Source organism: Amia ocellicauda, chromosome 20, assembly GCF_036373705.1.
Source record: "Amia ocellicauda isolate fAmiCal2 chromosome 20, fAmiCal2.hap1, whole genome shotgun sequence".
In the NCBI taxonomy this organism is placed as follows: domain Eukaryota; kingdom Metazoa; phylum Chordata; class Actinopteri; order Amiiformes; family Amiidae; genus Amia; species Amia ocellicauda.
Window position 1 is genome coordinate 17,032,122 of NC_089869.1, and position 144,179 is coordinate 17,176,300.

The 144,179-nt window shown below is 37.9% G+C and overlaps 8 protein-coding genes and 1 long non-coding RNA gene across 11 annotated transcripts; 5 read left to right on the plus strand and 4 right to left on the minus strand.

Moving 5' to 3' along the window:
• Nucleotides 1–4,851: 4,851 nt before the first annotated feature.
• Nucleotides 4,852–11,109, plus strand: scdb (stearoyl-CoA desaturase b). Its single transcript, XM_066693045.1, has 6 exons — nt 4,852–4,986; nt 5,186–5,459; nt 6,668–6,798; nt 6,955–7,160; nt 7,768–8,000; nt 8,854–11,109. Exons 2-6 carry the CDS (start codon nt 5,225–5,227, stop codon nt 9,051–9,053), a joined length of 1,005 nt encoding a protein of 334 aa, XP_066549142.1. The 5' UTR covers nt 4,852–4,986; nt 5,186–5,224; the 3' UTR covers nt 9,054–11,109.
• Nucleotides 11,110–13,631: 2,522 nt separating this feature from the next.
• On the plus strand, nt 13,632–18,981 carry LOC136716101 (uncharacterized). Its single transcript, XR_010805114.1, has 2 exons — nt 13,632–14,090; nt 14,510–18,981. It is a non-coding gene; the product is annotated as an uncharacterized LOC136716101 (long non-coding RNA).
• An 11,331-nt stretch (nt 18,982–30,312) lies between these two features.
• On the plus strand, nt 30,313–38,603 carry wnt8b (wingless-type MMTV integration site family, member 8b). Its single transcript, XM_066693843.1, has 6 exons — nt 30,313–30,448; nt 31,515–31,548; nt 32,978–33,116; nt 34,458–34,583; nt 34,973–35,115; nt 36,416–38,603. The coding sequence occupies exons 1-6, from the start codon at nt 30,378–30,380 to the stop codon at nt 36,977–36,979; spliced, it is 1,077 nt and encodes a 358-aa protein (XP_066549940.1). The 5' UTR covers nt 30,313–30,377; the 3' UTR covers nt 36,980–38,603.
• Nucleotides 38,604–40,050: 1,447 nt separating this feature from the next.
• On the minus strand, nt 40,051–59,729 carry sec31b (SEC31 homolog B, COPII coat complex component). Of its 2 annotated transcripts, XM_066693835.1 has the most exons (27): nt 59,554–59,729; nt 58,524–58,615; nt 58,209–58,332; nt 57,833–58,028; nt 57,493–57,588; nt 56,265–56,405; nt 55,861–56,003; nt 55,434–55,533; nt 55,157–55,318; nt 54,560–54,712; nt 54,084–54,326; nt 53,651–53,725; nt 53,351–53,443; nt 52,936–53,056; nt 52,598–52,776; nt 52,172–52,298; nt 51,124–51,269; nt 50,618–50,791; nt 50,303–50,455; nt 49,994–50,177; nt 49,433–49,795; nt 48,676–48,714; nt 47,172–47,230; nt 44,625–44,771; nt 43,976–44,095; nt 43,504–43,575; nt 40,051–43,338 (listed from the first exon to the last, which is right to left on the minus strand). In XM_066693835.1, exons 2-27 carry the CDS (start codon nt 58,600–58,602, stop codon nt 43,159–43,161), a joined length of 3,669 nt encoding a protein of 1,222 aa, XP_066549932.1. In that variant the 5' UTR covers nt 58,603–58,615; nt 59,554–59,729; the 3' UTR covers nt 40,051–43,158. The 2 variants fall into 2 exon arrangements, with proteins under 2 accessions (XP_066549932.1, XP_066549933.1); XM_066693836.1 differs by lacking the exon at nt 48,676–48,714 and having other exon boundaries at nt 59,554–59,728.
• A 984-nt stretch (nt 59,730–60,713) lies between these two features.
• Nucleotides 60,714–63,051, minus strand: ndufb8 (NADH:ubiquinone oxidoreductase subunit B8). Its single transcript, XM_066693842.1, has 5 exons — nt 62,915–63,051; nt 62,432–62,558; nt 61,885–61,984; nt 61,264–61,419; nt 60,714–60,886 (listed from the first exon to the last, which is right to left on the minus strand). The coding sequence occupies exons 1-5, from the start codon at nt 63,000–63,002 to the stop codon at nt 60,794–60,796; spliced, it is 564 nt and encodes a 187-aa protein (XP_066549939.1). The 5' UTR covers nt 63,003–63,051; the 3' UTR covers nt 60,714–60,793.
• Nucleotides 63,052–63,140: 89 nt separating this feature from the next.
• On the plus strand, nt 63,141–74,058 carry hif1an (hypoxia inducible factor 1 subunit alpha inhibitor). Its single transcript, XM_066693837.1, has 8 exons — nt 63,141–63,554; nt 67,421–67,671; nt 68,271–68,419; nt 68,739–68,884; nt 69,171–69,277; nt 70,630–70,693; nt 71,080–71,190; nt 71,593–74,058. Exons 1-8 carry the CDS (start codon nt 63,372–63,374, stop codon nt 71,647–71,649), a joined length of 1,068 nt encoding a protein of 355 aa, XP_066549934.1. The 5' UTR covers nt 63,141–63,371; the 3' UTR covers nt 71,650–74,058.
• Nucleotides 74,059–75,485: 1,427 nt separating this feature from the next.
• Nucleotides 75,486–78,323, minus strand: gpx9 (glutathione peroxidase 9). The gene is made up of 5 exons (XM_066693841.1): nt 78,095–78,323; nt 77,737–77,830; nt 77,134–77,264; nt 76,642–76,772; nt 75,486–75,882 (listed from the first exon to the last, which is right to left on the minus strand). The coding sequence occupies exons 1-5, from the start codon at nt 78,272–78,274 to the stop codon at nt 75,819–75,821; spliced, it is 600 nt and encodes a 199-aa protein (XP_066549938.1). The 5' UTR covers nt 78,275–78,323; the 3' UTR covers nt 75,486–75,818.
• Nucleotides 78,324–80,145: 1,822 nt separating this feature from the next.
• Nucleotides 80,146–90,191, plus strand: fbxl15 (F-box and leucine-rich repeat protein 15). Its single transcript, XM_066693838.1, has 5 exons — nt 80,146–80,252; nt 81,726–81,885; nt 83,666–84,168; nt 84,718–84,955; nt 88,170–90,191. Exons 1-4 carry the CDS (start codon nt 80,215–80,217, stop codon nt 84,905–84,907), a joined length of 891 nt encoding a protein of 296 aa, XP_066549935.1. The 5' UTR covers nt 80,146–80,214; the 3' UTR covers nt 84,908–84,955; nt 88,170–90,191.
• On the minus strand, nt 85,119–94,079 carry cuedc2 (CUE domain containing 2). 2 transcript variants are annotated; one of them, XM_066693839.1, is made up of 9 exons: nt 93,957–94,079; nt 92,477–92,564; nt 92,085–92,228; nt 91,177–91,238; nt 90,673–90,797; nt 90,296–90,466; nt 87,970–88,034; nt 87,663–87,723; nt 85,119–87,281 (listed from the first exon to the last, which is right to left on the minus strand). In XM_066693839.1, the coding sequence occupies exons 1-9, from the start codon at nt 93,961–93,963 to the stop codon at nt 87,135–87,137; spliced, it is 870 nt and encodes a 289-aa protein (XP_066549936.1). In that variant the 5' UTR covers nt 93,964–94,079; the 3' UTR covers nt 85,119–87,134. The 2 variants fall into 2 exon arrangements, with proteins under 2 accessions (XP_066549936.1, XP_066549937.1); XM_066693840.1 differs by lacking the exon at nt 90,296–90,466.
• Nucleotides 94,080–144,179: the final 50,100 nt, after the last annotated feature.

A 144,179-nucleotide genomic window follows, 5' to 3' on the forward strand; every position in this document is an offset into this window, starting at 1 on the left:
AGTTTAATCAGAACAACAAATGTAATGGTACCGAGAATTGCTTGCTTGAACCAGTCTTTGCAAAGTTACACTTTGAATTAACACACATACACTATGTACAGTGAGGGAAAAAAGTATTTGATCCCCTGCTGATTTTGTACGTTTGCCCACTGACAAAGAAATGATCAGTCTATAATTTTAATGGTAGGTGTATTTTAACAATGAGAGACAGAATGACAACAAAAAAATCCAGAAAAACGCATTTCAAAAAAGTTATAAATTGATTTGCATGTTAATGAGGGAAATAAGTATTTGATCCCTTCAACTTAGTACTTGGTGGCAAAACCCTTGTTGGCAATCACAGAGGTCAGACGTTTCTTGTAGTTGGCCACCAGGTTTGCACACATCTCAGGAGGGATTTTGTCCCACTCCTCTTTGCAGATCCTCTCCAAGTCATTAAGGTTTCGAGGCTGACGTTTGGCAACTCGAACCTTCAGCTCCCTCCACAGATTTTCTATGGGATTAAGGTCTGGAGACTGGCTAGGCCACTCCAGGACCTTAATGTGCTTCTTCTTGAGCCACTCCTTTGTTGCCTTGGCTGTGTGTTTTGGGTCATTGTCATGCTGGAATACCCATCCACGACCCATTTTCAATGCCCTGGCTGAGGGAAGGAGGTTCTCACCCAAGGTTTGACGGTACATGGCCCCGTCCATCGTCCCTTTGATGCGGTGCAGTTGTCCTGTCCCCTTAGCAGAAAAACCCCCCCAAAGCATAATGTTTCCACCTCCATGTTTGACGGTGGGGATGGTGTTCTTGGGGTCATAGGCAGCATTCCTCCTCCTCCAAACACGGTGAGTTGAGTTGATGCCAAAGAGCTCGATTTTGGTCTCATCTGACCACAACACTTTCACCCAGTTCTCCTCTGAATCATTCAGATGTTCATTGGCAAACTTCAGACTGATTCCTCACCGTTCTCATGATCATTGAAACTCCACGAGGTGAGATCTTGCATGGAGCCCCAGACCGAGGGAGACTGACAGTTATTTTGTGTTTCTTCCATTTGTGAATAATCGCACCAACTGTTGTCACCTTCTCACCAAGCTGCTTGGCGATGGTCTTGTAGCCCATTCCAGCCTTGTGTAGGTCTACAATCTTGTCCCTGACATCCTTGGACAGCTCTTTGGTCTTGGCCATGGTGGAGAGTTTGGAATCTGATTGATTGATTGCTTCTGTGGACAGGTGTCTTTTATACAGGTAACGAGCTGAGATTAGGAGCACTCCCTCTCAGCTCGTTACCTGTATAAAAGACACCTGGGAGCCAGAAATCTTGCTGATTGATAGGGGATCAAATACTTATTTACCTGATTAACATGCAAATCAATTTATAACTTTTTTGAAATGCATTTTTCTGGATTTGTTTGTTGTTATTCTGTCTCTCACTGTTAAAATACACCTACCATTAAAATTATAGACTGATCATTTCTTTGTGAGTTGGCAAATGTACAAAATCAGCAGAGGATCAAATACTTTTTTCCCTCACTGTATATTTGTATGACATTGGTTACCTGTGTGTTCATTTAGAACATTCTACATCTTTATTTGTTTTTTGAGAACAATTTAAGCAGGCCAGAGTGTTCATAAACTGAGGAACTGTAAAAGACTGAGGGGGCAAACAGGAAAACTTCACTGGGGAAGCAAAACTGTAGCAGTAACACAAAGCACATCACAAAATATCCACCAAACGGTTCTAATAAGTGCTGTGACACTGAGCAGTTCAAATACTTTATTGCTCAACAATGTTCAGACACTGCTGATGAACATATTTGAAACTTGTTTACTTGATACAGGTGATGTTTACAGTAAAGATGATTGTGTAAAGGTGCAACACTAACACCTTGATTAACAACTATTTGTTGAGATATGCTATTAGTAAAACATCCCCAGATACCAACACTTTCATTATACTGCATACAGGCACTTTCAATTCCTAAAATGAGGCCACACTGAATTACCAGTTGCAGATAGTGCAGGTTTTTATCAGTATAGAAAAAGGTGAATGAATAGGAAATCCTAGGCTGTTACACAATATTTAGCTGTTTAGGTCTCACCCACACTAAGAGAGTAGCAGAGTTTATCTCCAAGGTGTTATCAGGAAATAATATAGTATGGCATTGAGCATTTTGATAATGTGTCTGACCATGCCTTTGGGTACAGACATGCAGTGCTTTAGACTGGTTTAATTGGCCTTATGTAGGTTGTGTTAAAAAAGTTCCATCATAAATGAGACTGCAGCTTTTACAGGTTACACAGGTATGTTACCAAAGTGAACTTGAACATTCCAGAACAGCTGAGACAAAGGGAAAGGTGTGCAATATCCAAAAAATGTGCATCTGTATATTTACATACAGATATGTGGATATTGCACACCTTTCCCTTTGTCACGGCTTTTCAAGGTCACTAAACTAATTATATATATACATTTATTACAGAAAGGAAGGTTTGCTTACTCTTGATTTTGCTTCTTGACTTCTTAAATGTCTGAGAAGTACTCTAATAGGATTGTCCCGAATCCGCTGTATCAATCTCTAATCTGATTACACTGTACAATTAGATCATCTGTAATTACAAAGCACCTTCTGACCAGTTTGGAAAGGAGCCTAATCAAGATGTATTGCAAAAAGGTTCAGTGCTTCAAGATGTCACTGTCAACCACTGGCCTTCTGCTTAGTTTGGCGTTACTGTAGCGAGTGATGCAAGATCTCTTTCCGCCTAGGAACTCGGGATTGTACATATGATGAAATCACAATCTTAAAATAAACTGATAAAGACAATCTTTACAATCTTAACTATGTCAAAAGAAGAGATATGTATAGATTTTATCTTAAAAGATTTTCTTCAGTTGTACCATTACAGGTTTATGTATTGAGTTTCATTTTCTTGAAAGCAACACATTTTGATGAGGTAATCTGTAAAGTGCTTTATTACCCTGTAAAGGTAAGATGATAAGACATGATGAGGAAACAACTACGTAATGAACATCACAACAACACTCACACACACACTTTATATATATTATATATATATATATACATACTGTATAATCACCTTCACCACCAGTCTTCTTGTTATTCCAAGCAGACATCTCTCTATGCTTCTTTGTGTCGTCTGCAGGTCATTTGTGCATTAAGTGACCAGTTTTCACTAAGCACTTGTAGTATGCATTGATCAAATACTTTTTTCTACAGGCAAATGCACTCCATCCCATGTTTACTCTTCTTTTGATTTCTTCCATAATACCTCTGTGTGCACTGATTTGTTGTCCAAGGCAGAATATGATATGTGTGTGTGTGTGTGTGTGTGTGTGTGTGTGTGTGTGTGTGTGTGTGTGTGTGTGTTGGGGGGTGGGCGTGTAATGCTTTCCCTCGAGAATGCTGAAATTCAAGTATGTTGAGGTTTGGGATCCTTTTTGACAGTATAACTGTACTATGCGTTTTAAACCCCAACTTCAAAAACAACCTTTACCTTTGCCATGAACAATTTCTGTATTTTCTCTGAAATGTGTAAATTTCTTGTTAAAAGACCAAGAGAAATGGTCATAAAATGTAAAATATTATTGCTCTGATTGATGAATTCTCGTTGAGTTCTATGTAACAGCAATTTGTTTTCCAGTAATAAGGATTTCACAGCTGGACTGACTTCCCTTTCCTGTTGTGACAGGTGATGGGATTTACGGAGTGATTAAAGGGCAAATTACACTGGCCATACAGAAGTTCAATTTTAGCAGAACAACCTAAACGTACAGAGTGCTAACATGTAATAATACTACTTCATATACACAAACTAATACAGTCAAGCAAAAAAAAAAAAAACATTATTAAGAAGTCTACAGTGTCTAGCAATCAGAAACTTTTATCCATTGAAGAAAATGGTGTGAAATTCTAGATCCTCCTGCAAAATGTATCAGGGATCTGGGATAATTTATAAAATAGCTGTAGATGATTCCATCCTCTTTTATAGATTACCTCATGTTACAGGTTATAATTATTGCACAAATAGCCCATGTACCTTTCAGCCAGTGGCGTGGTGTGATAGATTGCATCCAGGGGATTAAAAAAGTAAACCTACTGGCTAAAAAGCAGGTAAGGCTTGACAATGACGTGCTAATTCATGATTGACAAACACAATGCAGAACAGCTACTTTCTTGTTCCTAAATTCCTAAGGTTTTGTATTGACGTATATAACAGTTTCCCATAATGAGTTATTCCCATAGAGCAGGTTGTAATCGCAGTCCTGCATGATAATCTTGTTTTCCAGTTCAAAGGGGTCTTCTAGTCAGGGACGCCACAAAGTGATAACTGAGGAAGTCGGGTCGTGAACAAGTCCTGTTTAAATATGTCGTCAGAACTCAAACAGCCTCTATTGCAACACAATTATAAGTGGTTAAACAAAATATAACGCCACTTCATCATACTAGTCGCTGGTAGGACGGGAGAAAACGAATGACCTACTTTTCATATGTGTGGGTTACTCCCGGGCATTGACTCAGCCAGCGAGTGAGAAACACAGGGAGGCCCACGACGCCGCAACCTGTTTCTTAAGACTTTTTATTTATAATTACTAATGACACTCCGAAGTAGATTGAGTGTGACTGGCTGAACAACGACTTTCTTCCCCCCCAAATAAAACGCTACCTATGAATGAACCGCATTAGAGAAATGTGTAAAAAGGTGAACAGCAGATAACAGACAGCCAATGAGGACGGCGGGATAAGGTGGCACCCAATTGTATCCGACCAATCGCAGGGCGCACAGCAAATCCCCCCCGACCAATCGCAGCGCTCCCAGCCGCCTCTGTATAAATACGTCATCGGCAGCCTAGGTACGGAGCATCACTGAGACGGAATCCGGCAGCGCACATCAGCCGCTATAGTCGTCCTCTGTCGCCGCTAACCTACTGACTGCTTAGCTTTACCGCTGTTTCTCACCGACTCTGCTGCCTTGGCAAAAGTAAGTGATGCATTTAATTATGAAAAAGGCGTTTTTACAATGTAATGTTTCGTTTCAGTGCATGCAACTAAACGGGATGTAAAAACAAAAGCAATGCATTCGCGCTAGTACTAGTTCTAGAACTGGAAAAAAAAAGGATGGTTTTTCTCCGTTTGTGATGGTGCTTCTCTGCTATGAAAATGTCTGCTGTCGTCTTCAGCTCCTCTCTCCACGCAAAGCACGGCAGAAAGGCCCCCCGATGATGAAGCACGACGACCCCGGCGCGACCACCGTGCTGCACCGGAATGGCAGCGCCGTCGCCGAGCCCTCCACCGTGGAGGATGTGTTTGACGACACCTACCGAGAGAAAGAGGGTCCGAAGCCCCCCAGAAGGGTGGTCTGGAGAAATGTCATCCTGATGAGTATGTTACACGCAGGAGCCGTGTATGCGCTGTTTCTGCTCCCCTCCGCATCTGCCGCGACCTTGGCTTGGTGTAAGTGTGTTTCTCCGTACAGGTCGGAAACGTATGTCATGTGTTGTGTTGTGCTTTTTTTTTTTTTTTTTTTCCCCTTCCAAAATGGCCAACCTGATGATTTTTTGTGGCGTAGTTGAATTGAATACAAGATGCCCGAGGCTGTGTAGTTGCGTGGTTAGGAGGAGAAGTGCTGCTGCGGGTGATGGCGCCTGGCGGTGGGCTGGGGCTGCACAGTACTGCGCTCATCTTTGCTCTCTAAGGTGTCATTTATTTTCTGGTCTTTTTCTGCAATAAGGAGCCACGCACTCCACGATTACGGATGCTTTTGCACATGCACACGCACGCAGGTGTGCATTGACGCATCTGTCTCATTGCAACTCCGTAATCCGACTTGATGATTATTATTTTGATTCTTCGTGAATTAAAATAAATTCACTTTAGCGGATTTTTTTTTTTTTTTTTTTCATCCTTTTTTCTGAAAGTCCTTTATAGGATTTGATGCAAACAATCCGGGCTTGGACAGCTTTGAATAAAACTCATATCCGATATGATTCGTCTTCCAAGCCGGTATCAGGATTTGACATGCATATATTAGTTTAGTGCCACAATTAAGTCGGCTTTCGCAGACCCAGATGAGCACTAGTCGTGCACTATTCAATGGCGTTTTAAGTAGAGCAAGACTAGTCTGTGAAAGCAGGTGTTGGGGTATAAAAGTGTTTTATCAAGATCCTGTCTCTAAAGCCATTACAGGAAAGCCAAATGCACCTGTCATTATCTGAATGCTGCAGAATAAATGGCATCCTGTTTCCAAATAAAAATTGTACTTAGCAGTGTTATTTTTCTTCCAACTAAAAACATTTATTTTATCATGCATATATATAAGCGTACTATTGAAACATTAAATCCCATTTGAACAAAGTAGTCATTTTAAAGGTGCATGGATGTGAACTGCAGGAAAAAACGAATTGCCAGCTAGAGCCATTTTGAGTCTTGCCTTATATTTTGCGTTGCTGAGGCTGCGTAATATTTTGTTAGAAGAACAATACACAAGAGCAATCGCAACAGACTTTCCATTGTGTGCTGGGTCAGCTGGCACCGGTGACATTGAGCCAATTTGGGCCTGAATTGTGGGCACTTGGATGGCAAACCCCAAACAGTCTGCTAATGCACAAGAATGCATTTGATCCTCACAGGTTCACTTATATATTTATTTTTCCCTCCCACAGCTTTCATTTGTTTCATGATCAGTGCATTAGGTGTGACGGCAGGAGCTCACCGGCTCTGGAGTCACCGCTCCTATAAGGCCTCATTGCCTCTGCGAATGTTCCTTGCAACTGCCAACTCAATGGCGTTCCAGGTAAATAGAAAATGTATTGCACTCATATCTCACTTCACACAAACCAATGAAAAATGGTTCGTGATAGTTTGTTCTGTATTGGGTATTGCTACTTAAACATGTTAGTTCTTGGCATGCCAAATGCAGTCTTTGCTAATCGTTGTGTACTTTTGACAGAATGACATTTACGAGTGGGCACGGGACCACAGAGTTCACCACAAGTACTCTGAAACCGATGCTGACCCCCACAATGCTGTGCGCGGCTTTTTCTTTTCTCACATCGGGTGGCTGCTGGTGCGCAAACACCCGGACGTCATCGAAAAAGGACGCAAACTGGAGCTTGGTGACCTGAGGGCAGATAAAGTTGTCATGTTTCAAAGAAAGTAGGTTCCGGTGCCTGTTCCTCCCAACCCTGATCATGCTTGATTTTTTTTTTTTTTTTTTTTTTTTTAATTTAAATTCAAGAATGTGCTTATTTATTCTAACTAATGTGTATTGATATCATATGAAATGTTCTTTAAATACATTTAACTTAATCTCCCCATATCATCTAGCTGCCCTGGTAGATGCTTGCTGCATGACCTGCTACACAAGTGTGGCTTCTGACTCTGTGCATAATTGTTTAATTTAATATTGTAATTGCATTTTTATTGAAGTCAAACATGACTCAAAGGAAGCAATCCTCACCATTTATTTTAGAAAATGGCAATTGCTATGGATCTTGGAATTCTCAATGTCAGGTTTAAATGGATGGTTAATAACATTTCCAGTTGAAAGCACAACTTCTAGTTCTAATCTAAATTTCTATAAGGGAGCAGACTGTCTAGACATGTACACTGTTGGTTCCATAGAGAAGACCCTGCTACTTTGCCAGAGTACCTTTCACTCGTCTTTGAGAAATAAGCAACAAGTACATTTTAGGGCATTGAATGTTATTTTGTAACCCTAAAGCTGAAATGTTGACTATTTATTTTGTATAATGTTCCCCAGGTATTACAAGATGTCTGTGGTGTTGATGTGCTTCGTCGTCCCCACCATGGTGCCCTGGTTGCTGTGGGAGGAGTCTCTGTGGTTGGCCTACTTCATCCCTGGGCTGCTGAGATACACCATAGTCTTGAACGCCACTTGGCTGGTGAACAGTGCAGCCCACATGTGGGGCAACCGGCCTTATGATGGAAATATCAATCCTAGGGAGAACCGCTTTGTCACCTTCAGTGCCATAGGTAAAATCACCAATTCATTTACCCAGAAAAGTCCAAGAATATTTGTATTTTTTTGGGGGTGGGATTGGGCACAATACTGAACATCTAACTGAGGATAGCTGGTCTTGTTGCCATGTGGATTTTTCCCAAAAGTGTGGTGACATGGCTGCATGTGGCTCTTTATTGTAAGCACGACTTGTCTTTTTCCTCTTCTTGGGCCCCATTGACCTCTGTGAAATCTTGCTATGTAAATCCAATAAATACTGGACCGGACTTCTAAAATCAGGGCTGAAACCAGGAAAAGTTGATTTCCTGCAACTTTTTAGTATCCAGTGTCCATAGCATAAGTAATATGGGTCACTTTGGCAATCGGGGTAGTTATTTACTTTGTATAATTTTTCATTTTATAGAATGTATGGAAATAACCTTTAGCAGGGCAATACCTCGCACGTCTAAATCAATATCAACTATGGCTTGATTCTAATTATTCCATGAAACTTTACAAATGTGCAGTTTCCAGTTAATTTAGGTAGATTGGAAAACTGAATAAGTAATAAAGGCAATGGGCAAATAAGATCTAAACCGTTCTAACCATAATCTCCTTCTAAATATTTACATTGCTTTTAATTTATAAACAGACAAGCATAAATAACTGCTGCTGTAGTGACATTTGACTGATTTATTCTTAATGGGTTTACTTAAATTGGCATACTTTGAGAGAGCTCCTAATTTGCCATGCAGAATTCTTGCTTTGTTTTCTAGTTAGTTTCACTATTGAAATGAAAATATTTGCATAGGAATAAATATTAACCAGGGATGGTGTTACAATCTGCTCATCCTGAGATAACCATGCATTTTTTCCTCTCTCTTCCAGGGGAAGGGTTTCATAACTACCACCACACATTCCCGTATGACTATGCAACAAGTGAGTTTGGCTGCAAATTGAACTTTACCACCTGCTTCATTGACTTTATGTGTTTCCTGGGCCTGGCAGAAGAACGTAAGAAAGTACCTCGTGAAATGGTCATGGCTCGAGCCCAGCGCACAGGAGATGGCAGCCACAGAAGTGGTTAAGAGGCTTCATGATTCTGGAGCTTGAAAACAAAAAGCATAATTGCAAAGTATTTTTGGGGGGGTGGTACTCTTTTGTGTAGCTACAGTGATGGCTTCACACCCCTTGTGAAATAAACATTTCCCTAGTTCATAAGATTAATATTAGCTTTAAAGGGAACTGGACCTTGATGTAATGGATTTTTTTCGTTTGTTTTCTTTGTTTGTAATTGCAGCAATAGAACCCATATGGGGTGGAAAGAAATCCATCTGGAGCCATGAAATTCTGGCTCTTATTGTAGGCCTATCCTAGAATCCAGAGTCTGTGCAATGGCCATAGAGAGCTTACTTTCTAGAGCTTGTACAAAAGATTGGGAAAACAAACCAAGGGTGTGTTTGTGGATGTCGCATAGATCGTAAGTTTATTTAGCTGCAGCTACACATATCCAGATAATTTGGTGGAGAAATGTACTTTTGGTTCAAGCAAATTAAGCGCAATGATTACAATTACCGCACTTTAAAATATCTACTGTACTTTATTTTAGGATGACAATTCAGTGTCTGAAACTTGGTCACATTAAAGGTAAACCGGAGCTCTGATCTTATTTACGGCATAATACCCCAATATTAAGCCATGTCAGTGCTTTCAATAACAATAACTTAGTTCAAATGGAAGGTGTATCTCTAGAAAAAGCATTTCAATTTAATTTCTTTTGTATGCAGCTGCCTTCAGTTTCTTACTCAATGTTGCTGTAGTTTACAGCAAATACATGTTTACATCAAACAGAATAAACTGTTCAACTATCAGTATTATTTTACATGGGGGTCCTTGGAAAAACATTCAGTTCTAAAGGGGATGGTGTATATTGTAAAATGCTGCAGGCAGAAGGATACAACAGAAATGTTACTTAAGAGGTGCTTTTTGAGAGTCTTTTCAACAAAAAAGGGGGTGGCATCTGTAATGGCAAGATGTGATTTATCTACGATCAGGCTAGTCTGTTTGTGGCTTAGGCTGATGGTAGTACTGAGGATGTCTGGTTTGGCTTGTACCTCGTGAATGTCCAGTGCTATGAAGGTCTTTGAAAGTTAGTAGACAGTCACTGTCAGGTCACTCGGAGGAATTGAGTTAGTTTGCAGTTCCAATGCTATTGGGAAACTATAGCATTGGGGAATAAATAAATCTAAATTTAAAGGCACGTCTCCCACTAATTATATTGAACCATTACTTTCAAATCTGATGGAAAGAGTCTGCAAATTGGAACACCTTCATATTGTTCATCCAGGTTTGAACAAACTCTGTCAGGAAACCATGCCCACTGCCTTACTGATTTAATCCAATCTGTTCCCAGCTCTGCATTGAGTTCCATCAATGTGAGCCACTTTACCCACAGAAGTGCAAGGCAATATACAAGATGCATACTGAAAACTGCCAAACTGGACATAGTTTGCACATTTGTTGATTTGAAAGAGAAGTGGTGTTCTTACTTTATTTTGGCAGGGCCTTTTGTGTTGAATTTAGACAGATATGCCAACTAGGATTACAACTTGGCATCTCTGCTTGAAACTTTGAGACAAAAAAAGGTGCTTTATCAGTGACTGTCTTAACTGCCAGTGAGAGCTAACCTTAGCACTTACTAAACTCCACACTATGGGATCATTACATGTGTATTTCCCTCTTGGTTCTCATTGATCCAAAAGGAATGTTCATAACTTTGATATTCTTTAACATTGTGGGGGAAAGAAATTAAACTATATAAGTAGTAGTACATTGCAATGTGTGTACTTCTAGCTCCGAAATAGAATTTGGAGGTTTTCAACTAAATAAAATTGTAATTGAATTAATTACTGTTGCTCTACCTTTTGCGTTGTGGTTATTTTCCAGTGTTGACTTATTGAATTATGAATGCCTTAAATAACTTATCGGGCACATTTTGAGGGGAATGTTTAATGCACTGTATGTATTGAAAATTAAGTATATTTTCTAAAGGGGGGAAAATACTGTAACTGTGTTTGTTGTTTTTGTTATGATGCCACAGTAATTTATTTTTTTTCTTAATTCAAATAAAAAGAAACTGCATTATGGTTTGTCCAGTCTTCTTAAGCAACAAGTAAAATGTATTAACAGGTGCAATGAAATTAGTTGGTGTAAGGGTCCATTTTTTTAATTTCTATTTTTATTTTTAATGTTTTTCAATTAATGAAAAAAAAGAGCCTGCTATTATTGGAGGGGGAGGGGGGGGTGATGTGGTACAAATGACGACGGCTTTGAAATGAGAGATTGTAAAAGTACTTTTTAAACTTTTAATATTGGTTAGGTACTTTATTTTAATTGAAACCAGTTATATTTTAATGGTGCATCAACGTACATGAAGTTCTTGTCTTGTACGTATGACAGCCAAACCCTTCTTATGCATAACTGGGAAAGACTAACTATAGGAGAAGGTGACATTTGTGCGTAAGTGGTAAGCAGAGAGAATTTAAACCTCAGTAATAATTAGTTTCAAATCTAGAAGAAGGACCTAATGAACCTTACAGTGCAGGGTTAACGGAGTCAAAACTGAAGACTTAATTTGGCAACTACTATCCTGACACTGTTTCCACTTTGAATGACGTGAGAGGGCAAATGAGGAGAGTAACTGTTGAAAGCCAATATGATACTATGTGCCGGACTATGTAGTCTGCCAGCTGGAGGGGGGCGAAGACTAACTGGCACTATTAAGTGGTGAATGTTCAGTTTCATCATTTTACAAACATGGGGATTAAATATAAGCCCAGGATCCAGATTTATTGCCAAGTCTTTAACAAAATTGAGATTATTTGTGTGTGTCCTCTAATATCAATGAATCAAGCTAATAAACTATTAAAGGCATCACTATTCTCTGAGCAGAATACAGGAGAAATATCACGTGCAGCTGTAACGGTCAGATACTATATTGAATATATTTTAAACTAAATAAAATTTGACACTGATGTCCTCAACCTGGAATGAAACCAGTCCAGAGGAATATTCCTGGTTCAGCATTCTATGACCTGCTGAAGGAGAAAGGAGAAGTTATTGGAGAGTCTGATGGTGGTCTTTTGAAAACAGAGGTGGCCTTGTTTGTATAGTACATGTTTTAAGAAGTATTGCTTGTAAATTCTTACATATCCACACACCACAATATATAGCGTTTTGCAAGAGTCCTTTGTAAAGAGTAAATCTAAAAATGCATGCCCCGAGTCTAAATTAAAGAGCGTCTTGTGCTTTCGATTTAAATATCTCTCTTTACCTCAAGACACCGTCTGTTTTAACAGATCGAGGTTACTGAGGTTCACATGCACTGGAATCCATCTCATTGAATAACCTTTATTTACATTGCTTTTGGCAACAGGAACAGACCCATGTCAGCTGCGGCACAGTCAGTCCCCTGAATGAATCCTGAACTTGTGCAAGAATCTGGAAATGAACCAAAGGAAGTGTTTTTGGTAATGTGATGTTCTGCACATCTTAACAAAGAGGAATCTTGAATTGGACCAGAAGTGTAATACATGGAGGGTTTTGTTTTTTTTCCTTAGCACTCATATGCAAGGGTGACAAATAGGCTGGGTAGAGTTAACATGGTGAACTTTAACAGGTTTGTGTGAGACCTAACCTACAGACAAGATACATCCTGCTCTAGAAGCGACAACCTTAAAAAATAGTCCTAAATAAAGGCTTTTGAGCCCTTTTATGTGGGATTGCGCAGACACATATCGCTTAATAGAGCAGCTGCCTGAATTGGGAGGCAGAACAACTGAACCGCTGACAGGGCAGACAGGGACACAACAGTTGCCTTGCCATTGTGACAAGTGGGGACTAGAACTGCAGGAGCTGCCAGCACTGAGTGAGGCAGCAGCACCAAACCTGTTTCTATACAACCAGTAGAAATCCCCACGCTGTTTTCCGTTTAAAAGATAAAATGACATCATTACCTGATCATAAACTACAGTACTGGGATAATAATGAGAATAATCAAGCTACAATCTCATTGATGTTGTTTTTTGATAAGATGAATCAGATACGATTTTTGTCTAGGTCAAACAAGTCGCGTCTTCTCTATTGTAAACAGATGGGGAAGCGCACATCACCCCTGCTTGATTTTGACTATCAGCACTGCTGTTCTGGCGCTTCGATATTCGATACCATTGTGGCGTCATTGCCAAGCCTCGTTTTGGGAAAGGCGGACATCAAAACGACGTAAATGCAATGCCTCTTTGGGGAGATTTGAAAAGACGTGTCGTGTGTGCCGGCCGTGATTCTCGCACCGATGAAGATGCCTCTCAGGACGCCCACACCTATGTGCCCAAAAATACCAGACCCCAGCGTCGGCAGTGGTTAGGGACACACCTATCTGGCGAGGCGGCGGCGCAGGCGCTCATTGGCTCTCCAGACGGTTCCTTCTCCCTGGCGTGTGCTTGCAAGTGTTACGTCAGCTCTAACTGTAAAGAGGTTACTGCAGGTCAAACCTCCCCTGGGAAGTTCACCAGCCACAACAGCTAACAACTTCTGATCACCCAGAACCAATCAGCAACTGGGTTGGTACTTGTCTGATTCACCCTGGACCAATCCAGAAGGATGCTTCTTCGTTTCAGACAGCGAGATGCGAATTCCTCTATGTAAATGAGCCTCTTCACAGCTGGCGGTTTTGGTTTGACAGGCATCCTTTCACAATAGTCTGACATATAATAAAATATAAAAACCTCACTGCGATCGAGCGAGCTGGACTCTTTCTGATCCAGGTGAATGCAAAGCTGAGAGAGCGCTGCACTGCACACTGCGCATGATCTGATCACAGGCATGCGTGTTTAATAACGCAGTGGGGCAGATGGTAGTCCCCTTTCCATGTTTTGTTTCTCTGTATAACAATGTTGTAATATTCATATTTTGTTAAACCACTCAACAGTAACAGTGGCGTAGTTAGATTTTTTTTTTTTTACCATGGGGGGATGGCAAAGATTAGAAATCCTGGGAATAACTCATCTGGGAATAACTCACCCAGTGCTCAGCTTCAAGATGGGAATTTGATGGTGTTGTATGGTTGGGTAAGATTTAAATTTTTATTTTTACAACTATACACTTGTAGCATGTTTTCATCAACGTACACCAAAATACACTACGGTATATCGACATCTGCACACACATAGTCGTATACAGTTCCTTGAAAAATTCATCCCCCGACACTTTTCCACATTTTGTTGTCTCAAATTCAGAATTTGAAACAGATTATATTACAAAGTCTACAAAGTCTTGGGCACCATGTCCAATCAAAAGAAAAAAAAAATGCAACAGCTCTCAACAATTTACTAAAAACTAAAAACAGAAATTATCAGAGTAAAAAAGTATTCGTACCCTTTGTAATTATAAAACTAAATGTGCTCACATGCAATATATTACCCTGACAAGTTCCCAATTTGTTGATAGGCTCCTCCTGTTTTAAGATCATTTGCTTTCAATCCCACAGGATGGCAGAGAACTCAAAGTGAAGATGAAAGAGCATTCTAATCAAGTCGGGGATGTGATTATAGAGAAGCACAAATCTGGGGAAGGGTACAAAACCATTTCAAAGGCATTGAACATCCGCCGGAGCTCAGCACAGTCCATCGTACAGAAATGGAAAAATATTAAACCACCACCACACGGCATCAATCAGGCCACCCCTCTAAACTTAGTTGCAAGACAAGAAGGGCACTTCTTAGGGAAGCTACTGTAAGGCTGTAAGGAAGAACGTCTTGTGGTCTGATGAGACTAAAGTGAAACTTTTTGGCCTGAATGCTGAGAGGTATGTGTGTTGCACATCAAACATGGCACACCAGTAAGGTAACTGTGAAGTATGGTGGTGGTAGCATCATGTTATGATGCTTTCCAGCAGCAGGAACTGGCAACATCATCAGGATTGATGAGAGGATGAATGGTGCACAATACAGAGATGGATAGAAAGCGGCAACCTTCTGCCAAAAAACTCAAACTGTGAAGGAAGTTTGTCTTTCAACAGGACAATGATCCAAAGCACACTGCCAGAGCCACACTGGGGTGGTTTATAATGAAGAAAAGAATGTCCTTGAGTGCCCCAGTCATTGTCCTGACCTTAATCTCATTGAACACGACCTCAAGATTGCTGTCTATCACCGTTGCCCAACTAACCTGAGCCAGCTTGAGTGATTTTGCAAGGAAGAATGGACAAATATTGCTCCATCACACTGGAAAAAGTTAATAGCAACTTATCCAAAAAGATTACTGGCACTAATAGCTGCCAGAAGTGGTTGAAGCAAGTATTGACCCAGGGGGTGAATATTAAAAAAATGACATTTCAGTTTTTTCTTTTTTCTTTTCTTTTATTATTTCATTGTTTAGCACTTTCTGTCTTTTTTTTTTTGGGGGGGGAGCTCTTTGAAGAATAATCCCAATTTAATGCTTCAACCCAGGCTGTGAGACTCTTAAATGTGGAAAATGTGCTGGGGGCTGAATACTTTTTCAAGGCACTTTATATGTAACACGGCTCATAGTGTGTATGAGTTCGTTACAGGTGACATAACCCCTCTGTAAAATCAATACAGTGATAAGGCGCCCATGTCGGGAGACCTGGTCTTTTGGCGTAACAGTAACTTTGACCCACCCGCTAATAGAAAACTACAAAACTGTACTCAGTGGCAACTTAATTTGTTGTAAGATGCTATTTTCTTCTTCTCATGAATGTAACTGCTGTTATGTACAGACTTGTAGTCTTCTATTAGAGGGTGGGTCAGAATTTTGATTTAATCCCACCCCTGGTCTTTTGACATACTGGACTTATCACTCTCCTGGAGGAGTGTCTGTGCGGCACGATTCGAAACCCTACTGACTACATACACACACACACATACACCAATCAGCCATAACATTATGAACACCTGCCTAATATTGTGTAGGTCCCCCTTTTGCTGCCAAAACAGCCCTGACCCGTCGAGGCATGGACTCCACTAGACCTCTGAAGGTGTACTGTGGTATCTGGCACCAAGACGTTAGCAGCAGATCCTTTAAGTCCTGTAAGTTGCGAGGTGGGGCCTCCATGGATCGGACTTGTTTGTCCAGCACATCCCACAGATGCTCGATTGGATTGAGATCTGGGGAATTTGGAGGCCAAGTCAATAACTTGAACTCGTGATTCATCAGACCAGGCCACCTTCTTCCATTGCTCCGTGGTCCAGTTCTGATGCTCACGTGCCCATTGTAGGCACTTTCGGCAGTGGACAGGGGTCAGCATGGGCACCCTGACTGGTCTGCAGCTACGCAGCCCCATACGCAACAAACTGCGACGCACTGTGTGTTCTGACACCTTTCTATCAGAACCAGCATTCACTTTTTCAGCAATTTGAGCTACAGTAGCTCATCTGTTGGATCGGACCACACGGGCCAGCCTTCGCTCCCCACGTGCATCAGTGAGCCTTGGCCGCCCATGACCCTGTCGCCGGTCACCGCTTTTCCTTCCTTGGAGCACTTTTGATAGGTACTGACCACTGCAGACCGGGAACACCCCACAAGAGCTGCAGTTTTGGAGATGCTCTGACCCAGTCGTCTAGCCATCACAATTTGGCCCTTGTCAAAGTCGCTCAGATCCTTACGCTTGCCCATTTGTCCTGTTATCAATTTTGGCTCATACAGGGCCTGTGTGTATCTGCCTTTCTTTCTATATCAGACACATACACTCAGTTCTCAAAACATTTGATTTCTCTTGCCATGACACTTTCAGGGAATGAGGGCAGCATGGCTCTATTGATAACAAACATTCTGGTTGTTTCTGAGAGTTGTCTACAATGTCACAGAAGTGGTAAGGTAAATTGTACCAAAGGGTATGACACATCTACTGATTAGCTATATTGTTGATTATTCAGTTGCCAATATTATCTGTTAGCCTTGCATATTAATCAGTATTTTAAGCATATTCATTGATTCTTATAAATTATTCCAATATATACACTACCGGTCAAATGTTTTAGAACACCTCAATTTTTCCAGTTGTTATTGAAATGTACACAGTTTCATGTCTCAATGTACTCTGAAATTAAAGCAAAGAACAAATAAACAATTGGAGATACAAAAATAAATCATAGATTCGTTTTGTTTAACAAAATGTAACCACTTAAGCTGACAAACCCCTCTGGTACCCTTAAAAGGGCACCAAGTCCGTGTGCTTCTCTTTAATCCCATATGTACTCTTCACTGTTGTGTTCTTCGCCAAGTGTTTGGTATTCCATGAAAGCTGAGACTCTCAGCTTTCTAAAGATGTGAAGCATTCTCTGATGTGAAAAATCTGTTTCTTATACCCCCCCCGCATTTACGCCCAACCCCTTTTTTCTGAAATGGGGGGTGGGGGGACACTTGGTCTGAGTAGGAAAACAAAATCTCAGAAAATATTAACAATTATGACATATTCTGGAACCACATAGTCTACTGATCAAAACAAGACCATCCACGTTTTGGTAGAAGCAACACACACCCACAGAGAGCTCAACATGTCAAGATGGAAAACTCTGTTTACAGTGAACTAATACATTGGTTTTCAACCCATGTGCCATGAGATTTTTATCCCCTCAAAAATATTATGTAATTTTTTTTGTCAACTTCATAAATCTTTTATCAAATCAAACGTATTCAAAGTTGTGAAAATGTAACATTTAAACATCTATACTGTAGACTTTTTAAAATGATATATCCAACTGAAGTCGATTTCTAAACGAAAAGGAAAGGAAGGGAGAACTGCAGCAGTCAGGTCGTGCTGGTTGACTGAATGTGCACCTGCGCTGAGTTGCAGTGCTGTCAGTGGTACTGAAACGCGTTTGATTAAATGGACAGATGTTGAATTTGTTTTTATCATGCACTCTGCTTGTCCTTTTTCTAGGTTGGACTTGTGGACGAAATATATTTTATACATATTATTTAATATGTTTGTCCTTGCCCTTTTGGTAGGCTAATTTATTTGATATGAAACTGCTTAAATTAACTGTGGATATATTTTTATCGGGCTCAGCTCAGGTGTGCATTCTGTCCTCAAACAAAACATTTCAGTTGCGGAACATTTAATCAAATAGAATAAAACAGAGAGGATAGCATGTTTGATCCATGTGCTCTTGTTTTTCAGCAATTGTAATGCCCTTTGTTACGTTTAACCACTTATTTGAATTAACTTCTTATAAGATATTGTGAACTGAACACATTTTGCTGTTAATTTATAGTTACTGCAAATAGTTTCTGGTCTTGGTCTGCCTGCACTAAATACATTATTTGTTTTAATTACAAATTAATTGTAATTTAGTATTTCTGTCTACTTTTTACCATACCACTAAAGGCCACTCCTTCCACTTCACACATTTGCCCTTTTAATTACTCTTCTACTGAAATTTGTAACATGCCATGTGTATGTGATAATAGTTTTAGCAACCCGTTGCTATTCAGGTAAGACAATACCTAATAAATTAGTTTTTTTTTTTCATGTTGGTGTACCGTAAGGTTTTTGGTCTTTTTGTGCCAATTTTACATAATTTGATCTGAACTTATCTGTGTTTGATAGAATATCAAATAATATATAGTGGATTGTTTGTTAGGTTGTTCTGAACAAAACAAGCCTATTTGCAAAGAAATCCGATCGAAACAGAGTGATCTGTGACTGTCTGAGACACTTTGTTTTAACCTCTGGCAGTTTATCTCTTACCTTTGTACTATTTCAGATTATTCACTGGACTTGAACTGCTTAAATTTCAGTAAAAACTGGAAAACCTTTGACTGGTAGTGTAGACTTTTTCTTTGTTCGCTTTTGAGGTCTCAGCCTATAAATAACTGCACCTATTTTATTTGGGGCCCAGAAACGTTACTGAGTCCAGGGATCCTCCATATCTGTGTCATCTGTTTCTCTATATTATTTTATTACCATTATAAAATAAAATTCATTGATTCACTGTGGTCCTGTGGATTCCTTACACATTCAGATACACACACACACACACACACACACACACACACACACACATATATATAGTATACACATACACGTCCTGCATATTGTTCAGCCTTGTGAAGCATGACATTACAGTATATTGTGCATGTTGCACAGATACATTTTATGTATAGTGTATACCTCAATTTCTTATCCAGTAATCTCTGTGGTTCTTCAGTGTTTGGTGAGTAGCTGTCTGACTTTCGTACTCTCAGCAAGGGCAGCATGGTGAGCTGTCACTGCAGTCCCTCAGCTGAAAATACAAACTTTAAGAATGTGTAATATGTTTGGTAAGACATGCCTGCTTAGTCACTAGATGCCTTCGAACTTAGGGGTTAAATTAAAGATTTTAATTTGGAAAAATTACTGCTCTGAAGGAATTAGAGGACAAGCTGTAATCACTTGTCTTCCGACCCCACAGAGAAATGTTGTCTTACTATTGGTTTAATGTATGCCAGCTTTCTCTAAGACATGTCACTAACCTCAAGAAAAACATATGTGACTTAATCCCTGGTTTCAACATCAAAACACAGTCCTTCACAAACATTGATCAGAAGGTAATTGCCCGATATAGCAAAAGTTCATTGTCAGACACTCACAAAATAAATATATATATATATATATATATATATATACACATGTCCCCATGAACACCAGAAAGAAAAACTGGATGTCTTTCAGCTTCAAGGTTCAGACAGTGAACTGTGATGAACTGTTTACTACTAGATGTTTCAATTCTCGATTTGCCACAGGTCACTACTAACAGCAGTTCCACTGTGCAAGAATAATATGTTTTTCCCTGAAAACCCCCCAGCATTTTATAATAATCTCAGTACTATAATGTAAATAACTTATTTAGGTTTCAGTGTAATTAGTGGAATAAACACATATATAATGAAAGGTTAAGTTAAAAACAAATAAATGGTAAATCAGGCTAATATATCTAATTTCTTTAAGGTTTTCTTCTAAATAATTTTCTGTAAAACAATGTTGTTTTGTACGTAACCTTATTAGCACCACAGAGAAAAAAAGTATGACTGCGTTAATACAATAAAATATTGTGGTATTTCATAATAATTATTGTGTTAATACAAGATGATATTGCATTACTTTAAAACGTTTGTGGTAAGTTGATTGTAGGCATATATACAGTGAGGTTTACAAATATAATTATAAAAAATATGTTTGAAGCATATTTAACCATTTAACTAAAAACATTTACTGCAACTTGTAGTTTTCTTCTAATTGTGTTTATTTCAATGTTCATATCATTATATTGCACCAAGTATAATCCCCTGTCACTAAAACAGAATAAATGTAATGTATTCTTGATCCTCCTATAGAATGATTTGAATCCCAAAGCAAACTTATTTTGTATTAATGCAATAATTATTGCGAAATAACACAATATTATCTCCTATTTACGCAATAATTATTGTGAAGTAAAGCAATATTGTATTAACACAATAAGTTTGTTTTCTCTGTGGCGCTAATAAGCTTCCGTTGTTTTGGCCAATATCTTACACTGTTGTCAAAGTGATTATCGAACAAAGAAGTATGTTAATGATATACTTAGATTAGGTTATTTAAATGTTAAATTCTGAAGAGAACACTACATCTTGATAATATATATTGTGACAGCGTGCGGGGAGTGGTACAAGAAGAGACGTCATTTAGGACAACACGGTCGCCCATCTTCCCTTCTACACGCTGCATGACAGTGAAAACACTGCATCACTCACCTATCGGGCTGTGCAAAGGGCCCACACCTGTACCGCTTTAAGCGTTTGCATTAAAGCTCACCCCAAACAAAACTCGATGCAAAGTACCTGAGGGTAAAGTGTGAAGGGTGAATAGGTGAGCGAAAGCTACTTGATGAGAGAAAATTAGAGAAAGAGACTAACTGACACCATGGATAACAACCCATTTCTGTCTGTCAACCCCACTTGGATAACAGACCCGGACTGAACTCTGACGATGACACTGCCTAACCCCCTTAAACGACCCCATATTACAGCAGTCCAGACCCACGACTCCTAACGGGCACAGCTACCACCCCACGCAGTGCCACAATATATATATCATTTCCATCACCATCATGTGTGGAAACAGTTTGAGAAATAAACAGTCTTAATGGTAAGACATGCCTGCCAAATGTTGCCTGCTAGAGTTATAGCAATCAGGTGTATTAATTAAGTCATGATTGCTTAGTCACTGGACACCTTCAGATTTAGAGGTCAAGTTAAAGGTGTTCATTTGGAAAAATTACTGCTCTGAAGGAATTAGAAGACAAGCTGTAATCAGTTGTCTTCCGACCCCACAGAGAAATGTTGTCTTACTATTGGTTTAATGTATACCAGCTTTCCCTAAGGCATGTCACTAACATCAAGAAAAACATATTTGACTTAATCCCTGGTTTCAACATCAAAACACAGTCCTTCACAAACATTGATCAGAAGGTAATTGCCCGATATAGCAAAAGTTCATTGTCAGACACTCACAAAATAAATAGGATTTTATTTGCATATATATATACACCGATCAGCCATAACATTATGACCACTGACAGGTCAAGTGAATAACACTGATAATCTCGTTATCATGGCACCTGTCAGTGGGTGGGATATATTAGGCAGCAAGTGAACATTTTGTCCATGCCTCGACGGGTCAGGGCTGTTTTGGTGGCAAAAGGGGGACCTACACAATATTAGGCAGGTGGTCATAATGTTATGGCTCATCGGTGTATATATATATATATATATATATATATATATATATACACATGTCCCCACAAACACTAGGAAGAAATATTGGATGTCTTTCAGCTTCTCCTGATTTGTAGTGTTTCAAGGTTCAGACAGTGAACTTTGATAAACTGTTAACTGCCAGCTGTTTCACTTCTCGATTTGCCACAGGTCCTACTAACAGCAGTTCCACATGAGGAATAATGTTTAAGTGAATAATATATTTTCCCTGAAAACCCTCCAACATATTACAATAATCTTAGAAATATAATGTAAAAAACGTCTTTAGTTTTCAATGGAAATAGTGGAATAAACACATATATAATGTAAGGTTAATTTTAAAACAAATAAATGCTAAATAAGGCTAATATACAGTGGCTCTCAAAAGTATTCACCCCCCTTGGACTTTTTCACGTCATTGTCCATGCATGAATTCAGAATGGATTTAATCTGGAGTTTTTGCCATTGATCAACACAGAAAATGTCGATAATGTGAAAGTGAAAAATATAATCTGCAAATTGTTCTAAATAAATTACAAATACAAAACAGAAAATACTTGAATGTATAAGTAATCACCCCTTTGTTATGACACACCTGACTGAGCTGTGATGAAACCAACTGTCTTTAGAAGTCACGTAATTAGTTGAATGAAGTCCACCTCTGTGCAATTGAGGTGTGTCACATGATTTCAGGTTAAATACACCCATCTCTGGGAGGTCCCACAGTTGCTTAGTGCAATTCCTAACAACAGCTGCATCATGAAGACGAAGGAACATTCAGTGCAAATCCGGAATAAGGTTCTTCAAAAGCACCAATCAGGGGTAGGATATAAGAACATTTCCAAGGCATTGAATATCCCCCAGAGCACAGTAAAGTCCATTTTTAAGAATTGGAGAGAATGTGGCACAACTGTGAATCTGCCTAGATCAGGCTGTCCTCAAAAACAGAGTATCCGGACGAGAAGGGCACTAGTCAGGGAGGCCACGAAGAGACCTATGGCAACTCTAAAGGAGTTAGTCTTCCATGGCTGGGAGCTGGGAGACACCATGCATACTGCAATAATAGCCCGGGTGCTTCACAAAAGTGGCCTTTATGGGAGAGTGACTAAACAGAAGCCATTGTTGAAAGAACTTGCATCAAATCTCATCTAGAGTTTGCCAGAAGGCATGTGGGAGACTCTGAAACCAAGTGCAGGAAGATTCTATGGTCTGATGAGACCTCAACGCTAAGCACTATATTTGGCACAAGCCTAACACCGCACATCATCCTGAGAACACCATCCCTACCGTGAAGCATGGAGGTGGCAGCATCATGCTATGGGGATGCTTCTCTGCGGCAGGGCCTGGAAACCTTGTAAAGATAGAGGGCAAAATGGATGCAGCAAAGTACAGAGAAATCCTGGAAGAAAACCTGCTGAAGTCTGCAAGAGACCTGGGACTTGGGAGAAGATTAATCTTCCAGCAGGACAATGACCCCAAACATACAGCCAAGGCCAGACTGAAGTGGTTTAGAAACAAAAAGGTCAATATCCCGGTGTGGCCCAGTCAAAGACCCGACCTCAATCCAATTGAGACTATGTGGAAAGAGTTGAAAATTGCTGTTCACCAAAGGTGCCCATCCAAGTTGATGGAGTTTGAGCAATTTTGCAAAGAAAAATGGGCACAAATTGTTGTGTCCAGATGTCCACAGCTGGTAGAGACTTGTCCACATAGACTCATTGCTGTAATTGCTGCCAAAGGTGCCTCTACCAAATATTGACTGAAGGGGGTGATTACTTATGCATTCAATTATTTTCTGTTTTGTATTTGTAATTAATTTAGAACAATTTGGTTATATTTAACTGCTGTTAGTAGGACCTGTGGCAAATCGAGAATTGAAACAGCTGGCAGTTAACAGTTTATCAAAGTTCACTGTCTGAACCTTGAAACACTACAAATCAGGAGAAGCTGAAAGACATCCAATATTTTTTCCTAGTGTTTGTGGGGACATGTGTATATACATATATATATATATATATATATATATATATATATATATATATATATATATATATATACACCGATGAGCCATAACATTATGACCACCTGCCTAATATTGTGTAGGTCCCCCTTTTGCCACCAAAACAGCCCTGACCCGTCGAGGCATGGACAAAATGTTCACTTGCTGCCTAATATATCCCACCCACTGACAGGTGCCATGATAACGAGATTATCAGTGTTATTCACTTGACCTGTCAGTGGTCATAATGTTATGGCTGATCGGTGTATATATATATGCAAATAAAATCCTATTTATTTTGTGAGTGTCTGACAATGAACTTTTGCTATATCGGGCAATTACCTTCTGATCAATGTTTGTGAAGGACTGTGTTTTGATGTTGAAACCAGGGATTAAGTCAAATATGTTTTTCTTGATGTTAGTGACATGCCTTAGGGAAAGCTGGTATACATTAAACCAATAGTAAGACAACATTTCTCTGTGGGGTCGGAAGACAACTGATTACAGCTTGTCTTCTAATTCCTTCAGAGCAGTAATTTTTCCAAATGAACACCTTTAACTTGACCTCTAAATCTGAAGGTGTCCAGTGACTAAGCAATCATGACTTAATTAATACACCTGATTGCTATAACTCTAGCAGGCAACATTTGGCAGGCATGTCTTACCATTAAGACTGTTTATTTCTCAAACTGTTTCCACACATGATGGTGATGGAAATGATATATATATTGTGGCACTGCGTGGGGTGGTAGCTGTGCCCGTTAGGAGTCGTGGGTCTGGACTGCTGTAATATGGGGTCGTTTAAGGGGGTTAGGCAGTGTCATCGTCAGAGTTCAGTCCGGGTCTGTTTTCCAAGTGGGGTTGACAGACAGAAATGGGTTGTTATCCATGGTGTCAGTTAGTTTCTTTCTCTAATTTTCTCTCATCAAGTAGCTTTCGCTCACCTATTCACCCTTCACACTTTACCCTCAGGTACTTTGCATCGAGTTTTGTTTGGGGTGAGCTTTAATGCAAACGCTTAAAGCGGTACAGGTGTGGGCCCTTTGCACAGCCCGATAGGTGAGTGATGCAGTGTTTTCACTGTCATGCAGCGTGTAGAAGGGAAGATGGGCGACCGTGTTGTCCTAAATGACGTCTCTTCTTGTACCACTCCCCGCACGCTGTCACAATATATATTATCAAGATGTAGTGTTCTCTTCAGAATTTAACATTTAAATAACCTAATCTAAGTATATCATTAACATACTTCTTTGTTCGATAATCACTTTGACAACAGTGTAAGATAGTGGCCAAAAGAGCATTGTTTACAGAAAATTATGGATCACTCCCAACACATTTTTACTCTTTTTTGATCACCATCTGCACTGATTTGTTGTCCAAGGTAGACATAACTTTTTCGACTTCTTGGAGTATACATTTTCTTTTCTTAGATTTAACAAATCTGTTAAACATTGTGGAGTCAGATTGTTGATTTAGTATTTTTGTAGATATATTTTATAAGAGTTCTATGGGTTTCCTCAATGATTTCTTAGAGCTCTGATGATTGAGTTTTTATATATTGAATTGTACACCAATCAGCCATAACATTACGACCACTGACAGGTGAAGTGAATAACACTGATAATCTCGTTATCATGGCACCTGTCAGTGGGTGGGATATATTAGGCAGCAAGTGAACATTTTGTCCTCAAAGTTGATGTGGTAGAAGCAGGAAAATTGGGCAAGCGTAAGGATCTGAGCGACTTTGACAAGGGCCACATTGTGATGGCTAGACGACTGTGTCAGAGCATCTCCAAAACTGCAGCTCTTGTGGGGTGTTCCCGGTCTGCAGTGGTCAGTACCTATCAAAAGTGGTCCAAGGAAGGAAAAGCGGTGAACCAGCGACAGGGTCATGGGCGGCCAAGGCTCACTGATGCATGTGGGGAGCGAAGGCTGGCCCGTGTGGTCCGATCCAACAGACGAGCTACTGTAGCTCAAATTGCTGAAAGAGTTAATGCTGGTTCTGATAGAAAGGTGTCAGAACACACAGTGGGTCGCAGTTTGTTGCGTATGGGGCCGCGCAGCCGCAGACCAGTCAGGGTGCCCATGCTGACCCCTGTCCACTGCCGAAAGCACCTACAATGGGCACGTGAGCATCAGAACTGGACCACGGAGCAATGGAAGAAGGTGGCCTGGTCTGATGAATCACGAGTTCAAGTTATTGACTTGGCCTCCAAATTCCCCAGATCTCAATCCAATCGAGCATCTGTGGAATGTGCTGGACAAACAAGTCCGATCCATGGAGGCCCCACCTCGCAACTTACAGGACTTAAAGGATCTGCTGCTAACATCTTGGTGCCAGATACCACAGCACACCTTCAGAGGTCTAGGGAAGTCCATGCCTCGATGGGTCAGGGCTGTTTTGGTGGCAAAAGGGGGACCTACACAATATTAGGCAGGTGGTCATAATGTTATGGCTGATCGGTGTATATATCAAATTGCAGTGTGCATTATCTTGAAGTATTTCTTTGTGGTGGTTGTATCAGAGAAAGAAACTGTTAAATGTGCATGAGTCGGATGGGACATCCACTAAAATTGATATTTAATGTCTTCAAATTCCAAATACATCTTAGCATATCTATTACAGGCAGTGTTTTGCATTCAGAATAGAGCACTCTAATGCCTATACATACGCAAGCACAGAGGAAGCTCATATTCTCTGCATCTTTCCAATACTTCTTGTACAACTTGTATATGATCCATCCTCTTCTGAATCCTGCTTGTTCTCTTGGTATATAAACACACATGCAAACTGATATACCAGATCAGTTTCTGATTTTATCATATGGTTTTGTCTTAATAAGCTTCATGCATGTCTCCACCAGTAGAGCTTTAAATTCCATCCATATTACAAGATTACTTTAGGCTGAAGACACACCCTGTAATTTCTGTCAGTGCAAAGGGAAAATATCAGTGTGTAGACTGACATTATGCCTAATTAGATGTGCAGCAACATAGTGGTAGGAAGTACTAAATGCATGTAATTTTAGCATTCACATTCTTAAAGTAAACCTTATCTACTAGTAACCATGTGACAGATTAATCACATTAAAATTCCCCCATGAAAGTATGAAAACTATTTTTTTTCTCATGGAATTTGAAAACCTAAAAATAGGTTCTTGTTTAGGAAAAAAATAATCTTTATATTTACTGATCTTGGGTAATTTCAGATCATGATGGCCATGTTATATCCTGGAAAAGAATAGGACTAGACATAGAGACTGTAACAATTTAATTAATGTCTATTTACTGAATTGCTAACTGACTATTTTATGTCAAATATTTCAGGATCTAGTTATTATTTTACTGCTAAGCCATATTCCTGTGGATATAGATGTTGTTCAATCTCTGTGCTTGAAAACATATAAATTCTTATTCTGAATGCCAGATCACTTTCTAGCCTATATTATTATTAACATAAATGTTAATAATAATATGTTCTTGCTCATGTCACCAGGAGTCGCACATAATTCTCCCTGGTTACGATGGTATAATGGAAATGCTAAATCCACCACAGTAAACAAGGCTGGCTGTAAAATTCAACACATGTGGTGTGTGTCTCCATCTACTGCCCAATTGCATTACTACAGTTACAACATAAGAACATATCTACCCTTTCTTAACTCTTGTATAGGACGAGCTATCATACACAAACCTGTGTAATACATGGCTGTTGTATTACGGTGTAAATCATCAAGTTTTTAATCCACAACTTGCTTTTTTAAAACTACTTATGCTCACAATTAATACCCTATATAAGGCTCATCATGTTATTATTTTATTTATTTATTTTGTATTACAAATGACTCATTTAATGTAAAGTTGCCTTTATTGACTTATTATAATATATGTGCTATAATATTTCTCCATAAACAAACGGAAACGTTTTGTATTGTTTGTTCAACACCTTTCAGAAACTGTATTTATTAATATCGTGGTCGATGTTGGCTGTAGTCGAGCACTGCTGTACGAGATGACGTGGTGCAGGTGAGATGGTGCCACCGCCAGCTGATGGATTAATACGTCACAATGACACAATGCTGTACTATCGCCCCAGCAATGACATGAGCATGACGCAATACAAACATGTCGTACACCGGGATCTAGTGCAGCCAACAAGTGGATCAAATATCAATAGCATTGGCTTCTAAAATCGACACAACGTTTGAGTAATAATACATCAATTAACAAAACTTTGAATGAAGAATACATTGAATTAAATAATAACTAATTATAAAATGCACACTATTGCATAGTTCGTTTTTCCCGTTTGGGTGAGATGTTTGTTATCAATCCATACAACTGGAAAATCCCTTCTCCTAAACTGGGGTAGTAAAGGTCAATCAGATCTGTTTGCAATGTGTATTGTTTTAACAACAGATGGCACTATTGTGAAATGCCCTGCCGGACAAACATTACAATTGATTATGTAATTCGTAATTGCAGTTCCAAATGAAGTGTTTCTGATAGTATTGACTTTTAAGATCAGCAATATCTGGCTTTAATGGTTATATCAGAAAGAGAAAGAAACCTGTTAAATGCGCCCGTGTCCGATGGGACATCCATCAGAATGGACATTTCATGTCTTACGTCTTACTTCTCTATCACAGAGTGTGTTTTGCGATCAGAATAAAGCAATCTAATGTCTGATTTTAGCTACGTTTTTCGCCTGTATAATGGCACAAAATACAGCAATTAACATTTTGGATATACGCTCTAATTTCACCTCAAATATGCGCCCCCACCAAAAAAAACAAACAAAACAAAATCGTAATGTATCAGCTGGGGTATCTGGGGCGGAATTATTGGTTACATGTATTCCATTAGGATAATGACAGATCGTTTAAAACTATGTGTATATTTTAAGAATAAAATGTAATGCCAGCTCTGTACAGTGATTTTTCCTATTACAATTAAATATATCTATTTTTACACACTTTACAGACTATAATATGATACACATTCAAAACATTACAAAGTTATATACATAATTTTGCCTATTCCAGTTGGAAACCCACTCTTCACAGTTTGCTTTCTTGCAGTACCCCAATCTAATTAATTAATTAGTTACACAACGGTTGATGCCTGTTGGAAGGAGCTGCCAGAACTGATATTAGCCCGATATTACAATACATTTAATTGGAAATGTGCTAATTATTTTGCTCCCTTCATAGTAATGAACATTTAATGCTAAAATATCGATATTTTAATTAATTCATTAATCAGTTAGGATCTATTTCTTAACACTTAATTCGTTTTTTTAAATCTGGATGAAGTGTGATTGTTTATATATTATATGTTTCGACTAATTAAATCAAATTTATTTTACGTTTGTTTAATAATTAACTCAATGGGACTAAATAGGACTACATCAATAGCTCCAGTTATTTGATCTATCAAGATCATTCAACGTCCCCCCTCTCAGAATAGATATTTCTTTCTTTCATTTTTAAGATTCAGAATATGGAGTATTTAATAGAGATATGTCATATTTACAATATGGGACCCTGGTCACCTCTTCATCTTCCATCCGACTCATGCACATTTAACAGTTTCTTTCTCTGATCTTCATTATCTCCAGAATTTTTGTCATATGTAATTAACAGCTGCATTTGACTAAATGCACATTTATATTTGTGTGATTATATATGTATGCGTGTCTTTTTCCCCCACATACCTTACATACATTAAAAAACCAACAATATTTTCGATTCCGTTAATAATGAAGATCCGTTGTTTTCATTGTTTTACACACACACACACACACACACACATATATATATATATATATGACAGCCCGACCCGTTCAACGAGAAAGAATTGCATTTCAATCAATGAAAGCATGTATAATTTGATTTTATCTGTGAAACATTTTTTCCTCTTTCCACGTTTCTGAAGTTTCCGACTTGTACCTATATAAACTAACATTGAGCGATACTGAATTTGTAACAGGTTTGGCGGTTTATTATTATTATTATTATTATTATTATTATTATTATTATTATTATTATTATGTATGTCTTAGCAGACGCCCTTGTGCAGAGTATACACTATATATGCATACTGGTGTACACATAGGCTACACGTCTACACACACACACACACACACACACACACACATACATACATATATATATATATATATATATATACAATACAATACAATACAATACAATACAATACAATTACAATAAAAAAAAACTACAAACTCTCATCCCCTTGGTTTCCAAATCACATCTGAGGTTAACACATTACAATACATGAAGGTCAGTAATGTCTCATCTTTGTCCCTAGCCTGTATGAACCCTTTCCAGCCGCCGGGTCGGGCGCTGCTCTGGGGCTGCTGTGCCTGTTTGCCTCCCGGAGCCCCGGGACGCCCTTTTGATCAATTCAATCCCTGCTCGGGACTCGGGCCTGATTGGCTGGGAGAGTTACAAGGGGAATATCTTTAATTAAGCAGATAATCTCTGGTTGGGATGAGAGGAGCTCCATTTCACATCCCCTCGGCTCTCACACAAGACCTTCAACCTCATAAACTGCGTGTAGGTGTAGGTCCCTCTGCGGAGACCCTCTGGTCAACATGTTTCTCTATCTGGATTTGTGTTACTACGTTTTTATTTTAATGGCCCACACGAAGACCTGTTACAGTTGGTAAGTTGGGTTGTATTAAAAGGGGGGACGTTGGGTTCGGCCCAAGATAGACTATTCAAAATATATTTTGAATAATATATAGTAGGCAATTGGTGTCTTAAAAAGTCAAGAATGAATCAAACATGCAGGCCTAATGGCTGTCTTAATTTGAAAATTATATAGGTTTTGCTTTCACGTCGGCTATTAAAACTGGGACATGACATGGGTATGTATTTGAACACATTATCAGTAAGTTACGTAATAATGTCCCAATAATGTTAATGATGATGGTATTATTATTATTATTATTATTATTATTATTATTATTATTATTATTATTATTATCTTTAATAATACAGAGATCTGCTTTCTCTTGATCTCTGTCACATCAGTAACATGGGGCAGAAGTAGGTTAATTGTAATACAGGTATTTGTAGCTCCTTTTCTGATTAATTAATAATTAATACTACTTATCCGTTAGTTATTGTTTAATACAGATGTATTACATTTTAACTATTAACTGCCAATTAAAATATCAAGATCTCGACTTGTCCTTTTAGGGTTGATCTTAAACATTTACGCAGTTTAATGTATTTGATCAAATCAGGCACAGCAACTAGTCTAAGAATAATTTTGTAACATGCTTTGTTATAAATCATAAACAATAAAACTTTAATAAAATTTTTGTCAAATCTAATGCCTAAAAATATAAAATGCGTGTTTTAATTTAATGTAAAAAGCGCAGATAAGATAAATACGAAATACTGCAGAGGCGATTTAAATCTGAAATGGGTAAATACAATTTCATTTGTTTTGCAATACCATAAAGCCAATATCAATTGAAACGACTTAGTTAATTAATGTTAATGAATTAATTTTAAATTGTTTTTATAATGATGAGGTGTAGCTGATCTCAACCAAATCTTGTTCCAATAATAACCTAAATAAATCTCAAGCCTGGAATGATCCTACTTGTTGAGATCTGCTCCAGTGAGTTTATAACAAAAAAAGAAGAAAATCCCAAATTCCAGGGATTCGCTGAAGGACATTTTGCTTCTGGGAGTTAATGGTTTGCTCTGTCTTCCAGGTCAGTGAATAATTTTCTGATGACTGGCCCAAAGGTAAGCCAATTTCTTTTGATCTTTTTTCCAGACTTCTACTTCATGAGAAAATGAAACATATTCCAGAATGCACATATGCACAAAAAAAAAAAGTTATTTTTCGTATTTAATACATTCTGTGCTATGCTGGGGAGGAGACTGACAAATAATTGTAGCTTTTCACTTATTCATGATTGCCTTTCTTCTAATTTGTTACATAATACAGTGACATATTTTTAATATTTTAAATCGAATGAAATGTACAAACTGTTTCTACTTCAGACTGACCTCTGTCTAGAATTGATATGCTTATTTTATTTTTCGTTGCAGTCATTTCTTGTAAAATCTTTGCATGCTATCCAAAAGAGAATTGGAATTTCTAGTCTTTAGGAAAAGCCTATTAATCTGTACATATCTTAGATATGAAAGGATTGTGTAGCTTTAGTGGGTGGTCATCATTAGCACAACAGATGCCTGTGAGAGGGGGTGTAGTTCAGTCTGGTTGAAGCCACTTAAGACTTATTAGTATGTATCATTTACTTTCTCATTGTCAGTGTAGAGATTCAATTGACAAGGGAGAACCAAGTTAAAAATCAACAAGTTTAACAAACTAGTCACTACTAGTAAAGTAAACATTAAGATTCCTAATATTTAATAAAACTCTCTAAAATTCTCTACATCTATAATATAAAATGATTCAAGTTCACTTACGTATGAAATCATAAGGTATGTGGTAAGGGGAAGGCATTAGTTACAGATGAAAATATGTGAAGCTAATCTGCTTAAATAGTTCATTAGTTTTATTATAATCACCATTTCACACTTTTAAATATAATTTCATAATGTAAATACTAAGACTTGATTCATAACATTGTTTTTGAAATGGTGCATCTGTTACAACAGCCAGACCAACACTCTCAAAGAGAATGGACCAGACAACATCTAGTGTTTTCATTTCAACTTGACATCATTGTGAACTTTACTCGATGATTAATTGGCCTTCTCTGCACACAATATGCCTAATTAATTGGCACCCGTTAATCTATAAATTAATGTTATGCGGAGCTCCTAATTGTTTAATCTGCTGCATATTTGTGACCCTTTGTCATGCTGGTGGTACCAAAGGCCCGTACTGTCTTTGGTACAGTTTTTAGCTGCCAAGACTGGAATTAATTACAACGAAGGCTGAAACTGGACAGCTTCATATAAATCAGTATGTTTAGGCATTAACTGAAGATTCTGTCCATTGAAATCTGTGGTTGTGGTTGTTTTTATCAATTAATTTTTGCTGTATTGATGCTTGCCTCCTGGCCAGGTCGTCATTGTTTATGAGAATTGGTGCTCAATTGACTAACCTGGCTATATAAAGGTTAAATAAATAAAAATCTGTGTATGACATGAGTGATAACTGACTTGCAGGTATGATTTATTTGTTCCAATTGACTTGCAGGCCTATTTAATCTACTCCAGCAGCGTGGCCGCAGGGGCTCAAAGCGGAATAGAGGAGTGCAAGTATCAGTTCGTGTGGGATCGCTGGAACTGTCCAGAGAGGGCCCTGCAACTGTCCACACACAGTGGACTCAGGAGCGGTAAGGAGAGACAACGGCCAATTAACACACTCTAGTTCGGGCATAGAAAGACTCTCAGTGTCAATCAAGAAAACAAGGATCTTACTAATTCGAATGGTTTAAATTCACATGTGATACGTGTTTTGAAAACAAATCTTGTTATGGTCTTTGTAAAATACATCAAGCTATGTCCAATTATCACGACAATTTATATACCTGATGCAGTGGTATTTTAGTCCATATTGTACTCTGTGTGAATTACACTACTTCTCAGCCCATGCGCAACAGGTTAATAGTGTAATTGTGGTGTAGGCAGCAAACAAGCTTTGATGTGAGCCAAAGACTTGCATCTGTTTAGGGAGATACTGGCTGTAGTTTCAGTACAAGGGATTCAGTTTTCAAAGGCAGACATGGAGCTGATAAGGTGAGATTGTGTTTGTATTGTAAAGGCCGTGCCACTTAAAGGATCATTAAATGAATGGAGCTGCAGCCACTGTTTCCACAGGCTGTCCACACAACTCCAAACAAATGGTGTAATCCAATTGGGACTATCATTTTAACAGCTTCCTTGGCCATTATCTGCTTATAAAAACAAGGCATTTCCAAGGGAACTAAACCTATGCCTTAATTAAAAGAAAGAATAGGTACATTAAGGTTATTATAAAGATGAAAGGAGAAAAGGAACAGTCCTCATGAGATTAAGGCTTCGGTCAAAGAGGTAAAGTGGTCGGCACTCTAGCATCTCCATTCACAGAACATACTTGAAATGGCAACTAAAAGCAGGAGGAATCTGTCACTCTTCAATGTAGATGTCAATAAGGCTTCAATGTCCTGAGAGTCCACAGACGATGCATGTCACCTTATGATAGACATACACATTAATATACAGTTGCAGATGACTATTTTTAGGTATCAGCATAGAGACTTCCATTTTATAAAAAAGGTGGGAGGGCCAACCTTCAACCCATTTGCTTGGACTTATTTTAAAAAGGTTAACCAAGTGACTCAGTAACGTCTAATCTGGAAATTAGGACACACATAATAAAATACTTCGACTTAAAAGCATCCACAGACTTCAATCTATATCCACAAAACAAACCAACCTAAGTCTAAAAATAGTGAACTGTTCCATAAAGTATATAAAATATAAACGTAACATGTATTGATCTAATTAATCACAGCAGAAAAACAAAAGAGTGAAGTATATGCAATCATAATCTATCTGTAAGCTAGGACCTCAGATGTAGCAGTAGGATGTTCACAGAAAAAAGTACTAATAGTGTGAACCACTTACATTCAATCGTGTAAACAAAACCAGAGATGAAAATCTAACATTAGAAAACCTCTCGCCTTTGTTCACAGCCAACAGGGAAACTGCATTTGTCCATGCCATCAGCTCTGCTGGAGTCATGTACACTTTGACCAGGAACTGTAGTCTAGGGGATTTTGACAATTGTGGGTGTGATGACAGCAGGAATGGCCAACTAGGTAAGTAAAACCATCACCATACTAATATTTAGAATGAAAGTAAATAAATGTAAACTTAAATATCACATAAAAGCAGAACAACAAAAAAGCAGCCCCAGGGCAAATCCCAATTAATGGGTCAGAATTCATGAAGACACACTTTCAGAAGTTGTTCAGAAGACATAACAAAGTTAGCAGTGTGCAGGCCTGTGTGTCAACACTAATATAAACTGTGCATATAGTTCACATCATCGAACACTGCTTTAAACCATACTTTCAGAACCACAGATAACATACTGCTAGAAAAAACGATTTGCATTGTCTGTTTTGGCAGCATTGCGTTTGTTTTCTGTGCCTGAGACGGCGTTTAGCCTCATCCTGTAAGACTGTGTGCTCCGTGTTGTGTACAGGGGGACAGGGCTGGCTGTGGGGGGGCTGCAGTGATAACGTGGGCTTCGGGGAGGCCATCTCAAAGCAGTTCGTTGACGCCTTGGAAACAGGACAGGACGCCCGGGCAGCCATGAACCTGCACAACAACGAGGCCGGCCGTAAGGTAAGACGGAGTAGACGGATAGGAAGTGGTGGCTTTCACTCTGGAAAAAACTGTTCCAGAAGCACTTCAGAAATCAGAACACTGATGCATGCATGTTCCCAAAGGAGCGGGATAGCAAAATGTTATGAGAACTTTTACAATTTGCGATAGAAGAGATTACAAAAAAATCACTAGGCCGCCAACAGGAGCCTGAATAGAAAGTGCCTTTTTATTGTTGTGTTTTTTCCCCTCTCAACAAACAGTATGTACCACCCAAGAATCCTTTTCAGACTCTTATTAGGAAGGTGCCACTCGTACCCGTAACACTGTGTGCGCTGTACCAGAAGGGCCTATTACTAGTTTTGAATGTCTTTTATGACAAGATTTCAACTCAAGATTCTTGGGATCAGTGGTGCAAGCCTTAATTAGAAGACCCAGGGAGCCATACATTAGAAAGGTTCTTTATTACTGGGGTTTTAAATAAGTGTTTAGTTTTATTCGTGCAATAAGGATCTTACATTATATATTGGTCTTTGTGGCACTTAAGAAACCCATGGAGATCACTGCCATGCTGTTTAAGTGCTCTTTGTTTTTACTACCAGTGCTCTCTCCTCAGGTTTTGTATGATTCAAATGGCACCTGGAGCATCATTGTAACAGAAAATGTACCAAAGAAACCCTTTTTCACTTCCTCCTCAAAAGACCTTCTATTTGGTCTTCTCATAGCAGAAAACATATTGACAATGGCCGTGCTAAATAAATTCTCCTTTCTTCACAAGCAGAACAATCTTGCTCGATGTGAAATTTCTATCCCCCCCCCACCTCCATAGAAAGTGCCGTGACAAAAAAAGAGAGACGTCCCTTTTCAAATGACAGCTGTTTGTTTCGGCTGAAGTCAAGAAACATTGAGGAAGTGTAAAGACTGAAACAGACCTCAACTTGAACCCCCGATGTTGCGCGGCTTTAATTCCATTCATCCCTTTATAGTCCCCCTTTTTAAACGATACTAGAAGGACGGAACAACTTGCCTCTTGATTGAAGAATGTGATATGGGCAAAAATAAACAACCTTCATGGAAATACTAAAAAAGTGCAAAACTATAGGTGTTTCATTTCAATCGACACTTTAGTTAAATACAGGAAACAAATTTAACTTATTGTTTATTAAATACACAATATTATGAAAAAAATTGGCAGTTTTGCTCATACTGTATTTTTTTAATTAATTAATTTGGTATGTGGACTTTATAGCCAGTGGTATTATGGGTGGTAACTACTGCAGAGGATAGCATAGTTGTAAGCTTGTGATTCTTCTCCCGGCAGGCTGTGAAAGGCACTATGAAAAGGACGTGCAAGTGCCATGGCGTGTCGGGCAGCTGTACCACGCAGACCTGTTGGCTGCAGCTGCCAGAGTTCAGAGAGGTGGGCAACTACTTAAAGGAGAAATACCACAAAGCCCTTAAAGTGGACCTTCTCAAGGGGGCCGGAAACAGCGCTGCCAGCCGAGGAGCCATCGCAGAGACATTCAGCTCCATCTCCAAGAAGGAGCTGGTTCACCTGGAGGACTCCCCCGACTACTGCCTGGAGAACAAGACCCTGGGGCTGCAGGGCACGGAGGGGCGCGAGTGCGTGAAGAAGGGCAAGAACCTGACCAAGTGGGAGAAGCGGAGCTGCAAGCGGCTGTGTGGTGAGTGCGGCCTGGCCGTGGAGGAGAGGAAAGCCGAGATGGTCTCCAGCTGCAACTGCAAGTTCCACTGGTGCTGCGCCGTCAAGTGCGAACAGTGCCGCAAAATCGTCACCAAGTACTTCTGTGTGAAGAAGGAGAGGAGGGGCAAGAACGAAAGTACCAGCCGCAGGAAGACCTTAAGGCTAAGGAAGAAGCACTGAACGGTTACAATCCAGCCTAATTACACACTAGTGCACTGGCTTGCAATGAAGAGTCTTGCAACACAAACGGACATCAGGTGGAAAGCCTAGCTACTGCCGGTGACACTACTGAACAGTCTGCAGAGCCAGCGCAATCTGTACCCGCTCCTCAGTTCACAGGCTGTAATGGGCAATGAGGTGATACTGTAGGAAATGTGCAGGAAATGTAAATAAGCACAATATATTCTTGTTTGTTGGGCGTACATGGTAGCCAGTGTATGAAGGAGGTCCTTCAAGTATTAGCATTGTATAAATAAAAGGCCTATATATTTTTTGTAAATTGTATTGAAGAAGTGACTTAATTTGCTTTGAAATGCATTTAAAACAAATGTGGGTAAAGTATACATTCGAGGAATTTTTGCCTTTATTATAATGAACTCTCTCTTCCCAGTAACACTTATGTCAATTCTTAACTGAAAATAGTTGCAAAAGTTTTAAAATCTGTAGAGTAACATTAGCAGCACAGCATTGCAAGAAAAATCCAAATGTGCTATATATAAAAGATGGTCACACAAGGAAAAAAAAAAGATCAATTCATAATTTCTGATAAATCACACTTGCTTTTAATAACCTATTTACCCGAAGACATAGAACTAATTATAATTAAAAAAAATCTAGTTTTGACTATATGAGTATTCTTATTTTACATTCTGATATATTTATTAAATGGTAATGCAAGGATATCTACCAGGTTTACTCTCACTAAAGCATTCCATACTTCTATACACATCTAAATGCATTGCAATTCAAATTATGGTAATTATATGTATTGTACTTTTTTGTTTTAATATTGCAAATACAGATATCCTAGAATTCTCTCCAATGTTATACGTTAATCTTAAACATGCAAGTATATTGTGTTAAGCTCCTATTGCGGCTTGACTACAATGGTTTAGAATTAAAATGAACAAAATTAAATGTTGGACACTTGGAAACAACACTTTTCCCTATCCCATCAGAGTATTTAATTGTACATAAAATTAAGCACTTTGTACATTGTTAATTTATTGCAGTTATTCTGAAGTTTGTTTAGTCTATTTTTATATTTTTGTAGTGAACCTATACATTTAAAGAAACATTTGCATTGTAACATTTGCATTTGCCATCTTTAAAATGAATTTGTTTCTTAATAGTGGTTGTGTTAACAGAACTGTGAACATTTTTTTGTTTTCCATGACTGAAAGGTCATACCATCTCCAATAAACAATTGTAAGGGCTTGAAATATAATGTGGATGTGCATTTGTTGGGCAAGCCAAACAAGCAGAGAATTGGAGTCATATCATAAAAAGATCCCAGGTCACATGTTCAGTACAAATGCTTCCCTAACTAAATACTGAAATAGATTATTTTCTTGCCAATACATGTCAAAAGCATTATACATTATTTCCTGATTTGTAAAATGTTGTTCAGGGACAAGTATATCAGACTTTCAATTAAAGTTGTATTTGTCATTATATATAAAAGGTGTCCTGCACTGACTATGATGGTTGTGTCATTTTTTTCCAATGTTCAAAGCTTCCCCTTATAATAAAGTCCTTTAATAATATCCTGACTTTTGAGCCTTATTTTATGCACTAGTTTATAAGGTTGCATCCTTATTGTGCTGCACAGTTTTACTGAAGTTAGCTAAGAAATTTGAAATACAAAAATCTATTCAGACTGATGATGATGATAGTATTAATTGAGGAAATACAGTTCAATAAAATAACTAAAAAAAAACAAAAACTTGTGAAGCCAAATTGGAAGCATTTCTCTGCTAAAATAATTGGAATTTGAACATATCACTGTCATAAGAAAAGAAAACCAACCTAATTTCAGCTAACCTGATTAATATTATATATAACCAGGTCTGCATTTACCAATTTAAACTACAGTATAAAGCCTTCATGTTTACGTGGTCAAATCTGATTTTAGACAATGCCATTTCATATGAAAATAAAATCTACAGTCCCACATCTTGGTGCACCGCATGTACAGTATTACAGCCTCACACATTTCAAATGTATTGTTCACTTTGGTATCAGATAACCTCAGGGCAAAGTAACAAGAAAACAGCTTAAATTGTGGTCGTCTTCCTTAGTGCCTCTCTCCATTTCTTCTATACAAATTCCTCCTTTTTGTGCCGTTGTGGTAATCCTCAAGAAATCCTAACGCCTGGCTGATTGGAAGTTTCTTTACTGTTTAATACTAGTTTAATTAACTTTGTCGGGATAGAGAAGAGATCTAAGGGAAAACATTAAACAAGTTGCCCTCGAACCCTCCTGCCTCTTCATTTCGTATGCTAATCTCCTTCTTCACGCCACCTTCCAAAAAAAAGAAAAAAGAAAAAGAAAATGTTGGGAAAACGTCTTGTTGTCTGCACAGGGCTTCCTGGGGATTTTTTATTCCTGGCCCACCTATCTGGCTCTTTTCACTCCTCCAGGGCCTTCCTTTGCTCGATTTAACAATGAATGGCGAGCTAATCAGCCCCCTCTGAAATCCGTGGCTGCCGAACAAGCTAATCCCTCTCTCCCCTTTTTTCAATGGGCCGTCGCCTTCAAAAGGACTTTGGGAAAAGGCTTTGGACAGATTCACACTGTTCCATGAATAGAAGTTAGTTCAAGTATTGTACCCAAACAAGTGGGTTTTATAAACAAATACTTGCCAACAACCACCCCACCTGCAAAAAGCACCAACCCCACAGCAACACACTGAGACAAAAACCAGGCCCTCCAAATGTGATGTGATCTGAAAAGGAGATTAGAGCTCCATTGACTGAGGGCAGTGCATTTCAGAACAGCCCCCTTTGCCTAATAAAGTGAGAAGGAAGTGCCTTATTGACATCTTATTTACAGAAATACATTCAAAATCAAAACTTCCCTTCTTACAACAGCTCTTAACAACTACTGCTAAGGTTTCTTTCTTTTCAAACCGTCAAGTTGCCCATAAACGCTCAACACGTCTTTCAAAAGTGCCAATGAGTGAAAGACTGGGTCAGCGTCTGAATTCACTCTTGTTTTGCAAGTTTCCAATAGCACACACCTGGGCAACATGGGAAAATAGCACATCTTTAATGAGTAGTTACATATTCAAATACAATTGCTTCCAGTTATAAACTCAGGAAAAAATAAGTAGACTGGTACATAATTACATTTCTTACAATACTCTGTAAATGACTTTGTGACAGTGTGACATTCCCACAAAACAAAACCGATTAATACGTTTTTAGGAATACATCTATTTTTCCAGGAAACCATACTATCAATAGATTCCAGTACAATACAAGTGTCATGTGTTTCTTAGCACACAGTACATAATCTGCATTGTGCTACTGAATAATCTATCTTAATAATGGTAATGCCATTTAGTCTAATGTAACCAGTAAATTAGAATTTTCAGATAATGAGGATTCCCAATTTAATGTCAATCCAAACGGTGAAGATTGAAGTGTGAAGTGTGCAGGACTCAACATTACTAAATACTTTATTTCAAGTAACTAATGGTACAGGGCTATACTTGATTATCTCTATCACATATAACCTAGAACATTATTTTGCTGTTAATCAGAACAAATCTCTATAACCATGAACAATGTATTCATCTCACTGGCATTTCTGTCCAATAACTGATGAGCCCAGCACACCCCCACTGAACCCACAATAGGTTCAGAAACCTGCCCCTCAAGTCCTAACAAGACACTGACTTATACATTTAAATAGTCAAATATTTAAGTAGATATTGCACTTTTAAACACCAAAAAAGAAAAATACAAAAAGGAAAACCACCGGACTTATCAGTCTGAAGACAACGCTTTATTTGAAAAAAGTTACATCACTGAATGACAAAATTGGCGCAAAGAAAGACTATAAATATATTTGTGCACAAAAGGGAGCACGGAGGCACTTTAATGCCTTCAGTCACTGTAACTCCTACAACAACAGACCAATGAAATGAGTGCAGTCAGTAGCAACCAGAAAGCTGGATATCATGTGGGACTGCTGACTGTCGGCACAGGACAAAAATAAAAGGGAATCCAAAACAACTTTATGACTGGGACTGTTTTTTTGTTTGTTTTTGGTTTTTTTTGCTAGTAGGGAGAGCTTTAGCAGACAATTAAATGCATCAGGTTACCCACAACACACACTCATTATTTTAAATATTAAATTAAGGTACCAATGAAAACTTAATTCAACTTTCCTTAAAAAAAAAAAACATCACCAACTTGATTCCCTGGTTTCCAATTGTTAAGAGATAAAAGGATTAACATTCAGAGTTAGTAAAACCCCTACCAGGAGTATTTGTAATGCAGTGGCCAGAGCTTCCCCCCTTGTCATTTAATCCAGACATTTGCACTCGCTGAATAGACATACTGATTTATTTTTGTGCGGCGGCAGCATTTAACATCATCCCGGAGAAAACAGTTTCATTTTTTGTTTAGCTACGTTCATGGTGTAACTTTGGCTAAACATGGGATTTACACACCAAGTTAATATTTATTGCAGCTGATCCAATACCTACTCATTTATCATCTGTGAAATTAAATGTAAACAAATGCAGTTTTTCACATCAATTGGTCACTCTGGGATATTCGTAAAAGTTACATAATTTCGGCAAATTGCACATTAAGTCTAGTACAGGAGCAATAAATACATACTTAGCTAGAGGTTGATAATATATTAAACATAGCCCAAATATGTCAATGGAATTATGTAAGTGGAAAATGGGTGTGAAAAGCTCACTCACATTGAAAGCATGGAGATCTCAGAGGAATAGGTACATAAAGCAATACATAAAGAGAAACCTAGCAGTTTCAAAGAGGTTATCTGTTCCACAGAAAAGATACATGAATTTGAAACCTACAGGATTACACACAGAGGAGTAAAGGATCTGTAATCAACAGTGTTACTGGGGTTTCAGTGAAGTTGTTTATTTGCCCAGCAGTTTTAGGACCGAATCGAAATCTCAATTCAAATGAATATACCCATACTTACTCATCAAACAGATTAAAAACAAGCTTCAGGAAGTTCACCCTCTTAAATATGGACAGTTACACTATTAGAAATACAAAACCTAATATTTGTATGGTATTTCTGGAGTAGTGCTGTATTAGGTTACTACTGAATTATATCAATGTCCTTCACTAAAAACTTATTCTAAAATGTTCTTCCACTGGGTCATATCAGTATCTATCAGTAAAGTTCAATATATGTTCTCTCTGGATTTCTTCTGCATGTCCAATCGGCTCTTTCAGACACGCAATACATAATGACAAGTTGCCTTTATCTGAAAAGTATAACTGGGTATATTATGTTTTATAACCTCATGCTTCTTTAAAGACATTGTGATAAGATTCAACCAGGAAACCGGACAAGAGGCATAATTTGTCAAACAAAAAGTTGCATTCAGTCTTTAAAACCTCAATAAATCCTATAAGTCCATAACAATCACACTGCCATTTTTATGTATTATTTGTATACATTTAGAATTGGCAGTTATTTTTCACATTTTTAACCTGTTTGGAATAGTGAATTGTCAGTAAAAGTAATTACTGCCACAACCGTACACTGAAGACCGGACACACATCTTTAACAACATGCATCGGTCATCCTCTTAACTTTGAATGTATGTATGCATTTATTATTGAACTGTGAACCTGGAGTGCAGGTGCTTAAGAGTGCTTTTAGTTAAAGCAGAAAGCAAACTAGCTGCTGACATTCAGTCCCGCAGGACGAGTTCATTGGTGAACAGCAAGTCAAAGATGTCCGACTGCCTTGAAATGAAACAAGTGCTCCCAGCTGCAGATGGGAATGGCACAGCCTAGATATGAGCCAGCCACCTCCAAACTACGACTTTTTACCTTACATTCTACACTTATTTTGTGAATCGTTAAATGCAATCTGATCTGATGCAGAGTTCAAATAATTAATGTATGGAACCGAATCAACAGCTAACCTCCCCCCGCCCCGAACCAAATAAGAACAGCAAACATATTCAACCTTGTGAAGAGCGGAGTGAATACCAAGTATTGTCTGCAGCAATCTGTCATTATTCAAAGCACCAAAGCACATAGGTCAAAAATATATAATTTAATGATCTTTAACATTGAAATACTGCAAGGACATCGTAACAGCTTTCGTGGATTTGCTCCGTTTCTCTACTGTCAGATGCCGAGCTTGTTAGCAATTGTCATTACCACCTTCAGGATGGGCATGAACGCGGAGATCTCGCTGAAGTTGCTGCTGCTGACAATCTGGGTGTGGACGGCCAGCGCCTGCTGATAGTCACGCATCTCGACGCAGCGGCCCACCTCGTGCAGCCCGGCAAGGATGTTCCCAGAGAGCTGGAGGACAGGAGGGAAGGAAAACAGGGGGAAGATAGAAGTTAGGAATGCTAATGAAGGAAGAAGCAGTCGAGGAACCATAGAATCATTTTAACAGGGAGCAAAAATGTGGCCATTTTAATTGCACATATAAAACAATTAATAAAGCGAAAAATAAACACTGACCGATTGCGCTCTCAGCTTGTCATACAAGTACTCCAGGCGCTTTGAGGCATCATCAAGTTTCCTTTTTGTTTGCTGAAATATGAGAAAACATTTGGTTCATTGCATATCAAAATAATGTAGTGTGCTTTTTCCCCGTAAATTTGTAAATTTGTAATTCCCAGCTGTCAGTCTACTGCTGCACCAAGACCTCTCTCAGCAAACTCCTCCCCCTTGTACTCCTTGCCAATCTTATCCAATTAAATCCTGAAAAAGTCTGAGGCTCCTCCCCCAATACGGGCATTTAGAATAATATGCAGAGGGAAATAATTTATCAATGCATAGGATTATCAGTGAAAAATGTTGAGAGTCGAGAAAATAATAAATATAAAAACACATCTCTCTAAGTCTGAGCTCGAAACGTGAGTTTCATTCAACTTTACTTCAGTGCTCCACCTCCACTGTGAACATCGCAGACGTAATTTGCAAGACGTACCGGGTCTGCGGCGGCCAGCTGGCAGCGCTGCACCAGCCCATCGAAGGTGCTCTTCAGGACCAGGTGCTCGGGGGGGATCTCCCGCTTCTCAATCTTCTCCGCCGGCAGCTGATGAAGAGCCTACAGGAGAAGGTAACAGACTGGAAGTTCAGTGACTTCCTCACATGTAACAGACACCTTTCAAGTCAATCTTTAGAAAATCAATCTTATGCTGATTTGATATGGTTATGGATATTTTTCAAACTGAAATATTGTTTCAGGTTTCCAACACTTGCAAACATGACTTTAATCCCAGTTTTCCATTCACTCAGTCCTTTTCTATCCCAGCCATCATGACCTGCTGAGCTTCACGCCGATTCGGAAACTATAGGCAGATTTTACACGGGCTTTCAAGATTACAGTTTTCTATATGTAGTTCATTCTCATTCAGAAAATTCAGAAGATAATTTATTTCTGGATATAAAATTACACATTCTCCATTCTTAACAGTTCTAGAGTTAATTAACAAAGATATTTTTGTAAATTCTTAAAAGAAACAAAAGGTAAGAACAAACACAACATTCTAAAATTCCACACTAATTTCGATATGACCCGGAACTGGTTAAACCCTGTTGTTTATAATTATTCCCACAGGGGAGTTTGCGCGCACCTGGACCCCGGGCTCCTGCGGTGCACCTGGGGGGGCCTGGATGTGTTCTTGAGGTACCGAGGCCTGAGGCTGCAGTGTGTGCTGCTCCGCAGGAAACCCCATCACCGGGGCCGTGATCGGAGCAGGGGGAGTGTAATTTTCCGGAAGCTGTGGAATAAAAGCAAACAAACTTTAGACTGTGGGAAGTGTGAACCAAGATGGGGTTTGAGCACTTCAAAAAGACAGTAGAATGTATGGTTGCTAAACTGTTCTGCAGTTCTGGACACCATCTTTAACTAATAAAACTATTAATTTCTTCCATTTTGTGGTGGACTGAAAGACTCTGATAGGTGCAAAAATACCATAAAATATGCATTATTTGTGAATTTGTGAAAGATACCTGATGCAGGCAAAATGCTCCATCAAAGCTGTTCCTAAGTGCATGAATATTAATTCAAAGTAACAGAACTACAATAAAAAAAACATTAAATTAATATTAAGAGTTACAAAAATCAGAAATATGACAACAGCCTTACTATTTTTAACAAACGTTTGGCTTTGACTGGAATCTTTTACTTCACAAACTAAGTTGTCAAAAATATGCTTTAATTAGCCCTGGGCCTCACCCTATGTGCACATGATGCTGCTACCAAACACTGCTGCAACACCATTAACCCATATAGTCAAGACCAATTCCTTTAGGGAGTGTAAGATGAAAGAAGATGATTTTAATGATGAACTAATCTGGTTCTAGTGAGCAGGATCTGCAGTTAATACCATGCTTAGCTCAAACTTGTTTTGATCTCCAGGTTCATCCCAGTACAATGGGGTCACTATTCTGTAGACAGTAACTGCTCAAACTGCTCAATTCATCACATATTACTTTAGACCAACACAGTAACTATGCAATCCTAAGACAATGCAGTACCTGTCCTGAACTATCTGCTTCCAGAACAGAGAGAAAGAAATATCTGCAACATGCACCAAAAAGGCAGCCTCATTATATACATGCATCTTATAAAGACAATATTAAGTCTGCATTAAACTATTCTCAACTAAACCGGTCTTTTGAAATGTGTGTGTTATTCTTATTTCCTGTCTTATCCAGCTTAGCTGGGATTTGATAGTAGGAGGTTGTGCAGCCTAACCCATGGTCAAATAGGTGAGCCAAGACTTGAAACACATAATCTCAAACTCGTCTCAACCTTTAACCTCTAGGCTGCACTTCCTTCTTTGACAATCCAGACAAAAGAGGGGTCAGGAAATTAAGACTAGGCTTGCCATTTGCGATATGGGCTGTGGAAAATGTCAAAGATGCCTGAGAATGATCTGAAGACAATGAGAGCTTCATGCACCCAACATCACAGAGCACTACTATTTATATTCTGTAAGAGTAAGGAAACCAGCACACTGTGATACATTTAAATTACTCCCAAGAACTTTCATTGAATTTACATTAACATCACAAACCATAAACTTCCATGAAAACCTGCACTCTTTTTTTGAGTTGTTGCCGTTTTGTTTTTTGCAATTTATGACAGATACTTTATTAACCTTAACGGAGTTCAATAAATCCACCAAAAGATTACAGTGATAACGCATCTGGAGGCCGGTACTGGTTAAAATATAGAATGAAGAATGACTCGATTCAAAGTTGCAAAGTCATAATTTTGGGTCTTATGACAGAGATGACACTAGATGCAAATGACTCAGATTCACTGAAGTGGTGAAAAATGTTAAGAAAACTAAAAACAAATGGTTCGAAGAATCACTGACTAATAGGATTTGTGGCTTAGCCCCTTCTGGACACACAACATCAAGAGGGGTCAGGGTCAACAACGATGTGAAGTAACACAGGGACCTTATATAATTTAATATATATGTTTTTAAATATATACCATTGGCCAAAAACATGCATTGATTTTTCATAATAGAATGGCATTGAGGAATTTCTGCAAATATTGTGGTGTAAAAATGGTACTTCGTTTCAAATAGAGCACCATATGAATCAATAAATTACTTCAAATTTCTATTTTGATCACCTTTAACATGGTTGGCACAGACTAAACTTCCCCTCCATCTCAAAACAAACAAAAACAACGGAGGAAAATAAAGTAAATCCCACTGTTCTCAACCAAACTGCTGTGGGTTGAATTCCAGGCACTATTTTCATTTATTCTTGTAACAGTGAGATTTAAATGAAAGCTGTTGAACTATCTAATAGTAATGTTTTCAGTTTCAAGCAGCAAGCCATTGGAGATTTACCACCTGGGAGCCTAATCTCATTAGATCGCAAGAAATCAAATGAGTCTAGGCTTGGCTGCATTGCACAAGGAAACTCTCAACGCATTGAATGGGTCTTGCTGCTCAACAGGAGCTTCCTATCCTTAATCACACTTTGGACTGTAATGAGGTGCTAATAAAAATGAAATTGAAAATGTAAAATAATTGTGTTTTGCCATTTTTCAGTGTTGAACTGAGAAATTAAACCGAATGAACACACACACACACATGACTATGCACTACTTTACAGAGGTTTGTTTCTTTAGGGGGTTTGGTGCTGGTTACCTTCTTCTTTCTAGGTCCTGCTCTTACTGCAGGCGGATCATTCCAGCCTTCCTGAGAACCTGCAGAAAATGAACACATTACTTAGGATCATGAAAATGTATTTGTCTTTTTTTTTTTTTTTTCTCAAGACAAATACCTCGTATGAAAAGCCGCCGGCAGCCAAAGCCAAATGTGTGTGCTTGTCGGAGTGCACAGTGCTCGGAGCCATATAGCCAGATTCATGCATACAAATCCTATTGTGTGGAACAGTAATATTCCATTGTTATATTTAAATCTTTCCTGGGGGTCTGCCAAGTCATGCCACTGCAATTTGGTCTTTCCAATTCAATCCAGGTGGTTAAAAGGTTTCATTTATGTAATATGGTTCTGGTCTCCAAGAGAAGCTTAGAAAAAGTTATATTAACATAGTTTAAAGCTCAATCAAACAGTTAATTGAAACAGGTTTCATTGACTTCTTGGATTTAGGATATAAATTGGATATTAACATTTTTGTAACTTCTTTAAGTCGATGCAATAAGAACTTCCAACGTTTGTCATCCACAGTTGGAAATTCTTAGTTTAAAGGGTAGTTATCAAATTAAGCAACTTGAGAACAGGTTTGCCATCTGTAAACATTAACCTGAAAATATTTAGAACTGTAAGAAAAGAACCAGACGTTAACTAATATTATGAACCTAAAACAAATCCTGTTAAAAATTTACACATTACACATCTTAAATTGTTAGTTAAGAACAAATTTGCAAACCTGCAACAAATAATTTCTCCACAAGGGAAACTCAACTTACTAAGGTATTGTTTCTTCAGTCCATAAAATCTACTGCATAGTAGTGAATGTGAATTAAAGAAAGGTTTTTTCTAATAAAATGGAACGCTTCACTGAACTTTCATAAGAGATCATTGAAACAACTTATTGCATACTTATTGCGTATAAATGATTTGCACTGTAGAATGCACAAAGTGTTTTGAACATAAAAGAAACGAACATTATATAAAGAGTTCTGCACCAGGGTAAGTTAAATGTTTAACCAAACAAAACAAAATATATAAAAAGGATATGATTACTATTACCATGGGCACAGCTGGACATTTTAATTCAACAACCTGTTATATGTTCCAGAATTTGTTAAACTACTATTATTCTAAAACATAATTAGTTGAACTTCAGCCTAAAAACCTAAATGTACCCAAATGTGGAGAAATCTGTGAAGTGTTAGAGATAATATTTAAAGCAAAATGTGAAAGGTAAATTATATTGCAGATACAGGTCCTTATTTATATATTGGCTAAAAGCAAAAGCACATTCTGTGAGCCAAACATTATCAGAGATACCAATAAGCATCTTTAAATGGGCATAAATTAAGTCATGTGCTTGTTAGACCTTTCACAAGAGGTAGCAAAACACCAGTCAACTTATTGCTGAAGAGGGATCCTAGGGCAAGTTATTTCTAACAGTACAGAGACTAACTCTACTGCACAAGTCCTAGCTTAAGCATTATCCTGTCACCTTCATCATCACAATGGTATTCCAGCCATGGAAAGTATCCTGAAAATTAAACAACAAGAAGATCTGTACAATGACTAAGAGAAACATTTCAGCAGACAGATACCTGGACTGAATATTAAAATGTATACTCTTAAAAATACACTCTATTTTACAAGATTCAGAATTTAGGGGAACATATGGGTTTTAAGAGTCAGTATTTGGATCATCTTTATAACCACCAATTTGGAATAGCCAATCCAACTCTCCACTGAAGGCAACATACACAAATCCTCAGAGATCTGCACCTCTGCTAATGTTGCTCTGCGATTCAGGAGCAGAAACATCAAGACTGTCCATACACACCCCTCACCAATAATGCTGCAAACTTTGAGCACTGGGCAAGGTTGCAATCAGCAGAGGATTCCCTAGTGGCAATGAACTGAACACTGACTCCCTGGGAGCTGAAGTCAAACTGTTGCATAGCCCAGATGAACCTGGCACACTTCAGGGGATAGGCCCATCCAGAAAACACAGCAGAGGTTTCTACTACATGCATTACTAATTTTAATTTAAACATTTCACCAAAATGAGTCACTAGCTTCTTAACGCTGTGTTTTACGAATGAGCAGCTGATTTAGGAGAGTTTGTTTTGCAATACAAGGCAGAGTAGGAATGTAATAACATAATTAAAGGTTTGATGCAACTTGTATTAAAGGCCACTGTGTCCTAACCAACATTTGTCTCCCTTCCATTAAACAGATTTCTTTATTCTCCTTACCTGTGGGTGGAGGAGGAAGAGGAGCAGCCGAGAAGCTCTTGGAGGAAGGAGCTCCAGGGCCACCTTGTGGATATCCTGGTCCAAGGGGGTAGGGGGCAGATGGCTGTTGCAGTGGTTGCATAGACGCCTGATTCGCATGACCACCTGGAAATGGCATATAACTCGGCGCGTTGGTAGCAGGAGGCACGAAGTTCGTGTGTGGTACACCAGGGCTAGGCATTATGGGAAGGCCACCGGTGGCAGGGGGTCCAGTCAATGAGGGTCCCGAAAGCATAGAGGCTGGCATGCTGGGTTGGGTGGGAAAACCTGCTTGTCCACTGAGAGGCACTGCTGGCTGGTTGAACTGTTGAAGAGGGGGGAATCCTGAGAGAATAAAGGTATTGCTAGTTATTAAACTGCCGACATGTCCGTGCCATTTCCATTGCGCTTCAACTATTTTTCCATGTTTACTGTGGTTCATACTTCAGAAGGACATTCTACCGACACCATAACCATCGTATGGGGATTTTTCATAGTCAAAATAATAATAAAAAAGTAAATGTAGATGAAGAGGCGTATTACCTGGAGCAGTAGCAGGATGCTGAGGGTATGACGGTCTTGGGGCGCGAGACAAGTTTGTTGGAGTGACATGAGGAACGGTGGAGTAAGAGTGTGGAGGCAGTGAGTCTGTGGGTGCCGGCTGAGGAGTGAAAACTGTGGGCATAGAAGGTGCCACACGAGGAGCAAAGTCGGGCTGGTATGGTCCCTGTAAAATACAACCACAACTCATTAAAACTGAAGAACACCCCGATACCACAGTGTTCATACAAAACAGAGTCCAGATAAAGCTGGAGAAAAGGTTTAAACATCAGTATGCCACTGATGCCTTACCTGTTCGTGTGTCTTCTGGCTCGGGGCAGGAGCAGGAGCCCGGGGGGACGCCCCCACAGGGACTCTGGTGTAGGGGAAGGGAGGAGGCTGGTGACCCTCAACAGCTTCTCCCTGAGCGTGGAACAGCCGGTCCTGCAGCATCATGATCAAACGCTGCAAACGCAGAAAACTCATGGTAACCCAGCCCATTGGACACTATAGGGAATATGATATTTGACTGGGAGTGTTGGAACTTTATCTGTTCTGTAAATATGAAAGAGTATTGGGTTTATGGAATGTCCTACACTTATCCATTCTGCTCCTTCTGATACCTACCTGGTTTGAACCACTGGGCAGATAGTTCATAGCTGCCGCAAGGTTCCCCTGTGCAGCCAGCAAACTGGCATAGTGGAAGAGTTTATCAGCCAGCAGGGGGCTCTGCGCCGCAACCTCCCCACCACGAACCCGCTCAATCGACTTGCGCAAAATCATCACCTTCTCCACAAGGTCCTGGGCACCAGAGACAACAAATATGACTTTAAATACATGTGTAATTACTATAACTATTAAAAAAAAACATTTAAAAAAAGTATATAATGGTCTAATGAATAATTTCACTAAGTATCATAATACTTAAATTTTTTGATAGAAGTCACAGATTTTTCATGGCAGTTTTCAATTAACTTGAATATAACTTAATATATCTATATCAACTTTATTAAACTAAATGAATCACTGAAGATACACTAAGCAACAAAACTGGTGCACTTTCAGGAAGCACAATAGAACAGCTCTGTGCAACTACAGCCACAGCGATCCTCACTCCATCAGGGGGTACGCACCTCTAAAGCCAGGGGAGAGGAGGAGTCGTGTTTAAGTACCCAGCACTCCACCAGCTTCTCAATGTTCCCAGAGCAGATGTAACACAGACAGGCCTTTAGACAGTGTTTGTCCTCGCCTTCAAGTTCCAGGCGAGCCCCTAGTGTATCTGAGAGTGAAGGGACAAAGGGATCCTATTAAATAGCAATATGCATCTGCCATTTTAATATATAAGCATATACAGAACCTGAGAACCTAAAGAACAATCAAAATGGCCCCTCCAAGGCCAATCAAAATAGACTCTGTCACAGCGCATGACTTTCAGAAACATTTCAGTATGATGCAGAACAAAATGATCTTTCACCTAAATCCCCCACTTGAACTCTCATGCTCATTAATGTCACTTTGTCCTCAGATGGAAGTAAAAGCAGTGGCAATCAACTGACCAGATATCGTGTGTGAACTTTTACACTGATAACAGTTTTGGACCTACTGTTAAAAAAACACAGCTGCAGACACATCTAAAAGACGAATGATCTCATCATTGACTTTTGCCCTATTTACGTGAAAATTTTTGACCCAATAATCAACCCTAGGCTACAGATGCAGAAGTGTATTTGTAACATGTTACTATTTTTATTAAATCTTGTTTTGCTTGCAGGTTCTCTTATATGGAGCTGTTGCTCACCAAATGTGTGTAATTTCTGAATAAATTATTGTTGAATAATGGTCAAATTCAGAGTTAGAGAGACATACTACAGAACTGCCCTCTGTGTGCGCCCTACAGCTGTAAAAAAGACAACATATCGAGGTAGAGAGTATTTTCGCTCCCAGATATTGTCACATGTTTAAATGTAAATCTTGAAGTTAGCTATTCCAATAGGATAGGATTATTGAAACCATACTCCAGTATGTACGCCTTTTCCACCTTGATAAAAACCATTTTGTAACACTTCCGATTAATGCAAAGCATAGCTATGAAATGCTATTTCAGCTGTGGCACTGTAACACAAAAATACTACGTCAAATACAACACAATGTAACGAATCTTAATGTTGATCAATCTCTTACCACACAACCTTGAGAACTCCTCAGGACGAGCATAGGTTAGGAGTGCGGCCAACGCTTCCTTCCAGTTCTCCAGATCACACGACTGCACAATGTCCGTCCAGTTCTGGGTGACTATGGAAGATATGAGCTGCAGAACCAAATCATGTGAAAGCTTTTTCATTTTTGAGAAAGAGGAGTGCACAATAATGTAAACCGTTTGATGAACAGCATTCCCTCAGGAAATCTCTTAAAATCGCATGGAAATTAAAAATCAAGAACGCATCACAATTCTGCACACAAAAAAAAAAATCCATTACATATAACCGAAATAAGATGCCAATAAGACAGATTTGTTTGGATGGATGTAGATCGAGGAATCAATGCATTCTTTTACACCAGCAGCTAAACAACACTTTTAAATATATATTAAAAAGCTTGTGCATTTACCATTGAAATGTTGGATCTGTGCTTGTCCAGATATCTCTGCTGGGTCTTCTTTAGTAGCTCCTCTCCCCCGCTGACAGCAAGGAGGATGGCCTCGGCAAACCGACCGTCATTCAGACACAGATCCACAGCTCCTTCAAAGTTACCCACCAGAAGAGCCTGACTGATCAGACCATCGGTGTCTGAATAAAAAGAACAGACAATTAAAGGTAATAATAATTAAAAAAAAAAAAACAAAAAAAAAAACATTGACTTGCATTGATATTACTTAAGCTGGTTTTATCAATAGAAAAAGGTCACTGCCACCATAAGTACTTCAGAGATCTCAGCCTGCGAGTTACCTGGAGTGACAGGAATCTGAAATGTGGGTTTGTCATTGGGTAGATTACTGAAGAACTCTGATGGTGATGAAGAGGAGGGGGTGGATGAAGTGTCTCCTGCAGCACTGGACTCATCTGACCTCTGTACAATGGGAAGTACAAGGTAAGTTTTCTTTCACTCTGTAAACTATTACACAAACTACTGAAGGAGCACAAAGCATGATAAAAGCAAGGCAAGATTAACTAAATATGACAACAAGCATCAGTACAAATTGTGAAGTGAACAAATACAATTAATATATTTTAAATAAAACATCCCAGATTAGTCGAACACTGAAGCACTAAAACCTGAGGTATTAATTGATTCCAGTTACTCTATTTTATTTGAATAATGTTTTACTAAATCAGGAGATGCCGAAAGAGCATTAAGCCTGACCTGAGCAGAGAGCACCTGCATCTTTTCTGCAAGATCGTTGGCATCAACACCGTGTCCATTAGGCCGGAAGGACTTCCCTAATCCTGAGGAGATCTGTAACAAATATGAGCGTAGTAAGCAACTGCCTCTAGAGAAACACATCCAACAAATGATGACCACCATAGTGACCTACAAGAACAAACCAGGACATCCAGGACTATCCCTAGCACAAATATACTTGATTATAGCTGGTGACATAAAATATCTATTCTGGAAGGAGAAAAACACCTATTGAAAATAACAAATATTACATTATTTTACCTTTTTCTCAAGTTCTTCTTTACTGAATCCCAAGAGTCTTAGAAACTTAATGCGGGCATCGTCGTCAAAGTTCACCTAGAAAAAAGTAAAATGAATTTCTACTGCAAAATTAAAGCAAACCATCATTTAAACCTTAAGTTTAATCAATAAAACAGGCTGACGCAGAGCACTGCATCTACAGGCACCAAGTCATACTTTTTGTTAAAATAGTTAAAATGGTGAGACAGCGAAGCCTAGTGGTTAAACATGATACTGTAGTTCATGGTATTATTTTCTAGAGTCATTACTAGTCAATTTATGATTGATATAAATGCATTTCTAAATTAAATTAAAATAAATCCTAAATATGTTTTTCATAATAAAAAAGAGAAAAAAAAAGCTCGGGATCCCATTAATGTAAACTCAAAACAGTATTACTGAGTGAGATTCCTACCTTCAGGAAGCTCCATATGTTCTGCTCACAATCTGTTGGCGCATTGTGAATTTTGGACTGGCAGTAGCTGGAGTAACTACCAGATTGCAAAGCTGCCTGCAGTTCACTGGAGCGCTGGAGGAATTCTGTCTCTGTGGTCACCTGGCTGACAAAGACAGGCCTGGGAACGGGCTGAGGCACCTGCTGCTGCTGCTGCTGCTGCGGAGGTCTGGGATTCGCAAACGTAACCAATTTCCCTCCAAACTGCAAACAAATAGGAAAGCATCTGCGTAAGGCTGGGCCGTGTTACCATTCAACATCACGTTATAATTCCCTTGGTAATAAACAGTCAATCATTCAAACGATATGCATTTAATTTTGTATCTTAATTCAAAACTGTAGAATATTTACAATTAATATTAAAAGACTATATCTTTAAAAGTCTATTTATTATTTGCACTTTATACTTAAAAGTCACAACACATGTGGTCACTCACAGCGAACGATGCCCCCACAGGTCTCCGGATCCACTTGGGTGGCTTCTTCAGGGGCAGAACCACAGTGGTATGGGCCACCGTCTGAGGGACCTGCAGTGGAGGCAGGGACTGGCCCGTCCCGAAGGGGTCCATTGTGTCAAAGGAGGACGAGATCTGAGCACGACATTTGACACGGAAATGAGAAAACTGTATCATACTATAAAATGAGCTGTTCCAAATCACACATCAATGGAGGAAGGAGAAGACTAAGCATGAGGAAATGTGGTTACAAGACTTGAGGCTGGGTAATAGATCTCCCACTAAAACACACTTGTGTGCATTGATTTAAAGAACATGTGAAGTTGCATGTCATGTACACATCTAGAACAATACTTTATGTCTCCAGTTATGGCTTAGTCTTTTGGCTTGACTGGAAACAAGTAGGTTACTTCGGTTGTAGGGCAACATCAGAACCAGAGGACCTTCTGGGCAATTTTTGTCAATACAAAAAGAAGTGAGTTCACTGGAGAAGAATGCCCTGAAACTGCAGAAACCACACACTTTAAAACTCAGATCTTCTCAAAATACTATTACAGAGATGGTGAAATCCACACAAACCTTATCAGCGCTGAAGTGCTGCTGAGCCTCCAGACTTCCTCCCATGACGGAGTAAACACTGATGCGCCCATCGAACGCAGCAGCAGAGAGCAGGGCTGGATTCCTGGGACACCACTGAACATCAAAACACCACTGGCTACTGGTTGGCAACTCATAAATCACCTGAAACAAAGCACAGATGTGAAGTATTTTATTTACGTAACTTAACCATTCTGTCAGTGACCTTTCCTTCAGCATTCAATAAGCATGATAACATATCAAAGCACAGCAGGCCTACCTCTCCGGTGCCTGGGTTCCAGCACAAGATCCGGTTGTCTTTGGCACTGCTAAGGAGCAGCTCTGGGTCAGCTTGGCTCCAGGATATGGACAGAATCCCCCTGAATTGGGAACCATAGCAAAACAATTTGTTGGGGAAGATGCATCATTTTATGTATGATGTAAGGTTACTTTATAACTTAATTGATTGTTATACCAATGTTTACGACACTTCCCATAAAACCATGCCCATCCGAACAATGCACTATTATAATATTCATGTAAAGAATTAAAGTGATGTGCAATACTGCAATAAACGGTCAAGCAATACAGGTCTTCTCTGCATTTGGTGAAAATGTTTTTCAGGTGAAGTACAAAGGTAACCAGTTCTATATGAAATGAATAATAATTTGCTCATTTGTCTGACAAAGTATTGAATTCCCCCTTACCTTGTATGGTTCTCCAGAACTTTAAGAGGGGAGGTAGCAAACCGTAGATCCCACATCTGAATAACTGGCAAACGGTCATCTTCAGAAGCCAGCACCAACTGAGTAGCCACCTCGGGGTGCCACAGCATCCCAGAGCAATGCATCTATGGATTAACGTACATTAATTAGGGCATTGCACATAATCAGGAGCAGAACAGGGAACACTTACATCTTAGATTTACAAAAAATGTAAATTTGTATAATGGGGTACATGCGAAACAATGCTCTGGACTAGTAAAACAACCAGCACTTTGAAATAATTTATGTTTGGCTGCATCTTTGGTAGAACCCAGCATATCAAAATGAATGTTTACCTAATCAAAAGGATACCATCTACATATAATAAATAATCTACGAAGACTCACCCTGTTGCTATGATCACTGATTTTAATGATGGGTTCATTTTTCCTCAGGTCCCAAACCACAGCTTTGCCACTGGGGTGGGCTGAAGCCAGGATGTGCTGCACTTGCCTATTCCAGGCAACAACACTGATGTCCTCTAGAGGCTGAAATATTTGATAAAACAGAGGTTAAGAGTGATGAAAATAACATGCCTTCTTGTTAGTACTTCACGCACACCATCATTAGCCCTTGAAGAAAGACATTCCCAATACAAATGTCAATGACCAACATCAATAATGTAACTTTAACTTGCCTTAAAAAGACTGACGTAAGACCAGAGAAACAGCCTAATGGATTTTAGTATAAGCAACATAAGATACATAATTAATAACTTCCAAGAGAAACTATGAGTTGAGCAAGTCATGAAAAAAAAAGCCATTCAAGATTCAGCAAAAATTAATCTAGCTACACAATTATTACAGTCAAACATTTTAAAGAATAAAAACACATCTGTTTTATCTTGACCAACATTACCATTTTCTAAACGAATGCATAGAAACTGTAGAACTATCGCAGCAGCTAAAATATTCCACTCAAGGAGACCGGCTGAACCATGTGTCCGAGACATGCTTGATTTATTCAGTGACACCAAAGTTACCAGGGGAGAACAGGGTTACTATCCCCATGAAACCACACAGCCAGAATGCAGCGTGCACCAACCACTCACACACGCAGACCCCGTTCACTGAATTAACCGTTCTGCTGTTCTTACCTCACAGAGCTATAAAGTAAAGAATCAGAAATATTTTTTTAAACAAAGGGTTTAAATGGCACACAATTCCCATGATTTTAGTTAATCTGCATAAAATAAAATAGAGAGGTTTGGTACATTTCATTCAGATTACCAAGTGATCTACATTTCAATATGTGCTTGTATATGCATCATATGTATATAACATAATATGTGAAATCACTAGATACAAATCAAACCATTCACTCTAAACAATACCATAGTTCAGAAATTCATCGTTTTTATTTTTACATGAAAATAACTTGGACATTTTTTTTAAAGAATAGTTTTTCAATTACTATCTACACAGAATGTAAAAAATACATTTGAAAATATTGTAACAAAATAATTAATTTCTCTAAAACAAAACCTTTAAGTTTCAAATCAAATTCTATAGCTAAAATGACCTAGTCACAAATAACAAATGCATTCTTAAAGATGCATAATGCAAAGTACTTTACCTGTGATTTTGTCCCTGGAGTCATTGGATTGTTAAAATTGTTCAAGTCCCAGATATAGATCTCTGAATCATTTGCCCCTGATGCCAAAAGGTTACTCTGTAATAATTTAAAAAGTTAGTCTTTATGGGAACACCATAATCCAGAACAGGGAAAGGAGAAATCAAATTTGTGCATCAATATGCGACTCATTCAGTCCACAGCTACAATATACTCTCCGCACCTCACATGCTATACTTGAAATGAGGTGAGCAACAAAATACTAGTGAATAAATATAAATGATCCCAAAGAACTAAAAAGCATTAAGAATAAATGGTTCATGCAGCTTAGCTGGAAACCCACCTGAAAAGGGTTGAAGTCCAGGGCCCGGACTGGGCCGCTGTGTTTCTCAGACTGCCCTACGATGGCTTCTTTTCCTGATGCCAATATCTCCTCTGGACTGTAAACAGTGACAGCACCATTCTCACCGCCCCCCACGAGCCGTCCGGCTGAGCCATCTTCCCCCAGTCCAAAATTCACCCAGATTAGGCTGTGAAATCTAGGGAAGAAACATATCCACACATATGAACAACATGACTTCAAAAACATTAGCAGACTGTTTACAAAAATGTATATTCACTTAATGTTTGCTGGACTAAATACAACATGAATCTCTTTTTAATATTAAACGCTCAGATAGATGAAGAAGGTTCCATTACTACAAAACATGCCGTTTTACCTTTTAGGTGTGGCCAGGGATCCTCGGAGTTTCATGTCCTGTGAAGGATCTGCAAAATCCATCTCAAATATTTCCAGGGCCGCACTGGTACTGAAAGACGCATCCAACTGTTGCGCTGATGTACCTTTAACCCAAAAAAATCACAAGTGATAAAAAGTGGTTAGGAAAACGTTTCAACCAGGCTCAATCAGTGTGGTGATTGATTGCAACTTTAACAATTGCTTACACAGTCAAATGACTGTTTCAAAGAAGGCTGTTTTCAGGAAAGCAGCTGATTGAGCTGAATGAATAAGGGGACCAGCTCAGCTGAAATACCTGTGGCCAAGCAGACAGGGTGGTGCGCTGCTGGACTCCACGCCTGCTGTGCCGTCCTCTGGATTTCTTTCAGCTTCATTGTGCTCCAGGTGCTGCAGAAATTTTCAAAAACACAAAGCATGAATTGCTATTGCTTATCCAAAAATAAAAAAATAAAAAACAACCTAAAACAATAGGAGTTACTTTACACATCGCATTTTAACTAATTAAACCATCTTCCCCCTCAACTCACAAAAACATCTAATACGAATTTTAGATTCAAAGGTTGTAAAATTAAATAAATAACAACAAAACCTACAATGAAACATTTAATTGATAAAAGAATGGCAAACCACTAGCCACTGAGATACTTGGACTAATTAATGTTATGAAACCTGTATGGATACGGTTTTATTATTCTGTTGGAGGTGATTTAGTATTATACTTCAATATTAATGTGCCAAGAGCTACACAGAACTTTAAAGTATAAATACCATGATGTCGATCAAATGACATGTCTTGTTATAGTTCCTAGTATATGTGACATTGCAGGAACTGAAATATGTATTACTTCTAAAGATATATACAGCCTGTGTAGCTAACGGTATGGGTTAGAGAGCCCGTTTTCAGGCTGAACCAGCAATCATTTAACTAAAAAGCAATATTACTGGTCGTAGATCTGCACATATTTGTAAGTCTTGAAAATGCAAAGTAATCTCGCTAGAAAATCTCGACTGACCAGACTAAGTGAATTCATTGTAAAACATGAAAAAGGCCCAACACAATCAGAGAATGAACAATACTGAAAATACAAGCGTTTATTTTACTTTAATGGCACATGCTGATATCAAAAACATGGTATGTTTTAAAACCAAACACAAAAGAGCCCTATGTTCAGAAATCTGTTATTTTGTTAGTATTGCGAGGAGTAACTAGGGGCCTGCCAATCGTTTTTTGCCACATAGACCACAGGTAGTTTCACCGGATCACAGCCTCTGCCTTCTCTTTCAAAGTTACAAGTCTAGGTTTCTAGTGATAACAACATACTTACAGTCGGTTTCGGTATAGCCTATGTCTCGGTTTCAATTTATTTCATGAGAATAAAAATGTGACTAGTACACACACCGACACTCCCTGCACTCGCGTTGGGATGTGTAGTTCTTTTCGTGGAAATGAGCGCTACGGTGGCCGAAGTAGTAAAAACATTTCAAAGACCAGACCCAGCCGACTCAAACGGGCAAATGCGATATATTCTCAATAGTGCAGGTTGGTTTTCGAGGAAGGTCGCACACAGAGTAAAACATCCATTCATAAGATGAATTATCTTTTGTTGATAAATGTCTTCTGAATTGTGATTTCAATTAATTAGTTTTTGCCGTCTGAGTGTTTTTTAGACATGTAAAATGAGGTTGGCATCACTGACCACCTTATTGGTGTTATTTGTTCTTCATACCAGGTAAGAATTTGCTTATTGTTAGGGTTATATTTGTACTAGGTTTACTATATGGGTTTAGATCCAGATTTAGTGCTCTCCAGAAAAAACACCAACAGTTAAATCTGAGCTCAAGACACTCCTAAAACTATTTTCTAATTAAAAGTCTTAATTTAAAAGGAATTCTAAATCTGCCAGACTGAAACTATAACCCTTCTGTAATTGTAATCCTAATTAAACCATCCAAACACTAATTGTGACATCAAGTGAGGTATCCCATCCCGACTAAATCCAGCCCTTATACTACAACCTTACAAGCTAATTGTAAGATGTAACGCAAACACTACCCACATTTATTTTAATTATATTATTTAGTTAAATGTATAGCTAGGTTCAGTTAAGGTTTGAGTTTTGAACAAGAGTTGATTAGGGTTAATTAAGCATATAGATACATATGTAGGATTTGTCCATCTTTTTTAAATTCGCTAAATTAAATTGTGAACTATTATTAACTTTGAAGTTCAGACTCGGGTTAGACTTCAGGCTTGGCTCGAGTTTTGAGTTCCTAGGAAATTCAAACTTCCATTCATTTCAGGACTGGTTTAACAAAGATGGTGTCGTCTTTGATTTATATATTGCAAGTTCCTCAGTTGCCAACACAAAACCTCATGTATATTTTCAATGTATGGGGTATGAACACAAAACATAAACCTACAACCTGTGGTTTAATTTCAACAAATGTAGGACCTAAAACTAAAAAATACATATAAAACCATGTATTTATTGGTCATCTTGTAATTTTTATTAGAATAACAATCATATTCACAAATTCTATACAATGAAGTAATAGTTTAAGAGATTAGATTTCATAATGTTTCACTTCTTCTGGCTCTTTGCTGGGATCCCCTCCTCGCTCCAGATACAGGTTATTATAAGGATACTGTTTAGGAGCCTGAAAAAGAAGAAACAATATATATACACATTTATTTTTGGTTATGCACAAATTGATTTATTTTCAAATGTGTTTATTGATATCAGGGAAATTACAACAAGAATGACATCTTAAAATAAATCATAAATAACATTGCATAAATTGTATAACAAACACATATAAGAAATTCAAGGAAAGTTGATATAGAGGGAATTCACTGATGACACTTGATAACTTACATTACACTTCTATTCTATTATAAACAACAGCTATTTAGCACATTTCTTAAATACAGATTAATTACTTATTGATTTCTGCTCATTGCAAGAATTGGGGTAAAACAATAAACAATCTCTTTCCTATATATTGTTTATTTTTTCCCCCAATTTGAAACTTACCACAGGTTGGTAAGCAGGAAACTTCTCCCCAAGCCAGAACATGAAGAGCATGAAGCCAATGAATCCAAACAGATGCTTGCACATAGTGTGCCACGGGACCGGGCTGGGAGACGTGTCCACTCGGTTCCTGATGAACATGTCAAAATCCCAGTGCATCTGACAACAAAAGCAGACGTGCATCCTTAGCAATCTCATTTAGAAACATATAATTAAAAAAATAAAACAGCACTGCATTTCTATTCTATTCTAACCAAGTTTCACATTAAATATACTTTCTGCAATTCCAGTTCACCAAACAAAAATCTATAACAGTTAAGTGAGCAAATGTTTTGCATGCTTACATGTAAGAGGTCTAATTTCAAAGGAAACTGTGCATTGTAGACTTTAAAGAGAAAATTTTTTAGAGGCAAACCAAGGACCTACAACTTCCCAAAACATTCCAAGAAAATGTGTGTGTGTGTATATCCAAAGCAAATGTGAACACATCCAAGAACTATTCAACCTTTATTAGCTTTATCGAAATGTAAGTTCTTAAAATAATCACCAATAATCCCAAGAAATTGACATTAAAACACAGTTTGGTACTTTTTCATGATTTTTCAAGATTGCAGATATACATACCGGCTCTCCCCAGTTTCTCCTCAAGTCTGGGTGATCCCAAGAATACCAGGGGTCTCTCTCATGCTGCGATCGATCAGGGAGTTTGGGGTAATCACCAAACCTGATACAGAAAGAGATTAAACGTTATTAGATATTAAATATGAGCCTGAAAATCCATGCTTTGCAAAATCAGTTATTGAATTACATTATAAAATTACAATACAAGTCAGTCCAAAATTCTTTGAAGGAATAATGCTATCCAAATAGATTTTTTAAACAGAATCCTTGCGGTAAAGAAACAGTGTTCTTATAGCTTCTGGAGATAAATCCAATAAAATGTATAGATTTATAAAGCACACACAAAGAAATTAAATGATAAAACCATGCAAGAAGCCGTTATTGGAAGATGTCTACAAATCTGAGAATGATAATCCCTGTTTTTCGCAGAAGCATCTCAAATTGAGCAATGGAGCTTTCACACCAGTTTGAAACAGTAATTTAAAGTCAGTTTGATGGTGCTTAATGCAAAACCATGACAAGCCCCCAGAGGAGTGGATGCAGCCCGTACCCCATGCCATCATCAGGGTATGGCTTATAATCCTCCACTCTCATGTTGTACTTCTTGGCGGCTGCAGCCCTCTCTTCGGGGGTCTTGGGGTAAGGTCCAGGCAGTGTATCCTTAGAGATGCCCGAGGCTGATTTAGATAAACAGCAGAAATAATTGAATGCCAAGACAATATACGAAGAACGATTACTTTCTTTCTGTACAGACAGAATACAATGGACATACATTTCTAGCTACACACCGATAATTCACAGATTGAAAAAATATATAATAACAAGTTCACACAGCTCGTTGCTTTCATTTAAATCTAAATGTTACCAAAGAACACAATCTTAGGTAAACCATCTTATTTCCAATGCAATCCCAAGGTTAAAGCTCCCTTTTCACCAAAACACTGCAACGTATTGCGTTTCTGTGCGTCTTGATAACAGTTCGCTCCAGTGCTTATTACAACGTCTGAAATAAGATGAACGCAGACAAACCCACCTGCCCTGGCCCCAGAAAGGAGTCCGGTCAGTCCCGGCCCTTTCCCTTTGGAAAGAAACCGGACCCAACGAGCGCCCAACGCAGCCATATTGACCGACTGTCTGTGCACTCCAGACAACACTAGAGGCGGGCATACGCATGCGCGGAAAAAACAAACTACGGGAAGAAGAAAGGTTCGCGTTTTCAATCAAAAAGTCATAGGATTATTATTATTGTTATTCAGACGTGTAGTTGTTCCATCAGGGCTGCAGGTGGCGCTGTCCTCTGGTTCCCACCTCTCTGGGCACTGCCTGTGTTTACAGTCTCCTCTTCTGGCGTTGCAGTGGGAAGCTATTGCTCCTGCATGGCCAGTTGTAATGTTATTTGTTAAATAAATGTGTCATCGTATCCGTAATAGGACTAGACTTGTTTAATTAAAACAATTCATAGAGACCACCACTGTCTTCGGCGCCGAGAAATGGAGGCAGCGCCTGCGGTGGCTGAGGCAGAGGCAGCGGGGACCGAGGGTGGTACCGATCCCTCCGAGGTCCAGAGTTCGGGTTGGGACGCCTCTCAGCTCCGCAAGTATCCCTTCCAAACCCGGCCCATCCCCCGGATGTCGCACGCCGACCCCCGGGCTGAGCTGCTCATAGACAACGAGGTATTTCCATCTTTGTTTGTGTTCATGATTGATTGTTCAAGACTAAGCGAAATGATACTGTGCAGGCTGGGTTTCCTGGGTCGGTCTGCAGTTGTCGTTTTTTCGGGAGGTTATTTAATAAACCGAAAGTCAGTCACACCTAATTCCCAATTCGTAGTTCACAAATCTGCTTTTTAAACAGGTTCGTATGACAAGTGTGTTGTATGCACGTTATTCTTATGTGGATCCAGTAGGGTTTCATTTTCGTCTTTTTTTGCAGAGCCCATAACTTTTAGCTTGGCTCCAACATCCGCCTTCACTTCGATTTAACTTCAATTATTTAATTACCAACCTACGTGGTAGCCAAATATAATTGTTTCCAGTATGATGAGAGAGGCACAGTGCAACACTAAGGAGAAAACAATCACCTGTCATTTTCCTAACATCTAGTTATCCTTCTCTGAATAGGACTGTGCCTTAACAGTATTAAACACCTGCCAGCATATGTTGTAGAAAGCACTTTGTTTTTTTTATTCCATATATCTTTTGGCTTGTGTGACATTACAAATTGATTTACTGAAGGTCCTGTAGTTGCTTTTATTTTCAAATTAGAGGGAATGATTTGGTTCAAGGAAGGATCATGCAGGACATGCATGTCAGGGGTACAATTGTGCAAGTACGGATGCATTGTTTACATTATGGTCTGGATAAATGCATGTCAATGCACAATATACATAATTGGAATAACACTGTCAGAAAGTAAGCTTCATTTTAGAAGATTACCTATTAGAGCCATCACAATATATGGCATCAAAACATATAAGCTAATAAAAAGACTTTAATAAGAATGCCATTTAGTTGTCTGTGTGCTGAGGAGGTGAAATATTCTGTGAGGGCAGATATCATGTGTATTAAAGTGGCACTGAAGTACACAGAAATGTTACACAATGCAAAAATACAGGCCAATTCAACTGATCTCATTCACAGTTTCTGCTAATGAGAAACACATGTATTCTGCAGCCCTGCACAGCTTTAACTTCATACATTTTAACTTCTGTAACAGCTTGTGTTGTTTCATTAGATTGGCACATTTTGTGTTGAGCTTTCTAATAGTCGTTTTTCATTGGTGTGACCATCTAAAAAACTGAATGTACATATCTGCAATGTAATGGAGAAAACAGTGACAATATTTGCCTTTACAGATTTCCAAACACCTCCAATATCCCCTCAAAACCTTCTTCCACATAGTAGACTTTTAAGACATTATTTTTCATCAGGGGCAATACTAATAGTTACTTTCTCCCTCTCCAGCTGCAACACAATTTGTGTATAATTAACAGAGGAGAGAGAGAGAGAGAGAGAGAGAGAGATCCTTCAATGTGCATGTTATTCCCGAATGGTAGTTTATATTGTATTGTGATATCCCAGGCGCTGCAGCTGTGCATTTCTCTTAGCTTCTGCCTTGCAAATTGAAAAGCAGTATTTGACTAGAGTGATGTGGGCAGAACTGACGTCTGTAGGTAAATATTTGAAAGTGGTCTTGCCAGCTGCTTTTTACAGTATTGTTGTGTGTAGAAAGTCTAATAATGGAGTTAAGAGTTCCACTTACATTTAGGTTCTGTTCCATAGTGATAACACAGCATTAAATAGTTTAATTACATTTGCTTGTTAGCTAATTATGATGGTCCCTTATTTGCCTGCTAATGGGGAGTAATGCTGGTATTATTGCATGACGTATAATTGGAACGCAGTGATGTGAATTAACATATTCCATGGATTCGGGGACATTCGACAAAGTGCGTATATTGTAACCTCATTGATACAAAATCTGCATAACTGTGGGCGATTTGTTACATTTATCACCCTAGATTTCGATTTGAAACCCGTTTTGTACCTGTCGTCACCTGTGCATTAAGAGAGGCGAACAGCGTTAATGCAGTTTGCGGCTGTGTGGCCCGGCTGCAGTTTCCTGTGTGCGGTGTGTGCAGTCGCATGTGCGCAGTGCTGCACTCCGGTTACCCCACGTGTTCACACTGTGCGGACGCGCCTGCAGTCACGTAGCCCTGCTCTCGTCTGCTTCCAAAACCCACCACCACTTCTGCATGGCAGGAGGTTTATTATTCACATCCAATCCTGAAAGCTTCCCCTTTCGTCCCGATGTGTGTCAAAACAGGTGTTTGCGTGTTTTCAAATGCAGCATGAAGTTGTACAGCTGAGTGGCTGTTTTGAACAACACTTTCACAATGAATCTCCTAATTGCATTGACTATTAATTCTTGATATATTATTTTCTTGAAGATCATACAATGAAGATGTACTATTTACAGTTGTATCATTATATCGTAGAACCTATAATATGTAGACAGATTTAAAAAGAAAACACTAATGGTGCACTTAATACTGTGTTGCAGTCTGCAGTAGATGGTGCCCAGAATTGATTGACTCAAACCTCTAACACAGGTTATGTATATGTACTTTTTTTGTTAGTGTTTAAAAATAAGATGATTGATTACTTTTCCATTTAGACACTGCACTGATCCCTCATCTAGAAACTTATTTTATATGTAGTTTTCTCATGAGACATGAATTGCAGTACATTTCCAAGTTGCTAGTATTTTAGGACTTTGAATCCAGAAAAGTGCAGTATTCAGTAATGCATTCTATTGAATACAGTTTATTATTATTAATCATCATGATGAGCATCATAATTCTGATTTAAATGTATTACAGTCCAGATTAAAGATTCTGAATATTATTTATATGTTAGGGTCATTCATTATTAACCCAGTCTTCACTCAACATTTGTATTTGTAATAATATAAACTGGAAAATAAGAAATCTGGAAATCATAATGTTTTTATTAGGGATACACATGAACGTGAAATGATTTTGGTAACGTATAGGCTGTTTTGAGAGCACTATTTTGAGTAATTTGGATAGTTTCCACTACAATTATAGTTAGTTATCAAATAGGCCTAAGGGTTACATTTGTATTGGCCTAGCTTCAAATTGCGTTGTTGGCTAGATTTGGGATTCAGGCTGTTGCTAGGACTTAAATAGGTGTAAATATTACTGTAATACAACGATGAATATGATAATCGTGTTGTGGTTGTTTGGAAATCAGTTAATTGTAGAGTTTTGTTTAGTGACAGTGGTTGAGATTATATTTACCTGATTAAATTTATTCAGATATTTGGGCTGATTTCTTTATTATTTTTCACATAGTATAAAATATCCCTATTTGCTTTTTATTTCTGATTGATTACAGTGGTCTTGTTAAAAGGGAAATAAATATCTATTCACCTAGATTGGCATTTTGATTGGCGTTGTTCAAGGGAAAAGCTGCGCTTCATATCTTTAGATTTTATTTCCTACCTGTAAAAATGTGTCAACATCATAAAGTTGTTATGTTATGCAAATGTTGCCTTACTTTCAGTTAAGTGTTTTCTTTTTCTTAAATGAGACATTATATATACTTATGTGCAGTAAAATGCAATTGGCAGCGTCAGGTTGTTCAGAAAGGTGTTTCATGATTCACGCTGCAATACCTTGGCAGCTGAGCAATCTCCCGTGGTGAGCGTGAGTCATGTTCTCTTTGGTTGGAGGCACTTTCGGTACAGAAACTTTGACATTGTACAATGTTTTTCTAGTCATGCATGATATTTTAATGGAGCTCAGTTGGAACGTCATTGTAATGTATTATGTGGGTCAGTGGACCATTCTGTAGCCAGGTGCACGTTGGTCAATGACCCTCTATTGCATTTACCTACTTTCTTTTGTTTCCCTGCTATTTCAAACTATATTGTTAACATCCTTCCAAGACTGTGATAAACCATTACTCTAAATCCAGTTTCCCTTTAATGTTTTGGACACATTCTTTGTTTCCAGGAACCAGTGGTGCTGACAGACACAAACCTTGTCTACCCAGCTCTCAAATGGGATCTGAACTACCTGCAGGAGAACATAGGGGGAGGAGACTTTTCTGTGTACATCGCCGAGAATCACAAGTTCTTGTACTACGACGAAAAGAAAATGTCCAACGTTGAAAACTTTATTCCCAAGTCAAGACGTGTAGAAATGAAATTTTCAGAATTTGTGGACAAGATGCGGGAAATGGAAGAATCAGGAGGAGATGAGAGGTAATCAATCATTAGGGAACTGCATTGAAATGCTTTTAATGTTAAGCTATAGACCTATTCATTGTTCTCTGTGATTCCACTAACATTGGGCAAAATCATGATACAAAAGTTCTTCTGGAATTTATATAACCTATGAATGCATAATTGGCCCAAATTTTTTAATGTGGCATGTGTTTTTAATTCTTTGAAAAAGTGTTGTAGAAGCATTCTCAGCACGAGAACAGTATCAGACTTCTGCAGGTGTGTGAGTCAGTGAAAAGTGTGGAGACATGAAATATCATTCTTGACATGGAAATAACTAAACATTCTCAAGTAACACATTACCATTTTAACCTACAGATTTACTCTTCTGTCTCACGCACCCACATGCTACAGAATGAGTGCCATATTGATTTCTTAGCATTGCCAATTCTATAATTATTTTTGTCTGTGATAAAAGGAGGACAAATGCCTGATTTTGCAAAATCTTAGAATAAGTATGCAAAATTTATAAGGAATTGTCGCCAAAATAGGCAGCACAAGTAAAGTCTGCTCGTGCAAGGGAAAAATGGTATTTGAAGTAGAAAACGTGTTCTCAAAATGATATGTTTTAATTTCAGAGTTTATCTGCAGCAAACGCTGAATGACACTGTAGGACGGAAAATAGTGGTGGATTTTCTGGGATTTAACTGGAACTGGATAAACAAACAGCAGGCCAAACGAAACTGGGGACAGCTAACATCTAACCTCCTTCTCATAGGCATGGAAGGTACAAACAAAGTGTTGCATTTGATTGGTGAATTTCGCTGTCTGCTATTCAGAAAGTAAATAATTACTTATAAGAAATAATGGATCTATCTGCGTAATCGATTAATAAATGTACCTTGGTTCATTTGAATGGTTTGAATACAAATATTTTTAAGAAGCATTGCATTTTAAGTCGGCTTCCTAGGAGGATGTTTATAGGCGTTATTTTAATTTTCTTTATTTCCTGTTCAGTGTTAATTTGCCATTTAAATTCTTTAAAAATCTAGATGGATGTATGTTTCCATTGTCCTAATGTCAGTTTCCTTCCCTTTTATTTGTAGGAAATGTTACTCCAGCACATTATGATGAACAACAGAACTTTTTTGCACAAATTAAAGGCTATAAGCGCTGTATACTGTTTCCTCCTGACCAGTTTGACCAGCTTTACCCATTTCCAGTCCATCACCCCTGTGATCGGCAGAGTCAGGTGAGATCTTGGTGCAGTTGATGTAACTCTTCAGGTGAAGTCAATATATGGAGTATAGTCAGAACTTTATATTATAATGCAAATGTAAGTGCTTCTGAAAGTCTGTATGCGTTCACCTTCGGACCCTGGTGCTTGTCATGGTTTGAAGAGTCCCAACATCCGTGACTAAAGTATTGTTACTTTGGAATTTACCTGGTGGAAATAATCTAAAGTATCAATGTAGAATTTGTATGGGTTGGACAGGGTGGGGGAAGTAATCTTGTAACTGTCATTTTTGTCATTTTAGGTTGATTTTGAAAACCCTGACTATAACAAGTTTCCCAATTTCAAAAATGTAATTGGTTATGAAACTGTTGTGGGCCCAGGAGATGTACTGTACATCCCAATGTATTGGTGAGAAGCCTTTATTACATCTGCTTTTCATAGTTATTTATTTTTTTTATTACATGGAGCATTTTTTATTCATAACACCTTGTAATTGTTTCTCTTCCTATCCTATCTCTATGTGTAATTGCTTTGAATGTATATGCTTTTGGTTGGTAAATGGGTAACTCACAATCTCAATCTTTTTAAAGTTTCTACCCATAGCTCAGCCATTTGTTATCAAATGAAAGCTTTGTAGTTAAAGAGCCCAGGTAAAGGGCCAAAGCCAGAGAATTGCATTGGTCAGTGTCAGCCACTTTGATGACCAATTCAGTTTTTTTTTTTTTTTTTTTGCTTTTGCATGACTTTAGCTAAATCAAAAGTTGTTTACCCTGTAAGGACCTTTATTAATAAATGACCTGACAGAGTTAATTTATGGTATCTAAAATGTCACTGTGACATTTTAAAGTAAGACGCAAGTGATATTTGTATCTAAATTGAATGTCACGTGCTATTCCAACACATTTCCACCCCCACACTTGGCTGTAAATGTGTCTTATTTACAAATGATATTCTAAAAGATCCCTTCACAAAGCCTTATTTTTAATGTAAGAAGCTCATAATGGTTCTCTTGGCGCTTTATCTACAAAGTCTATGCAGCAGCTCAGTGTATTTTGCCCAGGGCAGCGCAACCATGACAGCAGCATGAAACCTAATTGACTCCGACACAATATATAGACTTAAGATATAGTAACACTTGCTGGGCTGGCCGTCTGCCAAAGGAGAAACAATCCCTGCAGTGCCAACTGTCAGAATCTCCCAGCCTCCAACACTTACGACGGGGCTGTCAGATTGATCCAGCTGTGACAGCCCCCTCTTCCAGACCATTGGCTCTTGACTTCTCGAGCAAACAGAAGAGAAAATGTTGCCAACCAGCTGCTTAATATTTAGTAGTTCCTAGTGAGATGTTGTGTTTCGTCCTGTTCCCCGTGGCTGCTCGTGTGTTGATTTAGGTTCTGTTTCTTTCCCTGTTGACCTCGGAGGGGCTGTCCTCACAATGGGAGCTCTTGTACATTATGATCAGTACATGAATTGTGGAAATCAAGAGATTCTTCAGCCTTCTAATACAAATTTAAATAAGTAGCTGTTACAAGCTAATTATTTTCTGTGTGCCTACAGTGCCATCTGGAATATTTTGTAATGTTTTCTCCTCTGATTTCTAAGTATACCAGTAAGACGAGTCAGATTGTGTTGGGAAATACCCAGTAGGGAAGTTATGCAGAGCATCAAATAACAATGGTGGCTGAAAATGTTGATTTGCACATAGATATAAGATAAGATCATTCTTTCACAATGAAACGCATGTATTTAAATTGTTCTAGGTGGCATCACATTGAGTCCTTATTACATGGAGGAATTACTATCACAGTAAACTTCTGGTACAAGGTATGTACTGTGCAATTCTTAACCTGACATTAGTAACTTGTTTTAGATTCTGCCCAGGACAATTCTCAATTATATGTAGTAGTTTAAAGTTGTTAATCCAAATTTGTCCATTTGAGATCTGGTAGGTTTTATTTTATATGGTGGTACAAATTGGATTACTGAAATAATAAATAAATGGACAAAAAAAAAAAAACTGAAGCCTGCAGGTACGAAATGTAAACTTTAATACTAGATGGCCCAGTGCAGATGTGATATGCAAAACAAATGGCTCAGTTATAAAATAATAACTTCATAAGTACCTGCATTTGTTATAATAATATAATAATAATAATAATAATAATAATAATAATATATATTATAATTGAAAACTGTGTTTGTTTTTGCAGGGAGCACCCACTCCAAAAAGGATAGAGTACCCACTGAAAGCTCATCAGAAAGTGGCTATCATGAGGAATATAGAGAAGATGCTGGGAGAGGCTCTAGGAGATCCACAAGAAGTAAGGAAAATACATGTAGTAATTGTATTAGAAGGGTTTCCCAACAATATTTAATGCCATTCAGATATTTTTGTTGCACTACAGTTACTTAATGTCTTGCTACTATATGTTAAACTACATTCACACTTGTAAGGAGGTATTAGTGACACAGAGAGAGCCAGCACACACATCATATACAGGAGTGCATCGATTCTGAGTTATTTAAAATCTTATTGGCGTTTTATGCATGTAAACTTCTTAGTAATTGTATTATCTATGTAAGATGTTGTACACTTTGCAGACGTTAATTCATCACTCTGTGGAAAAGTTCACATAATTACATCAGACACTGTTGAGGTGTCTGTGTTTGCAGGTAAGAATATAAAACAAATCTGTAAGGGATTTTCTTTTCTTTTTCCACAGGTTGGGCCTTTGTTAAACATGATGATCAAAGGGCGTTATGATCAGACTTTCAGTTAATGGCATCTGGATGGGGACATTTCTTATGATTTTATGCTGGAGACATTGGAGATGACTGTGTGTGTGCGCGTGTGTGTGTGTGTGAGAGAGAGATGTGGTGCTAGTACTGCATGGCAGCACTCAAACACCTTGGAAACTTCTCTCTACCTTCCAGTTTGCTTTGATCATCTACCAGTTAATGTCAGTGTGGATCCTCCTGTGTGCTTCTGTGCCTATAAAAAGACACTTTGGTAACATTAATACGTGCCATTAGGGAGCTTCATTGCTGAACATTATACACACAGCATGGGTTTGTACCTGCGGTGATTGGTCATTCAGGAAACCAGCTAAAGACAGGTAATAAGGAAAGGAAGACCTACATTATATCTGTTGATGCTTAATGGTACCCAATTCGTAATTGCTCAAGTGAACCGAGTCTTGAAATGTGAACTATTCCAAGAATTAAAAGGTTGTCTTTAAGGAAATGTAATGCATGTCATAGTTACCCAGTTGTGGATTTGATGTGACAGAAAATAAGCTCTAATCTTATTCCTATTCCAGCCCAGCCATGACTATCAAAACAAAAAAGAATTGTATATTCTGTCCTCAGTGTTGAATCATATCCCACGTGTGATATTCCTTACTCTAGATCATCTTCAAGGTTACATCCCTCTTTCAGTGTTAAAGAAAATGTAACAGTCCAGCAATTGGCAAAAACAAAAAGTCCTATTTTGCACCTGATATTCCCTCACAAAATAGCCTGAAAAGTTTAAGGTAATACAGTGCCTCTGTGGCCTGCACTGCTGATTTATAAGTGAAGAAATGACGGGAAAAGCAGTAGTAGCAAAGTATTGGCCTTTAATAGACAGTAGCACAGTATTGTAACAGCTTAGACTTCTGAGAATACCGAAATCTTACTCTCCAAATAAATACAGGTATGAAAGGTCGGCTTAAACGTCACATTAGACTGGTGCTCTAAAATGCTCAGAACTTTTGAAGAATATACATTTACATAAATATATTTGTTTTCTTTTTTTTATGTTTATTGCCCTATAAAAGAGGTTTTAAGGAAGTGAACTAAACTAAAACGTCACATGCCATATAGGTGTATGAACAGCATTGTGCCAGGGTGTAACTGAAGGAATTTTGTGCTGTTTTTAAATTCTTCGGGGTTGATCAATTCAAGTAAAATTATTGCTGATTAATTGTAGGTTATAAATATTTTGTCAATTTTTGTGTTTTTGTAATTTTTATATACTTTAATGTGGTAAACTTCTATTTACTGTATGTGGTTTGGCCTTTTGTAATTAAAATCTTGGTTAATTATACTGTATATGGTACACAAACACTTGACCTTAATTTACACATGGTAAATTTAACATTTTATGGGTTTTTTTAGCTAAGGAATGGGTATCAGACTCCAGTCCTGGGGGGCCGCAGTGTCTGGTGGTTTTTGTTCCAACAGAAGATCCCAATTAATTAATGTCATTATTCACTTAGGTAGGCTTATCAAAAACTTTCATATTTAATTTTTATTGCCAATGGCTCAAAACATTGAACCCACCGAACATTTCAGAGTCTGGAGAGAAATGTTAGTCATCCAGTTAATTGTTTAATTAGACCAATTAAGGAGCCAAGAGCTGGGCTGGAACGAAACCCAGCAGACACGGCGGCCCCCCAGGACTGCAGTCTGACACCCCTGATCTAAGGGAAATTATTTCAGAGTCCAGCTGTGACTTAAATGGTAAGTGGAATTTATATTCAAAGAAGGAAAAAAAAACATACCTGTCATCTTCATGTAATTTAAATTTTCATGTAAAGTATTTTTTCTACCACTCATTTTAAGTGTTGTGTTATCCAGAATCTTCCAGAGTCTTCATAGGAACAGTGGGAAAAGGATCTGCAAAGCTATTCTCTCTCTTTCTGGGTAATTGTGTCCAGTTGCATCCAATTCATTTAGTTGGAACTCCAATTGCAGCTTTTAATTTTGTTTAATGTTAATCAATCAACAGGAGTACCTACAAACTAACAAATAATTACAAACTAACTGACATTGTACTATGTAGTGCTTTTTCAGATGTATGCTATGCTCCCTAAAACTAAAATATAAAGCAGACTACCCATGTAGATTTCAGAAATACAATAACTACAAAACATTAAGCAAAAAAAAGTTCTGCCTTAATAGAAACTGCATGGATATGCGTTTCAGTGTTGAAGAAGGCTTAAAAAAAACTTTACCAAAGCAATATCGGTACTGAATCTTGGAGAGGTGTGGAAGTACAGTGCGGAAAATTATAAACTTCTGCTTTTTGGGTGGTTGTCATTTCAATATGCGTTATGCAATTTTCATTTATAGTCCAAGAACTGTAATGTTTGTATTGTTGGTTTTCTGTATCAATATTTAAAGAATTAAAGCCTTGAAAAACAGCATATGGTTGTTGGATGAGATCCTAAGCTCATTTGAATTGTTATGCAGTGACCAATACCAAAATATATAGTTACTAACTAGTACAAACTAGCCTTCTTTTCTAATTAAAGCTGTCCAAGTTTGAGGTAGTTGTCTGTTCTATCTAAAGCTATAGACGATTCCCCCACAAAGTGCAAAACAAGGAAAAGGAATCCTTCCATTAACTATAATTTAACCTCCATATCTTCAAATATGCAGCAATAGAATATGAAATTGAGGTCAACAATCAATCCTGCATTTGAGAGATTTTCAGCATTTTAAGCATGAACTTAATTTGATTTTACTAGACTAGATTTTATTGCCTTATGCTCTTAAATTCTTTGAACACAACAATTCAGCCATTCAAGCCAAATGTTTAGCAGTTTACTGTGCCAAAGTTTGTGTATTTTCCCTTTGGGGCACTGGCATACTGATCTTTCATAGACCTGAACATGGCTGTCTGCTAAGAAATCAAAAATAATAATATAATAAGAGACAATACCCTTTGTTGAAATGCTGTAAAGATAGCATTGTCTCTATTTTTATTGTGTGTGTTTTTATATAAATCGTAGGAGGGAGGCTTTATTTATTGACACTGTTTTTGTTCATTACATTTTTGGTATTGCAAATGGTCTTGAATTAGTTACTGACAATTGTATGAACAGAATATATATACATTAATGCTGCATGTAAAAAAAAAACCACAAAGTTATTAAAGTGGTCAATGCACTGCCTGTAGGAGTTCTTTTGGCCCTCTTAATAGCTTGTGTATTCATAAATCCTATGTTTCTTTTTGAATGAGGTGTGTTTCTTCATTCTTGATATTTATAAATAGGGATTGGTTTTAATATTTCGTTTTTATTGGAGTCACATTTCCATGTCAAGATTAGATAGCGTTTTACCACTATCCTGGAATGGAACTTTTTGAGTAAATCTAGTTTACATTATATTCCTAGTACAGGGACAATAATGAGAACAAACTCCTCTCTGTGCTTGTTATTGTTTATCGCACATTTTTATTTATCATCGCAAACAGTTTTATTGCTTCAGAAGATCAAGATCTTTTGAGTCTCACTGTATTTGCTGCTCATGACAATTCTTGGTGCTATAGCTTTTGATTTATTTTATTATTAAAAAAATATATATTTCCGTGTTGAATTGAACTTATTGTCGGTTTCTATGGATGTCTGGGGGAAACAAAATTGTTAAACTGTTTGTACATAAATCATTTTTTCAGAATTTATGCTTTTGGAAAAAACAAGGTATCATTTTTCTGTTTCCCAACCCTTCCGTAGCCTCTGCTCTGCAAGATTCGACCCAGAAACTGCTAGTTCAAAAATCTTTGACATTTCTTTAGACACTAACTCCACAGAATCTTATCCATTTTACAGTCAATCCAGATTTTGTAGTATAAAGGAAAGTGCAGCAGATTATTGTTTCAGATTATGCATTTAATTATATTTGTGCTGAACAGTTACAACACATTTTCATTAAGGTCCCAGGGGATCTCAAAAACACAATAATTTATTGAATAACTGAAAAGCCAGCCAACACTTAAGAGACTGGTAAGATGTAATGCTCTGTGTGAATGCACTAAATCACAGAGCATTCTCTCTCACCACTTCAGATACACCTCAGGTGCAAGTTAGCATTTACTAAGTGATCTTCATTCTTTCTCCATGTGTAAAAGGCTGACATTCCTGTTTGATCCTTGGAAGACATGGACATGATATCTGGAGTTAATTCAGGGTTTCAATAGATGTGCAATATCTCTCTCCAGTTCCTTAAAAGAAGTGTGTACCTCATACCTAGAAAATAAGAATTTTCATTTTAGTAGACATCCAAGAAGTTGCAAGTATCTATGTAAAAGTGGCTGCTGTGACACCATTGACAAGGTCTACATTCAGGCGATTGCACGTCATCCCTTTAAAATTTAAAAACCGACAGATGTTTCTTGATGGAAGCGATGACTCGCAAAAAGCACTAAATTGGATTGATTTGAACTGGCTATACTTCAGTATGTTGCGTCTTCTGTGCCTTGTTAATTGAATCAGGTGACTGCATTTGTCTTGATAGAAAAAAAAAAGCATTGATTGCATGAAAAATAATTGAAACTTTATTTTAAGCAAGCTGGTGAATGCATGTAAACTCATATTTGGCAAGTACAATGTAGTCTTAAGAAACTATTTTTTAAGATTTATAAAAAAAAAAAAATGGATGTCACAAGATCCGCCTATTACTGGAACCAGCTAATTAATTTGAGCAACATGTTTCTCAAATATTAACAAACCATTGACAAGTCTTACCTCCTTTTAAGTGATAGCTGTAGGTTTACTTTTTTAAAGGAATGAGTCAATGATCCACTGAATTCATGCCTTATCTATCACAGCACACCACTAGAGTGTCCACAAAGACTTATGAATAAAACATCAGCTGCTCACACTTATGCAAAATGCAGAACTATGTTTAGCTACATTCAATCAAAGCATGTCCTGTCATTATTTTAAGGTATATATTTATTTATTTTTATATACCCAACAATCCTGCTCTAGTTCCAGCTAGCTCACCTCTTATATGGAACTCCATCAGCTTGGATCAAAAACTTTTCAAAGTTCCATCGTATGTCACTCACTTTAATAGGAGACCAGTAGAATTTCTTGGGATCTCCAATTAGAGGACTGACATAAGGGCACAAATCCTGCAGTGTGGATAATACAATAAGTTATTTTATATACTGCACTTTTGTAATGCTTTAAAATGTCTTGTCTGTAACCTGTAAGTTGCCCTTGGCATCTACTAATAAATAATAATTACGATAATAAAAAAAAGTAAAAAGATTTTCATAAGAAATAATAAAGTGCAATTGGGATGCACTTTCCTTGGTTGGAAATAATATTTTCAAGTGCATAGTTTTTACTGTAATGAAATCTGTGTACTATACATGGAAGTGAGTAAAGCATGAAAGCTATTTTTTTTTTTTTTTTTATACATACAACATTGGAATGTTACATTTCCTGTCTGTGGTCTTTAATATAATGAGGCATGTTTGAATGGCTTACCTTTACAAATGTGAAGAGAGCATCTTCATATTGTCCATTCACTTCCACTTTTCCAAACACCTCAAACTTGGGGATAAATCCACCACCTGGCCTAACATACTTCAGGACATTTAATGTTTCATGATTTTCCTCTAAAAGAAGAAAAAGGAGGTCAGTATATGGTATACATTTGTTGTGGAACTGGAGGGGTAGATGGCAGTTTTACCCTTTCATTTAAGTTATGAACTGATTGATCTTTTAATCAAAGTATGACATGCTATTAACTATTGTACAATTATTGAATAATTAACTTATGGAGGTAATATGTATGTAAGTTGGGCAGAATATGTAACAGATGAGTTAGAATAATGTTTTACACATGTGAACAACACAGTTATACAAAACTGAACACAAAGATTCGGTGCATCATATTAACCACCAATTACGTATATGTCAATTAAAAACTTCTAATGGGGCATTTACATTTTTTTTAATGCAGAATAACATTCAACATTTAGTACACCATCCTGCAAGTAATACAAATTAAATAGGGAAGGGGAAAATGGAAGGCACTGCCTTTTGAACACTCCTACGTGTTTGAGGATGCCTTGACACAGCTCTTACCAGGATCCTGGAGACCAAACTGGTTACACGGGAATCCAAGGACCATGAAGTTGGTACCGACAAACATTTCCATGAGTGCATTCAATTGGAGGTACTGTATTAGGTGCAAGAAAACAACAAACAACAACCTGATTCAGAATACATGTACAGAATTACTCCTGAATAAAAGAATTTCAACAGCAATTGAAAAGACATGTCTGGCCACAAATATAAATAGAATTGTTTAATTGTAGTATTGTACTAGGACTGTTGTGATGTCCTGTTGTTTGGCATAAAACTGCCAGAACTTGTGATCTTTCTAATGAACCATAGATACCATTTCAAATCCCAGTAAGTTTATGCACAAAGAAACCAATACCTCTTCTACAGTGGACCCTCAGAAAGTTGCCACGTTGACAATGAGCAGCACCTTGCCCTTGTATTTCCTCAGTGATACAGGCTGACCCTGCAGGGTCTCCACTGTGAAATCATAGACACAGTTCCCTGCAGTTGTGGAGCAAGGAGATTGTGTCTGAGCTCCTGGTAGAAAAGCCATCATGTGCAGCACAAATGTCCATATGGCCTATGGAGCCTATCTCTTCATTTTTAGGTTTGTATCAGTTTGGTCAGCAATTGTTCAGCATGGTTGCTTCTATTGTTCTTTCACACTGAGGTGAACTGGACAGTTATTTGTTCAAGCATTTGCATAGGTGTGCAAATCTCATGTGTCATGTGTTTTCACTATTTTTTTTTAATGGGCAGGTGCCGTGACTACTTTTCAGATTCCAATTTCAATCAGTAAACACATTAATTCAAATATACATCAACTACAACATTCTCCAAATTCAATATATTGGGTTGTTATTCTAACTGAAGCCTGGTTAGTTTAGTTAATTCAAGCATGTTGTTTCCATAAAATACTTTTCAAAATGTGCAGTACTGTGCAAATGGGCAGGTGTGAAACAATGCTGTAAACTAAGAATGCTTTCAAAAATAGACATGTTAATAGATTATATTTATCAATTAACCAAATGCAAAGTGAGTGAACAGAAGAAAAATCTAAATCAAATCCATATTTGGTGTGACCACCCTTTGCCTTCAAAACAGCATCAATTCTTCTAGGTACACTTGCACACAGTCAGGGATTTTGTAGGCATATAGTCAGGTGTCTGATTAAACAATTATACCAAACAGGTGCTAATGATCATCAATTCAATATGTAGGTTGAAACACAATCATTAACTGACACAGAAGCAGCTGTGTAGGAATAAAACTGGGTGAGGAACAGCCAAACTCAGCTAACAAGGTGACAGTTTACTGTCAAAAGTCATACACCATGGCAAGACTGAGCACAGCAACAAGACACAAGGTAGTTATACTGCATCAGCAAGGTCTCTCCCAGGCAGACATTTCAAGGCAGACAGGGGTTTCCAGATGTGCTGTCCAAGCTCTTTTGAAGAAGTGCAAAGAAACGGGCAACATTGAGGACCGTAGATGCAGTGGTCGGACAAGGAAATATACTGTAGCAGATGAGAGACCCGTCATGCTGACTTCCCTTCGCAATCGGAAGATCTCCAGCAGTGCCATCAGCTCAGAATTGGCAGAAAACAGTGGGACCCTGGTACACCCATCTACTGTCCGGAGAAGTCTGGTCAGAAGTGGCCTTTGTGGAAGACAAAAAAAAAACACCTATGACGTGGAAACCAGGCCAAACGACTCAACAATGCATGAAAACATAGGAACTGAGGTGCAGAAAAATGGCAGCAGGTGCTCTGGACTGATGAGTCAAAATGTGCAATATTTGGCTGTAGCAGAAGGCAGTTTGTTCACCGAAGGGCTGGAGAGCGGTACACGAATGAGTGTCTGCAGGCAACAGTGAAGCATGGTGGAGGTTCCTTGCAGGTTTGGGGCTGCATTTCTGCAAATGGAGTTGGGGATTTGGTCAGAATGAATGGAGAGAGAAGCAACTGAGGCTGCCTAACTAAATGTGGTTAGTTCTTCAAGATGTTTGGGCCGACCTACCTGCCGAGTTCCTTCAAAAACTGTGTGCACCTAGAAGAATTGATGCTGTTTTGAAGGCAAAGGGTGGTCACCCCAAATATGGATTTGATTTAGATTTTTCTTCTGTTCACTCACTTTGCATTTGGTTAATTGATAAATATAATCTATTAACATGTCTAGTTTTGAAAGCATTCTTATCCATATGTCCAGAGGGATGATTCAGCAATTTCTTTAAATAATTAAATAAATAAACGTAAAATAACCCCACACTGGGTCAATTTGCCAATACAGTAAATAAAAATAAATGTTAGGTATTGATGATTTTAAGGAGCTATATGCTTATTTTTACGTTTCAGAGTTTCAAAGCTGCGGAACATTTTAAAAGCCGGAACTACCGGTACGTTTCTCTCTGGTTGCGGGGAACCAAAACAAAGGTGCACACGAACCCGGAAGGCTGGTGCGTCTCATTGTGCAAATCCAGTGCAGCGCCGGACTGTGATGTCTGCAGAGATGGAGGAAGGACCTGAGGGCTGCAGGTAAATAAGGAAGCACGTCTCTGATTCACCACTTGGTTATTGGACTGTCGCACACCCAAAAATGCCGGACTACAGCGGACTGATGCATATAAATACAATTCCTTGAACTGCTTTTGTTTGTCATACAATTGTCCTATAACGATGCTGATGATAGCAACGTATGCTGCGATGTAACACACAAAAGTCATAAGAAAGCTTGTTTGTCATGTTTTTTTGGTCACTTTTGAACAATTTAAATAATATATTTGTCGTGAATCAATTCAAGGCGTGCACTGTCTATGCTTATTAATAGCATCATATGCTCCAGGTCACCCAAAACTATCGTATTGTGATTGAATGAATGCTGTATAATATTAACCAGTACTTGCAATATGTTTAGTGTTTTTAAATATTACACAATTTTAAATAATTAAATATGTATGATGACATTCTCTGCGCTAGTATAATTAAATAAAATCTGCAATGCAACTGTGGCCGTATATAACGCTACTTTATACACGTACCTAGGGACTTTCAGGTTGTGATGACCCTGAATCCCTTTATCCTCTATGCCAGCATATACTCTATATTTTGGCATTAGGTATAAAGTTGATTTAATGTCAAATGATTAGTACAAATCCCACCTATGTATACCCTAGAACCAATGAGGTGTCCAGCCCTCCCCTCAATATAGCAAACCACAAAGGATTAAGCCTCGTGTTTTGTACTAAAGATGGGGATCAGCTGATCCAAAAATGATGCTTAGATAACCGCATAAAATATCCTGCTCATAAGCCCCACAGAATCTCCAGTCCAATCAAATACAGGGTCTTAAAAATGCCAGTCATTCCTGATCTTTTCACATTGGCCCTAGTGTTTTTGACCCTTTGATACTGGGCTTTGCTGCTCAGGCTCTCAGCCATAAGACTGTAAGGCACTGCAACTGAACTGTGTTTGTATGAGTCATGTTGGACTGCTGGTGGGTAACTTGTTCTCACTCCCTTTATTTGTAGGGTGATGTCAGTGTGTTTACAGGGCCTCCTAGCTGTTGTTAAGAGTTACACTGGAAAAGCAAATCCCTTAATCTCCTCCAGCTACCAGTCCACTCTGTTTTAAACAGGCATGCTTCATTTGCTACCATATTCATCCCAATATAAATGTAGCAGTTCCTCACTGCTTATGGCTCATAATGTAGAACAATTTAATCTTAATAAATGGGACATTACAGCAATTTTTTTTTTGTCTGATATTGAAGGCCAAGGTTGCAGATAGAATGGAGGCCATTCTAATGACAATGCAAATGATACATTGTGCTCTAAACATTCAATTAAAGTCACCTTTTAAAATGGTTGCAACCAAACTCACATGAGGCTCAGTAAATGTAATGCATTCCACAGAGCCTTATTTCCTTGTATCATGTGATGTGTTGCAGTACCCTTGTTTCTTAGATTAAGCATTTCCAACCATTGTTTTATGAATTTGTACTTTCTCCAGGTATCAACTCTTGGACTTGCCATGGGAGGATGTGCTGGTCACTCACATATTTTGTTATCTTCCACTGCGCCACCTAGTTAACCTGCAGAGAGTTAGCAAGCAGTTCCAGGCCCTCATTCAGGTCTATTTGGCCAATTGTCGTACATTTGACCTCTCTCAGGTAACGTGTGTGTGTGTGTATATATAGTGAGGGAAAAAAGTATTTGATCCCCTGCTGATTTTGTACGTTTGCCCACTGACAAAGAAATGATCAGTCTATAATTTTAATGGTAGGTGTATTTTAACAGTGAGAGACAGAATAACATGCAAATAAATTTAAAACTTTTTTGAAATGCATTTTTTTTTTTTTTGTTGTTGTTAATGAGTGAAATAAGTATTTGATCCCTTCGACTTAGTACTTGGTGGCAAAACCCTTGTTGGCAATCACAGAGGTCAGACGTTTCTTGTAGTTGGCCACCAGGTTTGCACACATCTCAGGAGGGATTTTGTCCCACTCCTCTTTGCAGATCCTCTCCAAGTCATTAAGGTTTCGAGGCTGATGTTTGGCAACTTGATCCTTCAGCTCCCTCCACAGATTTTCTATGGGATTAAGGTCTGGAGACTGGCTAGGCCACTCCAGGACCTTAATGTGCTTCTTCTTGAGCCACTCCTTTGTTGCCTTGGCTGTGTGTTTTGGGTCATTGTCATGCTGGAATACCCATCCACGACCCATTTTTAATGCCCTGGCTGAGGGAAGGAGGTTCTCACCCAAGATTTGACGGTACATGGCCCCGTCCATCGTCCCTTTGATGCGGTGCAGTTGTCCTGTCCCCTTAGCAGAAAAACACCCCCAAAGCATAATGTTTCCACCTCCATGTTTGATGGTGGGGATGGTGTTCTTGGGGTCATTCCTCCTCCTCCAAACACGGCGAGTTGAGTTGATGCCAAAGAGCTCGATTTTGGTCTCATCTGACCACAACACTTTCACCCAGTTCTCCTCTGAATCATTCAGATGTTCATTGGCAAACTTCAGACGGGCCTGTACATGAGCTTTCTTGAGCAGGGGGACCTTGTGGGCGCTGCAGGATTTCAGTCCTTCACGGCGTAGTGTGTTACCAATTGTTTTCTTGGTGACTATGGTCCCAGCTGCCTTGAGATCATTAACAAGATCCTCCCGTGTAGTTCTGGGCTGATTCCTCACCGTTCTCATGATCATTGAAACTCCACGAGGTGAGATCTTGCATGGAGCCCCAGACCGAGGGAGACTGACAGTTATTTTGTGTTTCATCCATTTGTGAATAATCGCACCAACTGTTGTCACCTTCTCACCAAGCTGCTTGGCGATGGTCTTGTAGCCCATTCCAGCCTTGTGTAGGTCTACAATCTTGTCCCTGACATCCTTGGTCAGCTCTTTGGTCTTGGCCATGGTGGAGAGTTTGGAAACTGATTGATTGATTGTTCTGTGGACAGGTGTCTTTTATACAGGTAACGAGCTGAGATTAGGAGAGTCCCTTTAAGAGAGTGCTCCTTATCTCAGCTCGTTACCTGTATAAAAGACACCTGGGAGCCAGAAATCTTGCTGATTGATAGGGGATCAAATACTTATTTCCCTCATTAACATGCAAATCAATGTATAACTTTTTTGAAATGTGTTTTTCTGGATTTGTTTGTTGTTATTTTGTCTCTCACTATTAAAATACACCTACCATTAAAATTATAGACTGATCATTTCTTCACTCACTCTCACTATATATATGTAATTTTGTTTTTATATTATGGGAAATAAGGGGGGGGAGACCAGTAACAAACTAATTCTATACGCTATCGTTACACAATACGATTGTATGTCACAGATTGTTATTGGTTTATGAAGAGAGAGTATTTTACTATTAAACTTTTTTCTTACAAATTAAATATCCTATCAATATAATCTTGTTATTTTCTGCACCTGGCGCTTGCAGGTTGGACCTTACATATCAAAAGAGGCATTCTGCACTATTCTTAAAGACAACAAAGTTCTTCAGAACCTGGCGCTCCAGAACTGCTCCGATTGGGTGACGGATAAGGAACTGCTCCCTGTGATTGGTCAGAATCAGCACTTGCTACGGGTTGATATGAAAAGCTGTGTCCGGCTGAGCCGCCACTCCCTCGTGGCGGTTTCCCTCAGCTGTGCCCACTTGCAGCACCTAGGCCTGGCTCACTGCGAGTGGGTGGACAGTCTTTCTCTGCGCAGCCTGGCGGACCACTGCAGGGGCCTGCAGTCCATAGACCTGACGGCATGTCGCCAGCTCAAAGATGATGCTATCTGCTATCTGGCCAAGAAATGTCCAGATATGAAGTCCCTGTCCGTTGCGGTCAATGCCAACATCACTGATGTTTCTGTGGAGGAGGTGGCAAAGAACTGCCGTGAGCTGGCAGAGCTGGACCTCACGGGCTGTCTTCGGGTTAGGAATGAGTCCATCAGGTACTTGATGACCAGAAGCTGCAAGTTCTGTAGTTTTCACCCTGATGATCTCTCTGTGCATATTCTTTTAATAAGCTTTAATTTTTGCTAGAACTAATAAAGGGGTTTAAACATAACCAAGGAGCTTCATACCCCGAGGAACTGGATTGAAAAATACAATATTAATTTGTGGTAATACCGAGTGATGAATATGCAAAAGAGTACCAGGCTATCAAATGTTATTCAATCTAATTAATATTGAGTGTCCTAGTTCCTGCTGCATCTTGCATTACTAATACTTTGGAAATGCTTCAAAGTCCTCTTGCTGCTTTACCATATCTTTAAGAATGAAGATTAGTTTACAAAATCCTGACAGCTGACAGTGGTTTACATTTGTCACATTCTACACAATAATTGAAGTATTTACTGCAGTTTAACTACAATATTTTGCTTCGATCAATGATTCATCAGAAGTGGTGATAGGACTCAATGAATTACAGACCCTAGTTACTGACCGTAGTCTATCTGATGGGAGTATCTTAACGGTGAACTTTTGTGGTCTGTTTTCAGGACTGTTGCAGAGTACTGCACGAAGCTTCGGTCACTGAAGGTGAATCACTGCCACAATGTAACCGAGTCCAGTTTAGGCCTCTTGCGCAAGAGGAACGTGGAAATAGATGTGGAACCCCCCCTACAGAGAGCTCTGGTTTTACTGCAGGATGTTGTTGGATTTGCTCCTTTCATCAACCTGCAAATCTAGGCAGAGATCCATAGCACCTTTCTGCTTTTAAGTCTTCAGACGTTTAAGGTATGTGAGACCCTATACAAGCCCAGCTGTACTGTACCTGGTATGGAGTTGATGCGATTTTCTAGGGAACCAGCGGCAAGGCCTCTTCTCATTTTCTCAGTTAGGAATTTATTTGTATCAGTTTCATTTTCAACTTTAAGTTCTATTATGACACTACCAAAAACAATGTTTCTGTATTTATTTAGATTACAGAGTATAACACTAGGTATTTTATACATTACTATGTTGCTACTCAACAACAATATGTATATTTAGTATAAAAGACAATTGCATTGTGTTTACATAAATACCACAGATAAAAACTAAATTGAGAATACAAAATGAACATTTACAAAATCATTGTAAGCATATTCAGCCATAAACGGAGGGTCATATGCAACACATGGAGTTAGTAATGGTAATATAACAGTGCACCGTATTTGCAACTAAATCTGAAACCTAAAATGAATGTACAGCTGTTGCTGAAAAAAGCACTTTTGTCTAATCTGTGAGGCACAGAGCAGAACAATGGCAAGCATACATATAGTTACAACAAAGAACTGCAACCGTTTTGTTCTATTTCATATTTTACGAAAATGAAAAGCATGTTGTAGCTCAATACGTGCTGAATCCCTGGTATGTTACCAGTGTGTATATTTAAATTGAAATGATTGGAAGTAATGGAGTTTATTTATATTTGTGTATATATAAACAAGATTAATGTTTTATGTTATAGCAGTCAATTGCCATTGAACACTTATAAACAAATTCCAGTATTAATCAAAGCGATGAAAATAACTATCTAGGCCTATATCAAACTAACGACTGATTCATGCAGCATGAATGAAAATGATGTGCACTTTGATGTACAGTTATTAAATTGTGCTGATCTCTTCAGCCCACAGCATTGGTAAAACCTACAAGGTAATTTTGGTTACTGAGATTCAAAACTATAAATATACAGTGTCAAGTTATATGAAAAAGCATGAACAGGCAACCCATGAAAATAAAAATACAATAAAATGAAAGCACTTGAATTAACTAAAACATAAATATATATTAAAGATTTGCTTTAATTGTGCTATCACTGAAGGAGCACCGGATCTGTTATGGATTTCATGAGACTGAATTATCAGTAGGTCAATCGAATCCTTAAGAACAGTGTTAAGGTAAACAACACTCACTTTGATTGTGCCTATTTAATAGCTGCCAACTACTAATGTGTAGATCTGGGAAATGCAGTGATTTTGCTGGCATTTGAGTGCACACACCAGAGCTATAGGGTACGAGACCTGAAAACCTATAGCCCTGCCTTCCAACCGTGACATGCACAATCCTTTAAATAAGCAGTTAACACTCAAAATCTATAATCTTATTACTCTTAATATAAAAATAGAGACAACACATTGTCTGATTTTAAAAGACGTGTGCATGTCTGCATTAAAAGGCATGTCCTTCCCTGAAAATGGACCCCCAGTGAGTAATTCAGAGTATTACACACTTTGGACTTTTCAGTTGCTAATAACGGCCTTCAAGTGTGTCCAAAACTTCTACTCAGTAGAAATGTATCAGTAGGAAACCACAAACTTCGATCAAATCACCAAAATACCAAAATGAGATGATCGACTGTGAAATAATGATTAGAAAAGGTATATCGAAATTATAGCTTTAACTGTAAAAATTCTTTACCCCAGAAAGGACAGCTATTAAACAAGATTAATACTGTAGTGGGGACATCTAGTGGTTAATAATCACAATTACAGTTTTTTTTTGTTTTTTTAAATCTACAACCTTCAGTGCAAAAGAGAAGAGGAACAAATTTGAACTGTAAAACAGAATTAAAACCATTTTGCTTTACGAGTAGAAATATAATCTGTATGTACTGTACCTCCTACTAAAAACATCCCCCATGACAACTGATTTTAGTAAAAATGGTAAAATTGCCAAAAAAAAAAAAAATGATCTGAGTAAACCTGCCCCAGATCTGCCTAGTGGAGGACAGGGAGAAAATGTAGGAGTTTCGTTCTGGACTCGGGGGGGGGGGCAAAGAAAAACACACAGAGCTGAACACCACTCAACGAAAACAGGCTGCTGCTCATGACCGGTGGCCCACCACAAAAGCAGCTGCCGTTCTCTCCAGTACCCCAGACGAAGTGCACACTGTCTGTGGGAGAGCAGGCCGGCCGTGGTGAAGGTGCCGTCAATGGAATCGATATTTCCTTGCCGGCTTGAGGCTGATGTAGGTTTTCTTCATTTCCTCGCTCTCTTCCTTCTTGACCTGCTGGTATCGCTCCCCCTTGGTGCTCACCACTTGGCTGCCAAGGTATCGAACCATCTTCTTTGGCGCCTGGAGACGGGAGTAAAGAGTTGGTTAGGCAGGGGACCGCAGATCAAAGTCCAGCTGAACCTCAGTGCTCAACTGCATGTGTTTACAATTAGAAAAGCACACTGATTTTGAAGGTTAAATACGATGGGTAACAAAGTCTATGCCAGCTAACATAACACACACAAGTACTGTAAGAAAGAAAATTAATGTTGGAATTCCTTCAGTAAAGTCACTAATTGACATGTAGATTTAATAATATACTTTACACCACTTTTACTGCCCTGCCTTGATTGACAGCTTGAAGTTTGAAAATTCAATCCTGATAACATTCTAGATTTTATATCTCTCTCCTCTGAAAGGGACGTCTTTCAGTGTGCGTTTTCTTGACAGAAACTTGCTTACCTCCTTAGGTGTAACTGGCCTGTGAATTTTCTTATCTTCTTCACTGTCCACTAACATGTATCTAAAAGAAAATCATTTATGAAAAAATAAGTTAAATCAGCCTGTGAACTCATCTAAGGTCAAAAATGTATTTCCTATCCTTAGCCATTTCAGTCTCTCCATTTTTAAGAGTTGCAGGGGGAAAGTTAGTATATGCCAGTTGGTGTTTCTTAAATACAACAATAATGTAAAATACTATATAGCTCAATTAAATAACCTTCAAGATTCAAACTTTGTGGCCAGTAAAAATACTTGAACCTATACTCACTTCTCAAGAATGCTTGCTTTCAGCTTTTCATCTGGTTGTGCAGGTGAGGTTTTCCCATGGTTAACCTGAAAAAGGAGACCAAAATATATAATTGATATCACTGTTCCTCTGCAAGGATTTAGCCATTCCTTCTAAGGCATTTAACAGGAATGTTCTATTTTTGTCTTTGCATTTCTAATGTGTTTTCTGTTTGCTCACAGGTTTTCTGATGCCCTGTAAGAGGATCAATTTCCAAGATGAAAAAAACCCAGTGTGTGCTGGCACATCAGTGGAGCGTTCTTCCACAAGATACTTGCACAATAATATTGTGAAACATGTTGAGCATTTATTGTTATGTCAATTTCTTTCAATATATCAAGTTCTGTGAAAATAGCGGTTAGATGTAATTCTGAAGAGTAATATTAGACTAAAAGAAATGGGTGCATTCAAAATAAGTTGGTGGGAAGTTCTCGTATTAAAAATAAAATAAATAGTTTCATACCTCATCCCACAAATAATTTGCAACTGTGAGTGCAGCTTTGCCAGCTTGTGTTTTGTTTTTAAAGGGCAATCACACCTAAACCACAGTTCACATATGCATGAATAGGATAATTTAGGAGCAAAACCATGACGGCTTTCCCTGTCATGTCGAATGAGACATCTGAAAGAGTTACACATATTATATACAAATTTACACTGGAATGTGCAATGCTATCCTGTGAATTAAACTGTTGTAAACGGCATTGATTTATGACGGGGAACTTCCAGAAACAGTTTACTCAGGTTAAAAGCTAAGACAAAGAGGTAATATATAAAATGAACAACACTTAAAGGCAAACCATTAAGCATAAACCTCCTGTATATTTAAATAAACTAACAATATGATTTGGATTATATATGTCCCAATATATATTATATACTGATTGACAAGTCCAGTATTTTGACATTCACGTAACATCCACCTGGTTATAGAACAGTTTTTCACTGATGTGAAGATACCCGTTTTCAAGCAATTGCCAATCTTTCAATAAGTATGTTCAACATATGCCTGATGTTGAATCTTGCAGCTATATGAGACTGTTTCAATGCCACAGTGCCCGTTTTAATACATAACTGGCTGACTAGCAAAAACAGTAACCGCAATAATGTAGTAGTCCAAAAAGAAACCTCAGCTACAAGGGTTGATTTACATTTTTTAGTGCGCTGCTGTCTGCACACTTTGAATTCACTTTTGTAACTTCACTTCCAAGCTGAAAGTCGGCCACCGCCTTCCTATTTATGTTCTCCAGCTTTTAACAACATGCATGACATGATCCTCGAGGGAATGAACCGAGGCCATTCGCTGCGTTTTCTCCTGGACACTGCATGTTTTTGAAAGTTCAACTTGTGCAAAGTTTACAGATAAAGTGGCCCTGTTGCAGCTACTTGAAACGTTTTTTGTTGCTTGACATTTTTTTCCTGCATAATTTCTTTTGTATTATGTATTAAACATCTGCTTTTATTGCATTAGTGCTGGGCTAAGGAAATGGGAACAATAATACTGATAGTGCTTGTACTTTTGCCTCTATGTTTGGCTTCATACACACTATTTGCACTCCTTGCAGAGTTTAGTACCTGTTATAACTGAAAGAGGTGTGAATATTGAGATCACTTTGGCAATATTAACTCAATCTTAAAATGCCCAATCTGAAGCTTAATGACAATTTTTTATCATCGGACATCATAAAGTTTTTAATTTTACAGTTTACAATTGTGCACAATCAAACATGTTTTTAAGATCTATAGAAAATAGTTTTAACGGGAAAAACACTGATTTGCATGACTTAAATGTGTATATTTAAGTATGTACATACACGTTTTAGAATATATAGTTGTGTAGTTTGTGTATTCTGCAATAGAAAACTCAACTGGCTGTACAAGGGATATTTCTAAACATGATGTTGGTGCTTTAAACTATACACGTGTAATAAGTGTGCCGATAATGAGGAGTTGTTTTGGAACGTGTGAAAAGGTCTTAGTGCAGCAAAACATAATTGATGAAACTCCTCTCAAAACAGCCCTCCTCCCTCCACACAAACTCACAGGCTTGTAATTACAATAATGAAGTGACAAAATAAACATGTCTATTCTTGAAAGTATGTCAGGAAGCATATGATTTTTGCCTTTTAGCTACACAAAGGAATAAGTAGTGTTTCCCTTCCTCTGGCACTTAATAAAGTTGGTAAAATACCACAACATTAGAACATAGTACTGGTCTTTTTTCTGAAGAATCTGATTTTCCAGCATTCAATCCCAGTTCAACACGCACATGGCTGGTGGGTTTCGGACTCGTGCCTGTGTGCTGTACCTTGAGAGGAGGGGTCTGGCTGAGCTGCAGGTCTCCCTCTACGATGAGCCGCACGGCCTCCTCCATGTCCCACTTGGCTATGGAGAGCGCGCTATTGGCTTCAGTCACGCTGCACTTCGGGAACATCTCCAGGAGCAGCTGCACCTTACTGTCTCCATCGTTCGTAACTTCCTAAACGCACAGCATTCGAACACATTAACGGTCTGCGCTGGCGCCCGCTTCTCAAGAGTATCGCATCCTACACCGCAGGCTGTTTACCATTTTGACACACATACATGGACACAGCGATCGGGGAGGTGAGGTAGTTTCCTTCTTATTTTAGGAGTTTGTTAGATTAATGACAGAGTACCCCTGTTTAAAATAACACTATCATTTACCTTGGCCGTGGCTCCCTCTAGCTGCACCGAGAAGTCCTGCTTCTTGCTCAATGCCCCCCCAGCGCTGGCAGCACTAGTGTCCGAGGAGGAGGAGGCCCCTCCTGCAGGTTTTGGGGCGCTGTTTTCTTGAGATAAAGAAGAAAAAAATATATTTTCTCAAAGCACAACAGTGTTAAGAGCCTGCCACCATCGGTTGAATTTGTTTAAGGAAAAGATTGAACTCCTACAAACAAACTTAAGTAATTATTTTTATTAATTGGCCTTGAAACAGCCCTTAACAGCTGTACACTTAACTGCATTTCCTTCTTTTAATTAGTGTTCCCCTCATTTAGTAGAAAAAATAACACCATTCTATAGATATGCTGGATCATGTAAGCAACAAGACACTCTGCAGAATAAGCACTTTTCAAAGAACCCAAAGCAATCATAGGGAACAGCATTACATACGTTTTGTTCAAATTTCTTACAGGCCATTAATGGTCGAACAGTAAAGCGGTTCACTACCTGTGTTCCGGGCTGTGGCTAGTCTTGCTGCCAGGTTAAACATCATCTCACACACTTCGACACTACGACAAGAAAGACGTCATACTGTTATTAAATGTGCATAAATCCTCCCTCTTCCTTCCTGTTGAAAATAAACAGCATGAGATACCAGACAAAGGTGTCTTGCAGAAGATTGTGAGCTCTTGCACTGGTTTCTGGTTACGATACAGGACATGGCATAAGCTGAGGGCAAGAGTCCCCACTGGTTGTTTCTGGCAGCTCAGGTACCTCAAGGTCCCTATTTTTAATTCAGGAGATATTAACATGAACTCAAGTAATAGGCTATAAAAGAGAGAATTTCTTGTGGAATCCACAGCCATCAAATGAAGAAGAAGGAAAAAAAAACAGAACACAAAGAGATTATTATGTCTTCTGAAACCAAAATAGCTTTAGTATCTCTAAAAACAAACCTAAACAAAAGATGACATTGTCTGCAAGGCAGCTGCTTCTGTTTTTATGTAAAGAAAACAAGATCATGCTTCTATTTTCTTTCAACAGAGACTCTCAGATGTGTTCCTTGGGAGCACATCCATCAGCGGCTACAGAACAATAATTAGTGTCTCCGAATCCATACAAGCCCAACCACATACACAACACACAGTGGCAAATCTCCATTGTTTAATAGGAAGTTGGAGCCATATCTGAATGATCTTCACGCTGTCTGGCCTAAATCCTTCCCTTGGGTAAATAAAAAGTAGGCCATTCCTAATATTTAATGGAACAGACTTGAAAGTAAATAGTGTTAAGCTGTTAAGCTTGCATGGACATGATTAATTAAAAAATTACAAACAGACCATGGTTTCCATAATCAGGATTTGTTGTAGCCCGATTCCGAGAAGAGCGTTGATGATTTAAAAGAGGTTTCTTACCTATCGATTTCAGCACAGCCAGGAATGTAGGCTTCCAACATTTCTACAAACACCTCCACGTCAAAGTTCTCCTCCACGCTCTCCTGTGACCCCAGGTCTTCCAGCACGCCAGTGATGTACGAGAGGATGACTTCGTCCAGCGTACTGCGGGGGGCACATTTTATTACACTAAACTGGGAAAATGTGTGATGCGCTCCTGTCCTTTTACACTTACCTAGCATTGGCATTGGATACAGAGGACAGAAAAGTTATATTTATGAAGTACATACTGTATTAAAACACTGCATATTTCAGTTTTTCATTGTTAAGCACAGCTCATGCTGGTGGATGAACACACATGCAGTGGGTTTGTCCTCAGTAATGAAGTGACGCTTGCAGCACCAGACACTTACCTTAGGTCGGGGTTAGGGATGTGCAATCGGATAAACTCATACAAGGCATCTTGAATTATTTTATTGTGTTCCATTATGTTCCAAAGACCTGGAAATAAAAATAAACAAATAAATACATGCCTCTTTCTGGTTTAATGGATTTATCTGCTAGCCTTTTTCATTTGAATGTTCTAAGCTTTGTATACATGTGCAGTAAATGCGGTACCATGGACCTAAGCAGTCCCTCAACTCAGCTTATTACTGACAATTTTTGATCAATTAAATTACTTGCTGCTTCTACCGACTATGCCTGCGAGGGCTTTTTCACTACTGTTTTGCTCTGTATAGTTACTATCTCCTTATATGAGACTAATTTCTTGGCAGACTTAAGTAATACTGTATCAGTGTGAAATGATGACTCTATTGACTTCAGTGTTCGAAAAATGAAAAACAGTTTCAACTCAAATTACATAATGTAAGACAGGAGCCCTGGTATTCCTCTGTGGATATGTACTTGTGCTATAATGTTGCTATTTTAACTTTCCATCCATTTACACTGTAAAATACATCCTTACACTGTCAGTGTTTTACCTCATAGCCAATCAATAACTTTAAAGATCAGCATTTCGGTTGAATGGGTTCTAGTGTCTTACATTTTCCTAAATATTTTCTTACCCGAGGTTTGAAATCTGTATGTGCATTTGTTTGTATACATTATTAGTTATAAAGGTTAGACCAATATGTCTTTCTACCTGGGTAAAGTTTGCATAAGCTGCCTTTAGTTAGTACTCTCTGGCACAGGTTGTCCATTTTAAATAAATATCAATGTGTTTCATAAGACAAAAACATCATGTGGGGAACTTTCCCCCCAAAAATAACTATTACCAGAGCAGAGCAGACTGTCCCCAAGGTTTGCAATACCACTCTTAATGCTCAGGAAGAATATTAAGAAGCAACTAAGAATATTTGACACCAAATTGAACATTTAAATAGACAAAGGTTAAGTAAACGCTATTCTTAAGGACTGTTTATATACAGTGCCTATAGAAAGTCCACACCCCTTTGAACTTTGAAGTGCCTCAGTTTCATGTATTTTAATGAGGATTTGCTTGTGTGTGAAAAGAATACAAAAATACAAAGCTGAAATATCATAATTAGACAAATCTCCACCCCCATGATTTAATACTGATTTAATACAAAAATATGTCAAAAGTTCAGACATGTGTAGACCTTTGTATAGGCACTGTAGATGCATATATGCAGAAGTGTGCCTCATGTAGTTCAAATGAAGAACGGTATTGTAATATATACATACACACACATACAGATATAACACGATTCCCTCTGCACAAATACACCGACACATGTATCCCACAGATCGCTACACTGTCTCCGGTCTAGAAGGTTCTGCGTCTTGCTGCCGCGGCTGCGCTGCAGATGCGTGATCCTGCTCTTATTATTTGCCTGTTTGTTGCCAGATTGCAACATGTGAGCAACGTACCTTTCATCCAAGAGCAGGCGTTACATAAACCCAAATCGCGAACAAATACAATGCGTGCAGTCAATGTGTCCCCAGCAGCAGAGACACTGTTTACAAGACAGCTCCAGCCCGCGTCACCCAGGTTTAAAACGTCTGACGTCACTTCCCAGGCAAGCCTGCGCACATCCCACGCCGCTGTCCAAGTCGTGCACACGGGGGGTGACGCCCTCTAGTGGTGACACGCTTGTGAGGCGACTGCATTATTATTATTATTATTATTATTATTATTATTATTATTATTATTATTATTATTATTATTATTATTGCACAGCGTTCTGCTATTGGCATCTCTGAAGAAATGCACTTTGAATCCTACTGGCCATCCAGGTGGTGCTGTGTCCACCGGGCAATGTTTAATGACTATATTGTGAACCCTTAAGAGAAATGCATGCATGCATGTATGTATGTATGTATGTATGTATGTAAGTTTCGTATATGTAGCCCAAAAGCTGTGGGAGGAGTTAGTGACTGTAAAAATGTAATATAATAATCTTGCAGGTGAACAGTGGCCTACTCTGCATGTTTTCACATTACAAAATGTGAGTTAGTAAACTGTGGCTGTACTCTACATTAACATACAAGACCTCAGCCTGGTGAATGAAGCCCCATCAAAAGAAACAAAGAACTGGCTGCGTTGTTTTAACAATTTTCCCATTCAAATATTTATGATGGCCTGGATGCTCATACCGATAAGACGGGCAGGGTATCATTTTCGTGCTGTGTTGTGTGACACAGACGGATACAAATACGGCTGATAAAGGCAGATTAGATTTTAGACTTGGATTTCATAGATTTGAGATCTGGATCTTGGATCATTTTCTCGTTATGGATCAGCTTACGTTGATGTGTGTTTGAGGACTGTTTGCCAAGATAGAGGAACTGGCTGATTGAATCCGCCACTGCTTTGGGTAATTGCAAATTCTGTGTTGATTGTTTATTTACAACTGCTTAATGTTGCACGTGTATTGCCACCTTTTAATACACTCAACTCTATGAAGGTCTTTGCTATAATGGAAGTAAAGGGGATATACGGCAGTCCCTACAATGATTGTTTTTTGTCAGTAGCAGTGTATAAGTGAAGTACCTGAGATTTTTTCTGTTCCAGTCTATCATATGATGATGACAATGTAAAATGTACAGGAATAGAAACCTTTTTGATTTTGGAGCAAGACTGTTTCTACATAAATCGGCTGAAAAGTGGTGCATTCATCCAAACAAGTTGATTCTGTGGCATTGGTAAATTAAGGATATTAAATTGGGAATTTGAAAATCAGGCTTGGCAGAGCTCTGATCCACTTTTTTCCCTTTCACATTGAGCGTGCTCACTGTCAGTTCCTCTCGTGGCTTAGTCCTTCCAATACAAGTTTGTCAGTCATGGTCTAATTAACAAAGTCTCCTTAGCAATGGAATTAGACCTGTAAGATTCCAACAGGTGCCAGGTTTTTTTTTATAGAATAAACCGTGGCTTTTAAATTAAGCTGGCCAGACAGGTGAAGAGAAGAAAAGACAGTGTTCAGCAGCTACATGCTCTCTTCTCATCAATTGGGGGGGATTTGAATTGCACACTTTCACACTTTTTCCATCTAGTCGACCTCATTGACAGAGCACTCAATATCATTAAGACCTGGCAGGAGAAATGCTGGTTTGGTAGGTCAGAAGAAGAAAAAAAAATCTTTAGACCGCTGCCGTGTCATAATGCTCAGTGTTCTGCTTTTCTCTGAGAAATGAAGGGGACCTCAACTAGGGTTTTGATGTTTGTAGGATTTAAATGTTCCACTATATCATGTTTATCAAATTGTGAGTTGAAGTGATGCCTTCAACTTTTGTTTAGTCTAGTTCCTTTGGGCTTCTGGTTGTCCTTTGCTAGGCATGGGCAGATTGAAAGGGTGCATATTATTACGATAGGAGGAATGTAATTGTTACTTATTGATATCCTCATTTTTTTTTGCTCTTATGTGATGCTTTACCTTCAGCCATTGTCTCCTGAAAGAATCCGGGGTGACGAATGTTGCTTGGCTATTATAACCAGAAGAACAAGTTTCAGCTTGGCTGGATTTAAGTCTGAAACAGGTCAAGCTACAAGGGGTCTCTGTAAGACACTCAGAGGGAGAAACCTAATCCAGGCATATCTTACATTTAATGTGCATTAGCATTACAAAGTGCACAAGTTGTTACTTCTCCACATACGCTGGATTTAAGTATTCTGAGCTTCTGATCCTTCCTGTTCCTGTGAAAATATGTCTTCTTATACATAGGTAGACTTTGGACTACAGTGCCTCGTTTACGCAAGCACTCTCGGGCCAAGATGGGGCAGCTCTCTGGCGTGACGATGCAGATCGGCTTGCTTGGCTCGCAGAGAAATGACACTTTTTGTTATTCTTTCCAAAATGCTTCATTGTAGTTTGAAGAGTAATCATTATCAAAAATATGAATAATATCACTAATACAACTAATTGAAAACCATTTACTATTGAGAGCCAGTTGTAAACACGACTCTTAAATATTGTAGCTATGGTCCTTCAATGTTGGTGTTTTAATGGTAAGAAATATATTTAAATTATATATTGCTATTGCCAGTGCTCTTAATCCCAACTTATAAAAGTTTCTTAAAACATTCGTTTGTTGAAGGTGGGGTTTGAACCCTAGACATGACCCAAGTGTCTTGCTCTAAAAAAGTACAAGACACTAATGTACTGTGCTGTAATACACTAAGCAGTGCATTGTAATTGTACTATAAACTGTAGGCCTACTTCACAGTTTCACATTGTACTGTAATACACTAGGCCTATATTGTAGTACTTTAATATACTGCTGCTCTGTGATGGATATGTAATAAAGGTCTGGTGTACTATTATTAGATATTATTATTATTATTATTATTATTACATATTATTATTATTATTATTATTATTATTATTAGAGGTTCAATTCTTTCCATCCAGGTCTTCTTAAAGGAGTGCCCTAGTTTAATTAAAGCAGCTACCTTGGATACAGCTGTTTACACCTGTTTATAACCCCACCAGGTGGATGGGGGGTGCTTGTGGGGTGCAGCAATAATACTAAATAGCAAATATGTATTGCTATTATTATCATCATCATTTGTGCTAGTAAATATGTATTGTAAAAGGCACAGCATGACTCCCTTCACTTATTACTCTTACTACAGATTTGTAACTGCAAACGATACGTATTATTTTGAATGTACTTATCAGACGTCCTTAACCCGGGCAAGTTACAGTTGAAACAAAATACACACTTTTCACGATGAATCATCCAGCTACAATATAGCCGGTTATAATTGACTATTCTCAGTCATGGCGTGTATGGACGCATTTATTAAACCTGTCCTTAATGTTTTAGAGGGAAACCCAGATCTGCTGTATTAATGTATGCATTCATTTATCTTGTAAATGGACACGTTAACTGAATCGTGTTCCTTCACACTGACGGTCTGTGCGGATTGTCTGATGTCCTCCTGTGTCTCAGTCAAACGACGTGTCCTCGGACGCTCCGCCAGTGGAAACAGGGTATTAGAGCATTTCTAAACAGTAAAAGAGGTACAAATCAAATGCAAAAAAAAACGAAATTCCCCCAGGATTTCACCCATACAAATGCTGCCCCCCAGACACTTAAAAATGGGGGAAAATAACCCAATCAGGGTTGAGGCATGGGTCTCCCTGCAGGAATGAACCTCATCTGGGTGCGCAGAGAACAAACGTGCGCACAGACAAAATACCCGCAAAACCCCGCCTACCGCCAAAAGCATGGGTTCAATGAGCCTCATCATCCACCCACTACCTGCGCTTCACTGCTGTGTGTTGGCCCAACCCGGGTGCCAGTCGTATGCATGAAACGTATCAAGAAATAGCGACATATAGGTGCAACACAATCACAAGGTAAAGTATTATACGACGTTACATTTGAGGGAGACGGCGTTCACGGCCACTTCTGGATCTAAACGACATCCAGCGTCGTGCTGTGCCTTCATAGTGTCATGAGAAGAAACTACACGGTGTTTATTAAAGTTGTGTGGGTCCAACGGGGAGGCCATCTTGGAGATAAAGAAATGGATGAAACCCCCCCCCCCCCCTTCCCAAGAAATCCAACAATTACGAAATTCGAACATAGTCGAATATGTGGCTTATTGAAAAACACGCCAAACCCGGGAAAAAGTAATGGCAGATACATATATAGTGCTACTTTTATGCTAGTGAAACGTGTTAGGCCTGTTGCATTTTCCCTCGATGAACATTTTACATTTATCCAACTGCAAACTGTAACATTGAAGCTGAACCATTGCTGCAACTGTTATCTGTTATTTGTGATGCATCTTCAAGCTTTGTGTCAATATGATGGTCAACTACTGTACTTACTGGTATTGTTGACTGGTATTCTTCTTATTGTTCAGCTGCTACTGGTCCTGATCTTCACCTAAAGGGCTTTGAGTGGCACATTCCGATCAAATCAGACAAGGTAGGATTTTCTGCTGCTGTGGTTTGTTAGTGGGTTGAATGTATCTTGCTGTGTTGCAAAGTGCAGAGATGACACATGCATGGTGCAACTTTAGATGTGTTCTCAATGTCCTACACTACGACACAGTGTAACAAATTGCAATGGTTTCTCAGATGCTTTTCTCTAGGGATGTATGTACACTCACCTAAAGGATTATTAGGAACACCTGTTCAATTTCTCATTAATGCAATGATCCAACCAACCAATCACATGGCAGTTGCTTCAATGCATTTAGGGGTGTGGTCCTGGTCAAGACAATCTCCTGAACTCCAAACTGAATGTCTGAATGGGAAAGAAAGGTGACTTAAGCAATTTTGAGCGTGGCATGGTTGTTGGTGCCAGACGGGCCGGTCTGAGTATTTCACAATCTGCTCAGTTACTGGGATTTTCACGCACAACCATTTCTAGGGTTTACAAAGAATGGTGTGAAAAGGGAAAACCATCCAGTATGCGGCAGTCCTGTGGGCGAAAATGCCTTGTTGATGCTAGAGGTCAGAGGAGAATGGGCCGACTGATTCAAGCTGATAGAAGAGCAACTTTGACTGAAATAACCACTCGTTACAACCGAGGTATGCAGCAAAGCATTTGTGAAGCCACAACACGTACAACCTTGAGGCGGATGGGCTACAACAGCAGAAGACCCCACCGGGTACCACTCATCTCCACTACAAATAGGAAAAAGAGGCTACAATTTGCACAAGCTCACCAAAATTGGACAGTTGAAGACTGGAAAAATGTTGCCTGGTCTGATGAGTCTCGATTTCTGTTGAGACATTCAGATGGTAGAGTCAGAATTTGGCGTAAACAGAATGAGAACATGGATCCATCATGCCTTGTTACCACTGTGCAGGCTGGTGGTGGTGGTGTAATGGTGTGGGGGATGTTTTCTTGGCACACTTTAGGCCCCTGAGTGCCAATTGGGCATCGTTTAAATGCCACGGCCTACCTGAGCATTGTTTCTGACCATGTGCATCCCTTTATGACCACCATGTACCCATCCTCTGATGGCTACTTCCAGCAGGATAATGCACCATGTCACAAAGGTCGAATCATTTCAAATTGGTTTCTTGAACATGACAATGAGTTCACTGTACTAAACTGGCCCCCACAGTCACCAGATCTCAACCCAATAGAGCATCTTTGAGATGTGGTGGAACGGGAGCTTCGTGCCCTGGATGTGCATCCCACAAATCTCCATCAACTGCAAGATGCTATCCTATCAATATGGGCCAACATTTCTAAAGAATGCTTTCAGCACCTTGTTGAATCAATGCCACGTAGAATTAAGGCAGTTCTGAAGGCGAAAGGGGGTCAAACACAGTATTAATATGGTGTTCCTAATAATCATTTAGGTGAGTGTATGTAAGAGGGAGGCCTATGCATGCCTAGGGATGACTGGTTAACTGGTCAGCCTACAGCATCATTTTTGATTCCGCTTGAATATAAGTTTTATTTGATACCTTTTCAGAATATGGTTCACGTGTATTTATTATTAGAGGCATTTTATCCACTTTCCTTTATGTATGTTGTCATGTCATGATGTTCACAGTGCCGGTTGAATAGATGCCACAGGCAGTAAGATTAGGTTGTGTGGATGTGAAACATGTGACAAGGGATTTCCAAATCCTGCCACTAGGAGGTGCCACTTCAGCCATAGCAGATAGAAAGCTGTCCAAAGTGCACTCTGGTCTTGGGGAGAGACTTAAAGGGAATTTCATGTTCTCTATTCTCTTGATTTTTCACTTATTTGGGTCTGGGATGTGTTGTCAGTTAGTTTTGTGTGGATTTGCCTTCCTTGAAGTCTCTTGTTGTGCCCCTCCTCTTCATCTTCCTCTTCCTTTTTTAGTACAACATTTTTTACAGACATGTCCATACTGTTGTGTGGTTCTGAGCACATCCACACACCCTTGAAAACTGGCCCATGTGAGGGCACTTTAAATGTCCACACTGAGGAAGATATGATGACACATTGACGGAGTAATCTGCTGACTGACTAGGGATTGCATGTGTTTCTACCCAGTGCGTTGTGCTGCATCTGCACTGATGTGTTATGATTCGGGCAGAGTGTGAAGTACAAAGTCCATACTAAAACTAACCCCCCCTAATCTAATTTAATTATTCAGTTTATCCCAAAGTGTTTACCTGTGCAACAATAATACATTCTACACTGCATGAGTTAGAAGGCCAGGCCAACCATATGCAGATGTTTTAAGTTGTGTGCTTAATATTGAATTGCTGTTGTATTATGTTTGTAATTCCTGTTCATTTGAATACCCCAGGGTTAAGTACCTTTGTGGTTACTGTGTGTTCACATGTTGCCTTTCATAGTAGGCTTGCAAAGTGAACACTAGATGTCAGCCTTGAGATATACTGCAGTTTTTACAAGCCTTAATTTCTCCATGTTTTCTGGATCTCTGTACAGAGCAATGATATGCACAAGTGTAATAAAGGGGTAATAAAAGACAGCTGAGATTGCTTCTTTAAAAAAACATAATAAACAAATCAAACTAAAAGGAGTGCAGCAATACATAAAAGTGGAAATAAGTTAGAAATAATTACTTCTCTTATTTTAAAATAGAGTATTTATCTAGTATTTAGGCTTCATTTAAAATTCTTGAATATTCACACTATACTGTATCAAATGAGGGTTACTCTTCCTTCTACAATTTATCTTTAATTACTGCAATATATATATATATATATATATATATATATATATATATATATATATATATATATATGTGTGTGTGTGTGTGTGTGTGTGTGTGTGTGTGTGTATACATATATGTATACTGATTAAATAACAAAAAGCAAAACAAAAACAGGCTTATTGCTTAGGCTGAAATAATACATTTCCCCTGTTTCAGCATGCTAAAAATATAAGATTAAGCTGAGATTTATTGTAAAGAATCTGAGCATTGACTATTCACAAGCCGGGGCACTTTTGCAACATCTGTTTGTCAGTTTTGTCCTCAGATTTACTATGTTTTTGTACACCACAATGCACAGAATATGTAGGAATGCATTATACATTTTTTTCCTGCATTAGACGCTGTCACTGGTAAGCAAGACTTCACTTTTGCAACTTTGGCAGACAGTACAGTCTTGCTTCAAGTCTTCTTCTATGCCATTACAAACACAAGAGATCTATTTTCCACTTCATGGCACTGTGTGCCCCATCTGCCAGTGTGACGGAGACCAGGAACTCAAGGTGTACCTACAGAGATTTTAATACTAAGACTGCTGGGAATCAAATCCCGCTGTGCAAATTGTGATGGTATGAAGTGACTTTCTTAAAAAAATGTTAAACTAGACTCTTTTGAGTCTTAAAATGAAAAACATTTTAATATTACATACAAATACAGTATATGAACTAAGACATGAGTAAGACATGATCTGCCTCGTCTAAACCCGTGTTGACTATCTCCAAGAATATGGTTTTCATTAAGATTCTCCTCTATTCTCTGTCTAATCATTTTTTCCAATATTTTACAGGTGATGCAGGTGAGACTGAATGGTCTGTAATTTCCTGGCTCAGTTTTGTCCCCTTTCTTGTGGATTGGTATGACATTTGCTGTGTTCCAGTCAGTTGGCTCATCCCCTGTTCTAAGTGTCATTTGGAATATTTGAGTTAGTGGCCTATAAATAATTTCCCTCATTTCTTTAAGTACTGTTGGAAATATCCCATCTGGCCCAGGTGATTTGTTTGTTTTTAATTCTGCTCGTCCCTTTAGTACCTCCTCCTCATTTATCCTGATCTCTCTTAGGGTTTGACTGGACTGGTTGTTAACCTGTGGCATGTTATCTGTCTTTTCTTTTGTAAAAACCTCAGTGAAATACTCATTTAGAACATTTGCCACATCTTAATCGTTTTCCAAGATACTTCCATTTTTGCCCTTTATCTGTTTCACTTCCTCCTTTATTGACCTCTTGCTGTTGTAATATTGAAAAAAGCTCTTTGCATTAGTTTTAGCTCCAATAGCTATGTTTCTTTCTATTTCTCTCTTTGCTTTCCTGATCCCTTTCCTAAGATCTCTTTGCAGTTCAACATATTCTTTGTATTTTGTTTAATCTCTATCCCTTTTGTATGCACTATACGACATTTTCTTTCTCTTGATATTTTTTGCATACCTCTATTAAACCATTTGGGCCAATGTTTTGGTACAAATTTCTCCTGAGCCTCAATTACTATATTCTTAAAATATACCCATCAATTTTGTACTGAATCTGTATCCAGTGTGCTCCAGTCTAACTCTTCTAAGTGTCACCTCATACCTTCAAGGTTTGCTTCTCTAAAATTTTAGACCATTGTTTTAGACTTGGTCCTTGTTTTTTGAAAGTATGCCTCAAAGCTAACCATATTGTGATCACAGTTTGCCATTGGTTCTCTAACTAGTGTCCCTCTGACTCTATCCTGGTCATTTGAAAAGATCAAGTCAATCTGGTTGCTTCCCTGACAAATTGAGTTAGAAAGCAGTCATTTACCATCTCAACCATTTCTATTTCTGTGTCTGTAGTCCCAACTGGGCTTTCCCAGTCTATGTTTGGGAAATTGAAATCCCCCATTATAACAGCCACATCCTTGCTACATGCAGTCCTGATTACACTGTACAGTGCAACATATCTGAGTTGGGTGGTCTGTAACACACTCCTACTGCTAATCCTCTGGATCTTTTATTCAAAATTTTAACCCACAAAGATTTTGTTTCGTTACTAGGATCTAATTTGAGTTCTTCTGCCTCAATGTCACTTCTGACGTATAATGCTACCCCACCACCTTTGATTTTGCCCGTCTCTCCTAAACTGTGTGCATCCTTTCAACTTGTATTCATCCCCATCATTTTCTGTAAGCCATGTTTCCGTCACTCCTACAACATCATAGTCACACGCCAGCACTGTGGCTTCTAGGTCTAACATCTTGTTCCTTATACTATATACTGCCATTGAGGTACAAACATTTCAGGACTTTCCTACTAGCAGTTTCCCTTTGTTTTCTTTCCTTAGTGGAACATCTCCCATTGTCAGAGCTCCCTGCCCCCCTGGTCTCTAGTTTAAAAGATTCTCAATTACTCTGCTAAACTTATTATTATTATTATTATTATTATTATTATTATTATTATTATTATTATTATTATTATTATTGGTAATATTATTCAGTGAAACTGTAATCTAAGGCTTTAAAAACAGTAAGTATTCATAGCAACAGTACTGAAAGAATTTCACTATAGATAATTTTTTGTTTAGATTCTTATTCTTTTGCTAAAATATTATTCTGATACTTTTAGAAATGAGGGCAGAATTACTACTGAGACAATATATTGAGTCAATATTTTAATGTATTATAATATATATTTTTATAAATTAAAATCTTCAGGGAATGAGATTCTCAAAACAACTAATTGAATTTCAGTTGACTGGAAATAGGGGTGCAATATGCATTATATTTATACTGCTTTGACTTGAAATTATACTACATTCCTTATATGTCCACTCTGTTCAGTGTTGTTATTATATATATATAAAATGTTTGTATATACTTCATATACAGCATATGCTCTGACAATTAACATTATTAATGGCTTTATATTTTTTATTGTGATTATAATAGACTTGATCTGAACAATGTAAAAGTGTAGTTACTTTTCTTTCTCTCTAGGTCTCCTTTGTTTTATCAGAAAGCATGAATTAGATTTGAGGACATAAACTGAACTATAGAATAATTGTATCTGAGCTTTTACAGCTCTTTATGGAGAAGGTTGAAGGCAAAGCCGCTTGTGAACTACTCTAATATATTTCATTTATGTAAATCATGCAGTAGAATGGAATTCCTCTTGTAAATACCCAGAGTTGTGTTCATGCATGTCATAAAACAATCGAGGGTCCAGAGTTACAATGCCTATATTGTGCTTTTTGAAATCAGGGTTTTCACTGTTTTAACAGAGACAATGGAGTGAGGGTGAGACCTGATTCCTAATTTCCTTTCTCTTGTTAGATTCACCCAAAACTCTTTTAACAGTGAGAGTAATTTATTACAACCTTAATTACCCTTTACTGAAGTTTTTGACAGTAGAATTATGGTCTTTCTTTGGAACAATTTTCAAATTATTTTTTATTAAGATTTGATTTTTCAGTTCTGGCATGGTGGGTTTTCATTTAAAGTTTATTGTGTCATCTGATTAAAAGTGGTTTTGCACAAAAATCTAATTGCTTATTTTAATTTCATATCACAAATCAAATTATTGAGGGGCCACAAATGAATCTGCAGTCTCAGCTGTAGATGGTGTGGTAACAATCCTTCAGTGTACAGTATTAATATCGTCATGATTATCTTGAAATATTAAGATTTTTCAACTTTTCAAAGCAAGTTTAAAATATTTTAAATAAATATGTAATTATAATGATTCCTTATAGTGTAATTGTGATTTACCATTGCTATTATATAGTTCAGAATTGTATTTACTGTATATATATATATATATATATATATATATATATATATATATATATATATACATTAGATAACTTGTTTTAAGTAGGGTGTTTTATCTAGAAACATTTGTTTGTGTGAACTCTCCATTAAATAAATTATTTAGCTCAACAGTCATAAATATAATAGTAATATAGTAATCTTAGTACTTGGTTTTATCTAGATATCTACCTTTCATTGTAAGCTGAACGGCAATACAGCCTTTTCATTAAGCCCAACAACTTAACTTGTGTCTGATAAGTCTAACAAGAGGAAATGGACTGAGTAGATTAAAGCAGTGCCCTTCTACCCATAGAAATTGTAGAACTTAAATATATTCATATTCGCTGCCACATGTGTTTGGCACACTGTTTTCAATGTGGGAAGAAAGCCGGATAGAACTTCCTTCTGTCTCCCTAAGCTGCTACACTGCTATTCCGGAAGCACTATCCTACGAGTGAAATGCAATGTATGAATTAGTTTCGGCATTGATGCAGGGATTTTAACAAAGGACTGATTAATATGCATCTCTCACCCCTCGCTTCAAATCTGGGAGGTGACATAACGGGCATCCCTAAGGTAGTTTATTAGATTTTCTTTATAGGGCAGTGATTAAGGAGCATCTTAACACAGTGATTTACTGCAAAAATAATTGATTAGATTGCTTTACAACAATCACATTTTTGTACCGATTTAGTAATCTTACTTACCATTTATAAGTAGCCTTTTTAGAGTGGACCATTGATTATTTAAGACTTTACTGTATGGCCCTCTGTGGACTTAACCTGCAGAAAGCTTGCACCGTCAGTGTGAATATTAAATAAGATCAGAGTTGAGCCCAAGGGAAGCGAAGGCCATGGCTCCTCACTGAAGTACAAATACATGATCTAAAGAATGGGAAGATGCACTCATCGTGGAAATGCAATGCATATTCTTTAGTGTGGTTGTCTGTCCTTATCCTAGATTGGAATTATTAGATGTTATTTGTGGCTGGATGATTTCATAATTAGATGAGTAGTATAGTTTATATAGCATATTACGGAGATAAACAGTTATGTTTGAGAAGTTTTTTTTTTTTTCCCATCTACTATTTAAAATAATCCGGAAACTCTTAAGACTTCAAAAGACACATCCCATCCTGGCCTTATCTGATTGCCTAAGCAATGGCTTGGCCTGATTTACTAGGCCAGGGTGTCAGGCTTGGGCCTGGAGCTGTATCAAGCCATCAGAGCAGGTTTATCTGGCCTCCCGTGAAGCTGATTTGCCTTCCCGTCTGGCTCCTGTTTATTTCCTCTGTCTTACAGACATTTGCATTGGAGGGACTTCAGTTCCTTGAAGACTAAGGAAAGCAGGGGAAGCACTGGAGCCAAACGCAATGCTGTCACTTATAGGAACAGAATCTTCTTTAGTGTATTCTGTTTATTGCATAATTTTATTTTACTGACCATCATATGTGTTGCATGAAATTCACTCCACATTGACCTTAAAAATACGTATTTAATACTCATTGTATTTTTTTCCAGAAAGCTTAGTTTTACCACACTGGCATTCATCTTTATAGTGGTTGGTTGCACTGAAAATGCCTTGATTACCGCACAACCAGAGATTGTGATGTTTCTTGCTTCGTATTGGTGGTCAGCAGTATGGCACAAAAAGCTTTATCAATTGTATTTTGCCTCTGTTGTTTTGTTCAGTAGTTAAATGGTTAAATTTGTTGCAGAACACATCCATCTTCTGGGGCCCTCGTCACATTAGCATTGATCTACGGGGAAAATAAAGAACACGGTTGTGTTATTATATACAGTGGAGCAATTTCTGTTTCAGTGATTGAGTGTACAGGCAGAATTTTTGAAACATGGCCGCTCTAACATATTTTGTCTTCCTGTCAATAACGTGGCACTTGTCCAAATTATGGATCAATAGCAGCTGATCTTTTTATGTTAAGGCATAATGAAGTTGGCTTTTTTATTGGAGATGTAATTTTGCTCCTGGCTATTTTTATTTATTTATTTTTTACTTGTTTTTAACAGAGTAGCAGAGGATGTAATGCATAGTGTTTGGGAGGATGGATGGAAGGTGAGAATATAAGTATTTACATTTTTAGGACATTTTTCTAAGCCCAATAACTTCCCCTCATGTGTGAGACTGCTCAGTAGAAACAGGACTCCCCTCGGAAATAACATCTGTTCCAAGTGCGAGGCTGTCAGACTCCGTCTTCATGGGCTGCTTTGTGTGCTTTCAGTTGTTATAGTTTTTAAAAGGTTGTTTGCTTTAATGAGAGGATTTAGTTGGAGGGGGGTGGGAAAATATCACAGAAGCAATATATCATTATATGAAAAGAATGCATTTTAAGGCCTGTTGATTTGTATTTTGTGGTTTATTTCCCAAAGCTCAGATGAATTTGTAAACATTTGAGATGTGGCCAATAAAGTTTAAATTCCACTATCCTATTCCTTTTGCTTCAGGGCATTATTTTGAAGCTGATTAAAACATCCATGTACAGTCTATGAACCTGTGTTTGCACTTAAGTTGCCCTGTAACTTTTTCCCTCCAGGACAAACTATAATATCTGATCAGAGCTATCGATGGAAAGAGGAAAAAAAAATCGGCATGGTTCCTTCTGAAACGTAACGTATGAGAGAGCAACACACACCAGATTTCAGTCCATTTTATCCTTTGGGTGAAGTTGCTCCAGAATTTAATTGAATGAACAAAATACTTTTTCATTTCCAGATTCTGTATTTGTTTAGTGAAAATGTTAGATTTCTTGAAAACGCATCTCACACTTTTGTTTATTGTAAAGGGGAGGGGGAAATATACATGGAAATCTTAGATTTCCCTCCAAAGTAATGGGAAGGGGTTCTCAAAACTATTTTCCATACAATTATTATTATTATTTGGCAGTATCATAATTCCTATTTAGATTTTTTTAAATAATGGATTATCTAGTAGCTTTGTATGATTTTCTTTGTCAGTGCCTTTTCCCGGAGGTTTATCTCCAACTGAAAACTTTCATGAACTTTTTGACTTTAGACAGTGCTCTCCAGCCAATAAAGCATGGAGCTCCCTTTATGAGATATACAGGAAATGTCTCTGGAGCAACTTTCTGCAGTGCCAAGAGGCTGCTCACCTTTCTGCATCTCCAGGTCAGTTGCCATTTGTCTTCTGTCATAGAGCACCTCTGAGTAATTCTTCATCTACACAAGACATTAGTGTCCAGTCAAAACAAGGGAACCGTAATGTCAATTCCACTTCAGGGAATCCATAAATAAGCCCACATCACTGTAGGCCAACAGACAACCAAAACACAAAAACAATTCAATCTGTACATGCACTTATTACTTTAATGAAAGTTTCAGTATCCTTTTTTTTTTGGCAGACAAGTAAGCTCCTGGCAAATTGAGCTGGTTTAAAGTTACAGCATCCCTTTATATGGTAACAGCTTCTCTATCTAGGAATAGCTATTCCTCTGCTTAATGACAGGTTATGCCTTTTTCGGGAGCTTAGAACAAGGATTTTTTTGGTATATGCTCTTGAGGGATCTAAAATAATTGCATTGTTAATGTTCTTTCTTCATTTTCACCCTGTGATTATAGGCTCTTGTGATCAATCTAAGTATCACTAACAATCTGTCCAATGATTCCCAGTTTGTTTTTAAACAAACTTTTTTAATGCAAATATCACTTTTGTTCTGTACCTTTCTGTTTTTCTTATTGGAAGGGTGTTTCCTGCAGCTACTATATATTTCAGATTAAATTGTCGGCTTCCCAAAATTAAGTGAGAGATTGTAGGTTTCATCTCAAAACTCAAGTGAAATTAAGGATATATGAGGTTCCTTGTAGAATTAAGAGGGTTGTAATCTAGACAAAAAGCAGTCTGCACTTTGACCATTATTGTATCCTATTCTGCACCAAATACTAACTGCTATGGTAAATGAAGAGTTTTGTGGTTAGATTTAGTTTTTTGCGTTTTGTCACAAATCTTGCAGGAGAAACTTGCAACAGTTGCAGAGGATTTTGACGTTGATATATTTATATATCAACTATATATTATAGTTGGTTTGGTACTGGTTAATGTAGTATCATAGTGGAGGCGACCATTATTTCCCCATGTTGAGATTCGGACAGACAGGCCCTGGGCCATCATTACTCTTTCAAGTTTGTGGGTGTGGCTTGATGTCACATTAGATTGACACCTAATAAAATACCTGATTACACGTTCCTGTCCCTTATCTCAATGTGACCCCCACACTCGTTTCCCCTCTTAACCAATTATCAGATCACATTTCCAGCTTCTTTCACAGACGCACACACACCTGTGCCATCAAAGTTTTTATTTTATTTTTTTAACTTGAATTATACCATATTGTCTGATTACAAATATTTTTTTAATTTTTGCAGTTTAGTTTACACCTATTTCACTTAATCAGACAGGAGTGAAAAGTAAAAGGTATGTCTTTAATTTAATTTAATACATCAGAAGAAATAACATGAGCAAAATTCTTATCATAATTAACCGCTTAATCAACATCTTAGTTAAAAGTTAAATCCAATGACCATTGCAAGCTTCACATGGTTAATTCTGTATTTAAAAGCATTATTATTGTATTCTAATGACTGAGGATTACTGAAAACACATATCTGTGTAAGATTGATTCTATCTAAGCAACACCACATGGTGGTAGTATCTCTTTGTGAAATATATATATATTCTGATTAGAGTTTTTTAAAACAATCTTTTTCAATTTGGTTTGACTTTAGATTAAATTCTAATCAGTAGGAATCATTTGTTTTCTTGAAATGGTTAGATCTGTTTAGCAATTCAGCTGTTTTCTTCTTAATAGTAATACTATTTTGTGTGCTGCAAATAAGGCATTGTCCTTTCTGTTATTGCACTTCCTTTCTTGCATCAATCTAGAGGTGTTCAACATCTCTTAGTAAGGGTGCTTTAGCCAGGCCCATTGTGTGTCCACCAGACAATATAACTTCTCACACAATGAGAAGTGATGCGTTAGTTAGACTTCAGGGGAATCACATTGTTAAGTAAATAAATATCCAACTGGATGGGCTTGTTGACTGTCAGGTGTGGGAGGTATTTTAGCATATATATTTCAAAAGACTGCAACTGACAAGTGCATCCACTCTGCTATTTGTGCTTCTTTGCGTGTCTTATGGCTTAGTCAAATATTGACAGCATAAACGTTTTATTGCATATCAATTTGTTGTGGTAAAACTGCTCAGCAATGTAAAACCATTGTCCTGTATATGTGCTTCCTTTTTCTCAATGCACTATATTATAATGCATCATTTTGATTTTGAATTATAACCATGAAAACTTTTTTTTTTTTGATAATAATATTTCTATTCTGTAATCCCAGAGAGTGCACATACAAAAAATACCTCCTCTCCTTAACTGAACATAATGCTAAAAATAAAGTTATGCCAGATTTCTGAAACAAGGAAACTCTAGTTGATTTACATAATTAAGTTAAAGCACATTATTAATTATGCTAAACGTTAAAACCAATTATTCTACCAGTGAACAAGATATAATCAGTACAGTACTATCACAACTTCCTTTTCAGATTTCTATATTAAAATGTGGTTTCAGAAACAAGGTAATGATCTATCATATTAAACTACAATGTTCAGATGGCAGATCAGATACAATGTGACAAACAGAGAATTATGCCTAATGGCATAGATGAGAAATAGGTTGAGGAGTATAAAGGCTTATAGAAGCAATTGGGTTTCATGATGATTATTACTTGTTTTTAATTGAAGTTTTCCCACTTTTAAATTAAATTGATAGGTTTTCTGATTTTCTTTATGTCTTCCTTCAGTACATTTGCAGTAGTTAGCCTTTTTTCTGTTTATGTGATGTATTTTATCTCGCCTTACCATTCTCATATACATTTACAGGATTCTAGGACTTTAGGATCAGTCTTTTGGCCACCAGAGAAGCATAACTAATGACAATATTAGAGTGGCTTTGAGAACGTCGGCGACCGGATGTGAGTTAACCAAGCAAGAAATAATCTAGGATTTTATATCCTGCATGAATAAGCATAAGATATGTTTAGAACGATTCTGTCCAAAAATGTTTAATTTGGGAGGTAAGCTTTTTTCTTTTTTTCTTCTTCTATTCGACCACTTTTTTTTTGTAACGTTGTGTGTTGAAAAAGCTGATAATTGCACTGAGTTCTATGGTTTTCAGGGTCAAATTATCTGGTCTGTTTCAGATCTAAAGCCAGCACTCGCTGTATTTACAAGCTGCTTCTTTGTGCACATTTGGGAGTTGCTCCATTTTATTTCTTGTGCCCAAACAAGGTTTTAGAGAATGGATGACATAGCCACACAAGCCCTCTCCAGAATCCTCTGTAATTAAACTGACATTTGAAGCTTTCGCTGGACACTAATAACCTTCAAAACATTAAGATCTTCCTAATTACTCCATTTAGTAGGAATGAAAAAGCCAGGCCTTGAAACACATGGGCAGCCATCTCTTGGGTTAGCCTGCTGGCATTTGGCCCCAGAAGCTGAGCGGCCCACAAAAGAAACTGTCCTGTAGGTTACCCATCCCTCTTCAGTACTTTTTTCCTCCCCTATTTTCTTTCTTTTTTTTTATGAATGAAACTTTATGACAGTTGAGGCCTATTCACAGGGTGAGAGAATGTGTGAATGCAGCTTTTAATTAGAGAGAGGCCCCAGCAAGTCACCTGATTCATCATTAAGGTTGCTTTATAGTGGGCTCTTGTTTTAATAATCGGGTGAAAGGAGCATCTCTTTGTTTCTGATGCCTTGTCTCAAACCCCCCACAGGACTACCACACAGGAGAATTAAGTGGGAGAAAGGTATTATCTGGGGGTACCATAAGTTTAATTAGGTATTTCTCCCAATAGATAAGTTCTGCTGGTTTCAGTCAAATGATTTGAGCCTGACACCTCCGTGTGTGTGAGCTACTTCTCAAATAATTTTTTCATTTTTCAAAGCGGTTTTGTCCCTGAAACATCTAAAAACACCTTTTAGGAATGACATGGAATTTATCAGGTTATTCATTGTAATATTTTTATACTCTAAAAGTAACCATTTATTAGAAAACACAAACACAATACTCTTGCCTAAGCAGGATATAAGAATACTGAATACTGTTTGTCTGGATTACATTTAGGAGATTCAGAAATCAATGTTAAGTGGTCTATTATTTTTTCCAGAGCTGTGTGTGTGTGTGTGTGTGTGTGTGTGTTTGTGTGTGTGTGTGTATATATATATATATATATATATATAGGATCGGATCGGATCAAATGAGCACAATAAAATACGCTGCATGGTCATATTACTAATGTGGCATTTAAAGTAGGCACTTGTAACTCTTTAAAGTAAATTCAGGCTGAATCACTTTTTTTTTCCTTTCTTTTTTTCCAAGAAGAGATTAGTGCTCTCCAGATGGCTACTTTTTCCACTTCTCCTTTGATTCACCGTCAATGCTTTGGGGTAGCCGAAAATTCCTAGTAGCCCTGTCAGTGTCCCTGAGTTAAATGACACTTGAGTGATGCTGTGTGGCATTATGAGTTTGAATGTTTAAATAGATACTTTTAAACTTCATGCTTCAAGTACTTCAGATCTATGTAAACACTTTTATATACGGGTGCTTTTTCCGTATATGGTCAAAAATAGCTGTTCAATGCTGGTTACACCATAGGACATTGGAGGACATCAACATTTCAGACAATAATACATAAAAACATAATTTTAAATTACACATTTCTCCACCTAATACAAGACCCCCATGCATTTATGCATCAAGTATTTGATTGGTTATTGGGTTCTGAATTTGACCATTTGTTGCTGACTTTATTGGCAAGCACGAGCATTCGGTTGGAAACACCACAGGACATTTTTACACTTGTGGAAGCCAAAGAAAAACAGACTATAATGATTCAAAACAAATATATTGGTTGCTTACTAAATGAATAGTTGACACCTTTCCTAAATTATTTGTCTGGTGCATATTATTGCCTTCAGACCGCAAAATTGACACATCACATCATCTGCCCATGTATTTAATAATCAACTGATAATTTTAGTTAAAAATAAATGAAATCTTTTTGGACTAATGTGACACTTCTGTCCTAATATTTTCAGTATCAGGCACATATTTCAATATTATACAATACAACTGCCATGAAATTTAAATAAAAACGTTTTTTCTATAACTGCTTCTTTTAAGCTAATCGCAGAATCATGCTTTTCTAATTCTTGCTCAGATACACAAGAAGATGTGGATGCCTATTTGTGCATCTAGTATCATATATAGAAATATTTTGTCTCATTTTAGTGAATTTAATCTGGTACATCTCAAAACTAGTAAATGCGTCTAAATGATGGTATTGCTTTGATACACTTTCAGAAAACGATGCAATTGCTTAATACGTTTCACACCAAATTCTCATTTTTTTTTTTTAGGGAGTGTTCTTTTAAGGCAAGGCATGGACCTTAAATTAAATATAACCTGTGATCATGAAGTGTTTGAGTTTAATCCCAAATCCCTCACATCTTCCACTGTGCATTTGACTGATGAGGATTAGAATGGGCAGGAGAATTCTGCTTTCCCTTTCTTTCCTTCTCGTCAGCCTTGTTTAAATGGAGTATGCCTTGAACTCGTGTCCTCCAGCAAGCAAGGATCAGAGTTCACCAGCCAGATTCAATCACAGGAGAGCTGGTATTATGTACACAAATCTCTCCTTTTTCGTATTTAGAAGGAAAACCTGACAGTTGTTAGCTGTAAATTACTACAATGAAGGTTGACTTTTTTCCTGGGTTCAACTGCGATTAAACTTCCAGCATTCCCCGCATGTTTTTTGTATTTTTAATAATAAAGGCTCAACATTCCATCTACAGCTTCTATTTGAAGAGAAAATTGACAAACATCTAGTAAAATGTTTCTGTACCAGGTTAATAGAATATTAATAGTGTAATAATTGGAGGATGGATCATGACCTGGGTCTAACTGTGGGACAAGTTTAATCCTTATATTTACCCACGTGCCTTCAAAGCTTTATTTTGACAGATGAAATTCTGCTTTGTACTACAGTACAGAATGGAAATATTTCTCTACCATGGCAGTATAAGTAATGATAATTTAAACACAGTGATGCGTGATCTGTACAATACTTCAGTAATCATGCAAAAAGAAATGTATTCCGGTAACAAATGCCTTGGCATCTGTCTTCACTAGTGTGTGCATGATGCTTTACATAAATTATTGAATATGAATTTTGTTGGAGCATGTATCTGCAGAATTTCACATTCTGGATGAATGGCACAGTTTTTAGTTAAGAATAAGAAACCTGGGGTCAGTAGTTCTTGCACTGGTGAGAGCAGTTTCTTGCCATGGATCTCACTTCAACAATTTCATGATAAAGGAAATTCGTAAATTTGTACTGAGGCTTCCCAGTGTATTTTACAGTAACAATGCAGTGTTCTCACAGTATCACCAATAGGCTGTTTCTATAGATGAACCCAGTATTTGTTCTCCATCATTTCCTATAAAATCTACATTGAAACAGTGTAGGTTTACCTGCATTCAAAAGTTCCCATTAGATCTAACATTTATTGTGAGATCAAGTAGCATTTTAGACCATGAATAATACTCTGTGCTCTGCACTGATAACAGCTCCAGTGCTGTCTCTTTAAGCAGGCTTGAATATAGATTGAGATAATGGGGACTTAATTTTATGATCTGTAACTCCGAATGAAATAGCCAGGGAAGGAACACAATGATTTGTCCATATATTGGTAAAGCCAATGGACACTCACTATTGCCATGTTTTCCAAGCATACCATGAGTCTAAACAGCTTCTGGCATTTTTCCCTAAAGCCAGCACAAACAGTCCAATGTGTGTTTAGTACATGTCCTGGTCTGCAGATTAATGACATTAACGAAGTTTCCATTAGCACTGCGATGGGGGGAGACAGAGGCGTCCATGCGGAAAGCCACATGACTGAAGCACTGATAAGAGAAAATGAAACACATCTCCATGGGCCAAGAGGGGCCAGGAAATGCCACTACAAATTAGCCGCAGGCCCAGTTTGTTGTTACTTCATTAGCCCAACTGCCCCGGGAAAAATGAAGAGGGAGGTTGCGACCCCTCTTGTGTCCAAACGGGAGGCCCAAAGGAGCTGCTTTCCAAACTTTGCTTTTTGTGTGTGCAGACAGGTGGCCGGGGAGGGACGGGCCTGGCACCAAACCAAGGATGACAACGACTTCAATGCACAACAAATTTGTTTTGTTCTCAAGCAGAAGCTTAGGGACACTGTTCAGGTAGTGAGACCCTACTGTCAAGGAATCTCAAGTATGCCAGTCTGGTGCCCTTGTAGATGCAGTTATTTTTTTTTTGTAGGTGTGTTTTTGGTTTGTTTGTTTTGCTTTCCATTCTTAGTTTATGTTCTTGTTGAGATAATGAACAGACACTTAATAGTATGTGACAACACTAGAGCATGCTTTTCTTTCATTATTCCTGTTTCAAACCCCATAATAAGTTTTCCATTAAAATGACTTGGAAGTTCAGTTGTTTTTAATCTATTGAGGTGCTTTTGGAGCTCCTTCTGTTCCTTATTTATGGTTTTTAAGCCCCACACTGTGCACCCAAAGACAAGAAGTCTTCCTTGACTGGAAGAAATATGAAACGTTTAAACTACAATCTTAACAGCACAGTGTTATTTGTTTTCATTGTTGTTAATTAAAAGCGGTCATTTGCACCTCCCTTTAATTTACTGTACCAGAGTGCTTTTTAAAAAAGCAGCTTGAAGTATAACAAGGGCCTTGTTGTTGGTAACTTGACTCGGTTGGCGACTCCTTATTTGCTGTCAGTGGCTTTATTAAAGTCTACAGTTTCAGACCCTCGAACCTGAGCTATTGTATTCTCACCCCACCGCGGCAGGGTTAACTCCTCAGCTCCCTGAGTACATAGAAAATACCTGGTTCTCTCTACTTGATTTTTTGAGACAATGGATACAAATGCATTTAGATTTAACGTTTTATCTGTCTGCTCAGTTGTCACTGCAATCTTCCTTGCCAACTTTACCAGCTAAGGCATCTTTAAAATGTATATACATTTGTTTTAACTAAATGGTGAATTAAATAATTACATAAAATACATGGATTCATGTATATAGTTGTATGTCCTGTTATACATTTTGATATGTCATCTGTTTGAATGTGGTAATTGTTAACTTAAAAAAAAAAATAGTGGATTTCTATTTCCGTAGTATTTGAAAACTGCATTGTCATTTCACCTGTGATGAGATGGTGTTAAAATTTGTTTTTTCTATTCCATGAATCTCTGAGACTCATCTAAATAAGTAAAGTTTTTTTTTGTTTTCAGGGGTCAAGAATTGAACAAAGACATCTGTACTGAAATAGCACTTTCTCTGCAATCAGACATTCCCCAGTTGTAGCAGCTGCCATTCGAGCTTTTTGAACTTGGTGTGCCACTCCATGCATCCTTATTTAATGCCAAGCACCAGAAGTGTCTACTTGTGAGGAATAAGTGCAAAACTGTTACAATTAAAGAAATATTGGTAAAAATCACTTGAAATGGTGCTTTACCTCATTCAAACTGTTTACACTTTATGATGGACTGAGTTATTTACAGACCTCTCAGCATCTGGGGCTGCTATACTTATTCATAAAAGAAGGAAAAAAAAAATCAGGTTAGCTTTGCAACTTGTTTGTTTTTTACTTGTGACTTTATGACTGGCTCTTCTATGTGAAAAACCCTGTTTGTGCTTCGGTCCTCACTGTTGGGAAGACTTCTCATCTGAGTCCAGTATGCATTCAGGGACGGAAGTGGTCAGCTTGATTTCAGGTGGTAACTGAGCATGTAATATTTACCTCTGTATTGAAATGCAGTCAGTAGCCACCAGTTGGTAAATTACACTAATGAGTGGGGCAGTGCAAAAAGGGATCTTTTACAAAGTTCCTCCAGAGGTGGACACGTGAAAGAAAGAAAAGTAATATGCCAGTGCTTCACACGCACATGCATAACTTGAAACTATATTAACAGCCACCTTAAAGCGCTTGCAGAATTCCTACTTTTGCAGCCACTTTGACAGACTATGGTCTTGTTTTTTGTTTTAGTTTTTTTCAGATGTGACAGTCTATTTACAGTCCTTTAATATTTATCCAAAACATAATAAACTGTACATTTGCTTTAGGTGTTCTCATTCAAAGGGTTTCACTGGAGTCTTTATTCCACCCGACTCGTTGGTGAAGGTGAGCTTTGTGGTTCTGCTTTTTGGTCATCTTTTGCCAACAGGTGTTCAGGTGTATTTCTTAAATAACACTTACATGTTCCACTATGGAAAGTTAGGATACTTTGAGTTAAAAAAACGAGTATATCAAGAAAATACTGTACAAACTCTTTTATATTTTATTTTTTAATAACGTAATTTTATTTAAAATGCAAACTATGACTCATTTGTTTAATTCCTCCTATTGTATATGATGCATATGTGAGGCAATAGAGAATATTATCACTTTATTTATCTGATAATCATATGTCAGTGTTGGTAAAAGACCAACCTTTTAACTTTTAAGTGTAACCTGTGGCCTCCTAGGTAGTTTATTCTGTGTATTCCTTGGCACATAATAACATTTTATGTTCTTGAGACAAGAGTCACTTTTCTAATCTTGTTGCAGGAGCATAAAGAGAGGTCTTTAATGCCCCTTGTTTTCCTCAGTGCTCACAGAAGAGCTATTGACTTCCTCAAATTGAAAGCAAGGCTTTCAACTGTTCTTTACTCCTCCCTCTAAGAAACTCTGAGAAGAGTACTAAAGAAAACAAGCAAGCTAATCAAAATAAGTCTCTCTCCCCTGCTCCAGTGTGTTTCTCTCTCTCTGTGCATGCTAAAAACACAATGCCAGTTCACCAAAGCCCCATGAGTTCCTTAAACATCAATTAAAAAAAAGAAAATAACTCCTTTCGATTGAGAAGTCCCCAGTCTTATCTGGGAGATTTGAGTCCAGTGTTTGTTGTTGTTGATATGCTCCGAGGCCCACACTAACTAAAGATCATCTTAAAGTGAATTGAATCATAACTTGGTAATGGACCTGTACTTCATGGAGGTTTGATATTCTATTGTTTTTTTTTGTGATCGTTCTTTGATTAGATTGTGCTTTAGAGGTGTCATTTATTTTGTATGTACCTTCAGTATGTCCCGTTGGATGATCTTTAATGTTTACATTTTCCTGTAGCTGTTTTGCATACTAGGAGAGAGGTTCATTTGAGGCCTATTTTGTAATATTTTAATTTAATCGGTTAACTTTAATGCTTATTTGTCTTTATTTAATTACATGCATATAATATACATGTAATACACTTTATAGAATATAGCTTATGTGATAAATGGGAACCAACAGAGAAAATACTACTAAAAAAGTGTTATATAAAATAATTTACGGTCTAGAGACATTTACGTTTTCCTTTGGTTAGTATCTGTTCTCATCAAGGGAAAGCACTTGCTCCTGTATATGGAAATGTAAATTATCGATCTGTTCTCAGGCCTGGCTGTTGTGGTGTGCTTGTTTTCAGACACAGGTAATAAACACTTGATTCCTTAAGGGGGCTGTGAACAAACAGGTATGAGAGAAACCCCCCTGTGCATTCACAACCATGTGTTATTTACCTTTTGTTATAGGGAGCCCTGTTAACAAATAAATACTCCCTTTACTACCTTTTTATAGTGCTTCCTTTGGAAGACAAAGTGTTGGATCAAGGTCATCTGTGGTGAGGACGAGACTGATGAGCCATCAAAGGGAGCTGAAAGAGCCCTGACAGACAGAAGAGGGTTTTTATTGACTCTAAGAGCTCTTATCAAGTAGCGGTATTGCTGGAGTAAGATGGGAAGTCACTTATCTGCTTGGAACCTCGGAGTCTACAGTACAAAGGAGCTCACAGGTGAGAGAAGCCAAAGTGAGCTGCCCCTTCTGATCCCAGAACAAGGGCTCAATGATGAAGGAACATTTATATCTGATGTGAACTGTTGCGACAGATACCTTATGGCACTCTGCTCCCTGCTGAAACCAGGCCTATTGGGTTCCTAACAAGTGACAGGGCTGTCCTACCTAAAGGATTCGTATGGAAAAACTCGGCTTTATATTGTTTACTCCAATGTTCAAAGAAATAGTGTGTTAACTAGTGACGAGCAAATTCACTTTTGATTTGTACTCCATTGCTTTGGAATAGTAGATAAATTGCAATGATCAAGCCCCCCCCCTATTTTAAGGATTTAAATGACTGCAAATTAGTTGTCAAGCATCTTCTATATAAATGGTGAGGTTTCACAATTTAATTTGTGTGACGGTACAATAAGAACTTTCCCAGCACTTTTTATTAATATGAACATGAAGGTAAAAAAATGATAATTTACGGAGACAAGTTTGAAGCCTAAACTGAAGCCAGTTTAAGAAGTCACTCACTTCCTAATAAATTAAATTCATCCTTTTCTCTGGCAATGATTTAGGGAAATCTGTGCATTACAAAGTGTTTAACAAACTGAACTTGTATTTTTCTTTTTTTAACTTTCTTAAACTGTCTCCTGAAAATGGGCCTGTTGGGATCTACTGATGGACTTTAATCTGTTGTGATGAAATTAAATATCCTCAGACTAGAGTAGTGGGTTACGTTCTTTCTTTTTTTTAAATAATTGGATCACAGTTCTGCCACTCACCTTCTTTTGATTCTCCTGGTGACCTCCTGAGACACGAACATAACCTGCCATTACCAGATGAGTGTAGGCTGCAACTATCTATGCAGATCCCCAGAAAAAAGAGTAGGAACAGAAAACAGTGGTGCTCGTGAAGTGGATTGGAGACAATTTTCCTGCTGAAAGGTGGTCTACCTGGAAGGCCGGGGCCCAAGCCAGCTGCATGTCATTTCTGTCAAACCTGGCCAGGGTCTGTCAATTAAGGAAACACAGGGCAATCTGTGGCTGCTGAAAGAGATCCCTTCACCCTGCTCGGTGGCTGAGAGACGGGCCTTTGTTCATAGGCATGTCTCACATACTTTCAGAGGCCAGATAAGCCAGGGCTCCATGAAAACCTGCATTATATTTGGCCACTGTAATGTCTCTGTGGGGGCAGAGCGTATTTAGGTAAGCGCAGTCAGTGAAAAGGTAATATTCCCCCCCTCATTACGGGGTCAGCAATAAAAGCCACAGGTTAGGTGGTCCTGAAGCCTGCCTAGGAACATTTGCTGAATGATGCCCCCCCCCCACCTCCCCTTTCCAGCAGTGTAAAAATAAGCTGGGAAGCTAGAGGGCGGCTTTGGCTGTTTCCTGAAATCGGATTAACAGCTACCCTACACTTGGATCTGCAGGGAAAGGGGCTTTATTTTAGCCAGACCCAAGACCACCCAGTGTCAGGTAAACAGGTACATTAAGGTGGGCTCGAGACGAGAGTGAGCAGGAGGGGGGAGGAGAACGGGGAGAGATCGTGATCCCTGTGGCTACTTTGTGCTACTGAATTATAAAATTTATCTTTGTGTTCTTCGGGAGAACAAGGGTTTAAATTCAGGTGAATGCCAGGAATTCCAGCCTAGGTACTTCAGGTGTATCAAGTTTGTCACCTGACCTACATGGGACAGTGGATATTGCTGAAATTTTGTCCATTGTCCATTATAATGCAGTTTAAATTTGAAAATGTAGCCATATAAAAACTCATGACATTTCATATCATGCCACTTTTGCATTTTAGCACATGGTCAGTTTTCTTTCTAAAAATGGTAAATGCACTTTTGAACTAACCAAAACGGTATATATCTTGGTGGGCTCAATGAGAAAATTAACTTGAGTTTACGGTGTTACAAAAAATACAAGATAATGTCAATGTATATGTATTTTTTATTTTGAACATATTCTTTGTTTTGTGGGTCTATTCTGTGATTTTTAGAAAGTAAAACAGACAAAAACTCTGCTCACAAGTTCTCATAGTGCTATGTGTATGACAAGATTTTGCAGAGGAGAGAAAATATTTAACACCGGGAAAATTACATTTATGCATTATTTGAATGCTCTTCACATCCCCCTAAAATAAGAATAGTTTATGAACAGTGATATTTATTTTTTCTTAGACAGCGTTTAAAAAAAACTTGAAACCACGAAATTGAATGCAAACTTGAGTTCCTTCAGATTGCTTTTTAATTTCTGAGCTAATTACAGTGAGCTAAAAATCAAGAAAGTGAGTATATATATTTTATATAAAAATGAATACATACCATAAAGAAACAGTGATGAATTGTTTTTGTATTTAGAAGTTTTTTGAATCATAAATACTTTATTAATGCCGAATGCAAGCAGTCATTCTTCTGGTCTGTAATGTCTGAACTTTCATGTCCTGTAGTTGTGCCAAAGCCTGTTTTGTTAAGTATATTGGCTTTAGAGAAAACTATCTATGAGTGCTCTTGAAAATTAGTTTTTTGCAACTTCCTAGGATGCACACTCTCTGCAAGTCACCAAGGCTTTGTTAACATTGCTAGTTTAAGCCTGCAGCCTTTCAAGCCACCCATTATGCCTAACTCAGTGGGGCAGAAAGCAAAAGATCCTTTTCTGCAGTCATGTGGGCATACTGGCATTATACACTGTTCAGTATTAGATATTTGTGAGTCATATAAACAGAGCAGAGGGCTGTGAGGCTGCTCTGAGAAGTTTTGATAATTGGGAGTTATATAAGTGCCTAAATCCTCAGTGGAGGATTTAACATTTTCTTCTATTGTGTATTTTGAAAAGCTGAGAGGACCTCACAGCAGAGGCGACAAATCCTTTGACATAAACCATTCTGTAAAGGTTAGGAAAATGTGAAGTCCTAAGTAAGAAATCCGGCTAATTGCCTCCTACAGTGAAGTTTTTGTGCAAGGTGTTTTACAAATTAATCTTAATTATTGATTCACGGCAGATTTACGGCAGTGTGTGTGTGCATATTAGTATATAATGAAATAATTGTACAAAAGTGGGACAGATTATTGCTTGAATAGGCAATCAGACATTGTATTAATCAATGATTGTTAAACAGGTCTGGTCAGCCTATGAAGTGAATTTTGTAGGGAAGCATACAAAGCAGTTATTTGCACGGTTGTGTTGATACAACATCGCACTTGGGAACATTTATATTTGAAATGCAGGAATGCGTAAACCCCCATGTGTGTTAATGCATGAACTGTTAGAAAACCTACTTCTTGCAGTGCTTTATATGTTAATAAGATGCAGATAGGGAAAAGAACACAGATGTATTGCAAAAGCAAGATCAGTAGGTTTATGATACGCTATTGAGGGCTAGGCAGCTGCTGCAGTTTGGAGTATTGTATGAAAAACCAAGAGCTGCATGCAGGCCATTCCCTCTCAAATGAGTCAAAAAGGGTGGAAAACATGCTTTTTCTGAAAAGAAAAATATAATTTTACTTCTTGACCAAATATTTTGAAATGTGCTCTAAAGTAGGTTTGGTTCAGTTTAACAAACATACTTGCATAAAGTTTCACCATGTCAGTTTTTGATTGTAATTGTATTTAATTGAATATATAAGTAAGATTAATTATATTGCCAAACCACTGAGAAACTGGATTGTATAATATTAAGGTCAATTAGTACATGGCTTATTTAAAATGTACAGTTGGAACACATTTTCCATATTTGCTAAATGTATATGTATATTGTATAGATATATATCATTTAATGGGTTACCATGTGATGGGGGTTACAATACACAGGTAGATCAGATATTGATTTATTCTTAATATTTTTATAAATTGACATGCTATGTTTAGGTTTATGAACTACAAGGAATGATGTAAGTGGCCTGTAAAGGTTTTGTTTTTTAAATCTCAGGAACCCTGGGTTAATTCTAGCAGGCGCTGTTGGCATCAGCTCAAGACCTCCCATCAGGAGAGATTTTCTGTTTTTCCCCGTAATGAATAATGAATATAAAATATTCTGCTTGGACAGATTATCCCTTTTACTGCAAGATCAGACCAGGGAAATCCATAGTGGCACACAGGTCAAATATAGACAATTGTCCTTTACCACTGTTGCAAAAAATACACAATGTCTGTGTATGGTTTGATGAACACAACATTTTGTTTTGCTTTCATTTTGAATTTTGTCTTTATAATTATTTTTGCATTGTCTGTCTGATTATGTGCAACTATTGTTTTTATTTAATATTTAAATTGCTTTCAAAATATAATTTCATGGAATTCATGGAAAACATTTTCAATCTCACCGTAAATGAGATACTCTATACATTTAAATCATTATCTGGATCTCATATAAATTTAGAACTTAACTGAAACATTATTTAAACTTTTAATATATAGGAAAAGTATGAAAAAGATTGTATTAGGTTATATTTTGAACAGTATCCTAATGAAACAACTAAAAAAGTTGTTTGAGTCCAGCAGAAGCGGTTCATTTTCTTAAAAATAAAAATGGTGTTAACAGAAATAAAAAATATATTTTTGTCCTATTATTTCTGAAACAATCTCTACACTCTTGCCCACTTAAAAAGGGCAAAAAAAAAAGAAAGCAAAAACGTTCAGCTTAGTGTAACCCTTCTGTTAGATTTGTGAAGGTTCTTTTCATCCCTTTTCAGTTTTTCCACCAATTATAAATTGTATGAATTTTGTATTTCCCCTAGCAAATGCATCTTTTTCCAATCTACAGTTGGGTAGTGTGTGTTTTCCTTTCTGGCTGCCTACCTCCAGTCGCCCCAGCTGTGAGAGAGTACACTGTGCAAATCTGAGGCAGGCTCAGGCAGTCGGGCATGACCCTGGCCATGTCAGCCCTTGTGTGCTGGGGGCACAGAGGAAAGCGCCTCCAGCAGTGCTTTCCACACAACTTTTAAAGCTGAAAACAAGGATTTAGGTCAACTTTCCTTTCTTTTTCTTCCCCTGCTTAATCATTTCATTTTTCCCCCCCTTCTTGTATAATTTTACAGATCTTTTCTTCTGTGCTTGTTCTGTATTTTACTAACTTGGTGTATTTCAGTTCAGTATTTGTGTCCTGTATTGAAACCCTAAATGCATGTCCAGCCAACATAGGCGGACTTGCCATCGGGCAAATGCCAGAAGCGCCAGTCCATTTTTCAGTTCGGCGTGCCAGTCGATTCCCATGTGGGCCGGTCGCCTTTCATTGGGACCCAGACTTAACCAGCCGTCGCCCCCCTGGATAAATGTCCAGGGCCGTTTTTTAGTCCCAGTCCACCCTTGCTAGCGTTATTTAAATGAGGATTGCGTCTGCATTCACTTTTAGAAGAAAACTGTGTTGTAAATTATCGATCTGCCTGTATAAATGTGTTGCAGTACCCTTTTGAAAAACAATATTAATTTGATAATATCTGTTAGCAGGCTGCAAACATTCTTCTCCTGGTGATTCTCTGGAATTTCAAGGACACTCATTTAAAAATATATCTAAATCATGAATGTAATTTGCATACACTGAAGGACTGAAAATCCCGCTCGGGAATCTTGTGTTAAAAGCGCTCTGCTGTTGGCTCGTCGGGGCACTTTCCTCACTCCTGAGTGGCAGGCAGCTGCAGGGGAGGAAAAAAAGCAAGCTTGTAGCAGAGGCTACCGTTTAAGCATTTTCATGGTGGATTTGAAATCAGATTATATACGGGTTCGCTCAATTGACTTAATGGATTTTAAGAGACTAGATCCTATTAATGAAGTGGGTGCCCCGAGGCGCTGCTCCTACCAGTGGCAGGCTAATCTGGCATGCAAATTAAATCCTGCCTCAATATGCCAGCCTGTTTAATGTGATCCATTACACACTTTTACTTGTTTATATCTAATATTGTAACAGAAATAGGCTTATAAGCGCCTGGGCCTGCAGAATAGAAAAGTAATTACTTAGGAAGATGAGGTTTGTTTGGGGCTGAGTTTGCTGGTCTCCCTGCAGAGTGGCTCCAATTCCAGTGGAGGGAGCAGTGATGTGTCTTTCTTTTTTTTTTCCCTCAGGCTCACAGTTCAGGGTTCTGTGACTGGCTGTTACTGTCAGGGATTTCTGAGAGTGCCATAGTTTCCTATGTAATGGATCATGACCAATTGTCCTGGAAAGAGTTTTTATGTATGTATTCAATGCTAGTTTGCATATACATATAGTTTGTATATGTGAGTATTTGAGTCTGCATGAACATCATTGATTTTGTCAGTTATTATACAGATTATAATACAGATCTATAAAAAAAACTGCATAGTGTGTTGACATTTTCCAATGTGCCTGTGATGTAGATTTCTGATGGGCAGTATCCAGTCCTGTTTCTGCATTGCCATAGACTCTTTCAGTTTTGTCACTTTTAACCTGAGGTAGAAAAACAATAATAAAAAAAGCTTAGCAGAGAGCAGTTTGTTTGTGGCATAGATTTGATTTATTTAAATGCATTTATTGTTTTTCTGTCACAATCTATTTAGAAATGAAAGTTAGTTTGTAAAGGAGGTTCTTCTGCATAATAATGTGGAACATAAGAGCTAGGGAAAACCGGCCCTGTGATCACAAGATCGTCAGTGTTTTTGGCCAGTATGCCTTTCTGCTGGTCTTTTCATGCCTGGTTAACTCCGAACCTGCACTGTTAGTGTCAAGGGGAAGAGGGGGTCATCAAAAGGCTAGGTTCCCCCTCCTGAAATCTTTGGGTATGCACGTTGGCTTTGAGCACAGAAAATGCTGTGAAATACCTTCTGTACTCCAGATTGACAGGTTTGGATTCCAGCTAGGGAATTAAAAGTCAGGAGAAAAACGTGGCACTTTTCCAGAGTTGATGGCATCATGTTTAATCCGGAGTCTCATGTCTCTTTCTTTAGGAAAAAAATGTAAGACAATGTGTCAGAGGTGATGTCATGCATAATAAATGAATAAGCTCACAGGGTTTTACATTTAAATGAAGTTTATTTCTGTTTTGCATTGTTTGGAACAACCATGGTTCTTCTCCTATTTTAATGATCACACTAGAAATTACTAACAAATAAAAGTGGAAGCAGTGTAATATATTAACAACATGATGGAGTTTTACAGTATTGTGTGATCACTAATCATTTTGGTTACATTTTAATTCACTGGGCCTCGAAACCGAGAAAAGCAGCAGACATTTTCGCTCCCACCTTCCTTTATAAGCAGTTTTCTTGGATTAGTAGGCAACAGTGAAGTGTATGGAATCTGTCAGTAGATTTGGGCCTGTAACCAACTTGTGATGAGCAACCTTTAATAGCTATGGGCTTTAAGCCAGTTAATTATTTCTCCTCACATTCTAAACCTTTCATGAGTCATTCTACGGCTTGTTTTTCTCCCTCTCTCTGTGTCTGAAGTTTGAGCTTAATCTGCCACTTATTAAACTGTCTGTTAGCTATAGATTTTAATCAAGACAATTGTAACTGATAGATAGTGACTACTGTTACTCGTTGAACACTAGTTTGGAACAGATTTTTAAAAACGGTTACCCTCAGTCAATGAGTTTTTTTGGAAATGAAAGCAAGAAAGCATTACAACCTATTATGAATCAAAGTTAATTTGCCGGAGCTATTAATTATATGCGGGTAGATAAATATATTTGAATGTGTTGACAACACTCTTTTGTATCTGGAAGCCCAGACAACTTGGTTTAGGCTTAACACATTTGAAAGATGAGGTTAAAACCTATTTATATGTATTACCCACTTTATAAAAATGATAGTAAACGTAGTACTGATCATTAGAAGAAACAAAGGACCAGAGTACTGGTAAGACTGATAGATAATCTGCCTTTTAAACCAAAGAGATTAAATTATTTAAAATCCGTAAATCCCTTTGCTAAAAATAATCTCATTAACATGGAAGGAAAAAAAGTTTATATGCAATTTAGTTCAATGTCTTTCCCATTTAATTTATTGGCTTTTGCTACATATCGTATCATTAAGCAGTGACAAGAAGTATATCGATCTGAAATCAAGTTGTGTACCTGAGGATATCACGTATTGGAAGAATTACAAGTAAAATCAGATCAAGGTCTTTTAACTAATGTGATCGTCCTCAGCAGAAACCCTGTTCAATTGAGGATTGACATGGTTAGTGATTATTGCTTAAGAAACCGCAGCTGAAAACCTGGCTAATGTATCTTAGATCTGTAGAAGAAGGTACTGTTGTCCCTGTGGATGACTGTACTGGTACAGTCCTTTATGGGTGTTCAGGGAAGACAGCTGACCAGAGCCGAGACCTGTCTCACTAGACTGGCAGCAAGAGAGGACTACTACACCGCGGCGGAATTCAAACTTTGTGTTAGAAATTTAAATAAAATTGAATTGAATATTTTCTGTTTATCCTACATCGACAGTCTGGAAAATATAAATAAATAAACCCGTTACCAAAGCAGGTATGCTTGAGAGTGTGCACCTCATTTCAAGCACAATTAACTTGAAATGGAGTGCTGCAGGATCAATAGTCCCCAGTTGATCCAGAGGGGCTGTCACTCTATGGAAATGGCACACATATGGTAATACCCCAGCTTAACAACAACTTAGAGGATTTACTGTTGCCGTTTTCAGACCAACATGAATAACAAACAGTGGGCCACCCCCTGGGAGCCATCTTCCTTTATTCCGGCTTCAATTAATCTTTAGGGGGGAGAATACCGTTTAAAATAAATGGTGGCGTTGAGGAAGGGAGTATATTGGAAGGGGCTTTGGAACAAAAAGATGAACTATGTAAATTATGGAAATCTGAGCTTGTTTTCAGTTTCATGTAAATTGTATATAGTGCTAATAAGAGCTGATGTTTATTTCAGCCAGATAGGAAGGCTTGCCACACAATCTGTGATGTGCAGGTACTGTGTAACCCTTATGTCCTGGTTCTACTAGGAAAATGCATATTGTCAAACATGTCAAAAGTGTTTCAAACACAAGTTAGTTTAAAAGTGCCCCCCCCCTCCATACAAAAATAATAGAGAGAACATTATACATAATGCCAGCAGTGGAGTTTGTTACAATTGTCAATTACTCTTCAATTCTGCTAACTTTTATCCTTTGTTATCTATAGCTCATTCACTGGTCTTACTCTCCCTTTTCACAAGAGAGAGATGCATGTTCTGTGACATCTCGCCATTTTATAGGTAGGAGAAAAGCTGTTGACTTAGGATATCTGACAGATCTTAGGGCTGACGTTGTGCAGCACGGTTTCTCATATTGAGCTGGAAGCACTGGGTCCAGTTGCATTAAACACTTTAATTGCAGAAACACGGAAAGGAGAAACTAAGGGACACTGAGCTGAACATTTATTTTTTTATGCCAGCTGTCCACCGGTCATTTTGATCAGTAGATTGATGTTGTAGAAGGCTTGGTCATCTACATTTAAATCCTGCATGGCCTTTTGTGAAGGCTGTTTAAGATTATGAGCTTCACCTTTTATCAACCCACACTGGAGATGCATACTTGACAATTAGGTTATCCTTTACAAGGTAATTCTGGCTGATTGAGGAAGACGTTGCTTGGTGCAATTGAGTGTCCCAGGGCTTCAGTGGAGGACTTATTAGAGCTTTTCGTGATTAATTTCAGGTCAGATTAGACTGTGACCCTCGGGAGAGAGCTATCCGATGGAGATAACTGACATAATTAAAGAGGTTGATTAGCATGGCTCCTCTTCGTACAGTCCCTCATCTTGGTTTTTAAAGCACTCGCGGTGCCACCCTGTGGATCTTCAGCACCGAGGGACGATGATCCTCGAGCCTTCAAAACCTCAGCTTCTGGAATAAGTCAAGTCTTATTTTGCTCGATGAGCATAGTTTTCTTAGTAAGGATTTGTGTCGTACCTGACCAAAGGCTGTCTTGACATCAAGTACAATGAAACCATGTTTCTGCCTCTCATCCATATCAAGAGTAACCAGCCAAAATCATAGACCAGTGGTTAAAACGGAGATGAGTGTTTCATTGTTGAGGCCACCAGAGCTCCCTTTACCTTTGAGCTGACTTTCTCCATCAGGTTTCTCTGTCACCTGTGTCTGGTGAGTTGTTACAAATGTACAATCTCAAAATCCTGTGATTTATTTTAATTTTAAATTAGGTTGAATTCATATTGGATGGTCAATTGCATAGTTACTTTTTCAGAATGAGGTACAATTCTCAGAGTACTCATCCAGGAAAAAAACTTAGAAGCATACATGGGACATATATGATTTCAACATCTATTTCTGGAGCCATACATTTATTCCTATTGATCTGGTTATATTCTTCTTGCACCATGTGATGACTATCCCATGCTAATAATGAATGAGTGTGCTATAGAGTCTGAGTGATTTAACTGCTGCAGAGTGCTGCAGGGCGTGAGCCTGAATTTAGTGTGAAAAGTACTCAGTGTCTTTAGAGGCATATTTGATCATATATACTTGGTACTTACATTTTTAATTTGTTTCTATTCCTTATTGAATATTTGTCATTATGACAATTATTTAATTTTGGATGTATTTAAGTTTAGTTCTGCAAGTGCAAAGACAGTAGTTTCTGAAGTCTTTCAACTGTACAGATTCATTTTAACTACTGCAGGGGAAAAATAAACCAAAAAATCTTGAGGTATTATACAAATAGCTGGGGCATATTAATCATAATATGTGAGAATGCAAGAGACCGTGTATGTGTTCTCTACATATTTATTATATTCTAGTCAATGTAATGAAGACTAACAGTTAGGAGCTTTGTGATATTCATATTGGCAACAATGATTCCCTTTTCAGTGATGCTCTATAGAAAGGTGATGCAACTTCCAGGTAGTTTAAGAGAGTATAAACTGAGGCAATTCTGCATCCTTTTCCTTAGAGTGCTTTTGTTAAGTGTGATATAAATTGCTCTTATGATTTTCCTTAGCCGACTCTGATTGAAGCAGAGTAATGTTAGTAAAGGAATGAATAAATGAAAACAGCACGGCTCCAAGCTTCGTCCCCAAGCCTCTGCCTTTATCATGCAAATAACAAGAATAAATGGGGGGAATTCCCAAGCCAGCACTTGAGTGAAATGCAACTTTCCTGCATCTCAGGCCCACGATGAAGAATTTATTTGGAGAACTCAGTTCTAATTTAAAAGGAATGGCAGTTGAAGGAGGCACCAGGGACCATGTCTCATCGTCTCCACTTACCTCTCACATAGGAAGCCAGGGAGACGGAGAAACCTCAGCTGGTTGCTACATTTTAATGCGCAAGACCTCTTCCAGTTGATGTAACATGTGCAATACTCAACTGACTGCAGCCTGGCTGCTGTGTTTCTATAGTTTTCAAGGAAAAACAGACTGTTTCATGTTAATTTTACTTTAAACAATACATCAGTTTTGTTATTATGTTTTTAAAATCCTCTCATTATCCCTAAGAGTAAGAAAAAAAATCAACTAGTGAGGCGCTACCTTGAAATTGACAGCTGTTATTGTGTTCTGATGTGCTCTGCCATCTGCTGCTTATGCCAGCAAGCAGGAGGGGTTAATTTTCTGTGATGTATTCTACTGGTACTGCCTGTGCAATAGTATAGAATTAGTCAAAATGTTATTTGAGGTGTGAAACACATACACTTATGTTTATATATGAAGATCTCACCAACCTCATGCTATCGTGTATCAGCATTCACGAGAACCTGGCTGGATATTGCCATTTTTGGGTGGTGAAAAGACTCAAAACACCTTTTCCTGACATCTTTCCTCCATGTTACTGGGCTGTTAGATTGAGTGTGAATAGGTTTCATAAAGCAAATCTTAATTTGAAGGATTTTAATAGTATCTATTGATTTGTTTTCAGATCCTGAATAATTTTGAGTAATTATTTTGATAATAAATATATTTTTTCAATGTTATATTTCCTGATCGGTTGTGTTATTGGGAAAAATCTCACCTTCAAGATTGTTCTAAAATGTTTATCTGCACTCTTTGAGAAGGTAAACATATTCACATGATCCAGGTAAAAGCTGTTTAACACATGTGCTTTAGAGATTTTTAAATAATTTAATAACAAACAAACAGCAGCATGTATTGTCCAGTCACTGGACTCTGATTGCTTTACAGCTTTTTTCCCCCAAGAAACTTGATGTAAAAATGTTTTTTCTTTAGCTTGCAATAGCAATTGGAAATATCATACATTTTTCCTTTTATGCCTCTTAGTCATAGTAGTTTATTAGTTATAGTGGGATCATGTCCATATTATCCCCCTTTGAAGAACAATAATAATAATGTACAGACCTTTGGTCTGGATTTAACATCACATTTCTTTCTTGAAATACTTAATTAGAGGTTATTATTGCAGGGAATATAAGATAGAAAGTGGTTGAAAGTTGTTCACAAGTTTTTGATTTAATTTATACAACCCACTTTTTGTCTTGTTGATTACTCGAATCAAGAAACCAAAGTTACATAAATAGTCTTTTCTTACTTCTGGTGACAAATGGGTTTTCCAACTGATTTTCCAACAGTTATTCAAAATTCTGTGTCCCAAAGGATTTATTTAAAAAACTGTGGGATAAAGTGTATTTCTGTGTATTTAAAAGAGAAACAAATAAAACGCATAAAGCTAATTAGGGTACTGCTACATTAGGGCACTGGAGTCTGAGTGTGGTGTGTGTGTATCTGTATTTGTGAGACTGTACTGAAGTGCTGTCATTATTCTTTGACCACAGATGTAAATATACCTAAACAATGGGACACGCGCTGTATATTGATAGCCTCCAGAGAGGATAGACTCTGTTGAAATTAATAGGCTTCCTGCGGCTAAATAAGCAATGGTGTAAAATAATACTAAATGTCCCAGAATGATTTGACAGACAGGGCGGAAGAATCGGAACAGCAGGTAGTTATTATATGAAGTGGTGGAGTGGGACGTATTGCGGACCTGGTGTGCTCTGTCAGAAACAACAGTTAGAAGTGGATTATGGAAGCATGCATGTGCTACTTAAGAGATATACCACAGGTTAGGTATAATGTGTTTATTTTAACCTTCAAATTAGCAGACCAAGTTAGTTTCTCTCGCTTTAATATCATACGCTTCTTAAGCTGTTGGCAGGCTCATTCACACAGTGATATAGAAAAAAAGAACAGGAGAAAAATCATTATAGATCCATGAAATGTTTTTGTGAAGAACTTCAGTTTAGTTGTAGAATAATAGCATGATGGAATTGATGGTGTGCTTGGGTGGCTTGCAGCCCAGAGAAACGAAAAAATAAATGGTGAACCTTCTAGCCGTTATGGGTAGCAGTATCCTTTCAGGCAATAGCATAGCATAAATGGTGTGTTCTCGATTTACAGTTCAACGAAACAAGTGCACTGCGCTCCCAACATGCTATAATCTGTCTAGAGAATACGCTATAAGCTAGTTCAGCAAAGTGTACGTGAAGTTTAGGTGCCCCAATGCATTCTGGGTGAAGGAGCCAGGTGTCAGGGCTTTGTTAAATTGAACTCCTGTTTCCTTGTTTAACTTGTCAATTTTTGCTTGACTACTGATGTGTTTTTGACTCCCTGTTATGTGTCCCATCAAGCATATCTTACATTTAGTTTGTTTACTGTCACTCTAAATAAAATAAATAACATTACAATAAAATCCCAAATGGTTACATTTTACATGTTAAAGCCACCTTTCTTGCTTTGTATTTCTTAGACTTTGTAGTGTTTCTACTTCAGATCCAGATATTTAACTTGTGAAATTGTTCTTTAATTGTGCATGTTTTTATTGTGCATTTATTTCCATCTTTATCATTATTTTGAAAATGTGTGATTTAACTGCATGCAGTTTAACGACTAAGAAAACATTGTGAAACTCTTTCTTGGTCAAAAACATTCCATATGGGTACTCATTTACCGAAAGGGTTAATGTTCAAGAAAAGACAAACAAATATGCCCATAAATAGGAGCTTTAGCTGGAAGAAAGGCTTTTTTTAACACCAGCTAATTTAGAATTCTGTGGAATGTTTCACAAAATGGTACAACATACAAAGATGACGGCAGGGGGTAAATTAGAGCTCCGAGATGAATTATCATACAATTAAAAATCCCAGACTGTGCCAAAAATAAAACACAAAATGTTTATTAACTCTGCATTGTTTTTAACTATTTAGTTTTTTTTAATCTTTCACATACAAGACAATTTTTTGTTTGATGTTTTTTGTACTTTTGTGGATTTTTTCCTCACTCGAAATGTCTAATTTACTTTGCTCTTCTATTTGTGATTAAGGTGCCAGATTGTTACTGCAATCTAAAAAGGTTCATTTGCCTTTGTTACCATATGGGCTCAAAAAGGGAATCGGCATCTAACCGATTAAATCAAGTATGTCGACAAAATGTTGACAATGTTATGAACTGACATTATGCCTATATAATTTTATACCATTTGTTGCCATCTGTTTAACTGACTTACACCATTGTTTCCCTTTATGTACTTTATACTGGTGTTCTTGTTGTTTTCATTAAAAAATAATGTGATCCTTTGATCCCGAGTAAAATTACTAATTGTTTTTAATTAACTGTCTTACTGACTGTTGTTACTACTGAAGAAAATGCCTGCAAATGTCACTGTTTCGTTATAACAACCCTTTTATTCTGAGACAAGGATCCCGGGCTTGTGTTAAGTTAGAAATATCTGGGATGAATTAAAACCCTTAAATTAAACATTAAAACCATCATAGTCTCTGACAAGCACTATTACTTCTATAACTTAAGTCTGTGTATTATGCATATCACTTGCTGGTTCTTTGGATGCACTCAATAAACAAAAGAGTATACATTTATAAGTGTATTGAATAAACACATTAAATTAGGCAAGAATTCTGTTAATATGTGCAATACAAATGTACATGTAATTTATGTTATGGCAGTTCTATAGATGTCAGAAAGCAAGTAATGGCCTGGCAACTGGATTATGCAAAGGTTTTTTTCAGTTATAATAAAGTAGCCTGTAGGAATTAGACCCCATAGCAAGAGCGGACTCTGCTGAGCTGGTCAATAATCTATTATCCCTGATCGGCCTCGACAGAGTGACAAATGCCCATCACAGAAATAAGCTTTTAAAGGTCAATGGTGGCCTGCTGACCCTAGTCACTTCCTACAGATACTGCAGTCACCTGACATCCAGAACTGAACTGTCCCCTTTTTTGTGAGCCAGAGCAAATCTCCTCATGAAACTCTGGTAGCTTTCAGGACACATGTTCCTGTACTTGAAAAAATCTGAGAAATACCATTCTCTAATGTGCAAAGGTGTTTGACAAGAAAGACCAAATCACACTTCAGTTTATAGTATTATTTGATGTGACTTTGGACCCTTTTGGGGACCTGTATTCCACAACACATTTGCTTTATAGAAATGACAGATTACTGTGAAAGGTTGCAAAGTGTAAAAGTCACATAATGCAAAATGGTTTACCAAAACTGTAGACTACAGCAAAATGAAATAGGTGTTACACTGACACAAACAAATATGGTACAGGAAGACGTATCCGCAGTATATAAAGGGAAAGATTACATTGTTGTATTTATCATCATCTAACATCTTGAGCAGAAGACTTTTTAAGTTGAGTACAATAAAAATCAGAAAAACGTTGATGCATTAATCTTGTCTTTTCAGGATACTTAGGAACAGAGGGTTTAAAGTTTCTCTTGTGGGTGTGTTTACTCCATTCAAGGAGAAAATTTAAATAGTTGGTACCTTCTGGTTACTCAGCGGGTAATAGCAGAACAATGCTATGACACGTTTTCTTGTTGCATGTTTTCCCTGTGGTAATGTGGAGCATATCCAGTCTTCAGCATTACGGTTTGTATTGCGTTTTCAAAGCTGTAATCTTGTGTGAAAGCATTCTCAAAATAAATGGTTTCATGAAAATAATCTGAATAAGTATTTATGAAGAGGGCTCAAATAAAAGCGAGTTCTGAACCTGCTTCAAATTGTCTTGTTTATAAACTGCTCACTAATCAGGATTACCCAGGACTAATTTATTTTCTCCACCTAGTGTTTTTAGACAAGTCTGAAGCACCATTATCCTAATAAGGCTTTATGTATTATCATGATCCTGATTATATTCTACACCTAAGTATCCCCGGTGTCCTGTGGAGAAATACATATTTTAAAATATAAAATCGGTAATTGTTTGAGATTTTGCTTTTTTTTTTATATAGGTTTTCTGTTGCATAGCTTTTTTTTTTGTAATAAAACAAAGTTATTTCCTTCATAATACAATATGAGGTTTACTGCTCAAAATGGGATATTGTGCAAAAGGGGCCTAATTGCCAAAATAAAGCTGTACAGTAACTGGGTGATTTTAGGAAATCTACTTCATTTTATTAGTTTCTTAACTAGAAACTGTTTATTAGTTTACTGCCCTTTTCATCAAACAAAATAACTTCATTACCCAGAACACACTTTGAGGCATATAATCAGAATTGAATCACGGGAACTATATAATTTGAATGATTTTATTCCAATATCAAATTCCAAATATGTATTGATGCTAATTATCCTTTTAAACTTCCTGAATGTTAAATTACTAATGGATGTAACTAAAATAATTTGTGCACTGCTACAGCTTTAGATAAAATGTGCTCAATAAGTGTCCAAATGAATCTGTTTAACTAAAATTGACTGAGGGATGTATTTTTAAACTTAAGGTTCACCAGTTGCTGGAAACGGGGTACAGCAGCCTGGAAATGGAAATGGAAATGGAGACTCGAGGAGTGATGAACCGGTCTCTTTAGATCGCTCTGACAGGTATAACATCACGTTATTCTGCCAACTCCCAATTCCAATCAATTTATGCCACTAATTCTAATTCACAGTCACTGAAGCATTGCCTCAGCCTCGCTTCTTTCTGTTTGTCTTTAAACATTTCCCTTTTCCCAGGCAGCTTCTCCCCCTCTCTCCCTTTCCACCAGTTCGATAAACAGCACTCAACATGTCAAAATATTTATCAGCTGGGCTTTATTGCTCTCTCAACAAATCACTCCCTATCCCTATGTGTTGCCTAACGTTTTATGGCCTACGTAGTTCAAACTCTCAAACCCTCAACCTTTAACTCTGACTTGGTCACCAGTCTGAGAGGCGAAATTGTGAAGGATGCTCTGTGACTGTCCTCAACCAATAGACAACAGTCTTGAGTTCTTTTTGTCTCCAATCTTACATTTGCAATAGTTTTCTAAAATCAGTACAGTGAATGTGTAAAATAATACAATGGGAATGTAAAACTTTAAATTCCATCAGAACTGTAAAGCTACCGAAGACCATTTTCATCTATTTCTCAGCACTAACCGCAAATGAGGCTGAAATGGCAATCCATGGAAATTAAATAGCTGGTATCTCATTCAAGACATTGTTAATCTTAATCTGTAATAAGGACTAATTATACAAAAACAGATGCTGACTTTGTTGGAGTAATAAGCTTTCCGCCTTGACTCTGATGTGACTGCATTTTCAGTGTATTGGCAGAACTGCATCCATGTAATAATTATATGAACAGGCATGGGGCATTTTAAGTAACAAATCAATAGCAAATTAAATTTTTAAGCTCCAAAGCTTACAATCAGAATCACAAATAATTAGGCTTGACAGTCTCAGTGTTGCAGAATTAATTTGCTATCTCTAATCACTTTTTTGTTTTAAAGTGCAGCTTCAATCAAGTTTTATCAAGTAAACGTTTCTATTCAAATTGATGTATTCTCTCTCTTTAATTCTCTTTCTAAGCATCTGAAGCAAATTGTATTTTTTTACCATGGCAATGAATACATTTCAGCAGTATTGTCAGATTTACAGTCCATGTATTTCTTGCATTTATATGGATATGTGCTGCTGAAATAAACCCATAAAATTAAAGGGTAATACTTTTATACGCATTTGGAGATGTTCGTCTCAAGCACTACATGGAGTTAGAGAAGTTAATCAAAACGTACATATCCTGCTTTCACTTCTGTGCCTTCTGTGGCAGAGATAAAAAGGTATGCTGAAGACCGAACGCTGCTCCAAGATCATCCACTGATTGTAATCAAACCCAGTTTTGGATACCACTGTTCTTGTGTTGGGGCACTGTTTATTAAAATTCAGATATTTTCAAAGGGGGCAGTCAATGCTCATGTATTTAAGATACAGATACCTTAAGTAGGTAATGGAGCACATTATTAAAGGGACAGTCGGTTTACTTTAGCCGCCCCAAATGATGGGTGAAATCAGTATAAAGCACATCTACAATATATAATGTGTAGAAAATGTTTGGTTTTCCTTGTTATAATCTTCTCATATAAAATATGTAATGTTTAATTGAAGTCCCATATATGTGTATGTATTGCTCTTTTGTCCCCCCTACTACAAAAGCTTAGCTTCACTATTCAAGATGAGATAAAACAGCAACTGCAAGACAAATTGTATAGAAATTCAAGCAGCACACTGCATTCCTAAAACCTTCTGACAAAATTCAGTTTGCTCAGTCTAATTTGCTGTTTACAAACATGTTTTATAACAGTCATGATAACCTGAGAATCCTGTGGATGTGGCTCAGATAGCAGGTAAAATGGCAGATCATTGAAGATGCAGATTGCAGCTCTGTTTGAATGCCAGAGAGGGCAGCTTTCTTAAGAGCTGCTACCTTCCTTGGCTTTGCTTTTGCTTTGTGTCCTTCTATGTTGATCAGAAATAAATTAACTGCACCTGAATGACATGGCAAAGACCCCCAGCGGGACTGTGATCTGTGCACAAACTCCCTTTTAATAGACTTACACCTCATTTGGCCTCTAAAGCCCATTGAGGGGTCCCAGAGGATGGGAGGAATCAGGCCCCTTAGAGGCCATTGCTGGCATTTGCTGTAAACTTGCTGGGATGAAAGGAGAGCTTGATTAGGCTGTGCCGCACAGCCAGAAGGGACTTAAAGGGACAATGCTGCATTTTCTTTTTGAAAACAATAGGGCATCCTGTATGACCTCTGTCACATACAATGTGTGTCATTATAAGAGTGGGTCTCCAAAATTTCAGCCAGTCAAAGACTGCTACCAGTTCAGATCAGTTCACTCATGGTCATACAATATTTTCTACTACGAAGTATATTATTATTTTGCTAATTTCAATTTACAATTAAACAAGGCTAATTATGCCAAAAATGTATTTTATGTAATTTTAGATTTTAATTATGATTATGAAATATTTTTGGATACCAAAGATTTACATTGGAAAAAAATAATTTGTTTTTGTTTGTTTGCTATGCATTATTGAAACATGAAATAAAATCAAACTAGCAGATAAACATTAATTGTTCCTATTTTGATAGAGATAATTAAACGAAACAAAAACGGACACAAATTCACTACAATATCAAGACGAACAGACTGAAGAAAGAAGACCTGCTGTTAGTGATCCCAAAGAACTTGGTTTCATTTGAATTGCCTCTTGTAATGTGTGTCTTGAATTCAAAAGCAAGCCCATGCACAAACCTCATTTTTCTTCTCTTTTTCCAATGCTCAGAGAGTGTCTGTGAGCAGGAAGAGAGATGACGACCGTAGCTTTTCCTTAGCTGATGATGACTTGATGTGCTTATTTTTCTACATAGACATCCACAGTCCTTAAATGTGCTCCAAGCAGGATTTCTTCTGCTTTTCCTGCACATTTTTTTTTTTTTTTTTTTTTAATTGGAATTTATTATAAAATATCTGACATTTTCTCTGTTGCTTTATGTGGCTGTTGCAGAGCTCAGCCTCTCAGGATTGATATACAGGTGAACAGTGAAATAAATCCTCATTGCTTGACCAATCAATAATGTACAGTATGACAAAATAATTACACAAGCCTGTAATCCCTCAAGGAGGAGGACATCCATGCCTTTACCTGTTTACACCTTTCATCACGTTGTTGCCTGTTGTCACGTGAAAAAAAGAAAAGATAGATATGTAGATAGAGTAACAAAATTATGTTCTACTTCAGTGCAGGTGTACAGCAGGATTTGGACTTTGGATATGGATGGGTGTGTGTGGTCTGCTGATGATGACTGCAGGTACGGGTTCTGAACACTGCCTATGGTTTCTCTGTAATCTCAAACACTCAATTATTAGGGCTAAAAACTGCAGAAAAAATAAAGTGACCTTCGTTGTCTGTTAAATCTATAGCACTCAAAGATGTATAGTAAATGTTTCTCAATATTACTGTATATTTGCATGGGAAAGTGATTATCCTTGCCCTTCAGTGGACACGTGCCGTGTAGTATTGCAGTACTTAACTATAAAGCAGGCATGGGTGAGGTAGTCATTAACAGTCGGCTTAGCCATTTAGAAGAGACTGTTACTCATCTGAGCATTGCCCACTCAGATTAATATGGAGATGACCTTCCGACTAAAGGTCTGGATTTGCTGTTTTGTAAATAGCAATGAATACCAATTGCGGTGTGAGATGTGTTGCTATAAAGTTATGCATCATAGTGTCATATTTAAATTGTGCTCTGTAACCTTGCTGGGCCTAAAGTGCCATATGTTATGCTTTTGGTTTGGTGACATTGCTTCAGCTCCATCAATCATATAAACACACGGCAGGTCATTTTAGACATGAAAGTTTTCTAGGGCTGTCTGTGATGGTTTAAGAAAATCCACATTGTGTTAAAAAGGATATTTACTGTGATTTTGAATGGTGTTCAGCTACTTCATTACATACAAGTCAAATGACATACACTTGAACATTATAGAGACTGTACTTTCAATTGTAATAGAGTTCCCTTTAGCTTGAAACATTTAAATGGTATTTGTGGAGCTCAAAGATACTGTGTAAGTGTTTCCTACAGGGAGGAATGAACACCTGCTGCTGAGCCCGTATGCTAAGGAATAGCATGTCTTCCTTTACCCTAACAAGGTGCAGGAGAAATTCATTGACCTTCATACTTTGATCTCTATTTGCAAGGTATATACTTTGGAGGTCTGTGCTATAGCAGGGTAACTTGGGTGTCTTTTCTAGGTGGTTGGTTTTTTCATGTATCTACACATCCTACCCCATAATTTCCAAGTTAAAACAATATTATAGAAATGTGTAGAAACATGCATTTAAAATAAAAACTGAAATAGCTTGGTTGGATAAGTGTTCACCCTCCTTGTAATAGCAATCCTAAATTAACTTGCGTGTAGCCAGTCACCTTCTAAATCACACACCTTTGTTAGATTGTAGTGGTTCACTTGATTTCAGGATAAATGCAGCAGGTCCTGTAGGTTCCCTCTGCTGGGTAGTGCATTTCTAACCAAAGACTCAACCATGAGCACCAGGGACCTTTCAAAATAACTCTGGTGCAAAGTTTTGGATGGCATAGATCAGGGGATGGGTATTAAAAATATCAAAGTCCTTGAATATCCCTTGGAGCACAGTCAAGAGGATTATTAAGAAGTTGAATGTGTATGGCACCACCAAGTCCCTGCCTAGATCAGGCTGTCCCTCCAAAATGTGTGGCATGACTTGAGGTTTGCTGTCAATCAACTCGGCCCTTGGAACTTGAAAGAGTTTGAACAGTTAGATACTTTTCCCAACAGACTCACAGTTGTAATTGTTGCCAAAGATGCTTCCAACAAGTTTTAACTCAGGGGGGAGGAGACTTATCCAATTATGATATTTCAATTTTTGTATATTTAATATAGGCTACATATATTGTACACAAACTTAAATATATACTTAGAAATATAAAACACTGATCTGCTTAATATGAATGTTATAATAATTAAAAAAACTTAACCGTGTGTAACAAAAAACAATCATCATTTAAATGCATGAAACTCTGAGGGACTGACACAACAAAATGTAAAAAAATATTCAAAGGAGGTACATCTCCAAATCCAATCCCACTTACTCACATTTTAATCATGGACAACATATAAATGAAGAATTAATGGCATTTGATTTTGGAGTGCTGAAGTGGAGGTATTAATTAGGATTTCATCCCAATTCATTTGGTGAAGGCTTAGCTTTTGAAAGGATCGCTAATGCACATAAAGAGTACTTACATACCTCATTTATTCATTGGCTAGTGTAAAAGTATTCTTTTTTTTTTTTTTCTATCCTGGGGTCCATTGCCTTCACATTAAGTGAGGCTCTGTTCAGACTGGAGCAGTATCTTGACTTTCTAAGTTGAAGTGCAGCTGAGGTTAAGTGGTCTCCCCGCTTGCAGCACCCATCTCCTCTCCTGCGTGACAGCTGGGGACCATGTTGTTGCTATGGTTATCTTTTCCTCATTGCATAAAAGTGCCCCAGATTGCTCATTTAAGAGACAGAACCAGCTTTTCTTGGATATAAAACGATGATCTGCAAATTCAGCTTTGTTAACAAGTAGACCTCCTCGATGCCCAGGGCTCCTGAACAACAGTGGAGTTTAGGTTTTAAATTGATCACAGGCATTGCTGAGAAAAGATCACAGTGGATTTTAATAAAACCTTTTTTATTATGCAAATAGAAAATCCAACTCTTTTAGATGTAACTGTAAAATAATTTCTGAAAGAGGCATAGTATCGTGAGTTCAGAATGCAAATATATACTGTTTTGAATATCTACATTTTTTCCAGTGATGTGGAAGTTTAATGAGTTGCATTAAATTACTGAGAATTTGTTTCTCCTCTTTTATTTTTCCAGACAAAACAAAATTGGAATAAATATGATTGGATCTCTCAAACTCAAAAGAACCAGACTTAATTTAGATTTTCCCATTGAAAGTCTTAGATAAGTATCAGAATAAAACATTGCTTTCTGTTATTCATACCACAATTTCTTGTAGTCATATGATCTTAACAATCTATACAAACTGTCGTTAAGTGTCAAATTCACAATGCAATATGAATATATTAAAATAGTAATAATAACTGATTGTCACAAAGTACAAAAGTCTTGTAGTGTTTTGAATATTATTTTAATTTCACGATTTTCTGGATTCACTTTAAGCTTATCTGAAACAAATTCTCTTTTGCAAAAGAAATACTAAAGACCTCTGCATTTTTACATAGTCCATAGCGCAGTCATTTAAAGGGGAAACATTAATGTTTCAATTAATGTAAGATACAATATACAAGGGAAGCACTCAATGTGATGCTTTTAGGTGAAACGGTAGCATCGGTGCATTGGCTTTCTGTCCTCTTGGCTGACATCGCCTGAACTTGAGAGACCTCATTCTTGAGCTCTTTCAAATGCTCCTCCTTGCTTCTTTGTATGTATTAACAGCTGGTACTAAATTAATGGGAAAACTGAACTTAGCCCTTTGTATACCAATGGAAGGTACAGAACATATGTCAGATCATTGCCTCGAGCTGAGATGTGTTCATTATGTAGAATAGGTAGGTTGCAGACAGGTCAAGAGAGAAGGTCAGGAAAAAGAAATGATAAGGAACTTCATAGCTCATTGCAAATCAAGGAGTCTGTCTGTATAAAGTCTGAATCCTAAAAGGTATGAATAAAGCAGTCTGAAGATAGCATCTGATAATTTACAGTAGTTTAGGTGAAGGGGATTGAATGCTTAGGTTATAAGAACAGCATCTGCAGCAGAATGATGGAGGACAAATAAAGAATCAGACAGGCAGGCGAACGCATTTTCCTTTCTTCATTCCAGATAATTCAGCAATGTCTTCGAAATCCATAGGCTCAGCAAATTAAATGGCACAACAACATCCTAACGGTACACATTTCCTCTCGCGGCGCTCACGGTTACTGTTTGTAATTGTGGAATAACTAAAAGCTTGTCTATATTAAAAAAGGAATTGAACTTCGCAGCTGCATAACACACGACAATATATTCAAAATAAATAGATACACGAGAGGACGAGTGCATGAGCTTAGTATGCAGGTTCAACTAGTGCCGAGATTAAGGTCTACAATTGGAAATCATGCTAACTGTAACGGGTGCTGCAGTGAAGCTCTTGGAATACATTTAGAAAACATTCCCTTTGCCGTCAGTGTTTGCTATTCAGTGTGATTGCCATGCATACGCTGACCTGGCTGAGCCCAAGACTGATGACTCCTTGTTCAGATAGGCGTTGAAATGGACCAGTTCTTTCCTCTGTGATGGCCTCAGTCCTGGGGCCCTCAGACCTGTTTTAAGTATGGCAGGACAGACAGTCTTACATGCAATATTACATTTAAATAGCTGAGTTTAAATATGATGGAATATGATTTTGAAACTAGTGGAAACATTTCAAACTGTCAACATTTGTGCTTTTCTCATTATATACCAGAAAAATTGAATGTTTGGTGTTGTTTAATCCGCTGCAAACTGTGTATGAAATGAAGCTATGGATATTTCAGAAAAACTAAGTTTAAAATCTGAAATGATCAAATAGGACCCAGCTAATTATAATTAAGGATACAGATGAAGATCAGAGTTGATACATTAATGTAAGATGCACCATACATGTTTTTTTTTTTGGTGCACTGGTTGGGAATTGCGGCTCTGTTTAATCCTGAATCCATGTGGACTCTGTGTGAAACTGCTCACATAAGTAAATGAGTGACTCTATTCTATGTGTTTAGATAGGCGTCTTTTGTTAAGGCCTGAATCAAAGGTGGAAGGTCATATAAGTGAAAATGAAGGACAAAAGTTATGCCCTGAAGGTATATTTCTGTTTGTTATGACTGGATTGAATTAAGATTGATTTTCTGAGGATTATTGCCAAGCTCTGGGGTATTATTTACAAAGAAATCAGAGCTTTGGTAGATCTCTGTAGATACCGTGTATTTGTTGTCCTCCTAACTGGCATAAATAGCATTAAAGAAGAAATCCACCTTTTGAAACCAATACTGCCACAGTATTATTACTCAAGACTGTTTTACTACATCAGATTTGGATAAATTATACATATGAATTTAGAACTAGTGAGGATTATTTTAGTAAATGGATTAGTGGAGATGCAATGTATCTTTTTAAAATTATTATAACATTCATATTAAGCAGATCTGTGTTTTATATTTCTGCAGAATAGATGGCTCAGCATATTATTAATCTTGCATATATATATTGTGTATGTGTTGCGATGTTTGGTGAAGAATGCATACAAAGATGATGTGTTCAGTGGGCTGGACTCTCACATAGCCAGCTGTAGGAGCTGAAGGAAGCCAGTCGGTGTCCAGTCTGCACTGAAGTTAGCGTTTAGCTGAAACTGAACCCAATAGTAAAATAATGTATTCAATACAATGTCTCTCCACTCTTCAATCAAATTAAATCTAAATGTACAATTTCAATCTTTTAACTGTCACTCATGAAGCAGGCATA

Bases quoted from the DNA above. Each gene is read 5' to 3' on its own strand.
- scdb (XM_066693045.1), top strand. From the start codon at position 5,225: ATGATGAAGCACGACGACCCCGGCGCGACCACCGTGCTGCACCGGAAT. The intron at 6,799-6,954 runs GTAAATAGAAAA...TACTTTTGACAG, and splicing joins CCAACTCAATGGCGTTCCAG to AATGACATTTACGAGTGGGC. The intron at 7,161-7,767 runs GTAGGTTCCGGT...AATGTTCCCCAG, and splicing joins GTTGTCATGTTTCAAAGAAA to GTATTACAAGATGTCTGTGG.
- wnt8b (XM_066693843.1), top strand. From the start codon at position 30,378: ATGTTTCTCTATCTGGATTTGTGTTACTACGTTTTTATTTTAATGGCC. The intron at 30,449-31,514 runs GTAAGTTGGGTT...TCTGTCTTCCAG, and splicing joins ACGAAGACCTGTTACAGTTG to GTCAGTGAATAATTTTCTGA. The intron at 35,116-36,415 runs GTAAGACGGAGT...TTCTCCCGGCAG, and splicing joins ACAACGAGGCCGGCCGTAAG to GCTGTGAAAGGCACTATGAA.
- sec31b (XM_066693835.1), bottom strand. From the start codon at position 58,602: ATGAAGCTGAAAGAAATCCAGAGGACGGCACAGCAGGCGTGGAGTCCA. The intron at 52,777-52,935 runs GTAACTCGCAGG...CTTTTTATTCAG, and splicing joins TCAGATTCCTGTCACTCCAG to ACACCGATGGTCTGATCAGT. The intron at 43,576-43,975 runs GTACGTCTTGCA...CTCATATTTCAG, and splicing joins AGCTGGCCGCCGCAGACCCG to CAAACAAAAAGGAAACTTGA.
- ndufb8 (XM_066693842.1), bottom strand. From the start codon at position 63,002: ATGGCTGCGTTGGGCGCTCGTTGGGTCCGGTTTCTTTCCAAAGGGAAA. The intron at 62,559-62,914 runs GTGGGTTTGTCT...TATCTAAATCAG, and splicing joins CCTTTCTGGGGCCAGGGCAG to CCTCGGGCATCTCTAAGGAT. The intron at 60,887-61,263 runs GTAAGTTTCAAA...CTTCTTTTTCAG, and splicing joins TTCCTGCTTACCAACCTGTG to GCTCCTAAACAGTATCCTTA.
- hif1an (XM_066693837.1), top strand. From the start codon at position 63,372: ATGGAGGCAGCGCCTGCGGTGGCTGAGGCAGAGGCAGCGGGGACCGAG. The intron at 68,420-68,738 runs GTACAAACAAAG...TTTTATTTGTAG, and splicing joins CCTTCTCATAGGCATGGAAG to GAAATGTTACTCCAGCACAT. The intron at 69,278-70,629 runs GTGAGAAGCCTT...AAATTGTTCTAG, and splicing joins CTGTACATCCCAATGTATTG to GTGGCATCACATTGAGTCCT.
- fbxl15 (XM_066693838.1), top strand. From the start codon at position 80,215: ATGTCTGCAGAGATGGAGGAAGGACCTGAGGGCTGCAG. The intron at 81,886-83,665 runs GTAACGTGTGTG...TGGCGCTTGCAG, and splicing joins GTACATTTGACCTCTCTCAG to GTTGGACCTTACATATCAAA. The intron at 84,169-84,717 runs GTACTTGATGAC...GTCTGTTTTCAG, and splicing joins GTTAGGAATGAGTCCATCAG to GACTGTTGCAGAGTACTGCA.
- cuedc2 (XM_066693839.1), bottom strand. The intron at 90,467-90,672 runs GTAAATGATAGT...CTGTGCGTTTAG, and splicing joins TAGAGGGAGCCACGGCCAAG to GAAGTTACGAACGATGGAGA. The intron at 87,282-87,662 runs GTAAGCAAGTTT...TCCCGTCTCCAG, and splicing joins GGCCAGTTACACCTAAGGAG to GCGCCAAAGAAGATGGTTCG.